Genomic DNA, 112380 nt, shown 5'->3' on the forward strand with positions numbered 1-112380 from the left:
TAACGAAAAGTTGAGGAAGTAATGATGGTTTGGATATTGATGAATATTTTATATAAATATCGTTGGGTATGTAATATAAAATTTTAGGACCAGATATCCACAGTGTAATAATTAATCATTTTACTCTATTTACCAATAATTTTCCATAATGCTTCATTTGTATTGATATTGGTTATATATTGAGATATTGAATAGAAATTAGGTAGAACATAAGTCACTGGATTCACCAGAATTTGCAAATAAAAATCTTTTTAAAAAAAAATCACTAAGCAGATAATTCTTAGTAGAAATAAATGAAATAAATGAAATAAATTCATTAGTACAATAGCCCTTTCGTTCATCTCCCTGAGGACACTGCCAGCAAGGAGCTGGGCGGAAGCCAGTGTCTGATATCAGCCTGGAACAATGTAGCTCATTGAACAGCTGTGTATTTTGCTTTCTGTAAGAATGATTGCTACGTACTCTGTGCAACATGTTTTCTGATTTATAGCCCTGTTAGCTTTCATTTGCAGTCCAATGCAATAAGAACATGAGTCAGTTTGCAAATATGGATTGAAAGATTATTAGTGAAACAAGTAGTAAATCCAGATCAAGGAAATTAAAGCATTCAAAGTGAAATTAGGGCAAACCAATAGATCTAGAACTACATTGTTTACTCATTTTTATAGGTATATCATGTTTTCACAATTGTGTTTAACAGAAAGAGGAACAGGAGGCTTAGGTCCCACACCAAGATGTTCAGGAACAATTATTACCCTTCAACCACCAGACTCTTGAACCAGTGTGGATAACTTCACTCACCTCAAAACTGAACTGATTCCACAATCTGTGGACTCACTTTTGAGGACTCTACAACTCATGTTCTCAATGTTATTATTTTACTTTTCTACTTGTGCTTCTTATTAAGATGTGTTTTTGTATTTGCACAATTGGTCTTCTTTTGCACATTGATTCTCAGTTTTTGTTTCTATGTACTTTTTTCATTGATTGTGTTCTGGGAATGCCTGCAAAAAACAAATCTCAGGTCATATAGTGTATAGTGTCATACAGTGTCATATACAAACCTTGATAATAAATTTAATTAGAATTTTCATTTTTATTTTGAAATTAACTTTTTTTCTGGATAAAAAGATGCATGAATTTAGAAGACATTATGTAAGAAAAGCAAGTGAGAAATTCTATTATGTTGCCTACCAAATGCAGATGTCAACATGAAAGTGCAGGATTCCAGTCACCAACAGTCTGTGTTGTGATGAACCTCCCTTTTCACTGACTCTGACTGTGAATAATGCACAGAGTGAAGATGCTGTGTCTATGCGGGTACATATCTACGATGCCAGACGTACAGCGTATTTCAGTACAGTCATATTTTCAGTGTCTTGGAGTTTTAAGACATATTAAATGAATTTTATTAGAAGTAGATATACCTCATTTATATATGAACAGCAACACTTAGCTATAGTGGATTTTTACTAGGATTTTATTTCAAAACACTGCTGAAGGTCCGTTTTATAGAACGTAAGTTTAATGGACTATATTTCACAGCAACTGCAGAATAACCAAAGAATACCGGTAGTTTCCTGAGTATTTTATACAAAAATAGACTTTCCAATATATACTACCATTCATTGAACAAATCAGGTTAACTAACTGATTGAATTCTTTGCTGTAGAATGTTATATTCAACTTTAAATGGCAAAAACGGACTCAAAAGAATTGAAGATTTATAGTTTCAATTTATTCCACATGTTTTCAGCCCACATGGAATGCAATGCTTCTCAGAAATGCCAAATGAGTTAGTTTTACTCAATGGAAGTTAGACTTATGAGCATACTAAATTCTCTATTGTCTGTGTCAGAGAGTTATACAGCACAGAAGCAGGTCCCTTGGCCCAACTCATCCGTCCCAGCCTTCCTGAGCTATTTTCATTTGACTATAATTGGTCCCTATTCCTCTAAGCCCTTCCTGTCCATGAACCTATCTAAACATCTCTTAAACATTGTAATTGCACCCACCTCTACCACTTCCTTTGGCAACCTGTTCCGGGGACTGGTGGGCTTGAGGTATAGTAACAGACTGGATAGGCTGGGAAGGAGGCTGAGGGGTGACCTTGTTATAGACAATCACCATCTTTTCCCCAAGTCAGGTGAGTCAAAAAACTAGAGGGCATTGGTTTTAGATTAGAAGGAAAAGGCTTAAAGGGGACCTGAGGACACATTTTTTTCACACAGCTGGCAACAATGAGTTTTTAGTGCACTGAAAAAAAATGAATTTAGTGAAGTATGAGGTATACTTTATTTGAAGTGACACCCATTGGCATTAGAGCAAGATTTGACCAAGTTTAGAAAAGAGGACTTCATATAAAACTACAAGATTAAAACTCCCTTTCACCTGAGTTACACTGCACATAGAAGAAGATGGTGGTGCTTTATGGAGATCAGTGATCTCAGCCAAGGACATCGCCACAAAGCAGTGTACATGGACGAATCATCTACAGTTGGTCTATCAATAATCTTCTTTTCAGCATGTTTGACTATTGACTGTTCAATTCTATGTGCAACCCTGCAGAAAAATGAAGCAGCACATGCCTGAAAATAGTAAGACCTTGAGTCATTCAAGCAGCATCTCATAATTGGCATAACATTCATGCACACAAGCACCAGTCAATAATCATATTCAACTTAAGAATCTGACCACCTACCCTTGACATTCAATAGTAATGCTCTGTCATTAACATCCTAATGGATCTCCATTGGCTAGAAACTTAAATGGACTAACTACATAAATATCGCAGCTATAAAAGCTAGGTCAAAGACTGAGCATTCTCTCACTTCCCAATGTCATTCTATCTTCAATGAATTGTGTCAGAAATGTGATGGAACTCTGTTTTCCTGTCAGCTCCAACAACACTTGAACAGTTCAATACATCCAATGCACTGTAAAGAGCAGTACTCTGGTCAATACATTCCAGGCACATCTCTCCCCACCATCTGTAATATCAACAGGCTGCACTGCCTCAAGAACCCAACATCAATTATCAAACATTACCATCATTGAGACCATTCCATCTTCTTGCAGCTACCATCAGACAGGAGGTTCAGAAGCTTGAAGTCCCACACTACCATGATCAAGAACATCTGTTTCCATTCAACGTATGTTCTTGAACCAAACAGAACACTAATCACTAGAGTTGGGCACTAGTTATGATTATGATTACTTTGTACTAAAATGGAATTCTATTGTCCTAATTGTGTTCTTTCTTGTAAAAATTGTGTTTTATTTATGCTTAATTTGTGCTTTTTTGTGAGTGTGTTTATACGATGCTACGTGCCAATGATGCTGCTACAACTAAATGTTTTATTGAATCTGTGCATACACATGTACTTTTGCTTATAATAATAAACTCAATTCTGACTTTGACATCTGAAAACAAACCAGTGTATTTAACTGACATCCTATCTGACATTTTGAACCTTTATTCCTTCCACCATTGGTGGGCCACGGCAGTAGTACCTACTATCTTTAAATTGTTTTGCAGTTCCTTGCCAAGGATATTTCAATTACAATTCCCAAGCCCGGCTCCTCCACTACCTAGAAGAACTAGGACAACAAATGAAAAGGAACTAACCACTTTCAGATTCTCCTCAATTTGCAAACCGGACTGGCTTAGAAGTATATTGCTGTTCCAGCATCATCATCACTGCATCTAAATCCTTAAGTTCCATAAGTACGCATACAGGAGGTGTTTTGTGATTCAAGAAGGCGCCACTGTCTGTCAGGAGTTTGTACGTTCTCCCTGTACGTGGGTTTTCTCCAGGCATTCCAGCTTCCTCCCACAGCCCAAAGATGTATCGGTTGGTAGGTTAATTGGTCATTGTAAATTGCCCCATGATTAGACTAGGAATACATCAGGCGATCGCTGGGTGGTGTGCCTCGAAGGGCCAAAAGGGCCTAGTCCTCACTGTATCTCAATAAATAAAAAAAAATTAAACATTAAATTAAGTTCAAATTTATTGTTATTCAACTGTAAACATGTATACAGCTCAATGAAGCATTGTTCCACTGGGTATCTCCTGTATCTGATGAAGTGGCCATTGAGTGTATGTTTGTGGCCTACTGCTGCTGTCCCATCCACTTCAGTGTCCAATGTCATGCTCTTCTGCACACTATTTTTATAACACATAGTTATTTGAGTTACTGTCACCTATCTATCAGCTTGAACCAGCATGGCTGTTCTCCTCTGATCTCTCTCATTAACAAGATAGTTTTGCTCCCAGCACTGTTGCATACTGGATACTTTCTGTTTTTTGCACCAGTCTCTGTAAACTCTGCATGGAAACCCTCAAACAAACCCATTTGGCATGAATAATCATTCCACGGGCAAAGTCAATTAGATCACATTTTATCCCCATTCTGATGTTTGGTCTGAATAACTGAATCTCTTGACCATGTCTGCATGCTTCTAAATATTGAGTTGCTGCCACTTGATTTACTGATTAGATATTTGCATTATCGAGTAAGAGGTGTACAGTACCTAATAAGGTGGTGGCTGAGTGACTAGTCACACACAGCACAAAAAGTCTAGTTACAAACAAGAGAAAACAAAAGACGAAAGTCAGTAAGACGAAAGAACTGACTGTGTACTTCAGGAGGGGTAAGACGAAGGAACACATAGCAATCTTCATAGAGCAATCAGAAATGTAGAGATTGAACAGTTTCAAGTTCCTGGGTGTCAAGATCTCCGAGGTCCTAACCTGGTCCCAACATATCAATGCAGTTATAAAGAAGGCAAGGCAGCGATTATATTTCATTAAGAGTTTGAAGAGACTTGGTACATTGACAAATACACTCAAAAACTTCTATAGATGTACCGTGGAGAGCATTCTGACAGGCTGCATCACTGTCTGGTATGGGGGTTACTGCACAGGACTGAAAGAAGCTGCAGAGGATTGTAAATTTAGCTGGTTCCATTTTGGGTACTAGTCTATGAAGTACTCAGGACATCATCTTTAGGGAGTGGTGTCTCAGAAAGGCAGCGTCCATTATTAAGGACCTCCAGCACCCGGGGCATGCCCTTTTCCCACTGTTACCATCAGGTAAGAGGTACAGAAGCCTGAAGGCACACACTCTGTGATTCAGGAACAGCTTCTTCCCCTCTGCCATCCGATTCCTAAATGGACATTGAACCCTTGAACACTAACTCACTTTTTTAATACATATAGTTTCTGTTTTTATGCATGATTTTTAATCTATTCCATATACATATACTGTAATTGATTTACTTATTTATGTATTTATTTTTTTTCTTCTTTCTTCTATATTATGTATTTCATTGAACTGCTGCTGCTAGGTTAACAAACTTCAGGACACATGCTGGTGATAATAAATGTGATTCTGATTCTGATTCTGAAAGTCTGCAGATGCTGGAAATCTGAGCAACACACTCAAGATGCTGGAGGAACTCAGCAGGCCAGGTAGCATTGATGAAAAAAGCACAGTCGACGTTTTGGGCCAAAATCCTTTGGGCAGGGCTGGAGAAAAAAAGGTGAGGCATAGATTTGAAAGGTGGGGGAGGAGAGAGAGAAACACTGGGGGAGGGAGGAGCACCAGAGAGAAGCAATGGATGGGCAAGGAGATAACATGAGAGAGAGAGTAAAGAGGATGGAAAATGGAGAAGCGGGGTGGGGGGGTGGAGGCACTACAGTAAATTTGAGAAATAGATGTTGATACCATCAAGTTGGAGGCTACCCAGAGGGAATATAAGGTGTTGTTCCTCCAACCTAAGATTTGCCTTATCACAACAGTGGAGGAGGCCATGGATGGACATATCGGAATAGGAATGGGAAATAGAATTAAAATGGGTGGCCACTAGGAGACCCCACTTGTTCTGGTGGATGAAGCCTAGATGCTCAGCGAATCTACATTGGGTCACACTGATATACAGTGTGTCGGTTCTCACCAATATACACCACCAAACACATCTTTCCCTCCCCCCTCCGACTTTCTGCTTTCCGCAGGGATCGCTCCCTATGCAACTCCTTTATCCATTCATCCTTTCCCACTGATCTCCCTCCTAGCACTTATCCTTACAAGCAGAACAAGTGTTAGACCTGTCCCTACACCACTTCTGTCACCACTATTCAGGGCCCCAGACAGACCTTCCAGGTGAGGTGATACTTCGCCTGATTCTGTTGGGGTCATATACTGTGTTCGGTGCTCCCAGTGTGGCCTTGGTGAGACCCGACGTAGATTGGGAGACTGCTTCACCGAGCATCTATGCTCTGACTTCCAGCACAAGTTGCCTCCTAGTTGCCACCCATCGACTCCTCAGCTTTTTTTCTCCTGTCCTGCTGAAGGGTTTCGGCCTGAAACGTCGATCATACTTTTTTCCATAGATGTTGCCTGGTCTGCTGAGTTCCTCCGGCATTTTGTGTGTGTTGCTCACTCTAGTTACAGTCCAGCAAGTACAGTCACAAACTAAAATTAGCTCAAGTCCCTGAGTGGCATGGCTTGACAGGCAGACATAAAATGTGATGTTCATGTTTAAGTAAGACAGTAAAATGTTACTAGCACTATTTTAATAAAACAAGCAGTTGTGTAAATATGTAAAACAGCAGTAATAAAGTACAAAAAGTGAACAGTGCAGGATGAGAGTGTATCTGTGAGTTCGGTAGTGGGGTGGTGAGGGTGTGGGGGGAATGGCAGATATAATCTTAAGATCAATTTGGGGGTAGTGAGAAGGGGTTTGTAGAATACATGCTGAACTTGTCAGAAACATTAAATTTTTAATTTTAAATTGTGTTCTTTTATAACTGAAATCATGGAGATATTTAGCTTTGGAAGCAATAGAAGGTACAAAGTGAATGAATTTTGCACTATGATGGGAAACAAATTAAGATGTTTCATTTTACTCTGAAAAGATCAGTGTTCCAGCCTACTTGATTCTGCTTGTTTTTTAAACCCACATCAACCTCAGCATCATGTTGCCATGTAAAACTAGATGCTAAATTGGAATTGCCAATCCTCTTAAAGCATATAATGCTGTTCAACAAGGGATAATCAAGCAGAGATAATTACAGCACTTAACATGAACAAGATAAACAATTATAAAGCGAAAATAATAAATTCTAGGAATATTTTGAATTTACATCTCTCAGGCTATATAAATGTGCACAAACCAATTATATGTAAAATAATAGCTATCGTATTCATTCCTGAAAAATTGTTTCAATACTATTATTTGAATAATAGTCATTACTTGTTTAACAATAGGTATCACAACATCATTAGTTGGTAAACTAATTTCAAAAGCACTTGCAATAAGAGTTCCTTGAAGCATCTGTCCTTTGTTTTACTTACATGTAAGGCATATTTCTTCAATGGCTAAGTATCATCATTAATATTCATTAGTTTTAAATAATATATACTTTCATGCCATAAAAATGATCCAAGCTTCTTAGAAACCCGAATTAAAGTATTAAATTAATAAAATTGAACCTTGCTTGATTCTGAACTGCTGCAATAACAATCTACTTGCTTAACACCTATGACTGTGTGGCTCAACTTCATATACAGGTTTGCTGATGACACCACTATTGTGGGCTATATCAAAGATGGTGATGAATTAGCATACAGGAGGGAGACTGTAAATCTGGCTGAGTTGTGTAATAAAAACAACCTCTCCCTCAATGTCAATAAGACCAAGGAACTGATAGTAGACTTCAGGAGAGGGAACCAGTGGACAATAAGCCAGTAATCATCAGAGGATCAGAGGTGGAGAGGGTCAGTAACTTTAAATTCCTGGGTGTCACTATCTCAGAAGACCTGTCCTGGATTCATCTTATAAATATAATTGCGAAGAAAGCACGACAGTGCCTCTACTTCCTCAGCAGACTGCGGAGATTTGGCATCTCATCAAAAATCTTGGCAAAATTCTATCTATGTGTGGTGGAAAGTGCGCTGACCGGCTGCATTACGGCCTGGTATGGGAACACGAATGCCTTTGAGCAGAAAATCCTACAATAGGTAGTGGATCAAACAAGAGAAAATCTGCAGATGCTTGAAATCCAAGGAACGCACACAAAATGCTGGAGGAACTCAGCAGGCCAGGCAGCATCTATGGGAAAAAAGTACAGTCGACGTTACGGGCCGAAACCTCGACTGTACTTTTTTCCATTGATTCTCCTGGCCTGCTGAGTTTCTCCAGTATGTTGTGTGTGTTGAAAAGGTACAGGATTCGGCCCAGTACATCAAAGGTGAAACCCTCCCAACCATTGAGCACATCTACATGAAACGTTGCCTTAGAAAAGCAGCATCCATCAAAGATCCTCACCACCCAAGGCCATGCTCTTTTCTCACTGCTGCCATCAGGTAGAAGGTACAGGTGCCTCAGGACTCACACCTCCAGGTTATGAACAGCTATGGCCCCTGAACAAAAGGGGATAACTATACTCACTTAAGGACAATTTTATCTTGTTTATTTCATGCTCATTATTTATTGCTATTTATTTATTATTTGCATTTGCACAGTTTGTTTACAGTTTAAGGTTCCTGATGTTTACCATTTAGTTACTTTTCTATAGATTTGTTAAGTATGTCCACAGGAAAAAAAATCTCAGGGTTGTATGTGCTCTGGTAATAAATTTTGCTTTCAACTTTGAATAACGAATGCACTTTGCTGACAGAATTAGCTACCCTGCATTTAATACACCACCAAGTTTATGAGTTATTCCCTGAGCCCCAGTGTTTAGTGCTACATTCTAGCCATCTGTTTCATGGTAGGTAATCATGCTTACAGTATTGTTTTGCTGCGGATGACAGAAACTTCAGATGGTGCCTTTAGAGGGCACTCTAACCAGGTCACCTTCAATAGGCTCTTGCATAGTGAGGCCCTATGGTCATTGCAAATGTTGTATTCCTGTTAAATTAAACATGTCATCACCTCTTAAGTTCCCATCCATAAGCTACAGCATTTAACTCGCTGTTATTTGTTGGTGACCTCATACAAATATTCTGCTGAATAGGCAGCTGTGTTTAGAATACAGATTACACCAGAAAGCAACATGATATAAACAGTTGAGCAGCAATGCATGCCTGCAACCACAACAGGACATTTTAAGCATCGTGTCTCAGCAAGAGATCTTTCATTAACAGCTATTGGAGAGGAGGTCGGCAATGCGGCAGAACTCAGTGATGTGGCTCTAGGGGGAAAATAGAGCATATTTGCATTCAGAAATTCTGAAAACAAAAGTAGTTTGCTCAACATATTACTAATTCCTGGCTGCTTTTTCCTTCATTTGAACAATACAAATTGGAACAAGCTTCAGGCTTCTCATTCTCCTTCGCCAGTTTGACCACAGTGCATGTCATTTTGGAAAAGGAGCGGCATGGTGGCATAGCGGTCAGCGTAGCGCTATTACAGCGCGAGCGATGACCGATCAGGGTTCAATTCCCACCGTTGCCTGTAAGGAATCTGTACGTCTTCCCTGTGACTGAGTGGATATCGTCTGGGTAGTCCGGTTTCCTTTCAAGTACCAAAGATGCATGGTTAGGGTTGGTGAGTTGTGGGCATGCTACGTTGGCGCTGTGATGCTTGCGGGCTGCTCAGCACAATCCCTGCTGTTTTGATTTGATGCATAAGATGCATTTGACTGTCAGTGAAATACCACCATCAAGAGCACTTACCGTGCCTCCCCAGGCCCACACTTCAGAAAGTTCGATCACCTGGTCGTACTTCTACTCCCAGCGTATAGGCAGAGGCTGAAGATCGCAGCACCAGTGGTGAAAACCAAGAAGGTATGGTCAAGGGAAGCAGAGGAGCACTTACAGGGCTGCTTTGAGTTAGTGGACAGGACAACATCTTTGAATATCAGGGACTCATCTTTGAATCTGAATAAATACAACACAATTGCAACCAATTTCATCAAGATCTGTGTGGGTGAATGTGTGCCTTCAAAAACATACAGGACATACCCAAAGCAAAAGCTGTGAATGAACCAGGCGATTCGCAGTCTGCTGAGGGCTTGATCTGTGGCGTTCAAGACCAATGATCTTGCACTATACAAGATGTCCAGCTACGGCCTTTGAAAAGCTATTTCAAAACTGAAAAAACAATTCCAATTGAAGTTAGAGACAGAATCAGACACACATCAGCTCTGGCAGGGTTTGCAGGCCATAACTTCCCACAAGGCAAAACCTAACATCATGATTGTTTGTGATGCTTCACTCCCAGATGAGCTTGATGCCTTTCATGCACTCTTTGAAAGGGAGAATAAAACTGCACTTGTGCAAATCCCTGCAGTATTTGATGACGCTGTGATCTCTGTCTCAGAGGCCGATGTCAGAACATCTTTCAAGAGGGTGAAGTCTTACAAGTCATCAGGCCCTGATGGTGTACCTGGTAGGAAATTGAAAATCTGTGCCAACCAACTGGTGGATATATCAAAAGACATCTTTAATCTCAAGTTTCTGAAGATCTATCCTGAGGCCAACATATTGATGCAATTACAAAGAAGGCATGACACCAGCTATATTTCATTAGGAGTTTGAGAAGACTTGGTATGTCACCAAAGATTCTCACAAATTTCTACAGATGTACCGTGGAGAGCATTCTAACTGGTTGCATCACCGTCTGTTATGGAAGGGCCGCTGCATAGGACTGGAAAAATATACAGGGAGTTGTAAACTCAGCCAGCTCCAACATGAGCACTAGCTTCCCCAGCATAGAGGACTCTCTCAAAAGCAGATGCCTCAAGAAGGCGCCATTCATCATTAAGGACCTCCATCACCCAAGACGCTCCCTCTTCTCAACACTAGCATCAAGGTGGAGGTACAGGAGTTTGAAGATGCACATTCAATGTTTCAAGAACAGCTTCTTCCTCTCCATCCGATTTCTGAATGAACAATGAACCTATGAACACGTCTTTTTTTTCTATTTCTTTGCACTACTTAACTATTAACTGAATGGGCGGAAAGACGTAATTCTGCTCCTATGTCTTATGGTCAATCAAAGCCAATCTAAGATAGCCTTTCCCCGAGTGGGCTCAAGCAGAAGCTGCTCTAAAAAGCAATTTCATAGGCGTTCAACACATTCCCTCTCTTGCAATCTGATGTCAGCCTGATTTTCCCAATCCCCTGGCATATTGAAGTCCCCCATTACAATTGTGACATTACCCTTATTACATGACCTTTCCAGCTCCCTTTGCAATCTCAACCTCATATCTTGGTTACTACTTGAGGAGGCTATACATGATTCCCATAATGGTTTTTTTTACCCTTATAGTTAAGAAACTACACCAACTAAGAATCGACATTCTCTGACCCTATGTCACCTCTTTCTAAATATATAATTCCATCTCTTACCAACAGAGCCACATCTCCACTTATGCTTTCCTGCCTGTCCTTTCAATACAAAGGATATCCTTTAATATTAAGCTCCCAGCTATGATCTTCAGCCATGACTCAGTGATGCCCACAACATCATACCAACCAATCTCTAAATGCGCCACGCGTTCATCAACATTATTCTGAACGCTATGCGCATTTAAATACAACACCTTCAGTCCTGCATTCTTTGCCCTTTTGAATTTTGTCTCTGTGGTAAAATTTAACTCTGCTCTGACTGCAGTCTTTGGCTATCCTTCCTTACATTCATATTACAGCCACCATCTACTTGTAAACCTGCTGGCTCGTCCTCAGTTCTATCATACTGGTTTCCATCCCCGCCACCATAAACTACTCTCAACAGCTTTAGCAAAGGTGCCCGCACGGATATTGGCCCCCGTCCTGCAGGAAGAGCTCCTAAATATTCAGAAATCTGAATCCCTGCCCCCATTCCAATTCTTCAGCCACGTATTTATCTGTCACCTCATTCTATTCCTATCCTCACTGTCACATGGCACAGACAGCAATCCTGAGATTACTACCTTTGAAGTCCTGCTTCGCAACTTCCTTTCTAACCCCCTGTATTCTGTTCTCAGGACTTCCTCCCTTTTTCTACTGAAGTCGTTGGTACCAATATGTAACACCACTTCAGGCTGCTCACCCTCCCTCTTCAGGATATTGTGGACAAGTTCAGACACATCGTGGACCCTAGCACCTGGGAGGCAAACTACCATCCGTGTTTTTTTTCGCATCTACAGAATCATCTATCTGTCCCTCCAACTGTAGAGTCCACTATTTCTGCTGCCATCTTCTTCATTTCCCTACCTCTCTGAGTCATAGGGCCAGAATCAGTGCCAGAGGAGTACTTATGGAATACTTACTGTTGACGGGGATAGCCACAGGGGTGCTTGCCACTATATGACGTTTTCCATTCACTCTGTTGACAAAGAGTACATAATGAAGTCACCATGTCATTATGAATTCACTAAGTTTTTACTTTAAATTCTCACAACCATGTTTTTATTTAATATTTATAGTTTTAAAAATTGAACAGGAAATTCACTGTGGCTAATCCTTTTTCAATTTGGAGTGACTTAAGTGCTATCAAATAATATAAACTACGCAATAGATAACCTGCAAGTACATCAACACTTTTTAAAAGTGGAACTGTAGTTATTCATTTTGTGCCCATTTGTTAACTGCTTTCAAAAAAAACTTTAAAATTTAACCTCTGATTACTTTCAAAGCTGTATTTCAGAAAATGCAGAATGAGTGCAATAGAGGGCCATTGCATCTTGCTATGAGTTAACTAATTAGATGCATTTCCATACTGTTTATATTCTTTCAATTTTAAGTACAAGTCCTCCATTGTACTCCTTTCTGCCATGCTTTCAAATGTTGAATATCAGTCTCTTATCAAAGTTTGCTTTGCTTTTCTATAATGACCATAAAACTTAGGAGCAGAATTAGCTCATTCAGCCCATTTATTCTGTTCCACCGTTACATCATGGCTGATTTATTATCCGTCAACTCTATTCTCCTGCCTTGCTCCCGTAACCTTTGATGCCCTTACTAATCAACAATCTATCAGCCTCAGCTTTAAATATACCCAATGACTTCGGCTCCATAGCTGCCTGAGGCAATGAGTTCCAGATTCACCACCTATAGCTAAAGAAATTTCTCATTTCTGTTCTAAAGGGACACCTCGTATTCTGAAGCTAAACTCTGCCATGATAGGAAACTTCTCACATCCACTCTGTCTCGGGCTTTTAATATTCAATACATTTCAATGAGATCCCCATCATTCTTCTAACTACAGTGAGAGCAGGCCCAGAGCCATCAAACACTTACCCTTTCATTACTGGGAAATTTCTTGTGAACCTCCTCTGGCCCTTCTCCAATAAAAATAATCTCAACTATTTTATGAGGTATTATTCATTTATTTGCAAAAATAGATCTTTGTTAAAAATTTCACAACTGGCAAATTCTACAAGTAATCTTTGACTATAGTCTACCATTAATTATTTTGTCCATTAATTTTAGGAAACAGAGTCCAATGTAAAGTATGCTCTAACTTTTGAAGCATTTTTACTCCCTTTAGTCACTTCCTAGTGAATCTACATCTTGCCTTCTCAATTGTTATTAGCCCATGGTATTAGAAATTAATGCATACTTTGATGCTAGTTGTGCGAAGAAGTATTTGCCCACAATGAAACAAGTTTTAACTGGAAACGTGATTTATTTCAGCTTTAGTTTGAGAGCCACCTTTCCTGATTGTCAAGGAGTCTGAGACATTCTTAAAGTTCTGTATTTTCCTTGCCTCACTGCTAATGCCGAAAGCCTGTACAGAAATGTTCCAGCAGTACCCTTCTCAGCAGATCCTGCACTAATCATGTGCTGGAACAAAATGACCTTCCCTACCTCCACAGGAGTCTGGTCTGATTGCTTGTCTCATAACCCTAACTCTCACCCCTTCACAAGTAACAGTCCTGATCAATGAAGCCTTCAAGACCTTGACTCCAGACCCAATCTCATTGACACTTTTCTTCATTACCACCTCCATTGTCCCACAATTTGTAGCCTATCTGAATACAGCAATAATGCAGTAAATACATGAATTGAATCTATTGAGCATGAGATCTGGACCATTATGACTGATATTTTACTGCCAAGCAGATAATAGTATTCAGGACATCTTCAAGGAGTAATGTTTCAAAATGGCAGTATCCATCATTAAGGATTTCTTATGAAGGAGGTACAGGAGCCTGAATGCATACATTCAACCAATCTGGAACAGTTTCTTCCTCTTTGCCTTCTGATTTCTGAATGGATGTTTTAATCTATGAATACTACCTGACTACTTATTTATTTTTGCACTACTTATTTAATTAATATATATGTACTGTATATCTACTGTAATCTATTGGTGCTGGCGCGTGGCCTAGTGAGCAAGGCATCAGACTAGTAATCTGAAGGTCACTGGTTCGAGCCTCAGCTGAGGCAGTGTGTTAGTGTCCTTGAGCAAGGCACTTAACACATTGCTCTGCGATGTCACTGGTGCCAAGCTGCATGGGTCCTACTGCCCTTCCCTTGGACAACATCGGTGGCGTGGAGAGGGGAAGGCCTGCAGCATGGGCAACTGTTGGTCTCCCATACAACCCTGCCCAGGCCTGCGCCCTGGAAACTCCAGGCACAGATCCATGGTCTATTGAGACTGACGGATGCCACACAAAAATCTACTGTAATTGTTTTTTTTCCCTCTATTTTAATCTTATTTCTTGCAAAAATTTTCTGAGAACTCTGTGGGATACCACCAAAAATTCCAAACTCTTCTTGAAAACTGCCATTCATTCCTCCCATTTTTGTCCTTTGAAGAGAGTTTCTGTTTTCTATCTTTAAATTCCATATCCTTTAATGTTCTCCAAGTCTTCTGTGTAGTCTCCATCATAGAAGCATAGAACTGTACAGCACAGAAATGGGCCCCCGGCCTATCTCATTCACATCAACCGTAATACCTTTCCAAGTTAATTCCATTTGCCTGTATTAAGCCCATATCCCACTATTCTTTTCTAAGTACCTCTCTAACTGGCTTTATGACATTATAATTGTATCTGTGAGGTTTTGTCCAGTATAAACTTGCTTTCTGAAATTCATGTCAACTGTTTTTTGAATTATGTTAGTAACTTCTTAATTTAAGGATTCAGTAACACTTTGGACCTCAGATTATAAAAATAACTGGTCTATAATTGAATTTGCTGAGCCTGGTTTTCTGTAAATCAGTATCACTCTCCAGTCCTTCAGCACTTTCAATTGTAGATTGAAATATAATTTATTATGCCTTCACAACAGCGTTACTTAGCATCTCTTCAATTTCCCTTTGAAAGCTCAGACAGACCCCGTTAAGTTGCATTGCTCTCTAAAGAATGATATACGATAGTGGCTAAGCAGCTGCATTTTGATTTTTTTTTGTTTACCAAAATTGCTGTTGCAACCAGTTCACCTTGAACACTCTTTCCTTTTAACAAATTTACAATCTTTATCTTTGTCCATATTTCCAAAGCATCTTTCAGTATCTCATTACTCATCAATGAATTTGCAATCACCTCGGGATTTGCCTTCTCCCTTTCTCTTAATTAAGTCAGATATTGAAGGGAGGGTCATCAAAATATGTAAAATTAGTGCTGAAGCAGGGAAAAATGGAAGACAATTCTATTAGGAAGCAGAGCAAACTTCTTTCGAAAGTGTTCCTTTTATTGTTTTCAGTGTCATATCTACTTGACTATAGTAAAATCCTGATCCACTATCCAGAAATAAAGATGGTTTATTATCTGGTTCCTATAGTCCCTTTAAGACTTAAAACGTTCTCTCACTGATACAGTACTCTCTCAAAATGTACTAGACTTTTGTTTGCTGAATTCCCTTTAAACTTATTGAGGTCTCAGGAGAATTTATTATTCTGTGGTGTTTTATCTAAAAGAAGAAACTGAATTCAGGGTGTTTTGGAGTTTGAATAGGAATAACAGCTGATAGTCCAACACCAAAGTCCTGAGTGTGCCAGTTTAGCTGAAAACCTGTATAAATGCCTCTCTGCATCCTAGTCAAAACCCACACTGACACATAGTTCTGTACCATCAGTAAACATAGATATTTTGATTTCAACTCAGTCATACGAATACATTTTTAAATAATTTATATATCATTTGGGTTGCTGTTAAATATAGTTACCAGTGGGAACAGAAATAAGTAAACAGCTGGAAGAGGGATGTTGTTAAACGAAAATGTAATGGTAAGGTTACAGTATTCAAATACAGACCAAACGGGAACCTTTCTATTTAATTTGTTGCATACTGACCCCAGCAGATAAGGCTTGGAAATGCATGCAGAGATTTTAAAATTAGACGAAAGATATCAGGAAGCACTTTTTAATATATTCTCAAATATACATTTTCTTAAAGACACAATAAAATATTAAATAACTGCTTAAGAATTAAACATTTAAATCCAGGTCTCAAAAAATACAAACTTTTACAAATCTTAATTGTTAAGTTTCATAGAATCATTAACAAACGAAAATTAAGTGTACAATGTTTTATTCTCTTTAATAAATCCTACTGATGTTGAAATGATACTTTTTTTTAAACAGGCAGGGCTTCAAGGTGTCCTTCAATCCTTCCCCCAAGAACCATTTCCATGGAAGGACAGCCAGTAGTAGAAATCATGACCGGGGATTACTAAACAAGTGGTTTAAAATTTCTTGATGATTTTTTAACTTTTTTATAAACATAATTGCCTAACCCTCTGTCCAGCTTGGGCCAAGTCTCACACAGGACAAAACCCCTACCTCTGAACTACTTATGAATAATCATGGAAGAAAACTATAGCTGATTCAGTGGGAGCACAGACATATCTCTCCAGAGCTTTAGTTCCATTTACAATTTTATGGAGCTCTGGTGAAATGATCAGATACTTCCTCAAAACTAAGGCAACAAGAGGCATTTCTCACAAGCCCAATTAATCATGAGGTGGCAGTGATGCAGGAAAATAACCACCAAGGGAAAAACCTGCATAGAGACATTTACCTCTATGATGCAAAAGAATGCAGAATTATTGATATTTATGTATTACTATTTATGTATTGATAATTTATATCATGGACTGTACAGAGAAGCACTGATTTTATGGAGGAAGTGTTTAAATCCGTTCAGATATATAGATGGCAGCCTTGCATCCAACTTGTATTACATTCTTCAATAATGAATAAGCTGGTGCCTAAAAAAAACAGAATTTTGAAGATGAGTCAAAATGGGCATATATACAAATTCTACAGATCTACTGTACATCATTTTATCAGTTCACCTACTTTGTCAGTCTTCATCTTCAATTGAGAGCTATATGTATATTCTGTGGTACTGCCTTACCTTCATAAACACAGGTATACTACAGGCTGTGGACACACATAAAAATGTGTTTCTGATACTGCGGGTATGGGTGCCAAATAGTCTCTAATTGCTCAAATGTTTGCAGCACCACAACTTGTCAAGCTGCCCAGTATGATTTGCCTTTCGATTGAAATTAACAAATCACTCGTTTCTTACATTTTTAACATACCCCAGAATCATCAAGAGGTCACATTGTTCTGACAGGATCCCATAAGATTCAGACTCCAAGAGCTCTATCTAGTGGATCGAAGTAACCTTATTTCTTCACGTTGCATCGTCCATAGAAATGGCAGGGTAATGTTGATGTAGCTCAGGAAATAGGAGACTCCACTACAAAAAGTATTGTCAGTAGTTGAGGCCAATTTGTCATGGTCAGCTACTGTTAAGGTTTGTAAGCTCTGATGACAATGACAGAATGTGCACCTCAATGATGTTTGCTTAACCCACTGCTAAACTCTCTCTACACCCATGACTGTGTGGCTAGGGACAGCTCAAATGCCATCTATAAATTTGCTGACAATACATCTATTGTTGGCATAATTTCAGATGGTGACGAGAAGCTGTATGGGAGCGAGATACATCAGCTAGCTGAACAGTGTCGCAGCAAAAGACCAAAGAACTGATTGTGGACTTCAGAAAGGGTAGGGTGAGGGAACACACAGCAGTCCTCATAGAGGAATCAGAGATGGAAAGAGTGAGCAATTCCAAGTTCCTGCATGTTAATAGCGCTGAGGATCTAATCTGAATGCAACATATTGATGCAGCTACAAAGTAGGCACAGAGGCAGCTATATTTCATTAGGAGTTTGAGGAGATTTGGTATGCAACCAAAAACACTGGCAAATTTCCATTCTATCTAGCTGTATCACTGTCTCATATTGGGGGTGGTGCTACTGCACAGGATTAAAATAGGCTGCAGAGATTTGTAAACCTAGCCAGCCCCGTCATGGGCACTAGCCTCCATAGTATCCAGGACATCTTCAAAGAGTGATGCCTCAAAAAGGCGGCATCCATCATTAAAGACACCCATCACCATGTCATGGCTTGTTCTCATTGCTACCATCAGGAAGAGGGTACAGAAGCCTGAAAGCACAGACACAACAATTCAGGAACCGCTTCTTTCCTTCTGCCATCTGATTCCTGAATGGACACTGAACCAATTAACACTACGTCACTATTTTTAAAAATTCCTATCTTGCAGTACTTATTTAAATATATATATATATATATATATATATATATATATATATACACACACTGCAATTCAGCTTTTTTCCCATTATTATGTACTGCATTGTACTGATGCTGCAAAGACAACAAATTTCACAACATATACCAGTGATATTAAACCTCATTCTGAAACTTGCTCAATTCAGAAGCTCAGGAGTTTTCAAACTTATCCTATTAAGCACAAATCCATTTGACGGCAAACTGAGAAAAATCTGCTGTTGTGTTGTGATCCATAAGACCATTAAACCATAAGACATGGAATGCAGAATTAGGCCATTTGGCCCATCAACTTGCTTCGCCATTCCATCATGGCTCATCTATTGTCCCTCCGAACTCCATTCTTCTGCCCTCTCTCTGTAACCTTTGGCACCCTGACTAATCAAGAACCTATCAACTTTGAGCTTCAGGATTGAGAAGTAACACCTCATACTCCATCTGGATAACCTCCAACCCCATGGCATGAAAATCAATTTCTCCTTCTGGTATTTTTTCTTTCCCTTCCCCCTTCCGTCATTCCCCATTCTGGCCTCTTACCTCTTCTCCTCAGCGGCCTATAACCTCTCCTTGATGCCCTTCCCTCCTCCTCCCATGGTCCATTCTCCTTTCCTATGAGATTCCTTCTAAAGCAGGCCTTTACCTTTCCCACCCACCTGGCTTCATCCATCATCTTCTAGCTACTTCTCCTCCCCCTTCCCCTGCCTTTTTATTCTGGTATCTTTCCCCTTCTTTTCCAGTCCTGAAGAAGCACCTTGGGCCAAAATGTTGATTATTTATTCATTTCTATAGATGCTGCCTGACCTGCAGAGTTCCTCCAGCATTGTGTATGTTGCTCTGGATTTACAGCATCTGCAGAATCTCTTCTGTTTATGACATCTATAATTTTCCAATCCTCCAGAACAATTTCAGAATCTAGTGATTCTTGAAAGATCATTACTAATACGTCCACAATCTCTTCAGCTACCTCTTTCAGAACCCTGGAGTGTAGTCCATCTGGTCTAGGTAACTTATCTACCTTCAAACCTTTCTGTTTCTCAAGCACCTTCTCTCAGTAATACCAAATACTGCACCCTGACACACTTGGATGTCTGGTACTGCTATTGACTTCTACAGTGAAAACTGACACAAAGTTCACCTGCCACTGCTGTGTCCACCATTACTACTTATCCAGGGTCATTTCCAGTGTTCTGATATCCACTCTCGCCCCTTTTACATTTTATATATCTGAAAAATCTTTTGGTATCCTCTCTTATGTCGAGTAGCTTACCTTCATATTTCATCTTTTTCTTGCTTTATGGATTTTTTTAGATGTCTCTGTTGGTTTTTGAAAGCTTCCTAATCCTCTAAATTCCCACTAATTTTTGCTGTAAGTCCTCTTTGCCTTTATGCTGTCTTTGCATTCCCTTGTCAGCCACGGTTGCCTCACCCTCCCTTTAGAATACAGTTGGCCCTCCTTATCCGTGGATTCAACCAACCGCGGATCGGGAAAATCCGGAAGTTCTCTCTTCAGCACTCGTTGTTTGACTATTTTTTCTTGTCATTATTCCCTAAACCATACAGTATAACAACTATTTATATAGCATTTACATTGTATTAGGTATTATAAGTAATCTAGAAATGACTTAAGTACAGGCAGTCCCCGGGTTATGAATGAGTTCCATTCCTGAGTCTGTCTTTAAGTCGGATTTGAAGTCGGAACAGGTACATCCGGTATTATTTAGCATCAGTTAGTCAAACGTTTTTCTTAGTATATAGTACATATTTTATCTTTCTATGCATATAAAACACTTAAGAAACATACGTATTTCAATAATTAAACCAGTGTTGCTTAGTAATAATTGTAGCTTTCATTGGAGCAGTGCCTTTCACATGCTCCATTAAAATTGTTGCGATCGCTGACCGACTGTAGCCTAACGTTTTTCCAATGACAGATGGCGTTTCACCTCTTTACGATCACTTTATTATTTCCACCTTATTTTCAATTGTGATCGTGATTATGTTCATGAACAGAAACACTGTAGATTGAGAGCTGCACCGCCAGGTCCTAATGACCACCACACTGAGCATGTTAAATAAGGGACTTGAGCATCCGCGTTTTTTGGTATCCGCGGGGGGGGATCTCGGAACCAATCCCCCATGGATAAGGAGGGTCGACTGTGTTTTTATATCTTTGGGATGTATCTATACTGCACCTTCTGAATTGCTCCCTGAATCCTCAGCCACTGCCATTCTGCCATCATCCCTGCTAGTGATCCCTTTCAATCAGCTCAAACACAAACACAGTCCTTTGCAAGATGGCACTGGTGAACCATGGTGACGGACGGTATGCGGGCAGCTTACAAAACTTCTAAGTATATTTCTTTTGAACTACTCTCACTTCAATCTACAGACTGTAATTTCCCTTTAAGTAATGTAATTTTGAACCGTCATAATGAACTAGCAATTTCATGATCAGTCTTCAGAAGGACTCGGTGGACTTAACCCACAAGCATACAGGTATAGCACCTTTAAGCAATTGAAGGTACATCGATACAGCTGAAACAGTGAGAGGACAGGAGGACTCTAAGTCAGATCAAAGCACTAGGGCATGAAACTTCCTCTACCCACCATCTTGTTAGCAAATGTACAGTTGCTGAACAAGATTGAGGACATAAAGGCAAGATTGTTACATCAGTGGAAAATGAGAAATTGCTGTGTTCTGTGTTTCACGGAGATGTAGCTCACTCTGCAAATGCTGGATACGTTGTTAAGACCTGAGGGCTTCTCCAACACTGGATGGACCAGACTGTTGAGTAGGCGAAGGCAAATCACATATATCCTGAAATCTGTGTTTCCTGATAAAATTTTTGTGTTGCTCAGGCATGGTGGTCTTGTCACACTCTTGTTCCCTCAACCATTTAATGATTACATGCTGACCGTTCTACTTACCAAGGGAGTACTCTGTGATTCTGATCGCAGTTTACTTATCACCAAGGCTGATGTTAAGCAGGCACTTGAGACATTAAGTGTCACCATCAGGAAACATGAAGCAGCCTAGCCTGATGCCACTGTCGGGGACTTCAATCAGGCTTGTTTGAAGAAATCCCTACTCAATTATCATCAACATATCAACTGCAGCACCTGGGACCCCAACACTTTCAACCATTATTAAAGTACAATTAGAAATGCCTACCATTCCGTGCTTGGACTGCATTTCTGAAAATCTGATCCCTTAGCTGTTCTTCTCCTACCTGCATGCAAGCAGAGGCTACAGAGATAAAGGCAACAAAGAGTTGGTCATGGGAGGTACAGAAGCAGCTATGGGATTGCTTCTCATCGATGGACTGTGCCAAATTCAAGGACTCATCAGAGGGCCTAAACGAGTCAAGAACTTTAGAAAAAACAGTCGTAGATGAGTGTGTCCCCACAAAATCATTCAGTCTTCCCTAACCAGAAGACTGAAGGGGCATTCAGGTCTGTTGACCAAGTTAAATACAAAGGGTCCAGGTACTATCTCAGAAAGCCATCTCACATGTGAAATGCCAATTTTGGAACTGAAGAAGGCTTGACAGGCTTGACAGGCTTCACTGAAGAAGGCTTGACAGCTGTGGCAGGACTTGAATACCATCATCTCCTGCAAAGTGAAACCAAGTGACATAGGCCACAACAAGTCTTCACTCCCAGATCTCAATGCCCTTTATGCTTGCTTTGACCATCAAAACATGGAGGAACCTTTACAAACTCCCACAGCTCCTGTTGACCCTGTGATTTCAATCTCTGAGGCTGACATCAGAGCGTTCTTGAGGAGGGTGAACCCACGGAAAGCATCTGCACAGACAGGGTACCTGGCTGGGCACTGAAGACCTGTGCTGATCAACTGGCTGGAGTGTTCAACAATATTTTTAACGTCACACTGCAACAGTCTGAGGTACATGCTTGCTTCAAGAAGGCTTCAATTATAAGGTGCCTAAGAAGAACATGATAACCTGTCCAGTATCACTTACATCTACTGTGATGAAGTGCTCTGAGAGGTTGCTGACAACCTCTGACAAAATATATCAACTCCTGCCCAAAAAGCGACTTGGATCCACTCCAAATTGCCTACTGTCACAACAGGTCATCAGCAGATACTACTGTATTGGCTCTTCACTCAATACTGGAAAATTTGGACAGCAAAATGCATACATCAGGATGTTCTTCACTGACTACAGCTCAGTATTCAATACCATCAGCCCCTCAAAACTAATCAATAAGTTTCAAGACCTAGGCCTCAAAACTTCCTTGTGCAATGGATCTTTGATTTACTCACTTGCAAACCTCTGTAAATTCAGATTGGCAACAATATCTCCTCCACAATCGCCATCAACACAGATGCACCACAAAGCTGGGTGCTTAGTCCCCTGCTCTACTTGCTTTATACTTATGACTGTGAGGCTAAGTACAGCTCCAATGCCATACTGAAGTTTCCTGATGACACCACTGTCATTGGCCAAATCAAATGAATCAGCACATAAGAGGCTAGACTGAAAATCTGGATGAGTGGTATCACAACTGTGGTAACTTCTACTTTACAAAAGACCACTTGACAATTTTATGGCCAAAAGAACATCTTTATCTGGGACGGCAAATGATATTTACAATACAGAGGCTTTCAGGTACCTCGTGCGGCATGGCTGGAGGAACTATATACAATGCCTACCAGGAGTAAAAAGAGCGGAAGTAAAAACCCCGCCAACCCCGGAAACCCGCCTCTTGTTATCAATAGATTACTTTTAATAATACTCACATTACAACAACAACCATCTCTCAGTCAATGTCAGCAAGACCAAGGAGATGATTATTGACTTCAGGAGGAGAAAACCGGAAGTCCATGAGCCAGTCCTCATCAGGGGATCAGAGGTGGAGAGGATCAGCAACTTTAAATTCCTCGTGTTATAATTTCAGAGGACCTGTCCTCAGTCCAGCAGGTAAGTGCCATTACGAAAAAAGCATGGTAACGCCTCTACTTTCTTAGAAGTTTGCAAAGATTTGGCATGTCATTTAAAACCTTGATAAACTTCACAGTGGAGAGGATATTGACAGGTTGCATCATGGCCTGGTAATGGGAACACCAATGCCCTTGGACGAAAAAGCTTACAGATGGATATGTTCTAGTCCATCATGGATAAGAACCTCCCCACCACTGAGCACATCTGCACGGAGCACTGCTGCAGGAAAGCAGCATCCATCATCAAAGACCCCCACCATCTAGTGCTCTCTTCTCACTGCTGCAATCCGGAAAAAGGTACAGTAGCCTCAGGACCTGCAACACCGGGTTGAGGAACAGTTTTTACCCCTCAACCATCAGGCTCTTGAACCAGAGGTGATAACTTCACTCAACTTCATTTTCCTCATTGTCCGTCTGTAAGTTGGATTTGTACGGAAGTCAGAACAAGTACATCCGGTATTATTTAGCGTCAGTTAGTCGAACGTTTGTCTTATATTTTACCTTTCTATGCATACAACACTTAAGAAACGTATGTATTCCAATAATTAAACAACTGCGTTGCTTAGTAATAATTGTAGCTTTCATCAGGGCAGCGCCTTTCAAATGCTCCATTATTCTCACTTTGTTATCCTTTAAAATTGTTCCGATCGTTGACTGACTGTAGCCTAACTCTTTTCCAATGACCAATGGCGTTTCACCTCTTTCCAAACGCTTTATTATTTCCACTTTATTTTCAATCGCGATCGCTTCCTGTCAATGTTATTCCCTCAACCATCAGGTCTTGAACCAGAGGTGATAACTTCACTCAACTTCACTTTCCTCATTACTGAGCTGCTGCCACAACCTATGGACTCACTTTCAAGGACTTTCAATAACCAATGTTATTCTATGATTTGAAAGGCTTCCAGAGGAACACTGCTTTCACTTGATGTCAGAAACTCTATATGGTCTGATGCTAGATCCCCATAAAGCAGCAACTCTGTTTTCCATATCCAATCACTATCAGCATCAGGCTGTTGTAGTATACTGCCTCAAGTAGACTGAGCTCCTGTCACTGTTAAAGTCAGCAATGAAGACAGGTGGATATTGGTTTCAAGATAGTTTGAGTTTTAAAAATAAGACATTTTACTACAATGATTGACTCTTTTCATTCCCCACACTTAGGTCACCCAGCATCAGAGTGGGTACCAATGCACCAAAGATAGAAATATAGCTTTTCAACTAATCACCAAAATGTGTTGGACCATTACCCCAGGTACTAAGTCCTATTTCTTTCAGTCACTGCAGGGGAGTATTTATCCTTTGATATTGCCCCCTCTCAAGTTTATTTATCTGGAGTTAAATCATATGCTGAGACCATGAGAAATAAACTACTGCACCATAATTTGTCATAATTCAATTGAATTCAAAATTCAATTTCCATCAGCTAACAGCTTACCATTTCTGCATCATGGGCTAACCCAGTGTCATGATGTTCCAGTTCTTCATCTCTGAACTTCTTCAAAACCTGAGACGAAAGTAGGGGAAATCTTTGATAATGGTATTAAGATAATATATTTTGAGACTAAATATCATTTTATTGAATAACTTAAAGCCACAAATGAGCCAAATTAAATATTTATACTATTACAACTCCTCTACCAGTGGTCTATTAAGTTTGTGCTCAAGTTTGGAATAAGAATGTTTGAATTTGACTGCAATACATACACAGTACATCTTCTTGATTCTCTGACGTAAAACTATGTATTTTTGGAAAAATGAAAGCATGACCTCTACTAATTTTTCACATTCTAAACATGTGTAATTCATAAAATAATAATTACACAGAACTACATTGAAATTTGCTGCCTGCAATAGAAGAGAAATATTATATAGCTTAAGTTAAACAATAGCACTATTACATCATCACAATTGACAATAAAATATCTTTTCAATGTATCCCATCATCCCATTGAGCACAATGAAGCCAGGGGCATTAAATCTGTACACAGAGAGTGCTACATTGCTGCTTCCCCCTAGGTCTTGGGCAACATCTACACAAAGAAACATTTTAGTGGCTCCTGAACAGTTCAAAGGACCTTATGAGAATAAAAACTTCTTTAGCACAAGTTTATGCTGAGATTGACGTAGTAAAAATTTGTTGTTCCCATTGAGTAATTCTGCAGAAACATTCGCACAACTACACTGCTTCTAAGCTCAATATTAGCTGCAGCTATGTTTAACCTGCACTTTGACTGTGTTACTTCAATAACCTTAAACACCATGAGGAAAATAATCATGAAAAGAGTAAACCAGGTAAACACTGAACAGCATGGTGCTGGTTGGATCCATGCAACATACTACATTTTTAAAAGAGATAGTGAACATACCTAGTAGGTAGGTAGAGAAGATGTTCAGAAATGAATATTATATTTGTGACTCAAATATACCAGGAAACAATTGTAGATGTAGCACAGCACGCACACAGATGTACTGTACTTAATAAATGTCTTCACTCCTGTCTTATTAAGAACAAGCCGTATTGGACTTGCAATTTTTCATTTCAATTTATGATGAGACTTATGTTCTTTTATCTTATGTATCCATTTGAGATTTGAATTAATGGGCACTCATCATACTACTTACTCAAATTAATGTTATTCAGTGTATTTGCTCTTTCAACTTGCAATAACACAAGGGATAGCAGGTGTTCCTCAATTTACTTCATGGAGACTCCAGGAAAAATTCACTGGCAAACAATGCCAAAAGGATTGAAATCTACAACGCAGTGTTTCATAGACGGGCAGATCATGAAATATTAACGGTAACTATTATTCATAAGTTATTGCTCTGTGTTAATACATTTAAATATTTCTGACCATCAAGACTCATAAAGCTCTTGCTTAAATAAAAAGAATGCTCACTTCAAGTAATTCTTTGTGTCTTTCTGGATCATCTTCCATTAATGTCCTAATCTGATTGTTATAATGATTTGATATACTCTCTTCTACTGCTACTGTACAGGCCATGGCACCCTCCTTTCCTAAAAGAGCTGTTCCAGCTCCTGTAAAAAGAGACATAACATTTATAATCAGCTCAGCAACCACACATCATTTCAACATCAACAATCACAAATGAAATATACACATTGGTTGCAGTGAATCAAGAAAAATTACTGTTTTATTGTAAGTGAGGCAAATGCTGAACCATCAGGATATTCAAAGAATTGGATAGGGAATAATCAGCTTTGTTGAGAAAAGGCTGCAGATGACAAAACATAGGCTATCTGACCAACTGAAGAAATCAAGAAGTCAAACTGTACAATTATATATTATCTAAATGAAAAAATGCAGTTATTTTTACAGAACACCAATTAGAACATTGAAAAGACCCACTGGAGTCATCCTGCATGTACTTGTGAGTTTTCATTGCAACATTTAAAGTAAATTGATTGAATGTGTAAGTGATTTTGAAAAATACAAATATTTACCCAACATGAATCCTGCAATATTCCAGATAGGTATAAGCAGGGTTGGTCGAACTCTGTGATCAACCATCAATTCATTGAATTTCTCCAGATGTTCCTTTTCTTGATCCCACATTTGCTGTAAAATGAGTGTTGATTTCAGTCAACTTACAAAGGATATAGACTCCCTAAAATCTAAACCTAGTGTGGTTTATACATATTTTGTTTGGCATGCTCAGTTCCTCCAGCATTTTGCATGTTACCAAAGCTCAATGGATACTTTTGTTTGGCTTGAAATATTAGTGCATGCTACACTGTTTAAGAGAGCATTGTTGTACAAGTATCAATTGGAGCAATTGCTTATCAATTATCCAGAGCAGCTCACTTTAAGTGACCTCCTGTTGGAAAAACCTGCAATCTGTGTGTAAGAGATAATGGTGTCAATTACTGCAGAAAGATTACATATAAACAGGGCTTACACCATTCTTCCTCACACAAGATTGGTTCTCTTTTGAAAGTAATAAAAATTTATGAGAGCTCATTCATATGTATAAAATATCTATACATTTCAGACATCCGTAACCTAGGCAGGGCATATAGATGATTGGATGGTGTTTAGAACAGGAAAAAAGTTAATAGCTGCGAAGAGCTCGCTTCTATTTCTTTTGTTTCCACTATCTGCTGGTTAGGTGACAACTATGACAAAAGAAGTACAAACTCGATTTCGAAAGTGCATTTAAATTTAGCGAATCTTGACAAAATGTAGCAAAAATGCTGCTGAGATTGATGTGTGATTTAGTGCAACAATTGGAGTAAGCAATCCAAATAACTACGTGCTTTGACTGATTGATTAGATCAAAAAAGGACATGAAATTCTTGATACAATCCCAGGAGTACAATTGCTTGTTTCATTTGCCTAAGTGAGGGGATAAATTGAAAGGAGATTGTTTCAGTGAAGGGTGCCCGGAATGTACTGCTGAGTGGTAGTGAAGGCAGAAGTGTTTAAGCTTTTAGATAGACACGCGAATGTGCAGAGAATGGACTGATAAGACCTCTGTGTAAGCCTAAATAATTAGGCGTTTAATTATTAGCTTAATTCCACATCACGGGCCCGTTCCTGTGCTGCACTGTTTTATACCAACCTGGATCACTGGCCCCACCGAAGTTTTGCCTAACACCGCCATCTGGCCCGCATAAATACGATTCGCTCCGTACTCCCCCGCATGATCCACTCGTATGATCCTCCCCAGCAGCTGCCTTTCAGCCCGGCTGCTCAGACAGCGTGCTCTCCGCATCCCCTCCCAGCAAACCCCCGCGCTCTGCCGCTGCAGCAGCAAGCCGGGCCTGCCATTTCTGACCAGCAACAGAGCAGAAGTAGCCACCCTCTCCATGAAGACAAACTCCCGGCTCCACACACCCCCGAGGCCCAATCTCACGGGGTCCTTTATTCACTGGTTACCCAACATGTGCCTCCACCAAAGGGCAAAGATCGGTGGTGACACCTACTACAAGTGACCATCTTGCAGGAACACGAGTAGTTACCGGTTGCATTTTATTTCGTACTATAAGAATAGATACTTATTTCTCTTTGGGGGATGAAAACTAATTCGACCACCCTCGTCTCGGCTGAAAGACCCAGCCTCCGCCTTTTCTATTGGTGACTAGCGGCACCAAAGCTGCCTGTTTATGGGATGCTGTGACTGTCAATCAATCCGCCGCTTCTTGCCCCGCCTCTCCAGTTTGCCATGGAGACCGGACGCCCATCACTGAAGATGTTTTATCGCTGCAGTACAACAGAGGTTCTCCCTGAACTGATCAAGCTGCCAATGCATTGTCTGCAAAATGTTTGTCTCTTCGAAGGATGTTATCAATTCAGTTGCCAAAAAAATGTAAGTCACTTTAATTTACACACTAATGATGTTTTCTGAGATTTGTTATTTGGTGAAAAAAGCTGAAACATTTGCTTCTTACTGTCATTGGGGAGCAGTATAAATTGTGTGCAGACTGGCAAAAAGCAGAACAGTATAAATTCTAACTATAAACAAGTTCGGTTAGCATCTTTCGTATTTCATTGCATTGGAGCAGACCACGGCTGAGTCAATGTTGGCTCTCAGAGCAAATCCCAATAATCTGGTTTCCTACTTATTTCAGTGCAACACATTAGGGTTGCCAACAGTAAACTGTAAGCCAGCACATCTTTGTGATGTGAGAGGAAGCCAGAACACTGAGGTGAAACCCACAGAGTCTCGGGGACAATAAGCAGCCTCTCTATATCAGCACCAGAAGTCAGGATCAAACTTAAGTTCTAGGAGTCAAGAGGCAGCACATTTCAATGGTGCTGCTGTGCAGTCCCTTCATAATACCTTTTCTCAAGCTTTGCCTGATATTTCCAGCATTTTTGGTTTTTATTTTAAATTCCCAGCATTTGATGTATTTTTCTTTCCTCATAAAACTGCCATTCACTTGATTGTCTAGGACTGTATCATAGAAAGGAAGAGATTTGTTTTTTTCATGGGGCTGCAAATAACAAAAATGTTATAGCTGACTGGAGAACAGATAATTTCTTTATCCAAACAAATCTGGTAGCTACACTGCTGTAAGTAACTGAAATTAATTTTATAGTGGTCAATTATCTACTAGCTTCATTTGAGGAGTTCAAAATTGCCATGCTTTTCTTGGATGTTCTCTACTTTTCATTCTTTAACCAGACTGTTTTCCATGTATAGCTGTACAGTTGTTTTCCATGAGTCACACACTCCACTCTATCTCCAATTCATTGGCTGTCAAAAAAAATCCTGTTCATCTCTGTGATTCTCCTACCCAACTGATTTACTTCTGTGGCCCTTTTTCTAAAATCCTTTGCTTAGAGTAATATGTCCTTTCCATTTAACTTCCTGGGTCCCTAATAATTTTTGTATCTCAATTCGGTCTCCCCTCTGTCTCCTCTGTCCCAGTGAAAACACACCTAGCTTACATAAAATAAGAATTAAAAATTAGGATGCATTAGAAATCAAACATGTTTTAATAGTGGACAGGTAGGGATGGAGAGAATTTTTCAGATTCATTTTAACTCACAAAGTACCAGTTAAAGTGTTTTGAGTGCTGTTACATGTATATTTGATTATAGTAACATAGAAAACCTACCACACAATACAATGCCGTGCCGAACATGTACTTATTTTAGAAATTACCTTGGGTTACCCATAGCCCTCTTTCTTTCTAAGCTCTACGAACCTATCCAGGAGTCTCTTAAAAGACCCTGTCGTATCTGCCTCCACCACTGTCGCCGGCAGCCCATTCCATGCACTCACCTTCCTCTGTGTTTATATAAAAAAAAAGAGCTTGCCCCTTGACATCTCCTCTGTACCTACTTCCGAGCACCTTAAAACTGTGCCCTCTCGAGTTAGCTATTTCAGCCCTGGGATCATATAATATATGTACAAAGCTTCATTATGTATAGTATCATTGCATGGCTGTACAACCTGCCTACTATGAATAATCAAGTTCTGTTCAAGTGTAAGAAATTGTATGTAAGCATAAAAGATGAAAGCAATTAAAGCATTTTGGTATCAGGCCAAGATTGGTCAGTGTTTTAGACCAGATATTTGCTGTTATGTGTGCTTCTGGTGCAAATACACAGGAACTTGTATTTCAAACTATGAAGCAGCTTTGAGTCAGATTGGAAATATAATTAAATGACATGATCCATTTGCTGCTATTTATAAAAGCAATATATTTCAACTCTTGAATAAACAAGAACAGAGTCCATATTTAAAATATATTTATTGTAATACATTTACAAGATTATAAATTTAATGGAAAACAGAATTTAAAAAAAATAAAGCTTATAGCTATTTAAAGTTTTCAATAAGTAGAGTATCAAACAACCATCTTTTAACTTTATTACATACAGAAAATATTATATTGATATCCAACGAAAAGAAGATGGTTTTGACCTGTCTGGAATAGATGCATCTCATTTACACTTCTCTAATCGTAAACTTGTAAGTATTGTGAAGTAGTTTTTTTAATGCAAGTATCTACATACATCTTGCCCCATGTGGGTTGTTCTCTTGGTAATATCTTAATTTTCTTTAATCCTAGTGAACTCTTAACATTAAGTTGGTTTGATGCAAAGGTCAATTTCATTCCTAATAAAAAATGTATTGGAAACAATCTGCAGATTAAGTAGTGTCTGTGGAAAGCAAAACAGAGTTAATTCTTCTAGCTATTAGAAAAAGTTGGTTTTAAGTTGCAGATAGCATGGGGGAGGCATGGATGAACAAAGAGACTACGGTATTTCTGTGGTGTTATGCTGTTTACAAAGTAATTTCATCAATAAGGACAGTTAGAGAGAAGAAAAAAATTGTGCTGCTCCTTTACAATCTATTTTGCCTAATACGGTCCTTTGAAAATGTTTTCTAAACCCATTCAACTTGCTACCTTCTTTTCTGCTTCAATAATTTCCCAAAATATCCCTTTTATCTTGTACTTAGATCTTCCCATCCCATCTGCATTCTTTTGCCTCCTGCTCAGTGTAAAAGCCATTTGAAATATTGCATTTAGATGAAGAATGTAATATTACATAAAACTTATGACTGAAATCTGAAATTTAACACTGAAGATGTACGTTAAGATTATTTTGACTTAAAATTCATACAGAATAGTTAAGAGAAGTGTATCTAGCTTAGCCTAATTTGAAATTCAATTTACTGTTAAAGATATGTGGCATTTATTAGGTAATATCAGAGTTGCATGAGAGAGGAGTAACAACTATTGTAGCTTGTGGAATTATAGAAAAGATAATGTCACTTATGCAACAGAGGAAAAAAGAAACCTAACAAGATAGTATTGTGCATAAGATAGCAACAGTTCATGAGCTAGCAATACAATTCTCATAATTACCATTCAAGTGAGTTACAACTGTCCAAGATATTTGCAGAAAAATCTAGGTAAACACACACACAATGCTGGAGGAACTCAGGAGGTCAGGCAGCATCTATAGAGAGGAATAATCAGTTGATGTTGCAGGCCAATACCCTTCATCAGGACTGTTTATTCCTCTCTGTGTTGGCGCATGGCCAAGTGGTTAAGGCGTTGGTCTAGTGATCTGAAGGTCGCTAGTTTGAGCCTCAGCTAAGGCAGTGTGTTGTGTCCTTGAGCAAGGCACTTAACCACACGTTGCTCTGCGACGACATTGGTGCCAAACTGTATCGGCCCTTGCCCTTCCCTTGGACAACATCGGTGGCATGGAGAGGGGAGACTTGCAGCATGGGCAACTGCCTGTCTCCCATATAACCCTGCCTAGGCCCACGCCTTGGAAACCTTCCAAGGCACAAATCCATGGTCTCTCGAGACTAACGGATGCCTATTCCTCTCTATATACTGCTTGACCTGCTGAATTCCTCCAGCATTTTGTATGTGTTGCTCTGTATTTCCAGCCTTTACAGAATCTCTTGTATTTAAAATCTAGGTAGATGTGTTTCTATTACAATGTATAGATGCTAGTGTCAAGAATACACAGTGCTCCAATCTGTAATAGGAGCCAATGTAATAGGTGCCAACTGCTAGCTTTCTGTTCTGGTCTTCCTGAAAACATTGAAACTGCAGATTTCCTACAGAGAAAACATTTTTCCTCTGGAAGAAGGACTTTAGTGTCAAATGTGTGTCTCACAATCATTAATGCGTGTCTCAAAATTACCACCACATAGATTGTCAACTTGCGAAAAACAAAGCGTCCTGGATGGGAACTTGGCATGAGAGAGTAACCATTTAACCTTGCCCAATTTGCCTTTATTATGCAACTAACAAGAGTGATTGCCACAAAGTTATTTGATTAATATTGTCTTTTCATTGGGAATATCTTGCATTATGCCATCGTGTATTATTGGCCAGAGTAAGGACACATCTAAGTAGTTAAAAATTAAACAGCCAGAATATACTAGTTGCTACCAGCAGCCATATGACCATGGCTAATACAACTCTCACATTCCCAACAACCTTAAGCTAGAAGATGAACTATAGTTCAGCCGGAAATCTGGAAGGTACTGCCAGTTACAGCACCAGCCAAATCTCAGAATTAGGCAAAAACTTAGTATAGCTACAATTTAATGCTTTCTTATTGATGAAGGAGAAAACAGCAGGGTTTTGGCCAATAGAAAACTATATTCCAACATATGCTTTCAAAAGTGGTGGTGGATAATAAGTTAACTAACTAAAGAAAAATATCCCATCACAAATATGATCCTCTTCCATAGGAGACCCTGGAACATGAGTATAAGTGAAGAATAAAGTGCCTCATACCTTTTTGTTTAAAAGCACTAATGGATGAAGCTACTCAACTGTCAATAACATGAATGTCAATGATGCTGAGGAACAACTGAATACATTGAACGCCACAAGGCTAAAAGCCCAGACCTGATTTCTTCTATATGCTTAAGTCCTTTGAAACTGAATTACCGGTAATCTCTGTTCTTCCTCCCAGCTGACAAGATATTTTTGTTTAGCCATTGCTGAAGTCATTATTCAATTCAGATGAAAAAGGAGTCCTGAGTTAAAGTATAATTATTTTTAGGTCCCAATCATTTGGGGAAGTAATGGACATGGACATGACCTTCCATTTGAGGCAACTCTGAGGACAAAAAAAAAGGAACATTATCAGCCATTTTATTTTACCTTTTTCAATCTTGCTAAAGCCTTTGACTCATTCAGATAGGGCTGTGAAGCCCTAGCAATCTTCTAGCAATAAAGGTTTAAGGCAGGACCCTGGAAAACATGAACCATACCTTGGAAGCCACCTCTCAATAAAGTTGGGCAGCGATGGTGAAATTGATCATTGTCTTCAATACACCTGAACAGCTGATTGGGTAAAAGGGTCAATTGAATAAAAGTGTATAAAATTCACACCTTAGCTTTAAATCTATGATCTACCAGGAAGCAATGTTCCCAGCCCTTCTATATGTTTCTGAAACTTGAAGCTCCGACAGCAGACATCATTACAAAGATAACCCCTCTTAATAGGTGAAATTCACCAAGTGTTAAAAAGTTAAATATTGCTAATTGACGACAACAACTACAGTGTCAGCTGGCATATTGTCATCTGTTTCTCCCAGGGGTCAGAAAACTTGGCAGTGAAAGGGAGATGAGAACTGCTCCCACCAGGAGAATCTAAAACCTCCACTAGCTCTGACTGCAAGTATTTGCACTCTCCTTTTCATAATCTCTGATCATTATCCTAACACTTACTCTATCAAGTTAAGCCTCTGCTTCTCTACCAATTGTCAGTTTGTCTGACTAGTTCCCTACAATTCCCAAAAGTGGAAGTCTTTTGGTTTCCATCAAATTCTGCTGCTGTCAGGCTAAATTTAAAGTGGTCCTTGAAGTTTCCTTTTACACTTTTACTGCTTCGTTGTAGCTTTGTTACTCTTTAATGTGTCCTACCTTTTGTTTGGTGGAGTAGCAATTTATATTACCTTGCATTTGTTTAACCTTTAAAAAGCAAAAACTGATCTGTAATAGAAACTGAAAATTATGACAATAATGTTGAGAGAAAAACAGATTTAACTTTTCAGGTTGATGACTGTTACGTACCCCGTAACTGGGTCACTTACCAGCAAAGATAGAGAGGTCCGTTGAAGTCTGATGGTACTATTTTTAACAGTATTTATTGATAGAAATACACAAAAATAATATCAATGCAAACACACAGATAATATACGTTGTCAATACTAAATCTAAAAGCGCGGGTATAATAATAATCAATAAGAAATAAGCTGTATCGTTGTCTAGGGGATAATGAATTGTCCGATGGAAATATGTAGTTCGTTCAGTTCATACAGGCTGCAGCCGTTGGGGGACCCTGTGTTGCAATTGTTGGAGAGAGAGAGAGACGGGTTAAAACTTGCCCATTCTGTTTATGATGTCAATCCTTCGAGAGTCATTGAGAGTTGAGTTCCCCGTTGTTAGCTAAAAACCGTTTTTCCATGGCAAAGGTCACTGATTCCGGGCAAATGGAAGCGGACGCACGTGGCCTTCCACCGGCTTTCGCTATTACGGGATCGCTAGCGTTTCTTCTGGTGCGTCTGAGGGGCTGTTCCCGCAGACCCTCTTTTTATCCTGACTCACAGGGTCTCAGGTGTCAATCAGGTTGGGGATGATGCAATCCCTCTACCAACCTCCTCCTTGGTTCATTGCCTGGGGCTTTGATTGCATTGTCCAGGATGCAATACACAAGTCCGTCTCCAAGAGACAATAGCCGGTATCCATGGGTCTGCCTTTCAAAGGCCAGGACACATTCTAACCCTTTTGTGGATTCTGCATGTCTTTCTCTCATTTCCTGGGTCTCCTGAATTGACTCAATAGTGATCTTGTGATTCTCACAAAGGAGGGGGCTATCCCCGCACCCTTCGGCCCCTCAGAGCTGGGGTACATTCATAACAATGACATTTGATGAATTGATAGATTAAGGACCTTGAAGGACATTGTTTCTCTGCCCACAAGTGCTGCTTTGTCTCCTCTGTAATTTATTTAAGCTTCTTTTTAAACACTGCACTAACCTCATCAGTTGACCATGGTTGCCTAACAACAGAAGTGGAAGCTTTATCTTGTAGTGGTGCATAACAATAGTTTCCTATCATTTCAAATATTTGCTTGTATCCTTCCATTGTTTTTCTGTTGATTTAAATATTAACTATTTCACTTAATTTATTGTGATCAAACTGCTTCTCATCCATTCAATCTCAACTTTAAAACTTAGTTTGTAATATTCCCTTCTCCCTTTAAAGCTTGGCAACAAATTCAATTATTTTATGCTCACTTTTTCCTAAATATACCCCCTTCTCCCCACCTACCATACATACTGCTACCAGCTCTGGTTTGAAAGCGCATAAACTTTATGGCATGATAGATCATATGGTGTCCATGATGGCGTTGGCACCTTCCTCATAACTGTGTAAAATATGACCAGTTTCATTGTTTCGAACCCTATTGTGCTGAAGCTTTCTGGAGTTGATGTTGTTTCTCAGCATTAGTGCTACCAGTTTTGGGATCCTTGTGTAAATGCCAAAGTCTAAACTGGCTATGAGGAAAGATTGAATTCGCTATGGTTGTTTTCTTTAGAACCTAGAAGGCTGATGGGAAACAAATGAGATTTGTAAAATCATGAAAGAGGAAGTAAGAAAGGCCTATTTTCCTAAGCCATGGGGCCAGAAATCAGGAGAACCAAGAACCAAAATTATGGATAATAATTATGGAAAAATGCTTTCAGGAATCTTGAGCTCACTACCTGAAAGTATGGTATACTGTAGTTAGAAACCCTCTCTAGATGTAAAAAAAAAACTTGGATTTTTAATTGACCAGCTAAGACGTGTTGGTTTATGGACAATATGCTGGAAGATGGAATTAGGCTACCATAGGCATAATAAGATGAATGATCTCTATGTTGATCATTTTCTATTACTATATAATCATAAGATTGTTTGGATCAGGATGGTTTTGGCACAGTAAAAATATAACACTGGCTGAGCCAGAATATGAGTTTCTGCTCAACACATACAGTAATTCAGTCATGGGTAATGCATGGCTTTGTGTTGGCAGAAAGTTTTGGCACAGTGTTCCATAGATTCATCCCAACCACATATGAGACTACTTAACCTGATCTGCCTCTCCGAATCTATGTGAAAATTAACATCTCCCAATATATCTGCTTGAAGTCAATGGACAAAATTTCAGGATGGGTGCACAATAGAGAATGGATTTATCATGTCCATTCAGTACTGGTAGCCAAACATAGAATTCTATCTATTTTTAGAGTAGTTAACAGAAAAGATATGACAATGTGATAATATTTGTTAAATGTTTGTCAAATTAAACTCTTTTGGTCTCAAAAGTACAACTACAGAAATGTAAAGCAGTTTAATTACATGCAACAAAATGTTCTGGAAAGTAAAACTAGAGTGGCACCAGAAGCTATATACAGACAGAAATGGATATATTACCATTATATCAACAAGTGATTGCATAGTTTAGTAATGTGGTGTGACATTATTTAGCTTTGTAGGACTTGAAATGTTCTGATTAGGGAAGGTAAATCATTAACTTAACCTTTTAAAATTTGTTCTTACAAACTTTATTGTTTTCTCAGCAAGTCTAAACATGCATTTATGGTTCATTTCTTTCTCAATGCAAGTGGCAACAGAAAATATGTCAGAGTGATCAATTGCTAGTGTCTCCAATTATAAGGAAAGTGAACAACTTTTTTCTGATTTAATACACCTACCTCCTGTTTGTAACTTTCCTGTATGTAGTTATTTTTAAATAACAATAATAGGTGATTTATTTATACATTCATTATTTTAAAAATCATATTCAAAGTAAATTTATTATCAAGTATGTACTTCAATAAGTTTACTTTGAACATTTTTTCTTGATGATTTATTCCAGGCATTTACTGAAAATAAATACAATAACATTTTATGAAAACCTATTTCTGAACTAAACAATGACTGAGAAGCACCAATGTGCACAAGAAGACAAAATGTGCAAATAAAAGTACTGAGAAATTGAGTGCGTAGGTCATCATATCAGCTTGTTAAATGAAGATTGATGTGAATAGATATGATTAAGTTGACAGATGCAATATAATAAAAACATTTATAAATTATTAATATTAAAGCACTCATTTTGAAATATGTGAAGGAATTACAATGGGCATAAAATATGCCTCACAGGGCTAAGCAGTTTGTTGACCAACAGTAATACCATCACATGCCATAAAGTATTGATAGTAATGATGTAACAAAGTGTGGATTTTTCAGATTTTTTGGTATTCTATAAAGATAACATTTTATAATTTGTACTCAGTTTGAATTCACATACATGGAAACTCCAAGCATACAATCAGTTTCATAGAACAATGCAGTGAATGTAAATTGATTTGTTTAATTTATCTTTGCAAAATCTGGATGAGTAATGTCATATCATTATGCAATCTAGCTGATGGGATAACAGATGATAAATGGCATTCATGTGAGATTTCCAGAGATATTTCTAGTTGAGTGGAAGGTGAATAATAATGGTCTTAATGATGTACTATCATGCTTCAGAGCATTCCTTCCTGAAGCTGGTAAATTCAATTTTCTTTTAAGTAGAATTGAGGTTGAAGATAATACTAAGTAACACAATATGTAATGTTTTATATCTGTGGCATAAAAATAGGCAAATCAACGGCTTTATGCTATTGATAATATGGTTCCTATCACTTTACATCTATCTCTACCAGCACATCCTAATATACTTAATTATTTTCCCTTTATTACAGCCCAGTAATTTGCTTCAATTACTTCCTTTATAATGACTTTGCATTTTAATCTCCCTTTGGGCAAAAAAATGTCTGTATTGGATTTACCAATAACTTCAATAAATTCAACATTTGATTCATACCTAATCCAAACTAAAAGATCTCTGGTTTTGATCTTCCCCATAGTTTTATTTGTCAAATATATAGTGTATCAAAGCATGTGAGACAAAGCCAGCTGGATAACTTGGAGAAATGTGAATCATTAGTAAAATAGGGGGGGCGAAACTTGTTAATAATGTGTATTTAATAATTCAGTCATATTTGAGTAATATTGTAAATATTGTTTGATTAAGCAGTCTTGTTGGTTTAAATAATTCATTATGGGTTATATGTAAAAATACGTGAATTACATACAATATGATGCTACTACATGATGTGTGCACACCTCGCTAAAGTAAAAATCCATCTAAGACTTGCACCTCTCGGCTGTCTTTTCCTTTCAATTAGTTCTTCTGTTTTATAGCTACAAAACATAGCAAAAAAAGCCCAAGAAAGATGTAATCCTTTTTAAATACACCCAGTGGCAACCAGCAACCCTGGATATACATGTATTTCCAGTAAAATGTTATTGCTGCACAAACATTTGAGAAATCTCTAGCAATTCTAGGGAGGTGTTGTTAACTGATTCAGCTATTGAAAATGGAGAGCTAGTTGTGTTTCAGGGCCACATGAAGAAGACATTAGACACTATTGCCAGTATAACTCTCTTTGCCCATTTTTACAATTGGTTATAAGCATGTTAGAATCACTTCATAACTTAGTCAACAGAGGGAACTTGAATGGTGGGTCCAGGTATTCCACTTCTCCACTGAATTCACATGTAACCACTTACAGGAAGGTATTCTGGTAGAAATAAAATAGTAAGGAAGACCATGGAAAACTATTTTAGCTACTCTTATATAGCAATGAGCTCAGGAATTTAAATCCAAAATTTGCTTCATACCTAATCCAAACCAAAAGATTGGCTTGAATTGATCATTACAGTAAATTTTCTTTTTTTTTTGCTCTGTCATTAACTTTAACCATGTCTCTTTTGTGTTACATTGGACATTTCCCTCTAGCTTCCAATACTGGGTATTGAAAAGGTCCATGACCGAAGCCTTAAACATCATTTCAATAATCCTAGTATTAAGACAACTCTTCAGATGAACTTTGGAAGAACAATTGAAAAACAGGAACAAAAACTGCAATTAAACTACAACAGGGAAATGACTGTGCAAAGAATGATTAGGAAAAAAATGTCCAAACTTGATTTTTCAGTAAGTTTATTTAAACAATTAAAATAGTATGCACATCTGAGGATAGATTAATGTATTGATCAGCTATTTAACTTGCTTGAAAGCAATTAGTAACATTTTTGAATTAACACTTCCTTTAAAGTTGTGCTACAGTGAAGAGTTAGGGGCTCTAGTCTCACCACTGCACTTCTCTTCATATTAACCATTCCCCTCTCACCTCTCAGTCTGGATACAAGGTATTGAACTGAAATGGTGACAATTCCTCCCCACCCCACAGATGCTGCTTGATTGACTGAGTTCCTCCAATGGATTGTTTGGTACTCTAGATTTCAGTATCCGTCATCTCTTGTGTCATCAAAAATTACTAGGCGCTCCATTAGGTGTTGAGAGCCTTTGTAGTTTTAGTTCTGGAAATATTATCTAATTTATAAGAAAATTAATTACAAAATATTAGAAATGATTTCCACTACCTCTTTGCTGTCAAAATCACTTTAAATCCCCTTTTAAATCCAAAGTTTAACATCCCCATTTCATTGCCATCTCCACTTTCCTTCAATTTTGTTTGTCCTGACATTACCGGTAATTTTGATTCTTCCCATCCCAAGTCATACGTTATTTTCCTTTGGGGAATGTGTGTGCAGCTAGCAAAGTCCACGTATATTGCTCATCCCTAGATGGTCCTAAGGAGGCAATGGTGAGCTGATGGCTTGAATTATTGCAGTCTATGTAGCGATAGATTCACAAGAACACACAGTAAAATATAAATAGGAGTAGGTCAGCAGGCCTCTCAAGCCTGCCATGTTTTTCAATGTAATTGTAGTTTATCAGTGTAGGCTCAACTTTGTGCCAGTTTCCCAGAATGCTCAATTACTGTATCTTTCAAAAACTTATCTATGTTATAATTTTCTAAGATCTTGCCTCCAAGCACCTTCAGGATAGGAGACTCCAGTGATTCATTACCCTCTGAGAGAAGAAATTTCTACACACCTCAGTTTTAAATGACTGTCCTCTTATTTTGCAGCTATAGGGACAATAGGGATTCTGCCTCAGTGACAATGATGAACCAAGTAATCTGTGTTCCATTCAGGATGGTGGGAAAACATAAATAAATGTGTCTGCTGCATTTGCCCTTCTAGGTGGTAAAACCTGTGTGTTTGGGATCTAATGTTAATGAAATCTGTGCTGGATGCTGCTGCACAACTTGTAAATGGTATGCATTTTGTATGATGATAGTGAAAATTTAATGGGGTGCTGATTTTGTCAACAGTAGTCTTGGGCTTTCCAATGTACGTAGCGATTTTTTTGATACTTGTGGACTGAATTGATGATGAGAGGAGGAAGCTGAGTAGAATGATCTACTTCTGGCTCAAAATGGTTGTAAACATTTTAGCCTTGCAATGGGAATAATCTAGGAGTCTCCAATGCCTGTTATCAATTTAAATTATCTGCCACCACCATTCACAGCCATATGTAACAGGACTGCATATAACATGCTGCATTCACTATTTATTTTATACTTAGTATTGTATGCTCGCTAATTTTATATCTTACTTTCAGATATGCCCAAATGCAGCAACTGATCCTGCCTTTAACACACCAGGTCAAACTCCTGGTTTAGTTACGTGAGGGATTTGCCAGCCTATGGATGTTACGTTCTACACCTCCCCACCTTTTCATCCACACTGACTCAAAATCCTGATACTTCAAGTTCATTGCATGCACCTGGCAGTTCACTGTACTTAGCAGTTAGGTCTAAATATCTCCTAACTTTAAATTATAAGCTTTCTCTCCCACAGAACAACCTGTTCAACTATGAACTTCATTCAGAGGTACATTATAGGTGCTTACATTTGATTAAATATATTGTAATTACCTGTCAGCCAAACAGCCCATTGGCAATTCTCTACTTCTTTCCCCTATTCCTTGCCTACTTCCCGCCTTCTCAAACTCAACTGTAGATTAAAAAAGTTCTCCAATTTTTATATCATATGTCTATATCATTAGAATCCACAATCCTGTTAATTATTTGGCAGTGGAGATGACAAATGATCTCATAAACAGCAAATTAAACAGTTGGACATTTCTTATTGTTTTGTTTAAGGTATTGGCAAGGATACTAGAAAAATCATGTTTTTCAACTGGTACCGAGGAAGTTACACATTCTTTTAAGCTATCAAGATAAATAAAGAGAAATTTATCCATAGGGCATGAAAATTGATGATGTTAAAGGAGTTCAGCTCAGCTCACCTTTTTGGCCTAATAATTTTTAAATCTGTTTTAGAATTTTGGACCCCAAAATGCACTCAATCTGGAAAAGCTGAAGATTGAAAAAAGGTAAAATCTTGTTACCTTGTTTCAATTTAGTTAGAACTTGTATCTATCATCAAATTAGTCAGTATGGAGCACACGCAAAATGCTGGAGGGATTCAGCACAACAGGCAGCATCTATGCTAAGGGTCCTGCTGAAGAGTCTCGGATCAAAACATCAACTGTACTCCTTATCATAGATGCTGCCTGGTCTGCTGAGTTGTTCCAGAATTTTGTGTGTTGCTTGGATTTCCAGCACCTGCAAATACGAAACGTTTCAACTTTTCTTATTTTAGTTTATTTAAAATGAAACAGATTATTATGGTAAAAGAGAACAGTAAGTTTGAAAAGAAAAGATGGAGAAGTTAAATATACAGTTTTTAACAATATGTTGATTCAGAGAAGTTTCTCAAATGTGCTTGATGTAATATTTAACTCTGTAAGCAATTATATATATTACCAACCTATTTGCTTCTTTGCAGAAGGCAAATAAGTAATAAGATTTTAAAATAATTTAATATTAAGATGTGTTTTTGACATTTTCCCACATTGAAGTTTATTTTGCTCATATTTTGTTGTGAGTTAAAAGAATTATCTTCATTTTGGCCACAAGTTAGCCACATATTAATATTTTGGTAAATACAGGGATGGGATTCACCATTTACCCAAAGTTCTCCATCAAAAGCCAGCACCTCATATCTCAAGGAACGAAGTACTACGACTAATTTCCTCGGCATCTAAACTAATTGTTGCTACTGTAAGTAGTTTCTTTTTGTGGCAATTTTCTCCCATGTGTGATTTTCAGAATATATAATTTAACCAAATCCTGTGTGTATAAATAAAGTGATGGAACTGGTAAGGTTACTGCAGAACCTTACTAACTAATATACACAGGTGAACAAATAGAGAATGGCACTTCTATTTTGAACTGCTACAAGTAAAAAAAGGAGCATTATCAGAGGTAGTCAATGCTACTTTACTAGGTACAGGAGATGCCTAATAGGAGGTATGTTCCTTGTCTTCTGCTTTAGCCCATACACTTAACAGTTTGACGCGTTATGCATTCAGAGATGCTCCTCAGTACACCACTGTTGTAACGTGTTGTTTCTTGCACATTGTCACTTACCTGTCAACCTGAAGCAGTCAAGTGACTCTCCTCTGACCTCCCATTAGCAAGACATTTTCACCCACAGAAATGCCGCTCACTTGACGATTTGTTTATCGAACTACTCTCTCTCAACTCCAGGAGATCAGGAGTTTCTGAGATATTCAAACACTGCCCCCACACCCCCATCTGTCACCATCAATCATTCCACGGTCCAGGTCACTTCGATCTCATTTGTTTGGTCTGAATAATTTGTTCAATTCTTTGGTCTGAATAATAATTGAACCTCTTGACCATATATATGTCTGCATGCTTTTATGCATTGATTTGCTGCCACTTGATTGGCTGATTAGATATTTGCATTAATGAGCAGATGTACTAGAGTACCTAATAAAATGGCTACTGACTATACGTTTACGGAGGTCCAAGGACAATATCCAAAGATCAGGCAAATATATTGGTCCCTTTCATTGATTATGGCAATGCAACTAATACAAAGACTGCAGTTGACACTTTGGGTCAAGACCCTTCCAGGTGAAAAAAATTATTGACTGTCTGTTTCCCTCCATAGCAGACTGAGTTCATCCAATGCTTTGTGTAATAACTTAATAGAGAGCTTGAATAATTATTCCCAGAAATCACATCATTGGATATGTCCTATCTATCATAATCAATATGTTGTAACATGTTATACCATTGCAACACACACAAAATGCAGAAGGAACTCAGCAGGTCAGGCAGCATCTATGGAAAATAGTACAGTCGACATTTCAGGCCGAGACCCTTCTTCAGGAGATCCATCCTGAAGAAAGGTCTCGGCCCGAAATGGCATCTGTTTGTTCTTGTCTTCATAGATGCTATCTGACCTGCTGAGTTCCTCCAGCATTTTGTGTGCGTTGCTCAGATTTCCAGCACCTACAGATTCTCTTGATATTGTATTATTGATTGGTTTGACCACTGAACAGATCCATCATTTCCAATCTCTATCCAAGTTTGTCAGCCTGACGAACTTTGAGTTGGAGGTTAAGTGCAACCATCAACTGTTTTACATAAATCAATTCCAATTATTTCAAAGTAAACAAGGACTTAATGATTTTGTTCGGAGTGATAGAGTTATCTCTATCATTAAGTTAGCAATTTGTGAAGATAATATCTCATCCCTAGATAAACCAGTATGTTGAAATGATAAGCAGCACACACAAAATGCTGGAGGAATGCAGCAAGTCAGGCAGCATCTATGGAAAAAAAGTACAGTCAAGGTTTCAGGCTGAGACCTTTTGGCAGAACTGTATGAATATTTTCTAAGGAATGTAGACCCTCCTGAGTGTACAAAGCCAATACGTTTGTTTCAATTACAACTAGTGTAAAACTAAATGTACTTTATATCTGATCAAGAAAAATAATGACACAAAAATTAAAACATTCATTTGTTTTTAACCATATAACCATAACCATATATAACCATTAACTTTTCTATTTTAAAATTTGTTGTTTAGCTTAATAGGATTTGACTTTTATTCTTACTTCTCTTGCTTGGGAAAACAGTAAGGAAGTATGAGTTGGGTAATAGCAACAACTAGTAAGCATAAACACAAGATATTCTGCAGATGCTGGAAATCCAGAGCAGCACACAGAACGCTGGAGGAAGTCAGCAGCTCAGGCAGCATCTGTGAAAATGAATAAACAGTTGACATTTTGGGCCAAGACTGAAAAGAGAGGGGAAGACACCAGAATAAAAAGCTGGAGGGAAGGGAAGGAGGATTAGCTAAAAGTGAAAAGGTAAAGCCAGGTGGGTGGGAAAGATAATAGACAGGAAAAGAAGGAATCTAATAGACCATTGGGAGAAAGGGAAGAAGGAGGGGCTCCAGGAGGAGGTAATAGGCAGATGAGGAGAAGAGAGGCCAGAGTGCTGACTAAAAGAAGAGGGAAAAGGGAAGGGAGAGGGGAAAAGGAAAAAAAGAGAAAGCAGAACTGCTAGAAGGAGAAATCAATGTTCATTCTTTCAAGTTGGAGTCTACCTAGATGGAATATGAAGTGTTGCTTCTCCACCCTGAGAGGGGTCTGATTGTAGCAGAAGAGGAAGCCATGGATCAACATGGAAAGAGACTGGTGATAAAACTTAAAATGGTCGGCCACAGGAAAATTCTGTTTTTGGCGGATGGAGCAGAGGTGCTCGATAAAGCAGCTTACTGAAGCTTTTCTGAAGGAGGATATCTTAGATATCTGGGAAGGAAAGTTTCATGTGGTGAAGATGAAGGAACTGAGAAAAGGGAATACTGTAGCATTTTTACAGAAGACAGGGTGGAAAGAGGTATAGTAAAGATAGCTGTGGGCATTGGCAGTTTTAAAAAGTTAATCGACAGTTTGTCTCCAAGGATGGAAAGAGTTCGAGAAAGAAGAGAGGGGTGTCAGATATGGACAAAGTGAACTTAAGGGTAAGGTGGAAGTTAAGGACCAAGTTGATGAAATTGATGAGCTCAGCATGGGTGCAAGAAGCAGCACCAATGCAGTTGCAAATGTAGCACAGAAAGAGTTGGGGAGCATTACCAGGGAAGGCTTGGAACATTGACTGTGCCACATAGCCAACAAAAGGGTAGCATAGCTGGGGCCCATGCAGGTGCCCATCGCTACCTCTTGAGTTTGGAGAAAGTGGGAAGAGCCGAAATAGAAATTCTTGAAGGTGAGGACTAGTTCCACCAGATGGAGGAGGATGCTGGTGGAGGTGAACTGGTTGGATCTTTTGTCAAGAAAGAAGCAGAGAGCTTTAAGGCCTTGTTGATGGGAGATAGAAGTGTATAGAGACTGAACATCTATGGTGAAAATGAGGCAGTCAGGATAGGGAATTGAAAGTTGTTGAGGAGAGCAAGAGCATGTGAATTGTCGCAAGTGTAGGTGGAAAAGGACTGAACCACGTGGGATAGAATGGAGCCAAGCTAGTAAGCATGCCATTTTAAATTGTACCATAGTCAATGGTAATTCTTTATACCTTCTCAAGGTGACTGGTCAGATTGTGACATTCTCGTGGCAAGGTTCAGAAAAAAAATGAAATTTCTTGGCTCAGAAGCAACTGTCAGAAATGAAGGCAGAGATCACATAGCATGTTAAGGTACCAAGAGAAATAATTGTAATTTTACCAACCATGTGTCCATTGTTTTGAAATATTAGGAAATAAGGCCTGAACATCCATACGAAAAATACAGTTCAAAAAGAACAATGGTAAGTCAAGTGCTGTCAATGTTTCTTCCGCTGTTTTTTAAAAAAAAAATTATTCTGAGCAATTTAGGAAACTATTTATTTAGAAAATAGTAATTTTTAAAACAAAAATGGTAATATATTAATATTTAATTAGAAATATTATTCCTTCAAATGAAAAATGGAACCTAACGTTAATGTTTAAAAGCTTTAATGCTTTAGAAAAACAAATAAATATATGGGCAGTCATTGCTGTATCTAATGCCCTCAATCATTTCCTGCTATCAAATGGATTAACTGAATTAATTGAAGGTTATCTTCTGTTATAGTGGGGACCCCAAAGGAGGCTGACTTGACCATAAATTTCCACCCAATAGTTAGATTAATATAAAAACACTTAGATGATTATGAAGTCAGTTCAAACTCCTACTTCACATAAAAGCTAAAAAAACATTGTTATTCATTGCTAATCATCTTCCTCACATCTTCATCTGTAATGAATTTATCTGAAGCTTTTGGCTGATGTCTAAGTCAGCCTTATTTTCGTCTCTTGCAATTGGTGAGGTGTACTTGATACATTTGCTAATACTATACTATGAAGTCACTGGACCATTTAGCTGTTGCCCTTCCAAATGGCTCATTAAGCATTTGGACTGTAATAATATGTACCTCCAAATAATAGCCAAGTAATTATTTACCACCATAATTTTATAAATTAGAGTAACACACACAAAATGCTGAAGGATGCTGCCTGACTTGCTAAATTCCCCCAGCATTTTGAGTGCGTTACTTTAGACATCCAGCATCGGCTGAATATCTTGTTTCAATCTTGTAAATTAAATGTGATAAGCAATGTTCCACAAAAGTTTTGATTTTTGTTATTATCCTTTTATTCTCTCATTAATATAATAAACATAAACCATTAAATGTTGGATTTAACTTAAAGGTAACACACACAAAATGCTGGAGGAACTCAGCAGGCCAGGCAGCGTCTATGGAAAAGAGTACAGTTGTGTTTCCAGATGAGACCCTTCAGCAGGACTGTATAGTGGCCGACGTGGAGCCACAGTCCGATAACAACGAATCGAAAATACGACAATGCATGCTGAAGGGTCTCGGCTTGGATTTCCAGCACCTGCAGATTTTCTCTTGTTTGTGATTGTTTAACTTAAAGGTGCCAATTTTAAATTAAAAAAAGAACCAGTATGGTTCTTTGTCATAAAATGTGGTTGTGAGACTTGAAGCCTAACCATTTTAAATTCCAAAGATATTCTTATTAAATCTGTTCTGTAGATATCAGTATGCGTCCTGATGAAATGCCTTGGTCCGAAATGTTGACTGTTTATTCCTATCATAAATGCTGACTGAATTCCTGAGCTCCTCCAGCACATTGAGGGTATTGCTCAACTTTTAGTGTGATTATCCAATATCCTATGTATTTTTTGACACTTACAGAAAATAGACACTCCCAAGGGAAGTGGGACTGAACCAAAGTGGACAGAATACGAAGTTACAGTTTGTACAGGAAACTGCCTTGGTTTAGGTTCAAAGGCAGACATTTCTATTAGTTTCTATGGAGAAAAGGACAAGGTGAAAGATGTATTGTTGTGTAACTCATTGACCAATCCTATTCCTTTCCAAAGCAATCAGGTAAGCAGCACTTCAGGTAATAGAAATTTTCTAAATTACATCTTTTATTTTTAATTTTTATGAGTTCTCTTGATTCTTTTTTAAAAATTTGTTTGATTAAGATATAGAATACAAAATAGTACTCTCTGAACTTAAATAGATTTACCTGATGTTACTCCAAACTGAAGCATTCTTTGGTTGTAATATGTTTTACATCGTATTATCACATTGCCTTTAGATGATACTTCATAGTTAGATGAGTTTATGGGTAATTTTTGCTTCATTTCTTAATTGTAGAAATTTCAGGCTAAATATCAAAATGGTGTACTTATTTTAGGTTACAATTATTATTCACAAGGAGGAAAAATTAAAGAAAAGGGTTTGTTCAGTAATTTTTTTTCTTTGCTTATAGTTTTCCGTTCATCTTTTGCCATGTCTTTTTGTTTCCTCCTGCTCAATTTTGCTCTGTAAATTGGTCTAGTATTTACCTCACATAGGGTACAAGCAGGCATAAAGCTGGGAATATTAAGACAACTGTTTTCCCATCAGATTCACTTTCTAGGCAGCCCTTTAATCGTATTTTTTTTCCAAAGCACACAATATCTTGGATATCTTTTAAAAAAAAAAAACTAGAAAAGAGTTCTGATATTAAAAAGACTTTGTGACTCTTTACTCCTCATGTGAACCTTTTTCCTCTCAAATAACCCAATTTTATCAGACCCAACCAGTCTGCAGGCTCTGTGTGGGATTCAGGCAAAAGCTAGGGAAGTATGAAGCACCCAGCCTGCATCTCTAGTTCGCTGGCCAATTCTCGGGTAACTTGATCTAATGGCACGATGATGCAGTATCAGTGATGGGGTACAAACCTCATCTGGGGTGTTGTCTGTATGGAGTTTGCACACCTTCAGTGTGGCTGATTGGGTTTCACCTGGGTGCTCCAGTTTCCTCCCACATCTCAAAGACATTCAAGTTGGTAAGTTACTTGCCCACTGTGAGTTGCTTCTTGTGGGTAGGTAAGTGGTAGAATCTGGGAGGAGATGATGAGAATGTGGAGAGAATGAAAAGGAAGGGAGTAAAGTAGGATTAGTGTAGGTGGGTATTTTATGGCTAGTGATGGGCTGAAGGGCCTGTTTCTGTGCTGTATTTAGCTAATATTCTCTGACTAAATGGATGGGATCTCTTATAGCTGCTCAGCAAAATGAATGGGAACAGCATGCTGTGTGCACTACCAGTAATATGCATGATCCAAAAACTCCCCCACAACTCCTTTTATAGTACTCTTCTATTAACTAGACATTGTGTTCTTTTCAAACTGCTTATCATCTCAGTGACCTTTTTTAAAAGCAAACAATATATACACTGTGACATTTCCCAGTTCTTGCATTGTTTTCTACCTTGGTAACTTTATCCTCAAGTATTTTCCATTAAGTGTAGAATGCTTACAAATTTAGTAAGAGATATTCCAAATAAAGTTTCATCGATGGAATATCTTTATATATCTTGTATATTCTATTTTTTTCTCTACTAAAGTCTTAAAATAGTTTCCGCTTAAAGATCTTCACTTTATTTTATTTCTATAATATGAAGATGTGCCACTGGTCAGTTCATAATGATTGCACAGATTTGCCTGAATGAAATTCATTGCACATGTCTACTAAAATATATTATCATGTTCCAATATTTGGTTTGCTTTCACATTATTTGTATTTGAATATTTTAATAGACTGATGTTTTCTTGATGGAAATTCAGGATGTCGGAAAACTTAAATACGTCAAAGTTAGATATGACAAAAATGAACCTGGTAAGTAATCAAAATTACCCACAAAACTGGAACCTTCATGATAAATCCTTAATTTCTTTTATAGTTTGGCTAATAAATGGATGTGATTTGTTTCTGATAAACGTAACCTGTGAGATTTGGTTGCAAATAACAATATGCAATAATGTGCATAATGGTCGAAGTCACTTCACTGGAGTAATATCAGACAAACATAAATGTCAAACAAGAGGACGTAATAGGACAGTGTCCAAAAGTTTGGTTTTATTTTAAGGATTGTCTTAGAGGATGAAAGTAGCTAGAGAATAAGCTTTAATTGAATATAAAGAGTGGATTGTTTTAAAAAATTGTTTGCAATTTGCTAAGAGGGCATTCACTAACCTTAATTGAAAGCTTGGTGCTGCCTTTTTCACACTAGGTTTTAAACTATCAGTGACAGACTTAATCTTCTCAATGGGCAATAGTTTAGTAGCTCCTCGTGAATATGAGAGACACATTCTTCTCTCCTGACTGATAGATTGCTGGTATTATTTTTGAACCCTTATCAGGTATTTCTGGATTTCAGTAATAAAAGATTAAATAGAAGAGCGGGTTAGGAGCTTGTGTCTCTCGCCCAAAATGTAGTTTGAGTGGACAGTGGAATTTCCATTATGACTTACAGAAGTTGGACTACATAAAAGCATTACATAAAATTTGAAAAGCAGGTGAAGTCTGAGTGCTTGAAACAGGTATGTCTGTGTAATGTTTTGAGACGTACTGTGTAGGAACAGATAGACTGATAGGTAGTATCTAAACCAAAGGAGTACATTCCTGGATGCTATCCATAAATGAGACATGTTTCATTCATTTGATTGTGCATTGGTTATGGTGTAGCAGAGGTATATTTTCCATTAGATTTAAAAAAAAAAAATTATTTTGTTTTGCAGGTAATGGATGGTATTTAAAAGATATTGTTATAAGGAACTGTTCAAATGCAGTTACAGCATATGTATTTCACTGTAACATGTGGTTTTCATCGCAAACATCTGGCAAACATTCTTTCCAGAAGTTCGTGCCTTATTTCGCAACAGATAAAAAAGATGGCAAAAATATTCAAATAGACTGTGAGTCACTAACGGAGAAAGGTAAAGTGTTATAAACTGTAATTTCTGATATTATAAGCATCAAGTTGTTCTGGATACAATTCACCTCATTTTAATCCTTTGTGGTAGGCTGTACTTAGCACTTATTCATAGGGGACGGGTTATTTGTTAGCAATCTCCCACAATGTCATTAGTTGAGCAGGATGATTCAGAGGCCAGAACACCATCCTTTATTATCTCATCACTGCTGGGAAAGAGGGGCATATAATTACAATTCGGAGACAGATACATGCTAGCATTGATTATCACTGAAAAGATACAAGGAACAGAAATCTCAGTGGTCTCAGTAGATGGAGAAATAATCAGATCTTTCAATTTGTTGATGCAATTGCTATTATACTTATGAGTGCTGAAATTTCATGAGGGACTGTGCAGGTTGTGCTGAAGGCAGATGGGAAAGATGGTGAGTATAACTTCCACTCTGCCAAAATGGAGCATCTGGTGAAAGCAAAGGGTTCACTGTAGATGTAAAGGTGTAAAGGCTTAAGGTACCATATATTATCTGTACTTGGGTTGTTCCATTCACTGCTCCACCACTCTACAGAGCATAGTCTTATTTTTTTTTTACCATGAATGGAAAAAACAAAGAGATATATAGTGTACTGCCTTTCATAAAATTAATAAAGTGTACCACTACTGTTATTCAACTACCGAGGGGTGGTAGTGGGGACTAGATTCCATTACCTAAAAATGTTCCTCATGGCATGCGCTTCAAATAGCCTCTGACAACCAAGACCAACTCCTAGCCTCTAAGCCCGGCGGAACTGTTTCTACTGACAGGAGAAGGGGCGAAGGCGGGTCCTGGCACCTTAAAACCAGTGCTTTGGGTAGATGGAGCTCAATAGCCTGGGAAGGCAGTCCATCTAAGAGAGGGAAAACTCTGATTTCAAACCTCCGCTGCCTTGTGGCCATACCCACTCATGGGAAAGGCTTCGGGAGTAAACCCTGAGGACAAAACCGGAGCTGGAGTCCCTAAGGCAGTCCGACATTGTTTTCAACCTCATTCTGGCAACTCCTTCGACGACATTGATGCCAAGCTGTATCGGCCCTTGCCCAGGTCTCCCATGGTCTCCCATATAAGCTTGCCCAGGCCTGCGCCCAGGAAACCATTCCAGGTGCAGATCCATGGTCTCGCAAGACTAATGGATGCCACCACTACTGTTACAATGAGCATGAAGAGGAGTTATTAAAACTATTTAACAGATAGTTTGAAGGACATATTAAGGTTTTAGTTGAGTGGATAGCAATGCATGTGTGTTTTCGGCTTTATTTATGTTTCATTCCACATTACTGTTGTTTCTTTTTGATATTGAACAGTATTGTGTGTTATAGGTAAACAAATGGTTCCTTTCTTTTATATATAAGACAGATTGCTTTATATAAAAAGAGATAACACACTCCAATGAGTATTTTAATACTTTCAGATCTTCATTTTTACTACATCTCCACTAATCTGTCCTGAGAATTACTTGTGAAAACACCACGATGGAATCATTAACTCAAAAAGAAAGGTAGACATAAAGAATGGCACACAGTATATGATTGAGGATGGGTGACAGGAAGGATCATTGAATGACAGGAAAGACCTATGACAATTTTCCACTAAAGGGAGAGAAATAACTGGTCTCTGTTGCAGCATGAGGGAATTTGTGGACTCAGACCTCAATGCCTGCTGATCGCAAAACATCTGTGATTTCAGAGCATAATCTTATTTTCAAGCTTTCAGGATAGGGCATAAAACTGAACAGTATAATGTAAGCTTTTTTCTTTGCTACAAATGAATCATAGAGTCAGAGTTGTACAGCACAGATACAGGCCTTTTAGCTTAATCCATCCATGTTGACCTTATTGTCCATTTGCATTAACCCCTTTGCCTGTATTACATCTGTAATCTATGGTTTGTCTATTTGTGCAGTCTAAATTATTTTAAAATCTAGTATAGCTGATTTCACCATACCCACTGGCTATGTTCAGATTACTAACCATTTACTATTTTAAAAAATACTTTTTCCTCTCCTCTAAAATTCCTTCCTCTCACCTTAGTCTTTTGTTCTCTTGAATTAGATACCCCTACTATGAGAAAAGGAATCTGATTGTCCATCCTCTCTGTACTACTTCTGATCTTATGTACCTTTATCAGATAATCCCTTAGCATCCTTCGATCCAGGGAAAACAAGCCCAGCTCATCCAGTCCTAATGTTCTCCAATCCAGGCAACACTTTGCTGAATCTCCTCTATGCTCTCTCCAGCACAATTACATCCTTCCTATAGAGTGGTGACCAAAACTACACGCAAGTGTTGTTTTAAAACTATATAAAGTGTAGTCTAAAGGCATGAATATTCTAGAACTCATTTATTCTATGCCCACTATAAAGGCAAGTTTTACCATATGCCGCCACCGTCCGATCTACCTGCACTTTCATGGAACTTTGCACTTGGTCTTCCTGTTCATCCACACTCCTTAGTGCCCTTCCATATATAGCAAATATACATCCTATTTGATCTTCAAATTATATCACCTTGCACTTGTCAGGGTTTAGTTTCATCTGCCAATACCCTATCCAACTTTCATTCTGTTCTATATCCTGCTATAGCCATAGGCAACCTTCCTTGCTGTCTTAAACACCATCAGTTTTCATGTCATCTGCAAACTTAATCAGATCTCCTCCTTTCACATATCTATCACAAGCAACAAAGGTCCCAGCATCAGTCGCTGAAATCAGCCAGCAGTCACTGACTTCCAATCCAAAAAGTATCCTTCACCACTATCCTCACCCAACCAATTTTTGAGAGAAGTCAGTAAAATTTACTTCAATTCATTGATGTCACACTGTTTGGAGGTCCTCATTCTTTACCATGTTGGGGCTGATGGAGCACACCAACCTACTGGAAAATGGAGGAGATGGAAGAAGAGAGAGGGGTTCTCAGCAGGAGGCCCTATCTAAAAAGTTGTTTAAGAAGCTATTACTCTCCATGCAATTATAAAGAGCACTTTCCTTTGAAAATCTGTTTCATGAAGTAAGTGGCCACAGAAAAATGCCACACATTTCTGAATATACACATGCCCACTAGTTGGTGTGGACAAGTTGGGCCAAATGTCTCTTTTTTTCATACTGCACGATGCTATGGTTTTGTGAACTGTGGCCCCAGTGTGGAATCAAACCATCCTTGTGAGGAGCAGGTGAACTTGACTTTCCTTGTCTTAAGTTCATTCTACACTGTAAATACATACAGGATAATGGATGTCAAAATATTTCACAATGTCACTGAGACACATTGCTAAAGGATAATTTGGTTTATTTTCCTCCCTTTTGGCATAAGCAGCAGTCAGGGTGCACTGGAGACATTGCCAGAACTCCAGCCTTCTGTTTGTATTGTAATGGAAGCAGATTAGTTTAGTTACCTTCCTGGTCTCCTTGGGCTTCCCACACTACCATTGTTCTAACCCCAGATCTTCAACTTGTGGATCTTTCACAACAATCCACCAGTCCGGATTTCCATCCCAATCAAAATTTTAGCAGAGGACCAATGACAAAAAGGTTTGATTTTCTAAGCAATAATCTCAAATGTCATTATTTCCCTTCACACGTATTTGAATGTTAAATAAACAGTACCCTTCTACAGTAGCAATTTAAATGCATTGTTTTAAAGAAACATTTTAAATAACATTAAATTAGTATTAATTTATTAACATTAATTTATTAAAAACCTCTTGTAAATAAATTTCTGGATTAAATATTCTTTTAAAATGTTGTTTGCATGATTGCTGTTAGCTTAAATTAGCCAAGTAGAGAATGGGTGTTCACTTCAAGTAACAATTATTCGTACAACAGATTCTCAAATGCTTTTTGATAGGTTGCATTACTCAATAGTGCTGATATTTGATAGTGTGTATAAGTGTGCAGAGGCTCGGTACAATGCCGCATTTCAAAGAAGATCTCCACAGTATTTGTTACTGGAAATTCTTCCAGTGATGAGTCAGTCTCAATACATAGTAAAATGAGATCAGTGTCCCTTTAAGTGACAGTGAGCTACATGAAGAGATGTTACAGTTTAAATGAGCTTCTGGGAGAAATTTATAAAGCCAAGCAAAATCTCATTTTAACAGTTTGCAATGTTCCAAATTAGAGCTGATTAGGTTTTTTTTCTTTGGAGAACCTTGAAAGCAGTAAAATATTTCTATAAAAATATGTTGGTAATGTTGATATCCTACCAAGTAATTTTGGGTTTGATGTGACAACTCCTGACTACAGTATTTATCATCAAAACATGCATTGCTATAATGAAGATCAAATTTCTTGGTTTAGGAGGTACTTGTAAGTTGAATTAAATGAACCTAATAAGAGGAAAGGCTTCACACAGAGTGTTATGTTGTTAACAAGTGCACTCAAAACAGTTGACCCTTATATTGATCAGAATCAAGATACTTAAACTGGAGAAAGATTTCTCCTCATGATAGTTATGAAAAAGAAACAAAAGATGAATGCTAGTGCTGAAAATCGATCAGAATTCTAATCAGGAAACTGAGGCAATTCCATTCTTTCAGATCCTCCACTTCCACCACATCTATTCTCATGATGAATCTTTCCATTCCTGGACATCAGACATGTCCTCTTTTTTTTCAGTCAACATGGTCTTCTTTCCACCACTCTTCATGCTACCCTCACCCGTATCTTCACTATTTTCTGCTCATCTGTGCTTACTTCATTTCCCTCGCCCCAACAGGGATAGGCTTCCCCTCATCCTCACCTACCACCCCATGAGCCTCTGCATCTAACACATCATTCCCCAAAACTTCTACCATTTACAATAGGACCCCACCACCAGGCACATCTTCCTTTCTTCCCCTTCCATTCTCTCAGGGATCACACTCTTCATGACTCCCTTGTCCATTCCTCCCTCCCCACCATCCTCCTTCCTGGCACTTATCTCTATGCTAAGTGCTACACCTGTCCATCTCTATTATTCAGGGCCCTAAACAGTCCTTTCAGGTGAGGTAGTGTCTTACCTGTGATTCTGCCAGTGTCATTTATTATATCCAGTGCTCCCATAAGATGCAGGAACAGAATTAGTCCATTTGGCCCATTGAGTCTGCTCCACTATTCAATCATGGCTGATCTTTTCTCCCCCTTCTCAGCCCCACTCCCCAGGCTTCTCCCCATAACCTCAGATGCCATGTCCAATCAAGAACCTGTCAGTGCTACCTTAAATACATCCAATGACCTGGCCTCCACAACTGCCTGTGTAACAAATTCCACAAATTCACCACCCTCTGACTAAAGAAATTTCTCCGCATCTCTGTTTTAAATGGATGTCCCTCTGTCCTGAGGCTGTGCTCTCTTGTCCTAGACTCCCCCACCATGGGAAGCATCCTTTCCATATCTACTTCATCTAGGTATTTCAACATGCAAAAGGTTTAAATTTGATCCTCCCCTCATCCTTCTAAATTCCAGTGAATGCAGACCCAGAGCTATCAAACATTCTTTGTATGATAACCCTTTCATTCCTGGAATCATCCATGTGAACCTCTGAAGCAGTGGAGGCTAACTCAGTAAATATATTTAAGACAAGGTTAGATAGATTCTTGCATAGTAGGGAATTAAAGGTTATGGGGAAAAGGCAGGTAGGTAGAGATGAGTCCATGGCCAGGTCAGCCATGATCTTATTGAATGACGGAGCAGGTTCGATGGACCAGATGGCCTACTCCTGCTCCTTATTTCTTATGTTCTTAAGAATGCCTGCACATCTTTGCTTAGATGAAGAGCCCAAAACTGTTCACAATACTCAAGGTGAGGCCTCACCAGTGTCTTATAAAGTCTCAGCATCACATCCCTGCTCATGTATTCTCACCTCTTGAAATGAATGCTAACGTTAAATTTGCCTTCCTCACCACCAACTCTAACTGCAAGTTTTAGTAATATCATTTGATGCTGATTCTGCACTAGGTCCAGCTTGGCACAGGATCTGAAAGCTGATAACTATTGGATAATCTCTTTTTTTAAAAAAAACTTTATCTATGTCACTGCACTCATTTGGGAATCCCACTGTTTAATGTAATTTTAAGAAATTCTGCACTTCACAATCTGGCCATTCATGCACTAAACTCCCAAGATACAGCCTTTTAAAATGGTAAATACCAACAGCTCTTTTCAGAACCCTGGGATGGTAATGGAAACTGATTTAATGTAATATTGGAAAAACTGGGCTGAATACATTTCTGAAAAACTAAGAGGCAAGGGCACAGTTGTGAAATAACTGGATTGTTGATGCTCAGGGCTGAAATGGACATGAAGTATGGAATAGCCTGTTTCAGAGCTCTAACCATTCAGTAAATCGATTATTTTATGATTTACCAACTTTTCGGTTGATGCAGCCTATTCAATAACAATTTCAACTTGGGCGGTGTTCACTCTCATGAAAAGGTACAGTTAATGTTTCAGATGTTTGATTCTTTATAGCAAATTGCTGAACTTTATAATATTTCCAATACTTCCAATTCTATTATTCAAATATGAAATAGCACCCATAAATTATTCAGATCTTGTCTGCATACTTTCATAATTTACATCCATAAAAACAGTTTCTGGGGCTACTTCAACATGTTTACCCCCTATAACTGTATATTTGCCTCTTGATTTAGGTTAATAGTCATCTTAGTGAAGTTCTGTGTTGACAATAAAATAACATGATTGAAATATTCAAAATTAAAGGTTGCATTAACTAGTTTCTGATTAACTTGCATATACAGTATGAGACAATGTATTCTTTAGTGAAACTCTCCAACTTTAATAACTAAGTCACTGGACTGAACCAAGTTTAATATCACGAATTTTAAATTTAATTATTTATAGTCCAATGTATCACTGAAAGAATATTGTCTGCTGAGTATTGTGCTTTTCCCAAGACCCACTTCACTAGGAGTTACAACGTGAAATGATGACATCTATTGGTAGATGATATTATAGAAACTGCACCTGAAACTTTAGGGGTTTGGCTTTGAGATTTTCAGAAATATTCTGGTCCTTGTGGGCGTATGTCAGTCATTTGCTTTGTCTCTAGATAATCCTTTATAATTTTTTTCTACTACACATTTTATAATTGCATCAAATAACATTGTTTACCTGTGATTGCTTATCTAGATCAGTGGTTCTCAACGTGGGCTAAATAGTCCACCACGGTGGGGGGGTGGTGGGTGTGTGTGTGTGTGTCTGTGTATGTATGTATATCTGGACATCTTGATAATTGCTCATCTGGACACTGCAATTTTTCATAATTCTTCTTTACAAAACTGCTCAAACTCTGTCAGATTACAAGGGGGTTGTGACTGAACATCCCTCTTCAAGTCCAGCCACAAATTCTCAATTGGATTGAGGTCTGGACTCTGACTTGGCCACTCCAGGACATTAACTTTGTTGTTTTTAAGCTATTCCTCTATTGTTCTGGCTTTATGCTTCGGGTCAGTGTCTTGCTGGAAAACAAATCTTCTCCCAAGTTGCAGTTTTCTTGCAGACAGTATCAGCTTTTCCTCCAGGATTTCCCTGCATTTTGTTGTATTTTATTTTACCCTCTATCTTCACAAGCTTTCCAGGGCCTGCTGCAGTGAAGCATCCCCACAGCATGATGCAGCCACTACCATGCTTCACAGTGGGGATGGTGGATGTGTCATGTTTTGCTTACAACAAACATAGCATTTAGCCTAATGGTCATAAAGCTCAATTTTGGTTTCATCAGACCATCATCTTCTTCCAGATGACTTCAGAATTTCCCACATGTCTTCTGGGAAACTCCAGTTGAGATTTCATTTGAGTTTTTTTTTCAAAAGAGGCTTTCTCTTTGCCTCTCTCCCATAAAGCTGTGACTGGTGAAGCATCCAGGCAACAGTTGTTATATGTGCAGTTTCTTCCATCTCAGCCACTGAGTCTCTTGGTGGCCTCCCTCACTAGTCCCCTTGCACGTTCACTCAGCTTTGAGGATGGTTTGCTCTAGGCAGATTTACAGCCATGACATATTCTTTCCATTTCTTGGTAATTGACTTAACTGTACTCCAAGGGATATTCAGTGACTTGGAAATTTTCTTGTATCCATCTCCTGACTTGTGCTTTTCAATAACCTTTTCGCAGAGTTGCTTAGAGTGTTCTCTTGTCTTCATGGTGCAGTTTTTGCCAGGATACTGACTCGCCAGCAGTTGAACTTTCCAGATACAGGTGTATTTTTACTACAATCAATTGAAAAACCTCAACTACATACGTCTCCAAAAACAGATCTACATTTAACTAATTTATCTGACTTATAAAACCAGCTGGCCACATCAGTGATGATTTGGTGTGCCATATTAAAAGGGAGAGCGTGAATACTTACGCAATCAATAATTTTGTTTTATATTTGGAATTTAGATCACTTTGTAGGGATCTATTTGACTTTGACATGAACAAGGCTTTTTCTGTTGATCAGTGTCAAAAAAGCCAAGTTAAATCCACTGTCAACACACACAAAATGCTGGTGGAACACAGCAGGCCAGGCAGCATCTATAAGGAGAAGCACTGTCGATGTTTCGGGCCGAGACCCTTCATCTTCATCTTTCGTTAAATCCACTGTGATTCAATATTGTAAAACCATTAAACATGAAAAATTCTGGGGGCGGGGTGTGAATAAGTTTCAATAGGCACAGTATATACAGTTTAGCCAGTGTGTGTAGGGAATAATATCAACATATCAATTGTTACCTCTGCTCCTGCTTGATCATGTAGGTGTCACCATTCACACCCTGCAGGATGTCCAGCTGAGCCAGCTCTACACACACCTCTTACCTAGTTGAATGTGATTTTAATCAAGCTTTTCACCTGCTATCAAAAGCTCATAACCATCTTGACATTGTGACAAGAGGTGATCTTCAATTATCTTTAACCAAGTCACAACCAGATATTTTAAAACTTGCTAGTTTGCATCAGTCACAAGGCTCTCAATAAATCCCTAAGTAACAATATTAATCCCTTTTTCATTGCTGGTTGGTAGAATATTATAATAAATAAAGTATCCTATTCAGAGCTTTGAAATAGTTTTATTTTTCATTGACCTGTAATAATATATTTAACATGTAATACTTATAATCTAGTAACAGAAAACTATTGACTGTATATTAGAATAATTAGAATAGTTGACCAAAAATAACTTTAGCAACTTATGGCGACTGTGGAGGGGTGAGGGTCACAGGTAAATGAAGGTTTAAAGTAGGCCACAAGCAGAGAAATTTTGAGAACTGTTGATGTATGTAGCTGATGCTCCTGTTTGTATAATAATGTAAATATTGTTTGTCAAAATGATTTGACCACAATTAGTCACAGAGTGTCTTTAAAATGATTGCTCTGTCAAGGCAATAATCCAATGGAAGCAACTGAAATGCTGTTTCTAAAATGACAGTCCTTTACCTTAGGTTTTATATTGCACATTAAAATGAACGTGTTATTTCTTCAATTAAAGCTTTATATCATTTATTTAAAAAATAGGGCAAAGTGGAAAAGGCAAACAAAGAACTGGTAGAGTTGGCTGTAAAGTTGCACTTGAACCACAAGGTGTTTCTTCAAGATTAATGAAGCAATGTCATCATATGGCAACTAATAAAGACCCTGCATACCTCCACAGCACTACATCTTCAGATAATTCAGATCAAGTATTTTCTCATCAACAGCCATCATTTAGTTTGCAGAAAACATTAAGATATGAATCTCCAATTCAGTTGATGGAAAAATCATCTCCTGGAGTTCAGCTGAAATTTTGCTCACAAGAAAATCAGATTTCTTTAACAGGAATCACAAAAAGACAGCCAGCATCCAGTACCCCATTTAAAAACAAAAAAAAAAACAGGTATGGATAATAGGAGCAAGGTCAATGATGAGAACACACAGAACTTTACCTACACAGCTGAGATAAACATGTCAAAGAAAATTGACAAGTTTATCTGTTCTGAAGACATACAATCCAACTGTGCAAAATTATCACCAAATGATGATGGATGTTGTGGGGAAATGGATCAACTGCTTCCAGGTTGCTTCATGGAAGATGTAGTACAATCAGACTCGCTTGGTAGCAGATCAGAAAAAGAATGGAATGAGGCATACAACAGTTCAAAATGCATACTGGAGGTACCGCATTTTGTTCACAGTCCTTTGAAGATGGCTGGTGGTATTGAGCATAAACCAATGATGGCAGAAACGCAATATCCACCTGAAAACTCAATCCACTCCATTGATAGAAATATTGAATTCATGGAAAATGCAAGGACAAGCTTGTTGCAGGAAGGAAAACTGACTGCAGAGATAACTACGGGTTTGATACCATCAGTAATAAACAATTCTGAAAGCTTACGACACGTACCAAGTTCTGAAAGTAATTCTGGATGGGGTGTAGAAGAGCTGAATCATACTGAACCTTTAAAGAAAGTTGGAAAAGATCAAGTTAAAGAACCAATGATGTCTGAAGTATCAAAAACTGATGATTCACCAAAAGAAGGAAATTCAGCTACTGAACTGACTGACCAAAATGCTACATGTAAAACAAGGGAAACTAATATAATGGTAAGATAGCCTAGTAACTTTTTTTCACGAAATGTCATTCATATTGAGGAAACTACCCAACTTCAGCTGCATACTGTCTAGAGTTTTGGGTTTGGGTCCACAGTAGAAACTGGGCCTTGCAATGTTGTTAAGTAAAATACAAAAAACAGTAAAAGGTGGTTGCAAAAATGTTACAACAATTAATGGGTAGTAATTTAACTGTGAAGATTAAATCAGCAAAATGCATTCTATTGATGTGAAAGTGGATAATGAGTATAAATATATTTGAATTATGCAGCATCTACTTTTACAGGTTGTGTGTAAAAGCAGAAGCTGAAATATAGCCAGTTGGATCCAATATTCAAAATTACAGCAGCAAATCTAATAACATTATCCTGGGTTGTGTGATCATATTCAATACAAAATGATGTTTCTGAATACAATCCAAATAAGAAGCTAATTGTGAACTAGATTATTAAGTAGACCCAGAATTATTCCTTGTACTTATTCAAGCTAGTTAGTTAGAAATAAACAGTGTGCATTAACTTATCAAGGAAATGGTTTTATGCTCAATACATTCGCATTTTCACAGGATGAGAGTACTCATTCTGCCAAGTAAAATGAAGCAACTATAAGCAGTATTAAAACAGATGATATCAACCTGTGCGATGGTTTTGAAAACGCTATCCAAGCCATTAAGTATAGAGATCATTGCAAGTTAGAGGATCTCTGTCAGTATTATAGTGGTCTGCCTAGGTAAGTGCAAAATTGAAGTGTTAGGTTATTGGGATGATTTTCTAACTTTACCAGTGGCTGTTTGTCATAAATGGAGATGTATCTTGCAGCAAAAGAAAATGCCAGGGTGACTTAACCTTTACATTGGACATATCTGACTGTATTGTTGACTGTATTGAACAGTCTAACTCCAGCATTTAGTAACTGTAATTTTTGTGAGTAGTCATGCCCTGCATCCCCTTGTGTAAGGAGGAGGAATTTAGTTTAAGCTGTGCAGTTCATTTTGTTATCTCCCTCCAGGTTCCTGTTGTGCTGGTTTACCAGTGATTAACCAGCAGGGGAGACGGGAAGTGAATACTGTAACAGAATTTGACTACAAGCAGATGGCTTCCCCTTTGTTTTAACAAAGATTATTGCACTTCCAAGTTTAGATTGCAGCCCTGCAGGGCTTCCCTGTGCAGGAAATCCTTGACCATCAAAAGTATATCCTTGTTTAAGATAAGTAATTGCATAAAAGCATTAATTATGAGCAAGCAAATCTCAGGGTTGTATAATTTATTCATTCTTGTATAATAAATGTGCTTGAATCTTGATTAATTAATCAATTAATGTATTCCTTCCTCAGAATCCATCATGTAATACCAATATCTGACTTGTCTATGGTTCTTTCTAATTCCAGGAGCATGCCACCTAAAGGTGACATTATGCAGTGTTCTTTTTGGCCTGTGATGTCTCAAAACGCTGTAAAGTTTATGAATCACGGTTTTGAAATGTAGTCACTGTTCTAATGTCGGAAATATGACAATGACAGGATAATCAAACATCCTTGTTTTAGAGATGTTACTTTAAGGGATAAATTTTGGCCATGAAACTGGAAGAATTTAACAATCTTTGAATAATGCTTTGGAAAGTTCTTGTTCACCTGGGAGAGCAGGCAAATTCTTGGCTTCATGTATTATTTGAGGAAAAAACAAGTACTTTTATATTCTATTATGCATTATTTGAAATACCCCATAGAACAACTCCTTGCATCTGTGATGAAATTAAATGTTTGTTGATATGATTTATATAATTGTTCACCTTTTTTGGAAATAAAGAAAATCAGAGTGAATTTGTGATTGAGCATAATTATTAATCTAAAGCGGTTTTAACTATTTCCATATGTATCATAATTCTGCATTGTAAAAACGTCTTTCAAAAATCAGCTTTATTGATGATGCTGGGAGATCTCTCTTGCACATGGCTGCTATCTACAGGAATGGTGAAACATGTCAGGTACTTTTAGCTTAGTCTGTATGACTGGTTACCTAAGCAAAATTGATCCAATTTTTAGTAGAAGTATATACCGATTAAATTTTTGATCATCTCTCCAAAGATGCTTCCTGGCCAGCACTTTGCTTATTTCACATTTCTAGTATCCTAAATGTTATTTTAAAATTTATCTGACACCATGAAGCTAAGACAATTCAGCTGTACGCATACTAATTTTGATTTAACAGGAGTGTTCAGATTTTAAATTGGATTTAAATGAGATGGATAATATTGGGAGGCCTAGAGAAAATTAACAAGAAGAACCTACTTCCGTAACTGAGAAGATGATGACTAAGGGGACATAGGTTTAGGCTAATCAGGATTAGAATGATAATTTAAAAAATCTTTTTTTATACCTAAAAGTGATGTGGACCTGGAATTGAATGCCTGAAAGGTTCATGGAAGCAGAAGCCTGCACCACACCTAAATGAACACTTGGAAAACCAATAAAACTGCCAACTAATGACCAGAAAGCAGAAGTAAACCATTTCACCCATCTTTTTTCCATCTGGCACGTTGGCTTGAATGGATGCATACTCTTATGTAAATTTCTGTGCAATTTATTTACTTCTGTCTTTTAAAATCATTGGCATCAACATCAATAAGAAATGTAAGCAAATCTGCATTAGGATTAGCACAGTATGTTATGGAGATATAAAAATGTCCATTACTAATTAATCTATGTATATATAGAAAATTTATAATTATTTTCCAATATTGTACTAATTACATTGAAATGTAAATAATATATAAAAGTTAGATTACTAAAACCTAATTTACATGTGTATAGATCTTATTACAAAATTCTGATGTACAGAAACAAATAAATAGTCAAGACAAAGAAGGACGAACATTATGGGATTATGCACAATAACAAAAGGGTTAAGCAACTGCTTTTAAACGATGGTGCACTGACTGATATTCCTGATAATAACTTAGAAACAACATTAGATCTGGCTCTGAAGATGATCAATGTTGGAGAAATTGACAACAACTAATGCTTATATTGCAACAAAACATTTCCACTTTCTGGAATGACCATTTTCCCAAGGTTTAGGTTCCTTGTTGCAACTAGGAAATACCGTAGTCATTCATTTTTACTGGGATCAAATTACTCCAATACCAGGAGGTAACTTTTTCCTTGTATTGTCCATTTTCCTGAGCTACTCATGCACAAGATATAAATATTTTCTTAGGATCCATTGTTACACATATATAACTTTATGGTGTTGGTCATGATTAGCCAAATAGTCAGCAGTTGAAACCAGGAGGCTTGCATAGATTGTGAACTTATTGCTTTTTTTGGCATACAAATTGTTGTCCTAATGTACCTGTAAATATTTCTTCTCTTCAAGTAACAGAATTACATAAAGGTTTTTCTTTTAATTACATTGTTTCACTGTACATCTTCATCTTGTAACTATAAGTTGCCCGTTGAGACTTAAAATATTATCTATCCAGTGCATTTACTCAAATTAAGATTAATGTGGTAATAAATTTGATGTGCTATTCTGCCGAGCTTTTAACTGAGAATGTTAAGTGTTGAAATTACAAGAATGTAAATCTTGGATCACACAGAACATTCAGTTGACAGACAAAATTAAAAGTCATGGAACATTTAAAAACATGAAAAAATACAAACCTTTAAATTAATATGGCTGAATTTAATATACTTTCAGCTTAATTATTAAAATTGTACTCAATCTATTGAGTAAAATATATTAATCAAGTGAACACAGAATCGCTTCCTTGGTTAACATATAGTATACAAAGTAAATGTAAATGTGATACTTTAGTAGTAACTAGCCATGTGACTCTCCCCCCCGCCCCCCCCCCCAAACCAGATCCCTTGATCCTATATCCACTAAAGCATTAGTTAATATTGTGAAAGTTGCTCTCTTCAGGTACTGTCCACCTTTCCTTCATATCTGTCATTACTACCCTTTTTAAAAAGTCATTCTTTGATCGTTTGATAGTTGCATGTTACTATCTAATCTTCATTTTCCTTTTTCTTGTCAAATCCCTCCCATGTTCTCTAGTACCCAGTACTCATATCTCCAATCATGCTTCTATTTCTGTCTTAGTCCTGACAGCTCCTATAATTGCAAATGAAACAACAAAGGTAAATGAATACGTACACAACGCTGGAAGAACTCAGCAGGCCAGGCAGCATCCGTGAGAAAAAAGCAGCCAACGTTTCAGGCCGAGACGCTTCATCAGGAATTGGGGGGGGGGGGGGGGGGAAGAGAGGGTAAATATCTCCTATCATCCTTCCTCTATGATAAATGATTACATCCTCCTCCTCTATCCTTCAGCTATGGATCACCATACTAACCTGGTTCCATTCTTATTTGTCTCATCAACTAACAATCGCATGCAAAACCTCATCTACCCACATTGCTCTATTACTTATGGTATTCTTCAAGGATCTCTCTTAGGCAGTGTCCTATTTCTCATATGTATGCTGAACTTGGCAAAATCATCAAAATACATACTAGATTCCTGATAATACCAGCTCTACCATACAATCAACTCTTGAATCCTCCTCCTCTCCAAAGTGTCAGGTCATTATGTGACCTGAGTAATTGAGAGGGAGGTGGAAGAGTCAGATAAATTACTAAGTATGGAGTCATTTTGGCAGGCACTTTAATAAGCAGGGCATGGAGGGATACAGACCTAATGTGGGGTAATGGGATTAGTATAGATGGGCACAAAGGTCAGTATTGATGTGATGGAACAAAGGGCATGTTGCCATGCTATAAAATTATATAACCCTAAAACGGAATTACATTACTGACAACAATTCCATTGTAAATTAATCCTTTACTGACTTTTCAAAATCTGAATTCTTTTTTTGGTCACCAGCAGTAAATGGGTGCAAGACTTTTGACCGCTGGTTATACCTGCCAACCAAAATTTTGTTTTACTGACATCAGTGAAGTCAACTGAAATATGATAAACAAGAAAACTTGGTTACAAAATATTATGTAGTTTTGGATGATCATAAATTACAATAAATTGCTTATGAATTTTTTTGTCTAAGACAAATCTGCTAATTTATTTTTTTAGGGCTGCACATCTATTGCTTTATATATAATTAAACTAGAAACACTTTAATGGACCTTTTGTGTGATCGCTTGTTATGGAAATGTTAAAGGCAAGTTTATTTCAGTAAATCTGAACCTAAACAAATTAAAAACAAAATACAGATGAAACATTAGTTTAAAAGTAAGAATGATAGTTTACTTTAAAGAAAAAACACGACGTCAGTTTTCTGGACAAAATTTAATACTATGTAAATATATTCAAAACAATGTTTTCATTAAAACTAAACTAGGCCATACAAAGAAACATGTATATAATATTTTCATCGTTATTAAAAAATATACATTAACTAAAACATTTGCTCCAGATTTAGAAAATATTGTAGTGGTTTTAAAAAAAAAACTAAATTTTGAGTTGTTATCCAGTTCTTTTGTTTGCAATTTATTCCCATACAACACACCTAATCTAGCCGATGTTTCAGCCAGACAACTGTTGTTTATTGTTGAAATATTTCAGATGGGAGCTGCAGTTTAATTTTCATTCTCTTTGGATGGTGTAATTGGAACACAGTGAATGCAGATTTATATGATAGTATTCCCTGAGTCACATCAAATATTCAGGCATTTACCATGAAATATGGTGATCATAATTGTTCTGGTAACAGTATAATTATGCAAGCAATGTGTTATTTTAAGGCAACCAAGTACATTCATGCTGTTAAATGAATGTTGACTTGTACAACCTTGTTTATGTCTTGCTAGCTCAGGAACTATGCTAATTGCTCTGCTCCACAATATTACAATAGCAATTGTTTTTCATTTAGAAGTTGTATGTAACAGTGTTTTTAAATGAGGCAATTTAAGAGCAAGGCATCTTACAACTCATGATCTTTCCCTGCAATCTATGGTGCACTGCATTTTTGCCACATAACTTGATAAAAGTGTGAGCTTACATTGGTACGGTATGTATAATGGGACATTTTGGATTTGGGAATGGTGACAGCAACATTCTAACTTAGAACAGAAACTGCAGATATTGTGCAACTCACGTTAAGTCCCTGAATTTCAACCACTTTTGATCTTCATGGCAGTGCACAATCCAATTTATTTACAAAGATTTTTTGTAAACTATCATTTAACATCCCTATTAATGGCCATTTAGCACATTAAAGAATGATATAAAGACTTGAATCTGATTTGTTTAAGCATTAGAGAATTATTGACAATGCATTAACAATTACTGTCAGACCTAACACTCCATAGGCAAGCTTAAAAAGGTGAAAACAAGAGTGAATTGATATCTATCCAAACCAAATGGTGGCAATATGCAAATTAACCATTAAACTCTTAAGATATGCAGTGCACCAGGAATCAAGATCTTTTGGTCAAAATAATTTAATACTGGTAGTTGCTGATAACAAGGAATATCTGTCTTGAAAGATCCATTCCACTATTTACTGTCAGATCTTCCATGGTATTTATTTCTAAGACTGAAAAGTTATTTACTATGGAAACCATTAATAGCCCCAATATTTGAAGAGCATGCTCTGTATAGCTTTTATATCCATTAATGCATAAAAAGGTATTCCCTTCTGTATCAGTATCAAAATAAATTTCATAAACAAGAATTGCAAACATTGTAAAGCTAATCCTTTCCTTCACCAATCAAACATTAGAACTTAAAAAATATATATACCAGGTTAAGAACAACGAATTAATAGTAGTTTGTAATGCACATAATATTTAAGTGGTAAACAATATCAGTATTTGTTGCTTCACAGTATTAAATTGTTAATGATAATACAGACATATAAATAATGCTATCTAAAGGACGTATAGAGAAGGGAAGAATTAGTAAAGATATGTTTTAAATATTGTTACACAAGGGGTTTACAGTAAATAAATGCAAGCAATTACCCATATAAGCTTTCAGCAAACACAGATGGCAACATTGATTTTAATATGGCAATGGTAAAACATTAGTATCAGGAAAATAAAACCTCTGAGAACATTTATAAAGGACAATGATAACTTGCCTTCACCGGTAACAAAATATTCAGGAAAGGTTTTCAGGAAGATTATGCGTTACAGAATATTGTTCCTAAAATGTTAGTTACCAGGAGACACAGCAGCCATCTGCTTGCCCATGAGATCCTGAAATGCTGTGCATTAAAAAATCTTGTTTCATTGTTTCTCAGCATTAGCCATAGCAAGTCTTTTCTTTGCAATGACTGATTCTCTCATCAGTTTTCTGATCAGATACTGCTTGTCACGACCTTGCTGCAGAAATAAATAATAGTATATTGATGTTCTGCCATTTCTCAAAAAATTACATCACAAGGTAAGTTATAGTACTGAATAAACAATGGAAATGTATTTTCCCATCTAAATACTCAATATGCAATCAATCCAAAACAATACTGAAACAAATACGTCCCCTCTTAAGTCCCCTTAATATATTGAAATCTGTAAATTGTTTAAAATAAGCACAATAACTAAGGATTTACAACCTTGCTGGGGAAAGCTCTGGAGGTTCAATATCCTTTGAATTTAAAAAGTTTTTCCTTATCACAGCTAGAGAACAATGTTCTATTAGAACAATGTACTCGGGATCCATCACTGGGAGAAACCCAGGGACTCATTGTATGGCCCTAGGATGAACACTCTTGTCCCTGGCCTACAAGACTACTTTTGTAAACTTGCAAAATCCTTTAATGCATCTTGCACTGTTGATTTGTTTTTGGCCTCAAAACATGCCTACTCCTTTGACATCAACTTAATAATGCATTACATCACTGGGCCTTCATTTGTAAAGTTCACATTGGTTCTTGCCTATCCTCTGCAAGAATTTGTTCAATGCCAAGATAAATAAAAATAGAGAAAAGGGAAGTAGGCTGTAACCAGAAGACAGATTTATAGACGTTAGACCAGCTACGCCTTAGTCATGCACCACTATTGAAAATAATCTCCATGTTTCCAGAGTAACATTAACAAAATGCAGAGGAACTCAGATCAGTCAGTATCCATGGAAAGAAATAAACAGTTGACATTTCGAGCCAAGAATGGTCCTCCAGCATTTTGCATGTGTTACTTGGATTTCCAGCATCTGCACAATCTCTTGTGTTTATTATTCTGTGTGTTTCAATGTTTTTATTTAATCAAAATTGATCCCCATAATGTGGTTCAGACATTTTAGCATATATTTATATATTAAAATTTGTTAGGCTGTGATCTTTTATAGAAATGCATCTAAGTTGGCTATTTAACTTTTGCATAATAAATTACTGAAGAATTGTATTACTATTGCAACAAAGCAGCTAGCCCTGATAAAACTAAAAAAAATACACAGAAGTATTGCAAAATTAACAATAGAAAGCAAATGTAAACACAAGTGAATGAATTCAACATCCAACTTCAGTCAAACAGGTAGATGGGTGATATAAAAGGTTGGTTTGATAAAAAAGAGGACCAAGTAAAAATGGAAAAAAGTAAAAACTCTGTCAATTGAATGTTGTAAATTGTATTTTAATCCCAAAGAGACTGGCTATTAATATTCAGAATATTAAGAAAAGACACTTGGATTGAAATGTGGAATTCTTAAGTTTCTCTAATGAGTTTACCAATAAAGCACATCTTTACCTTTTGCAGCTGCTTCTTGCCCATTATTACTATCTTTTATTTGTGTTAATTTCTTATTGTTGTATATTATTTTCCCAAAAATAACAATTAATATTCTCCTTTACTTTGAGAAGGCAAATATTACACTGAGTGATCTGACAAATGTTAGATGTTACATTATTCAGATGAATGTGGCTTAAAATCTACCCTTGAAATTAAGTTACTCACCATGGCTAATTGATCTCTTAATTGAACAACAACTCGTTTGTGTGCTGCAGAAAGCGCAACAAGATAAAACAAAATGAGGCTGTAAAGAGAAAGAACAAAATCTGAACAATAATTTTACTTATATAAACCCATCATCCAAAAAGGGCAACAAAATTAGAAGAGCATTTCTGTAATTTAGTAATAATTCCAATGTATTGGATGGTGTACAATGTGAATAAAATTGATATCAAGAAGAGTAGTTCCCATACTTCATTTAAACTTGCCTCACTGAATGGTATAAATAACACAAACAACATCTAAAAGTCGCTAATTAAAACTGTTAGGGTATTCATAGAAGTAAAGTCCAGTAACTCTGCTGCCAGACACCACAAAAATTTGACTAAACATCTTTCAACTTTCCCCTTTTGCCTTAATCTTTTCTATGCTCACTTTTGAGGCAAACAGCAATGAACAAAATGCGATAGTTGTGGCATTATAACTTGCTATTCCTCAGTTTACAAATCCCAGGATCTCAAGTATTTTAATGATAGCCTTCCCAACATATCCTGCCATGTGCACAAACTACTGCTCATTCAACCACTCCTGTCTAATTCTTTCAAACATTTAGGATAATACTGTTTAGTCTTATATTGAGTATCATTCCTTTTCAAATACATCACTTGATACTTCCCTATATTAAATTTCATTGGCCATTATCTCAGCCTGTTTGACTTCTTGCAGTCTATAATTTTTTTTCCACTATTTACCACTTTCACTGCAATCTGTACCATGTAAATTTTTTCTTTACACTGGACTATAAAATTACATCAGTGATCTCAGCTCTCACATTGATGGTTAAATGAGGAACAGTCAAGTGAAGTGCCTTTAAGGATCAAAACCAAGGCCAAGGCTGAAACTGCAGCAGGAGAGGTGGAATTCAGACCAGGCTGAAATGCAGGGGGATGAGGCCTCTTCTGCCTTCCATCTTGTTAGCGAATGTACAGTCACTTGAAAATAAGATTGATTATCTCAGGGCAAGGCTGCTGTGTCAGAGGCAGATTTCAATTGTTTGTTGAATTGAGACTGTTAACAGCGAACACACCAGACACAGCTATCTGATCAGAAGGTTTTACTTTTTTCAGAATGGATTGAACCTTGAATTCTGGCAAGGAAAAAGGTGGCGGTGTATGCTTTTTAGTCAATTATCATTGGTGCACAGACGCTGGGATTATATCGACTTCTTGTTCCCCTGACTTAGAACAACTAACAATTAAATGTAGACAATTCTATTTGCCTTGGGAGTTCTCATCCATGATCCTGAACGCAGTTTACTTACCACCAGCGGATGATTATAAGCAAGCACATGTAACACTACACAATGCTGTCTGTAAACAAGCAACGGCCCATCCCAATACATTTCAAGTTACAGTCCGTGACTTTAACCAGGCCTGTTTGAAGAAAAACCTGCCCAATTATCACCAGCACGTACCCTGTTGCACCAGAGGTCCCAACACACTAGACCACTGCTACACTACGATAAGGAATGCCAATTACTCCTTCCTGAGTCTGCATTTTGGCAAGTCATATCATTTAGCTGTACTAAATGATATGGCTCCAGAGATCAAGACAACCAAGAGGTGGTCACCGGAGGCTGAGGAACAGTTATAGGATTGTCTTAAGTTAGTGGATGGGCCATGTTCAAGACCTCATCTGAGGACCTGAATGACTACACCAGGGTTGTTACAGTTTTTATTAAAACAGCTGTGGATGAGTGTGTCCTCACAAAATCATTCGGGGTTTTCCCCCAATCAGAAGCCCTCGATGAACAATGAAATCTGGAACCTGCTGAGAGCCAAATCAGAGGCATTCAAGTCTGGAGATCAAGAATGCTACAAGAAGTGCAGATTCCAGACTAGACTGGAATCAACAAGGGATGCTCGAGAGCTGTGGCAGGGTTTGAATGCCGAACTTTCTATAAAGCTAAATCTTGAGACATAGGGGACAGCAAAGCTTCGTTTCCAGATGAGCTTAATGCCTTCTATGCTTGCTTTGACCAGTAGAACAGGGAGGGACCATCGCGCACACCCATGTCTCCTGATGATCCTTTGGTCTCAGTATCTGAAGATCATTTGCAGGCTGTCTTCAATACAGTGAATCCAAGGAAAGCATTCGGTCTAGATGCAGTACCTGGTCAATTACTGAAGACCTGTGCTGACAAACTGGCTGGTGTCTTCATGGATATCTTCAACCTCTCACTCTGGCAGTGTGTGGTACCCACCTGCTTCAAGCAGGCTTCAATCATACCGGTGCCCAAGATGAGCATGGTAACCTGTCTAAATGACTAACACCCAGTGGCACTTATATCCAGTGACGAAGTGTTTTGAGAAGCCTGTGTTGAAGCATATCAGTTCCTGACTGAATGGCGACTTGGATCTGCTCCAATTCACCTACTGAAGCAACAGATCTACAGCAGATGCTATCTCATTGGCTCTTCAAACAACTCTGGAACATTTGGAGAGCTAAGATGCATACATCAGGATGCTCTTTATCAATCACATCTCAGCATATAACACTATCATCCTCTCAAAACTAATCAGTAACCTCCAAGACCTGGGTCTCAGTACCCCTTGTGCAATTGGATCCTGGATTTCCTCACTTGTTGACTCCAGTCAGTTTGGATTGATCCTCCAGGTTCAAGAATAGTTACTACCCCTGAACCATTAAGCTCTTGAACAAAAGGGGATAACTACACTCATTTAAAGGCTCTGTAATATTGCTATTTCCTGCTTGTTACTTAGTGCTATTTATTTATATCTGCATTTGCACAGTCTATTTACAGTTTACAGTTACTATTCTATAGATTTGCTAAGTATGACTGCAGAAAAAGAATCTCATGGTTGTATGTGGTGACATGTATGTACTCTGATAATAAGTTTACTTTGAACTTTGTCTTGCACTATACAAATTTCATGATATAGGCCAGTAATAATAAATCTGATTCTGAGAAACCCAATACTTGATTTAACAAAATTTTATCAGTCAAGAAAAACTTAGAAGCATATTTATCAAAGCTCACACCTCTCAGATATGACCTGCCTGTTTCTATCAAATGCAGACTTCATGACTGATTGTACATAGTCTTAAACAACTGATCAAAACAGACCTAATCTCACTGCAGATTAATATTGAACAAGGCTGTATCATTGCCCAACATCTTTCTTAGTCTTCTTCACCACATCTCCTCCAATAAACTTCCTGCTGGAGTGAAGCTTCCAGCCGACCTACTTCAACCTAAGTGATTGAGCTACAGTATAAATCAGAATCAAATCAAATCAAGTTTAATTATCATTCATCCATACATTGATACAGCCAAATGAGACAGCATTTCTCTGGGGCCAAGGTGCAAAACATACTGATGAAGCTTGCAAATGTGGACATTTGTACATTACTGCAAGTCATCATTGACTCATTTATTGAAAACTTATCAGAAAATGAGCCTTACTTTGGTGAAAGAATGGTCCTCTACTGACCAGATTCTCCTGTTAAACAATGATAAAGGTCCATCGTGAGACTCAAGAGTTGACCACTTCCCATATCTTGGAAGACTTCCCACATCCAAGTGAGGCATCAATGATACAATTCATCATTGTCTTTACTGACTCTGGCAGTGTCTTTACAGATCATTACCTCAGATCCAGCAACATATCTCATTGTTTACTGGATAGACGCAATGTCTGGAATCCTCTGCATTTCAGAGACCTGACTTACCTGGAGCCAGAGAACTAGAGAGGTCCACTGATCTTATAAATTCAGAGGTAGGAGAAGAGAACCAAAGCCACTGTCCTCTCAAGACCAACCTCCCCCATGTTGAAATTTTAAATACACCAGGTAAGCTATGGTGCACAGGCTATGTAGCTTGCATGCTTATCATTAAACTCCTGAAACAGACACTGTGCTCTCAGTAAATCATGGCCAGGGAGTACCAAATTCAAGAATATTGTTTGAAAAGGTGTAACATTCCCACTGGCTCCTGGGAATCCCTGTTGGAAGACCAATCAATAGAGAAGCAGCATTCTGCATGGAATCAAGAATGTCAAGAACATTTGTTGGGAGTATACAAAAGTCTGGTGTAATCAGCAGAAACCATCCACCTGCACCTCAAGCCCCACCTATGACCGTGACTATAGGTCTTACATTGACACTTCAACATCCACAGAACTGTTGTGGAAGCAAGTCAGCATTGATGTTGAGAGATTGCCCAAGAAGAAGAATCAGGAACATCAATTAAAATATTACTTTGTGTCCAGAAGGAAAAGAAAACAAATGAAACACTTACCATACAATTATAAAGAATGGCACAGCAAATATTTCAGATCCCAATCCATACAGAAGTTTCTGAAGGCCCACTGGAAAACTGTTAATTGTGGTTGGTATAATTTCCCATGTAGTGTTGAATTTAATGAATGGCCCACAAGATTTTGAAGAACTAATTCTGTTTTTCAGAGGAAAGAAAGATCTGTATTTAATTTACCTCTCATAAAAATGATTAATCATCTTAAAGATATTTCCATTAAAATCAATATAAAAACTGAACATTAGAGTTGACACAAACTTTCCCTTTTTTGTCTACTTTGCTGAACTATGTACCCTTGTTTTAGGTTTGCAGCAGTTTTACTTTTCTCCCCCAACAAAATGAAGTGCTGTTCAGCATATTTCATTTTGGTTGCAAGCCTTTTCAAAAAAATCACGTTCTGTAAATTGCACAACTGTCAATATTTGAATTGCATGAACAAGCTCAAGGAACCCCTAGCAAAATACTGCAGTGGTTGCTTAATTAAAACCTGAATCTTCCTTACTAGTGATACCTTACTGGTGATAACTGAACAAAATGTATCTGCTTCTAACACCCCCTGCCAATTTGTTCCATATACCCCACTATCCCCGTGTGGAAAAACTTGCCCATCAGACCCCCTTTAAATCTTTCCCTTGCATTCTAGTTTCAGGGTCCTCTAACCTGGGAAAGAGACCATGACTATCTACCTTATCTACACCCCTCATAATAAAGGTTGATAATTCTAGACAAAAATTCCTCATATTTGAAAAACAGTCAAGTAGCTTTTTGTCAAAATTGAATAAAGAGAACATTTAACTACTGATGCAAGGATCATGTCACTTCCGGCAGTTACTTAATCCATGATTTTAAGCAAAAGTGGTGTTACATGGTACAGAGGAACTATGTATGTAGCAACATTGAACTAACATTAAATACTTACACTGCAATACTGAAGAGTATTGGAACACAAGCTAATGGAAGGCCAATTAACAGAACCGCTAAAAAGAAGAAGTTCGAACTTGATGCCCGAAAAGGTCTGGTGGAAGGTTGACAGTTTGCCATCAGAGAAACCTGAAATATTCAGATTGGATTAAGTTTTATGTGTAATATTTACTTATAACAAAAGGAGTCTCTTTGACACATCTCCGTGCGAAGCAGAGCCACTTCCCCTCCTCTTATTTCACTGTCACATAGTACAATAGGACCTTCTCCACGCCCCATCCCCCCCTTCCATGTCCATGCTGTCTATTGAGTACCCATCTACATTAATCCCATTTATGAACACATGGTCAATAGCCTTCCATAGCTTAGCAATTCAAGTGCTCATCTAGAGAATTATTAAACTTTGTCAGAGACTCAGGCAGTACATTTCAGTCTTCAGCCACCCAATGGGTGAAAGAAAAACTCTTGCTTTAGGCAGCTCTCTAATGGGAATATATCTGAGCTTGTTATCAATTTTTATACCTCAATCTGGATCCCACATCATCTCATCCAAGGAAAAGAAGCTCAATCATCCTGTCTGACTCAACTCAAAACTGAAATGCTCCAACCAATTTAAGATCCTAGTGTATTTCTTTGTTCTCTTGCTAGAGAAATCACTTCCTTCCTAGAATGTGGCAACCAGAAGTGTACCCAATACTCCAATATTTTTACATGCTTGTATGATAATCTTAAATTCCCTTGGTCCATTTCTCTTTCCCCTTTCTCAATCTCTCTGACTCCATCTTTGCAGACTAGTAGACTACTGACATCTTTTATAATCCTTCCAAATCCCAGTGCTATCTTGACTATACCTCTTCTCGCCCTGACTCCTGTAAAAATGCTGTTCCCCTTTCTCAGTTTTTGCAGAGAGACCATGGTTTTTGACTTGCCACTACCTTTCTACCCTACCCGATTGCTAATGCTCTTTCACAATAAATACCCTCAGATATTATTTTCCAATGAGGAATACTTGCTCTTTAAGCTTGAAATTGTGCACCAGCAAAGGTTCATCAAAGGCAAACTCAATTCTATCTGTACGCAATAATGATGCATATACAAATGTAACTCCAGGACAGGAAAGTCCACAGCTGTTTTAATAAAAACTGTAACAACCCTGGTGTAGTCATTCAGGTCCTCAGATGAGGTCTTGAACATGGCCCATCCACTAACTTAAGACAATCCTATAACTGTTCCTCAACCTCCGGTGACCACCTCTTGGTTGTCTTGATCTCTGGAGCCTTGCTCTTTAGACTCTGTCCTTATGTAGGTAGTAGGAGTACAGCTAAATGATCCAAATGATCCTTATTCCTTATTAACTCGACAAAATGCGGTCTCAGGAAGGAATGATTGGCATTCCTTATCGTAGTGTAGCCGTGGTCTAGTGCGTTGGGACCTCTGGTGCAACAGGGTATGTGCTGGTGATAATTAGGCAGTCTTTTGTTCAAGCCCTTGAGTGTGGCACCAAATTGCACCACTGTTAATACAAACCAAACCAAGACTGATGAATTAAACTATAATCCATCTTTAGTTGTTTCCCTCCACAACATGTAAAGTGCCATTGAACTATGAACATTGGAGTGGCACGGTAGCACAGTAGTTAGCACAATGCTGTACAGTACCAGTGCCCTGGGTTCAATCCTAGCTGCTGTCTCAAAGGAACTTGTATGCTTTCCCCATGATCATGTGGGTTTCCTCCAGGTACTCCAGTTTCCTCCCACAGGCCAAAGAGTGTACCAATTGGTGGGTTAATTGATCATTGTAAACTGTCCCGTGATCAGGCTAGGATTAAATCAGGGGATTACTGTGTGGCACAGCTCAAAGGACCAGAAGGGCCTATTCCTTGCTGTGGCCCAATAGATAAATAAATTCTGTATGTCAGTGAGTTATTGTAGGGCAATTTTTTATTGTTTTTGTTAAAACTGCACCAAATTACTATTTGAGAATCACTTATGTTATTAATGTGAACCTCCAGTAGCAAGCCTAAATCAAATTTCAGGAAGTCCATCATAGAAAACTAATTGACCTTCATTTGAGTAGCCTAACTGTTTTAAGTATTTTAATCAAATACATTAATAAAGTATGAATAATTCAGTAGAAATTAAAGTTTATTCCCTCTATAATTGCAAACATTAATCTGATTAGTTTTCATTTGGTTGAATAATTTACCTTTTTTATGTAAAATATAGCAAAATATTTGATGGTTGCTATTCCAGGGAGCAATGGTGAATAAAATGTCCCAATCCAACAGATTGTTTGACCATATACAATTTCTAACACATTTTGCGGAACACTAAACTGTTGCTGCCCCCACCATGTGAAAGGTGGGAAAGAGCAAAAAGTCACAAGTAATCTGTAAAAAAAAATGGAGAGATTCCTTATTAAAACATATTGTTCAATAACCTGAAAATAAGACTACCGGTAATTGGTTATATATGTATTAGAAAGACTGCCAATACATTACTTAATCAATTTAGAAATTATGCATTAGTAGAAAACTATGTATACTAATTAACAATTTAAAGCAATAACATGATTTTATAATGCTAACATTTTAAAAATAAAAATTGTAATTCATGGAAGAAAATGGGCTTAAAACTAATTCACTAATTTAGCTTACTTTGAAAATTTCAAGTTGCAATATACTGAATCAGTAATAAACTGACAGTGAAATATCTGTTAAATTTCAATGATTTGAGCAACAGATCATTACATGATTTGGTCCATCAAGTTTATTCATTTCTTTAAAGTCCATGAATTAGAATAGAAATCCATAAATAAAAATCATCCTTGAAATATTGCTACACGTGGTGAAGATAGGGGGCTACGACATCCAATGCTGTTGGTATATTCATATTCATGTTTCATCCTTGTGCAAGATTATATGCATGTCCTCATTGTTCATTTCTCTATTAACGTGCAGCAGCGTACAGGGATCTGGGATACACATGCATGAATCATGGAAAGAGACAGCAGATTGAGGATATGGCTACAATAGCATACAGGATCCTGGCCACAAACACAGGAGATTCTGCAGATAATATGCATATAAAATCCTGGAAGAACTCAGATCAAGCAGTATCTATGAAAAGGAATAAAGAGTTAATGTTTTGGGCTGAGACCCTTCATCAGGATCCTGGGCTTTATAAAGATGTTGAGTACAAAACCTTTATAAAACACTCATTCAGTCAAAAGTAGTGTCCAGAAGGGTGAAGTAATGAATGATTCCAGAGATGAGGTATATTGATTATGTGGATAGATTAAAGGAGTTCTCTTATTTTCTTGAAAAGAGGAGACTAAGAGGCAATCTGCTGAATGTACCCAAGACCATGAAGGGTCTAGAGAGAAAAGATACAATCGCTGTCCTTGGCAGGAGGGTTAGAAGCCAGTGTATAAAGAATGCAAATTCCAGGAAGTTTTCAGGTTTTACAACACTGAATCACAGTGGATTTGATTTTGCTTTTTTTTTTGACACTGATCAACAGAAAAAGACTCTTTCATGTCAAAGTGAAAACAGATCTCTACAAAGTAATCTAAATCAATTACAAATATAAAATACAAAATAATTGATGGCATAAGTATTCACCTCCTTTAATATGGCACACCAAATCATCACTGGTGTAGCCAATTAATTTTAGAAGTCACATAATTAGTTAAAAGGAAAACACCTGTGTGCAGTCAAGGTGTTTCAATTGATTGTAGTAAAAATACACCTGTATTTGGAAGGTCCAAATGCTGGTGAGTTAGTATTCTGGCAAAAACTACCATGAAGAAAACAGAGCACTCCAAGCAACTCTATGAAAAGGTTATTGAAAAGCATATGTCAGGAAATGAATACAAGAAAATCAACTGAGTCACTGAATATCCCTTGGAGTACAGTTAAGTCAAGCATCAAGAAATGGAAAAAATATGTCACAGTTGTAAATCTGCCTAGAGCAAGCTGTCCTCAAAAAATGAGTGACCGTGCAAGAATGGGACTAGTGAGGTAAGCCACCAAGAGACCTATGACAACTCTGGAGGAGTTACAAGTTTCAGTGGCTGAGATGACTGCATGTACAACAACTGTAGCCTGGGTGCTTCACCAGTTGCAGCTTTAAGAGAAAGTCACTGTTGGGGGAAAAAAAATACCCACATGAAATCTTGTCTAGAGTTTGCCAAACCCTGATGTCAACTGGAAGAAGGCTCTATGGTCCATTAAAAGCAAAATTAAGCTTTTTGGCTATCAGAAGAAATGCTATTTTTGGCATAAGCCAAACACTGCACATCATCAAAAACACACCATCCCTATTGTAAAGCATAAGAGTGGTTGCATCATGCTATGGGGATGCTTCACTGCAGCAGACCCTGGAAAGCTTGTGAAAGTAGAGGGTAAAATGAATGCAGCAATATACAGGGAAATTCTGGAGGGAAAACCTGATGCTGTCTGCAAGACAACTGCAACTTGAGAGATTTGTTTTCCAGCAAGGCAATGTCCTCAAGCATAAAGCCAAAGCTACAGAGGAATGGCTTAAAAACAACCAAGTTAATGTCCTAGAGTGACCAAGTCAGAGTCCAGACCTCAATCCAAATGAGAATTTGTGACTGGATTTGAAAAAGGCTGGTCACTCCTGACCCCCATACAATCTGACAGAGCTTGAGTAGTTTTGTAAAGAAGAATGGGGGGAAAAATTGCAGCGACCAGATGTGCAAATTTGATAGAGACCTATCCACACTCTCAAAGGTGCATCTACTAAATATTGACTTGAAAGGACTAAGTAATTATGTGAACAATTATTTTATGTTTAATGTTTGTAATAAATTTGGACCAATTTGTAGAAATTTGTTTTCGCTTTGACACTAAAGTCCTTTCTCTTGATCAAAGTCAAAAAAGCCAAATTAAATCCACTGTGATTCAAACAGTAAAACATGAAACCTTCTTGGTGGGGGGGATGAATACCTTTTAAAGGCACTGTATGTACTGTAGGTAATTTAGTAGGTGAATTCTCTGTGCCTGCAGAAGTCCAGGCACAGGAACAGAGGCTGTTTCATAATGAAAACCTTCAAAGTCTCTGTAGGGAAGAACATTCCTCTGGTAAGCTCCACTTCTTTTTGAAGCCTCTGCTCCAGGGTTTGTTCCCTGCTGCAGGCGCAGAAAAATTACCAATTACCTGTGTTCAGAACTAAAACAGACAAATTAGAATTCAGTATCCACTATGACTCTGTATGTGACTTCCTAACCACCACACAAAATGAAGTGCTTACATGCAAATCTCTTCCGAAGACTGCAGTAGGTTTTTGATCTCATTTTAATTATAGATGCAGGGCATTTCCATATCCTGTTTGCCCCTGCATGGCATGAAATGTAAAATAAGCATCATTGCATCAATTCTGATGCGATGCAGAGGGATTGACTCCACGTATAACCTGTGTTTCAGGACTTCATATGCCTAGAAATGGTCATTATAACATTTTATGAAGCCTAATGTATGCTATTGGCTGCTATTCTCATTTTGAGAATTGTGCTTCAAAGTAGCTGCACACCACTTAAACTACATATAATTGAATTTTTTGGTCATTATCTCAAGAAAAATAGATGAGACATTTTGAACCAACCAAAGGTTAAAAAATTTATTTACATCAGTCAACATTAAAAATAAAGGGTTTTAAATTAAACAAACTCATGAACTATGAAGATATTAGGGTTAACTTTGTATTACTTTACAATTCTGAATATTTTTTACAGGGGAGAAGAGGAAGAGAAATATTGCTTACTTTCTGGGAAATTCCACAAATAATGTGACAGCACTAATGATAATCAGATCAAATATCATCAACTTGTACATTTCTTGCCCTATTCGGGTTTCCCAGCACTGAAAACACAAACAACTATTAACTTTGTTTAGTTACAGTAAAGTTCATTAATTATATAGACTTGCAATATTTAATACACTTGACCTTACCAATAATGAAATAGAATGATAAATAGTACATTTCCATACCTTTTAGTAGTTATGTTCATTTTCTTAGCCAGACTTATGGGTTCCTCTCCCTGACTTTACCTGTTTTACTGAGTTAAACCCTGATTTAATACAAGTTTACCTATGTGGTATATTTGGTTACTAATTTATACGATTTATTTTCTTATATTAGTCATCTTCAAGCACATTAGATATTATGAACCTTAATTTACTCATTCTGAAAAAGTGCTGAGATTATCTACAGCATTGACAAGATCAGGTCCATCCCATGTTGGCATACCCAAGGTACAATTTAACATGAAATTCCTCGTTAATTTACTTTTTTTTCTGCTGATGTTAGCACAATTTGAGAGTTCTCATTTTAATTTAATAAACCACAGCAAATTCTAAATGTTAACATGGTCATTCACAGAATCCTATCACTGTCTGACCCTCCAGTCTTCCTCAAATGCAAGATAACAGCTATCACTTTGAATTCAAAGTTTATTTGCACAGACATGCCTTAATGAATCTACATCGGGTAACTACTCCACAGACTTTCATGACATATTTCAGTATCACTGCTGCAGTATTTTTAAACAAAAATAAATATTTGACAATATATTTGTTGCAAAAGAAGCCCAAGGAAAATGTGTATTTTGCAGCATAGCACAACTCCTGTGTGCACAATTTAAATAAAAGCAATGGTCTTAAATCAATTATATATGTTGTTCTGTTCATTAGATGAAAAATTAAAACAGTACAGCATTTCTTGCTTTGCATTTAATTAACTGCAAAATTCTCCAAAATAATTGTGTAACTATTAACCATTGGGTGTCATTCTCAAAATGCACAATGGTTCATTTTGTAATTATTTATAAGTACATAATAATTATATTTCATTGAGCAGGATCTATTTTGTATTAGTACTTTTACTTTGTTAGTACTAATCTAGGAAGATGCTTGTGATGATGGCACAATTTGTCTTTTTGATTCCTCTTATTGCCACAAGGTAATCAAAACTTCTCAATACCTCAAACGATATACAAATTTATTATTTTTTTTAAAACATTGTAGAAGTTACAACTCAATTTACTCACTGGGTACGATTTATGGTTGTATCCACAAGGCTTGCATTCTCCGCCATCGCATGTTGTAATTTGTGACCATAAGCTCAGCAAGAGAACAATAATATTAGCCAATCGCACAAACACAGACCTATAGAAATTAACAATTAACAAGCTTCAGTTTGTTATTTTTGGACAAGGAGGAAGAGGAGAATATGAAACATGGAATAAAGTTCTGAAATATACATGACCAAATGAAAAAAATTATGATCTATCTTTGTTGTTGATACATGCTTTGCAGTCATTGTATATGCACGCTTTGAAAGGGAGAACACGATTACAGCTGTGAAGATCCCTACTGCACCTGATGACCCTGTAATCTCTGTCTCAGAGGCTGATTTTAGGCTGTCTTTAAAGAGACTGAACCCTCGCAAGGCGGAAGGTCCAGATGGAGTACCTAGTAAGGCTCTGAAAACCTGTGCCAACCAACTAGCAGGAGGATTCAAGGACACTTTCAACCTCTCACTGCTATGGGCCGAAGTTCCCACTTGCTTCAAAAAGGCAACAATAATACCAGTGCCTAAGAAGAATAACGTGTTGCCTTAATGACTATCACCCAGTGGCACTCACATTTACAGTGATGGAATGCTTTGAGAGGTTGGTCATGACTAGACTGAACTCCTGCCTCAGCAAGGACCTGGATCTGTTGCAATTTGCCTATCGCCACAATAGGTCAATAGCAGATGCAATCTCATTGGCTCTCCACACCTGGATAATACAAACCCTTATGTCGGGATGTCGTTCATCGACTATAGCTCAGCATTTAATACCATCATTCCCACAATTCTGATTAAGAAGTTTCAGAACCTGGACCTATGACCTCCTTCTGCATATGGATCCTCGACTTCCTAACCGGAAGACCACAATCTGTGCGGACTGGTGATACCATATCCTCCTCGCTGATGATCAACACTGGCCTTCAAGGTACCCAGGACATTTTCAGGAAGCTGTCTCTCAGAAAGGCAGCGTCCATTATTAAGGACCTTCAGCACCCAGGACTTGCCCTTTTCTCACTGTTACCATCAGGTAGGAAGTACAGAAGCCTGAAGGCACACACTCAGCGATTCAGGAACAGCTTCTTCCCCTCTGCCATCCGATTCCTAAATGGACTTGAACCCTTGGACACTAGCTCACTTTTTTTTAATATACAGTACTTCTGTTTTTTACTTTTTAATATCTATTTAATATACATACATTGTAATTTATTATTAATTATTTATTTCTCTCTTCTATATTATGTATTGCATTTGAACTGCTGCTGCTAAGTTAACAAATTTTATATCACATGCTGCTGATAATAAACCTGATTCTGATTATCATCACAATGTTCTTAATTTTTTTTCTTTCCTTACCATTTTTGATTTTTTCCAAGTTAAATATTTGGCTTGCATATTTAAGCACCAAGATTCACCCTTTCTATTTTTCTTTCTTTTTAAGTATAATTTCTGTATCCTTAAAATGGTCATAACTTTATGGTTCTATGTGCAATTTTCATTACATTACTCCTGTCACGTTCATTTATTTAGATCCTTTTCATTATGGAAATAATCTGATATATTAAATGTGTGTTTTTTTAAATATAGCTTCCTATATGGATTTAAACTCAAAGTACAGTATGGTGCACAAATGTGTATTAATTTTAAATGGTGTGTCTGAAAGATCCTGGAAGTAAAATACAGGCTTTTTTTAAACTTAGAATTACATTGAAGTTAACACAATTTTAAGTCATTTGGAGTAAACAATTTTTATTTGTTATTCTTTTGAACTACCTAACAAAGTGTGCATCAAGTTGCAAGTTCTTTACTTGTACTACTGTACAAATATTGTTTGAATTAAGTGACTATGATGATATCAATTCTGTTTGTTTCCCTTTAATAAAGAAGAAAAGAGTTTGCCTCACTTATGGGAAGCTTGGTTTTCTTTCTCATTGTTAAAGACACGTTATCGAGTTGTACCTCATGGGGTCGATACCACGACAAGATGACCCACAAGTAATCAAGCTACTCAAGACAGCTAAAATAATTTTCAGTTAATTTGAGAAGATATTCAAAGCTGATAAGAATTTAAAACAGAGTTGGCCCTCTTACACTTATCTTCCTTTGAAATGTTATTCTTTAGTCTTAGCTTTTCACAATCTCAAATCTAACTTTAGAACGACAATAAAAATACAATTCAAGACTATTTGGAACACTGCAACAGAAATTGACCTCATGACCACTTAGATCATAAGTAGCTCAACAACTTGTAGCTCGCACAGCTCCTTGACCCTACTTAACAAGGGTTAACAAGGACCCTACTTGCCTTTTATTGACAAGTGCTTCCTGACTTCAGTTCTAAATGGCTTTACTCCAATTTTAAGACTGCATGTTTCCTTTCTGAATTCCCTATCAAAGAAAACCATTCATCTGTACCTACCTGATAAAATTATTTTAAAGACCACGATCAGATCATTTTTTAAAATACTGAAATCAATTACATTTACAAGCTATGTTTATGCTATGAAAAACAATCTAAACCCTAGAATAACCACAACCCATCATCCCACTCAAAAGCCTATCCTTCCTGAGGTTCAGTGCTGAAAAGTGAATCCATTACTCAAAAGGGCCTGGCCAAGGCTCAGGAAATAGAAATTTTAATTCTACATTTCCTCTTGAAATAAGGGATAACATTTCATACATCTTTTGTTTAGTAGCCAAGGACCATCTTTTATTGAATTCACATACTATATCTAGGGAAAGCCTGAATGTCCTTTACAAAATTAGGCTTATAATTTTCTATTTTGGACACTCAAGTTATAGGTACTGAAATAATGAAAAGCTGAGACCTACAGAAGTAATTAGGAATATAAAGTTAGTCAGCTCACGCCATCAACATACAAAAGTTGCAGGTGGAATGCTTGTATTGGTTCAAACAAATGTGATTTGTTGATTATTTCATAGCTAAACTAGTTTGAGTAGATTAACAATGCAATTATTCACAAATGGATTTTAAATACTCATAAGTGAATGCAGCTACAACTTCCATGCAATAATATAAGTCTAAATGTTCTTTCATGAACATAAAATAATCTGCAGAAGATTCCAAAATTAAATGTAATTAACCTATTGCTTTATAATAATTGGAACAACAAGGTATTAAACAATAAGAAATGTAAGCAAACTCAAGACCAAAATACAGAGCATGGATGGTCGCCTCAAATTTAACATACCGGTACTTAATCGATAAACACAAGAACTATTTAAAAATTCTATCTAGTTTAACTTGGATAGGGATATCCATACACACCTGAGAAGCATGAATTTAATCTCAAAGGCTGGTGAATAGTCTTCGAATGTGATTAAGTATTCAAACAAGAGTGGAGTGATAAAGTTAGCTGCAGTGATCACAATAGAGGGCAAGTATTGAACTATGAGATCGAATGTGAAGCTTCCATCATTTGTTTGCTAATAAAAGTAAAAACATAATTAAGCACAAATTATTGTAACATTCTCAAAATGGAATTTAAGTTGAGAAACCGAAAATGTGGAATGGTAAACATCATTTACCTGCCCGGTTAAAACAATAAGCAGCAATAATTTGAATTTTATACTTATAAATGGAACTAAATATCCTGAAACACTTTATAGAAATATTACCACAATATAGCAGTAATAAAAAATAGAAAACTGCAGAAAACGTTGCAAATTCTTAGCAGTTATATCAGTATCTATGAAGAGAAAAAGAAATTCAATGTGTCAGGTCATTCCTAGGCCTAGTGTTTCTCTCTTTCCAGAAAGTACTTGACCTGGTGAGTATCCAGGGTATTCTATTAGCATTTACTGAAATTGGTAATCTGTTATAAAATTACTATCAAGATTAGATTAAAATAAGTCTTAAAAATTAAAAGATTCAAACAAGTAATTCTGAAACCTACAGACTAGCAGATACATGCATGGCAGCCAAGAGAGAAAAAAAAATTAAATTCAAGAATGATCAAGGGGCAAGAACTAAAGGAGCATAGCCATCTCAATCCTGGAGGCCATCATGAAGAAGGGTAGGGCCATAGAGGGATTTGAGGACACGGATCGGAATATTCATATTGAATTCTTCCATGCACAAAAGCCATAGAAGTTCAGCAAGCAGAAGCAAAGTGACCGAACAGAACTTAGTATGCGTTGAGAGATGATATTGTTTCCTAAATCAAAATACAAAGCCACTCTGACTGGCACAAATAATCTACCATCTGTTAAGTTAAAAGTTCTTTGTAGTGGTGTCAAATATATGACTAAAAGTGAAATAATCAAAGAATCATTTTGTCACTGAACAGATTAGCAAAGCTACTAATCAATAATCTGCACAAACAAGCCAGACCTCCCAATGGCTACCCATTTTAATTCCACTTCCCATTCCGATATGTCCATCCATGGCCTCCTCCAATGTTGTGATGAGGCCACACTTAGGCTGGAGGAACAACACCTTGTATTCCATTTGAGTAGCCTCCAACCTGATGGCATGAACACTGCTTTCTCAAACTTCTGTAATGCCCCCCCAACCCATCCCCCTTCTCTATTACTTATCCCCTTTTCCTTCTCTCACCTCATCTCACCAATCAACTTCCCAGCTCTCCAGGTTTCACCTATCACCTGGTGGTTCTCTCTTCTCTTCCCTCCCCCCCCCCCCCCCCAACTTTTAATTCTACTCCTCAGTATTTATTCTCTAGTCCTGCCGAAGGGTTTCGGCCCAAAACGTTGACTGTACTTTTTTCCATAGATGCTGTCTGGCCTGCTGAGTTCCTCCAGCATTTTGTCTGTGTTGCTTGAATCAATAATCCCCTCAAAATTTGCCCATTAGTTCACTCAATGCAGTTAGAATCAATATTCCATAGTATCAGAACACTGTTTTATGTTACACTCCCAGGGAGGAAGCTGCGTAGCATTCACACCAGGACCACCAGACTCAAAAAGATTTATTTTGCTCAAGTAGTAAGGCTGATCATCTCCACCCACTAACCCACCCCTCCACACTCCCCACCACCACTACCTTATTAGTTTCTCTAGACAGCTTCCATACAGACTCTCCTGTGCCTAGTGTCACTTTATGGACATAGAATCAATCTATGTATATAAGGTACCTTATAAATTTTTATTAATTGTGCTTTTTATTATTGGGTTCATTATCTTATTGTATTTTTTGTGTTGTATCAGATCTGGGGAACAATTATTTTGTTCTCCTTTAAACTTTGGTGCTGGAAATGACATTAAACAATCTTGAATCTTGACTAAAATAGCCTCCAAGTTATTACTGAAAAAGGTAAATAATCCTACAATTTTATTTTATAGTCTAAGTAATAGAAATACAATCATATCACATGTAATTTTGTGCTTTGTGTCAAATATCAAACTGAATACTCACTGTGTAATGGAATTGTTGGGAGTAAATGGTGGTTCTATATATGCAATAAAAACAAGCAGCCAGTATCAGTAAAACAAGCAAGTTCAAGAAAGCTCTTCGGAGGTAGATCTGGAACTTTTCCTTCTGAGTCCTTTCTGCAATCTTCTGCTTTATTCTTTCTTCATCCAAGTCAGTCTATTGCCATAAAAATAAAATTTACTTCTCAGTTTCTTCCCAGAAACACTCTTCCCATTACAAAGATTACAAATGTGCCAACTTAAAGGTCTCCTTTCAGAACTGCCAGCACTTAAAAGACAAAAATTCTAAAGCTTAAGATTTCAGCTACTGCTTAAAAAAAAATCAATCCAATGATTTTTGTTCATTTTCAATTGCCATAGAAAAGTGAAAGGGGTATCAGCAATGAAAGAATTTAATATAATTTCCAGCAGCTGCAGAATCTCGTTTATTTAATATGAGTCAGTTTTGTTTGGCCAGTCCTCCAGAATTTAATAGTGGAGCTGCTGTGGTGAACTACATATACCTCTCTGGACACGCCCCCTGATGACTGCTCCTGTGGCTCCTCCCACAGACCCCTGTATAAAGGTGATGGAGGTCTGAACCCGGCCTCTCAGTCTCCAGGATGTAGTATGGTGGTCAACCACTGCTTGTTCCTTCTTCCCCCCTCCCCCCAGTGATGATCCATTCTCCCGGCTTCTACGCTCCTCCTCCTCCTGGACACCCCCATCGGGCCTTCTACCTGCTCTCGACCTTTTCATCTCTAACTGTCGCCGAGACATCAACCGTCTCAACTTCACCACCCCTCTCTCCTATTCTAACTTCACTCCCTCTGAACGCACTGCCCTCCACTCTCTCTGCACTAACCCCAACCTCACCAATCAAACCTGCAGACAAAGGTGGTGCTGTAGTAGTCTGGCGGACGGACCTCTACCTCACTGAGGCCAAACGGCAGCTCTCCGACACCTCCTCGTACTTACCCCTGCCACAGGACCCCACCAAAAAACATCAATCCACTGTCTCCCGCACCATCTCCACCCTCATCAACTCCAGAAACCTCCCTCCCTCAGCCAAAAAACTCATAATTCCCACACCCCGCACAGCTCGGTTTTACCTCCTCCCCAAGATCCACAAGCCTGACTGTCCCGGCAGACCCATAGTTTCAGCCTGCTCCTGCCCCACCGAACTTGTGTCTGCCTACTTGGACTCCATTTTATCCCCCATAGTTCAGACTCTCCCCACCTACATCCAGGATACATCCCATGCCCTTCACCTCTTCAATAACTTCCAATTCCCCGGCCCCGACCGCTTCATTTTTACCATGGATGTTCAATCCTTATACACCTCCATCCCACATCAAGAAGGCCTCAAAGCCCTCCACTACTTTTTGGATAACAGACCCCACCAGTTCCCCAGCACCACCACACTTCTCCGGTTGGCGGAGCTTGTTCTAACTCTCAATAACTTCTCCTTTGGTTCTTCCCACTTTCTCCAGATCAAGGGTGTAGCCATGGGCACTAGCATGGGCCCCAGCTATGCCTGCCTCTTTGTGGGTTATGTGGAACAGTCTAAGCTCCAAATCTATACTGGCACCACTCCCCAACTTTTCCTCCGCTACATCGACGACTACACTGGTGCTGCTTCCTGCACCCATGCTGAGCTCATCAATTTCATCAACTTTGCTTCTAACTTTCACCCAGCCCTTAAATTCAGTTGGTCCATCTCGGACATTTCTCTCCCCTTTCTTGATCTCTCGGTCTCCATCTCCGGAGACAGACTATCTACTGACATCTTCTACAAACCCACTGACTCCCATAACTATCTTTACTATACCTCTTCCCACCCTGCCCAATGCATAAATGCCATTCCCTATTCCCATCTGCTCCCAGGATGAGGCTTTCCGTTCCAGGACCCCTTGTCCTCACCTACCACCCCACCAGCCTCCGGATCCAACACATTATCCTCCGCAACTTCCACCACCTTCAACAGGACCCCACCACCCAGCACATCTTTCCCTTCCCTCCGTGACTACCTGGTCCACACGTCCCTCCCCACAGAACTCCCACCCGGCACTTATCCCTGTAAGTGCAAATGCTACACCTGTCCCCACACCTCCCCCCTTACCACCATTCCAGGCCCCAGACAGTCCTTCCAGGTGAGGCAACACTTCACCTGCGAGTCTGCTGGAGTTGTCTATTGCATCCGGTGCTGCCGGTGCGGCCTCCTCTACATCGGCGAGACCCGACGCAGATTGGGGGACCGCTTCGTCGAGCACCTACGCTCCGTCTGTCACAATAGACAGGACATCCCGGTTGCCACCCACTTCAACTCTGCCTCTCATTCCCATTCGGATATGTCTATACATGGCCTCCTCTACTGCCATGATGAGGCCAAACTCAGGTTGGAGGAGCAACACCTCATCTACCGTCTGGGTAGCCTCCAGCCTGGTGGTATGAACATTGAATTCTCCAATTTCCGGTAATTCCCTCCCCCTCCCCCTATCCCAGGTCCCTCTCTGCCTCTCTCTCCTTTCAACTTTCTGCTCCTTTATCTCTACAGTTCTTTCATGCTTATCCCCTCCCCCCTTTATCTTTCCTCTGATTGGTTTTCCACCTGGCGCCTCTAGCCCTTCCCCCTCCCCTATCTCTATTACTGGGCTTTGGCCCTCTCTTCCCCCCCCATTCCTGATGAAGGGTCTCGGCCCGAAACGTTGGCTACTCTTTTCTTACGGATGCTGCCTGACCTGCTGAGTTCTTCCAGCGTTGTGTACGTACACTTTAAAATAAGCCTTGGCTGAAAGGCATTCCGGTTAGTCATCACAACATATTCTCCTAAATACCATGAACTGTGTCACGAAACAGCCAGAATTGCACAAACAAGCATAAAAATAACTCTAGTGTGTGCAAACAAGTTTGCAATTGGGTCTGCAGTATCAGTTTGGATTTGTATTGAGAGAGTAGACACCCTAGTAATAGAATAAGGATCTTGACACAACTGGGAATTATGAACCATGCAAGAAAATCATACTCAATTGGTCTGAAAGGGTGGAAAATGGATAGTTCCCACTGATGCAGAGATTTTAAATCTTTCTCTCAATGAAGACTATCCCTTGTCCCAAGTTCACCTTTTAGATTATGGATGAATCTGGGATCTTTAAATTGTGAGCAATAGAACTCTCCTCAATAACGTTGACTGCTTTTCTGTAACAAGATTTAAATCAGGAAATAAGCATGTTCTTTTATCATGACTTTCACTGAGGTCAAATTAAATTTAATACTTATTGATTACCAATGACAACTTGATAACCGTAAAAACTGGGAATCTTCTATCCTCCGTTACCTGAAGATTGAATGCAGTTTTCCAGGTCAAACAATTTAAACAGGGTCCCAACTGAGATTTTGCAACTTTGTATTACACAATACCATACCCTGTACTCTTTTTGACAATAGCAACATTAGAAATTGGAGTTTTCAATTCCAGAAGAGATCTAAAAAATCTTACCTTCAATTCATACTGAAGACTGCTATGTTTCATCGCTGCAGCGTGTTCATCTGTGATACAAAAGTCCCAACCTGCAAATATCTTATTACAAAAACTCTGAAATCGGTCTTCTGATCTGATAAAGCTTTGTTTGAAACCTTCCACTGCCCTGAAGGATTAACATAAGAAAAAAAAATTGTGATAGCAGTAACAAGAATAGGATGCAAAAATAAGAAATAAAATCAGAAGCAATTAATTCGCCCTCTCCTGTCTGCTCCACTATTCTATAGTATCTCTAATGTGACCTTTTACCTTTCAACACTAATCCTACACTTCCTGGTTCTCTTAATATCCATAAAAACAACAATCACTCTGATTATACTCAATAATTAAGCCATCAGACCCTCTTGGATAATGATTTCTGAAGGAACTTCTTTCTACGTCAGCCCTGAATAGCCAACCCTTTAATTTCAGACTGTAATCTTTGATTCTACTCCACCCAACGGAAAGATTATCAGGGCATCCAGCAGCCAAGCCCCATAAGAATGTTGTACATCTCAATAAGATCTTATCCAATTAATTTACACTCTATAGACCATTGGTCTAGTTTGCTTAATCTCTCCTCACAAGACAATCTTCACCCAGGAATCAATCTGATGAACTTTAATTGCACAAATTCTATTGCATAAATGATGTTTTTTAGATGGGGAGTTAACACTTATCTTCAACATTCTAGATATGGTCTCACCAAGGCCCAAAATAACTTCAATATGACATCTTTACACTTCTTCTTAAAATAAAGGCCAACATATTGATCAATCTAATATTCTCTTATTTGTCCCCAAATCATTCAATTTTCTCACAATTGTCAATTAATCTTATTATCATCCCATTTGTTCTTCTTCCCCTTTTTCTAAAATAAGCCGAGCGTTGGTTCAAGGAATATAATTACTCACAGCACAGCCTTAGAGACTTTAGAGTTCACCAAAAATTACCTGAAATGAAGTAAATTCATTCAACTGAATTGAAGCAAGTTGAAACAGGAAAAGAAGCAATTACCTTTTCACGATCCAAAAAAGACTCAGTAGAATGTATGCAAATGTTGTTAGGAGATACGCAAGTGGTACATTGTAGTGAAAATAATTAGAATGCAACTCATCTGTTTCATAAAATCCATAGAACAGATAGGTCTTCTCCAAGAATCCCTAAAGGAAAAAACAAATAAAACTTGTTAGTATATGACAAATTGTTAATTCAGCAGAATATTACAATAAAAATGTGCAACAGATTAGATTAGATTCAACTTTATTGTCATTGTGCCGAGTACAGATACAAAGTTAATGAAATGCAATTAGCATCAAACCAGAAGTGCAAAAGAATAGTGTTATTTACAAAATAACTGCAAATAAAAAGTAAGTGCTACAGCATACAGATATAAAAGTACTAAGACAGTACAATATGGGTGCAATACTGCTTAGCGCTGTGATGTGAGGTTCAGCAGGGTCACAGCCTCAGGGAAGAAGCTCTTCCTGAGCCTGCTGGTGTGGGAGCAGAGGCTCCTGTAGCGCCTACCAGATGGGAGTAGAGTAAAAAGTCCATGGTTAGGGTGAGATGCATCCTTGATAATGCTTTTTGCCCTGCCCAGGCAGTGCTTATGGTAGATGTTCTCAACGGTGGGCATTTGGGTGCCGATAATCCGCTGGGCAGTTTTTACCACCTGTTGGAGTGCTTTGCGGTCCGATACGGGACAATTGCCATACTACAGAGATGCAGTTGGTGAGTATGCTCTAATGGTACAGCGGAAAAGTCCGTCAGTATCCTGGTCGGTACCTCAAACAAGAGAAAATCTGCAGATGCTGGAAATCCGAGCAACACACATAAAAGGCCAGGCCAGCTGAGTTCCTCCAGCATTTTGTATGTTTTGAACAGATTGTACCTTGTCTTTTTCCAAGTGTGTCAAACCGATTACAGAGTATCATCTTTCTTTGGAGGAGGGAGAAGGTGTGGTGAAGTTAAGTGGACTTTTTAAAAAATGGGTATTTTATAGAGGGCCTTTATTAACAAATAAGTTAAATTGTTTTAAAATAAGTTTAAAAGAAAATTCTAATTTTGCTTAATAACTATATTTTAAAATTTCACTCTTAAGACCTCATCTACATTATAACCTTCATTTCATTCTTGCACAAATTTAAGTAAATTAAAATTATACTTTGACTTTATTTACCATCTCAGAATTCTTCCATGTGATTAATTGCTCAGTCTGTTTGGTATTCTGTTCCTAAGTATCAAGGTCCTTGTATAATGATGAGACAATAACTGACATAGGAATAGGTCAAACTCTTGGCAACGAGTTCCTTTAAAGTCAGATCATAATTTTTTGCATCAGTTTCCAAAACAAAAAAAATTATGCTAAGATAAATGAATAACCATGGATTGTTCTTTGAGAATTATACTTAATTTGAGATAAATTATAACATTGTGGACTGAAAGGCTGTATTGTGCTGTAGGTTTTCTATGTTTCTATAAAAAATGACATGGTCCTGAATGCATGTAAATTTTTTTTTTTGTGTGCCATACTCTGCCAGAACCTTGGCAACCACATTTTTTTTCAAGTGGTTGTCTTGGAGGAAAGACTCTGTGAGTAATCCTCCACGTCCTTCTCACAGCGCAGTGTTCTTTTTTACGAGGCCGATTTGAGAGCTCGACACTCAACCTGGCACGGATGGAAAGCGTGTCCGGGAGTGGCCCGACTGGATTCGAACTCGGGACCCTTCGCTCCAGAGTCCAGTGCTGATGTCACTGCGCCACCAGCCAGCATGTAAATTAGAGAAGCATTAAAATTTTTAAAGTTGGTTTCATGACATCCAAGCAAAGATAAGTTGTTATTAAAATTTTTACCAGTTTGGTGTTCATTGCGATCACTGACTTATATTTTGTCAATGGTCTAATAGGTTCAATGCACTTACATTTATCCACAGGCTTTTCCTAGCTGAGCATTTGCATGGTGATTTGCAGTGATTACAAATTAAATAGTGGGAACCCACCAATAAGGACAGGGAACAAAGTAATTAATAATGTGCTTTGTCATAATCAGATGAGCAATCCTTACTGAAATATCCCTGCCCAGAAACTCCAATATATTCAGCATATATCCTGTGCCAAGGAATTTAGTAGTGATCCTGATCATCAGAGGCCTTCTCTCAGATGAGCAGTAAAATTAAAGGCTCATGGAAAATGTTAGGAATATTGACAACTTGATGGAGGGTTCAACAGTGCTGGCCAAAGAATCAAAGTTAAATAAGATCCTAATATTGAGTCCCATTTCAGCCCTGCATATAATATGGCTGTCCCATGAAGCTACTCTAGGGAAACATAACCAATCTCCTCTGAAATATTACAACAGGAATGTTGCTTGGGAAATAAAGTAAGTACTTTCATGCATGACAGTTGTGAAAAATGAATCTGTCAAGCAAGGATGATTCTGCCAGGAGATCACTGTCAAATTTCCAGAGTGGTATGAGATGACCTTAAAATGGTTGTTGTCATGTTTCATTTCAGGAAAAGTTACTTTTTCGGTGTTAAAGCACTGAAAAACCGTGTTTCACAAATGAATTTATAAACCAGAGTTTAAAGCAAGTAATGTATGTTAGAATAGTAAAGATATAAAGCACAAAGAAGGAAAGGTAGGATTCATAAAGCTAGAAGAGAAGTCATACTTCACTATATTTTTCTGAATCTCTAATAAGTTAAATCTAAAAAAAAATCTTGCTTTAATTAGTAAATTTTCTTTGCAAAGGGATTTATAGCAACAAATAAGACTTGGTGATCCAATGTTAAAAACTCTTTTGCATTTGAAAGGCCAAGTCAATGCACTCTTCTGATAGGGTAAATGGGTATCTTCTGCAGTAGTAGTACAATTGCCCTCCTTTCTAATTGCTTCAATGCCGATTCTCTCAGCAAGATGCAGTTACAGGAAAGTCTGATGCAGATAGAGGGAAACTCCCATTCTCTGCAAATAACTGTCTAAATATCAGAAGCAGCTACCAATGTAGCCATGTGCACTCATAGTTAGTTCAGGCTATTACCAAAGGATACATCTGGTAAGATGGTGGCACCTTCAATGGGGTCAACCAAAGGTGTAATTGACTTTTTTTAGATGTTTCTTTACAATCACAAGTCTCTGCTGGACATTAAGAACTTAAAGTACTGCAGGTCTATCCCATCAGCAAGTTGCTCATTGGCGGAAAAACTGAAGGAGGTGCGTTTAGTGCGTCAGAGTGATGTTGGTGCACAAAGATGGTGCATAGTCTTAACAGTGAGTTATCATCTTAGTCACTTTTCCTGTGAATGCAAGACTCTGTTGGACATTATCAATATGGAATGCTGCAAGTCTGATTCACTGATTTATTGGTGGACGGTAGAGAAGCTGCACGGACTCGGTCGTAGCGAGGACCAGGCCTCAAATCATGATGTCACACGTTTACAGCCGCCAAGAGAGGTGTCGGAGTCGGTGCGCTCCGCCGGAGGCAGTATGGTGTGGTGGCAAGCTGAAGCTGGTGCTGCCCCCAGTGTTCGCTCAGCAGCAGACAAGCTGTATTCTGTTCGAATGCAGACTGCTGCAACATTCATGGACTAAAGGTCTTGGATTATATTTTTTTGTGTGACTGTACTTTACTGGTATCATATGTGCTTGCTATATCTGCTATATGTGCCTTGTGCTGTGTGTGAATGCTAGTACTGTGTTTTGCATTTTGGTCCCAGAGCAACACTGTTTTGTTTGGCTGTATTCATGGGGATTAATGTATGGTTAAATGCCAATTAAACTTGAACTTGAAGTTTCAAGCAAAATAATTTGTTGTAAATTTTGTTCATGAAGTAAGCAATGAAATTATGCAAGCTTTCATAGGAATTACATGAATGATATTGTTAAATTTCATTAATTGCCAAATATACTTACTGCTCCTGAAAGAAGATCAATCATGTGACTATAGAAGAGGATAAGCCCTGGGTTAGAGCCTTCATACTTGGTACATTCCTCAACTATAAAATAAAAAAAATACAATCTAGGATTTTCAAGTGAAGAACAAAAATCATAATAACCTACTTTCAATTTTGATTGCAAACCACAATTGCAAATATTTATTTTGCAACCTTACAAATGATAAGTGTGAGCATTCTGCACGTATATCTGAAAAGAAGCAGAATGATCAGTTGACCTCTTCAATCTTCGTTTAACATCGGCAAATTGAGCCACAACAACCCTGCGAATGTACACCTAGGAAGTATTGATTTTTGCTGCAGGAAGAACTTTACACAAACAGGCACTAATTGAGGGAATCCTCAATGTCTCACAGATTTGTCAGGTTTGAGTAGAAGGTCAAGAGGTTCAAGAAAACTCTTTTTGCAGAAGACATGATGTTTCAGGTATTGATACAGAGAAAGACGGATGGACAGAGACAAAGAAACAGAGAGACAGATGGAGTCAAAGCCATAATGCCGCATTACAAACAGGAAGCTTTGATGAGCTAGGATAACAATGCTATAAGAAAACACTACAAGCACAGGTTCTATTTGCAACGTGCTGGAAAACAACAGTATGGAAAATTAAGCTCTTGTAAAAAAAAGGTACATTATTTGTTTAATTTATGTTTTACTTGTGAATATAAAGACAAAAAAAAAAAGAAAATCTGCAGATGCTGGAAATCCAAGCAAAACATACAAAATGCTGGAGGAACTCAGCAGGCCAGGCAGGAACTATGGAAAAGAGTACAGTCAGTGTTTTGGGCCACGACCCTTCAGCAGGACCGGAGAAAAAAAGATGAGGAGTCAGAGTTAGGAGGTGGGGGGAGGGAAGGGAGAAACACAAGGTGATAGGTGAAACCAGGAGGGGAGGGATGAAGTAAAGAGCTGGGAAAGTTGACTTGTGAAAGAGATACAGGGCTGGTGAAGGAGAAATCTAATAGGAGAGGACAGAAGGCCATGGAAGAAAGAAAAGGGGATGGCAAGGTGATAAAGTGAGAGAGGGAAAAGGGGATGGGGAACTTACCGTAAGTTTGAGATATCGATGTTCTTGCCATCAAGTTGGAGGTCACACAGACGGAATATAAGGAGTTGCTCCCCCCAACCTGAGTGCAGCCTCATCGCGACAGTAGAGAAGACCATGGATTGATGCATCAGAATGGGAATGGGAAGTGGAATTAAAATGGGAAGATCCTGTTTCTTCTGGTGGACAGAGCGTAAGTGCTCAGTGAAGCAGTCTCCCAATCTACAAACGTTGGGTCTCACTGATACACAGGAGGCCATACCGGGAGCACCAGATACACTAGATGACTCCAACAGACTCACAGAGGAAGTATTGCCTCACCTGGAAGGACTGTTTGGGACCCTGAATGATAGTGAGGAAGGAGGTGTAGGGGCAGGTGTAGCGCTTGTTCCACTTGCAAGGGTAAGTGATTGGAGGGAGAACAGTGGGCAGTGTGGAGGGACAAATGGACAAGGGAGTTGCGTAGGAAGCGATCCCTGTGGAAAGCAGGAAGTGTGGGGTGGAGGGGAGGGAAAGATGTGCTTGGTGGTGGGAGCCCAATGGAGGTGATGGAAGTTACGGAGTATTATGTGCTGGATGCGGAGGCTGGCAGCATGGTAGGTGAGGACAAGAGGAACTCTGTCCCTGGTGGGGTGGCAGGAGGATGGGGTGAGGTCTATGAATTTGTGATTACAAGAACCCTCAAATTAAGGAAAAGGAAATCCATCTCCTTTCTGCAAAAGCAACCAAGAAGATAGGACCATATCTGCTACTTCATCAGAATGATCGCCCTTGGCAAATAAATTACTCATTAAATATTGTAGTCCTACCTGTGACTCTAATCATGAATCACTATTTATGTTTCTAAATAAATTCCACTTTGCTTCCTACTACCTGATAAGCTTCATACACATTAGTGTGAAGGTACTAATGCAAATGTTAGGAGATTGGATTTGTCAATATCTTTATTGATATTGATAATGCACACAAGATCATTAAACATTATATGACAATGCATTGATGCCCTGCCTGTTTACTTGGTTCTACTGAACTCAAATGCAACTACTTTTCTCTCACATTCCATAATGAACCTGAGTGCCATTCAAGTTACTTTGCTCCTTCTCATCGACAAAAGCATTTGGAGTTAGAATGGCTACTCTTACCCCTATTCAGCCAGAGCTATCAGGAAGCTCACTAAGGCTTTAGATGAACCTGTGACAAAAAACTTAAGAGTACCTTCACTTTAAGCATATAGACATGAATTCTTTCACTGCTAATTAGCTTCAACTGGTGTAATCCACTTGCTCCTTATGGAATTGCTACCAATGTATAATAAGCAATACAGTAAGCATAACAGTAGACGTAGTCCACAATAGAAGAGTACTTGATATATATTGGGTAAATACCCAAGAGCATCCCTTTGCCTGATCGTACTCGAGTTTACTTTCCTATGGGACGCCAGCATTATATTAACTATATCTGAAGATAGGAATATATGCTATATACTTGCTTGGCTGACAGCCATCTCTTTCAATATATCTATTCTAAGATTTATATGCATCACCATGTAACAATTAATCACATTATTTGAGTCATATAAATACAATGATCAAATACTAAGATCCCAAAAATAAAATCTGCATTCCTTAAATTTAATGTACATTAATTACCTCTGCCAGAAGAGGAAACTTGGGTCCTTGTGATGTTAAGAACTTCTTGCACTGAAATGATCATTGGAAGTATAATAAAAGAAAACATTAACAGGAAAATCACAAAATTCAATAAAACCAGAAAGCGGAGAAAGGAGAAATAAGATTGTATTCCCGTGCCAAATTTGCCTGAAAGACAAAAAGAAAAATAATAAAAACTGTAAACCATTTGAAATAAGAATAAATAACATCAAGCCTCTTCTGTTACTCAGTTGTAACTAAAATTCACTTACCCAACTTGGTTCACGTTGCTTAGACTAAGAAAAGTCTGTCAATCCTAGATTTTAAATTTTTATTTGATGTAGAATTTTGGCAGGAGCTTTCAAACTCTCATTACAATACAACCCCATCTTACAAATAAATCCTATGACCTTAAACCTGTCTACTTGCTTTTGTGATTTTTGCACACAGGGTTAACTTCTGTGCTCATGAAATTATTAGAAGCTCAGTGTTTTCGACAATTACAAATACATAGCTTTTTGTATTTCGTTGCACCCAAGTAAATGATCTCACTCAAGAAGATAGGCAAATTCACGTCTGTCAATTTCACAAGCTGCTATTTCAGTAACAGCTATCCTCCTTCCCCTCTTCCATATTTTTATTCAGGTATCTTCCTCTTTCCTTTCTAGTCCTGAAGAAACATTTTGGTCCCAAACAACACTGATGCTGCCTGACCTACTGAGTTCCTCCAACATTTTGTGTGTGTTACTTTGGATTTCCAACACTTCCAGGATCTGTTGGAGGAAGTCTTTCTTTGTTTGAACAACTGTCAACTAAATATAGCTTACCAAAAACCCACTTTTTTCGATATTTACAAATTAGAGACTTTCTGCGATCTCAATTATATACATTTCCTAAAAGTCCTGGTAAGAATTTATTAGATGAAATTCTTAATTTGAAACTTTTTTATAATGGTTCAATATCTAATATTTATGTTGATGGGAATGAGAAATGATTCTTTAGACAAAATCAAGAATCTTTGGGAACAAGATTTACAGACTTCAATTTCTGAAGAAACTTGGAAAGAAATTTTTAAACTGGTTAATACTTCATCGTTATGTGCCCGTCATTCGCTCCTACAATTTAAAGTGGTCCATAGGGCTTATATGACCAAGGATAAGCTATCTCATTTGTATATGGATATATCTCCCTACTGTGATAGGTGTAAAAATGAGAATTGTTTTGGACATGCCCAAGTCTTGTAAAATATTGGAAGGATGTATTCCAAACTATTCTGTACTTTTTAAGGTAAATTTTAAGCCGAATCCTTTGACTGCCTTATTTGTTATTGTTGGAGGGAAAGATATCATTTTGAAAACATCTGACTTGCATATTCTGGCTTTTATCTCTCTTATGGCTAGGAGGGCGCTCTTGCTTAAATGGAAGGATGCTGCTCCGCCTAATCACGCTCAGTGGTTACGGGATGTTATGGCATGCTTAAACTCAGAAAAGATTTGTTGATCAATTTCTGAATCTAACCAAGATTTTCAAAATTTGTGGGGACCGTTTTTGAATTATTTTCAAAACATTTGATTTCCCATTAAAGTACAGATGCTGGTTAATAGCATATTTCACTATCCGATAAGGTGTTTTTTTTCTATTTTTCTTTACCAATCAGCTTCGGCTTTGGTAGTGGGTTTAGAATCAAACACACACACACACAAAATTATTCATATCTCAACATACAAATTAATCTAATCTACCTGAATATAGGGTAAGGAGTTTGTTAATGTGATTCAAATATAATGTATTTGGTATTATTATATCTTCCTTTTGTTTTATAATATGTAATTTCTTGAACTCTGTATTCTTCTATGTAGAAATTAATAAAAATATCAAAAAAGAAAAGGATTTCCAGCACTTGCAGAATTTCTCAAATTTATGATCTCAGTAATAGTTTTCAAACACGGTTTTGTTGAAAACAATAAAAGATCATTCTTATTGGAACAACACACACAAAATGCTGGAGGAACTCAGCAGGTCAGGCAGCATCTATGGAAAAGAGGATAGTCAACATTTTGGGCCAAGACCTTTCCGCAGGACGGGAGAAAAAAAGATAAAGGTTAGATTTAAAAGGCTGGGGAGGGGAGAGGGAAACACAAGATGACAGTTGAAACCGGGAGGAGGAGGGATCAAATAAATAGCTGGGAAGTTGATTGGTAAAAGAAAGAAATGGGGGGAAGGAGCACCAAAGGGACATAATGGACAGGCAAAGGAGATAAGGCCAGAGAGGACAAAGGAGATGGGGACTCGTGAAGGAGAGAAAACGGGAGGGAGCATTACCAGATGTTCAAGAAATCAATGCTCATGCCATCAGGTTGGAGGCTACCCAGGTGTAGTTTCTCCAACCTGAGTGTGGCCTCATCACGATACTAGAGGAGACCATGGATTGACATATCGGAATGTGGATGGGCAGTGGAATTAAAATGGATGGCCACTGGGAGATCCCGCTTCTTGCGGCTGATGGAGCATGGGTGCTTGGCGAACCGGTCGCCCAATCTACGTCGGGTCTCACCAATATACAGGAGGCCACACCAGGAGCACCGGACACAGTATACGACCCCAAAAGACTCACAGATGAAGTTATGCCTCACATCAAAGGACTGTTTGGGGCCCTGAATAGTAGTGAGGGAGGAGGTGTAGGGGCAGGTGTAGCACTTGTTCTGCTTGCAAGGATAAGAGCCAGGAGGGAGATCAGTGGGGAGGGACGAATGGAGAAGGAAGCCCTTTTCTTTGAAAAAGGAAGATACCTCGTTCATTCTAGAATGACAAGCCTCATACTGAAAGCAGATGAGGTGGAGATGGAAGAACTGAAAGAGCATGGGATTTTTACAAGTAACAGGATGGGAAGAGGTATATTCCACGTAGCTGTGAGAGTCCGTGGGTTTATAATAAACATCAGTAAACAAGCTTCCTCCATAGATAGAGACAGTGAGATCGAGAAAGGGGAGGGAGGGGTCAGAAATGGACCAGGTAAATTTGAGGGCAGGGTGGAAGATGGAAGCAAAGTTGATGAAGTCAACGAGCTTGGCATGGGTGTAGGAAGCAGCACCAATGCAGTCGTTGACATAGCATAGGAAAAGTCGGGTGCGGACAGCAGTGTAGGCTTAGAACATGGACTGTTTCATGTAGCTGACAAAAAGGCAGGCATAGCTGGGACCCATGTGAGTGCCCAAGGCTACATCTTTTGTTTGAAGGAAGTGAGAGGAGCCAAAGGAGAAATTATTAAGAGTAAGGACAAGTTCCACTAGACAGAGGAGAGTAGTGGTGGAAGGAAACTGGCTGGGTCTGGTGTCCAGAAAGAAACGGAGAGCTTTGAGGCCTTCCTGGTGGGGGATGGAGGTGTACATGGACTAGACATCCATAGTAAAAATAAGATGCTGGGGGCCAGGGCACTTGAAATCATTGAGAAGACCCAAAGTGCGTGAAGTGTCACGGATGTAGATCGGAAGGGACTGAACTAAGGGGGGATAAGACAAAGTCAAGGTATGCAGATATGAGTTCAGTGGGGCAGGAATGAACTCAAACAATGGGTCTACCTGGACAAGAAGGTTCATGGATCCTGGGTAGGAGGTAGAAACGGGAGGTACGGGGTGCATGAACTATGAGATTGGTGGCAGTGGATGGGAGATTCCCATAGCTAATAAGGTCTGTGATGGTGTGGGAGACAGCAGTCTGGTGCTCCTTAGTGGGATCCTGTTCGAGGGGTAAGTAAGAAAAAGTGTTTGAGAGTTGTTGCTGGGCCTTAGCAAGGTAGAAGTCAGTCCGCCATACTACAGCACCCCCTTTATTTGCAAGTTAGATGGTGAAGTTAAGATTAATGCAGAGAGAGTGGAGTGCAGAGCGTTCCGAAGGAGTGAGGTTGGAATTGGAGAGAGGTTCAGAAGGATTTATGTTTGCATGACTTTCTACCCTTACCTATTAGGTTCCCCCTTCTCCAGCCCTGTAATTCTTTCACCAATCAACTTCCCAGCTACTTACTTCATCCCTCCCCCTTATGGTTTCATCTACCACCTTGTATGTGTCTCTCTCCCCTCGCCCACCTTTTAAATCTACTCCTCATCTTTTTTTTCTCCAGTCCTGCTGAAGGGTCTTGGCCTGAAACATTGACTCTGCATTTTTCCATAGATGCTGCCTGGCCTGCTGAGTTCCTCCAGCATTTCATACGTGTTGCTTGGATTTCCAGCATCTGCAGGATTTTCTCGTTTGTAATTCTTTTTGGAACACAGCTCTTTATAGTGGTCCTGAGGCTTGCCAACAAAGATACAGTTCAAACAATGTGATCTAATTCCTTGGGTAATAGTCCAAAGAAGCACTTCATAAGGAAAGACATCTTCTCAGCTGTGCCTGATACAGAAATCACATTAGAGTCGCAAGTGTATTCCTGACTTGAAGCCAAGCTCTGACATGGCACAATTCAGCACAGATAATTCAATCCAAACAAATAACTAATTTGCATGTGCACTGCTAAAACTCATCCAACGCTACATAAAGAAATTTTTAGATATATAATACAAGAAAATAATGTCTTACCAAAGGATACCGAAACAAATCCACATTTTAATTACTTAAGATTATTGCTTACTTGTATGGTAATTCCAATTTCCTCACCTTCTATATCATGAATATCTTTTCTCCATAGATAAAGACTAGACATATGCTCCTTGATTCCCTGAGAAAGCCGCCTCCATTTCATATTTTTAAATATAATGTTCTGATTTGAGGATGAATATATTTGATCATCTTGTCTATAAAACAGCCAATATAAACAAAAAAATAAAGTTAAAAGCATAACTATGTTAATACACACAAATTTCTAATTGTGACTATCTAAGGATTTGCTTAGGTTCAGCACTGTGTCTACTTTGAGATTTATACTGAGAATGCCCTCAGAGCTGCACTTTTCACTGTGGTAATTTCACTGGAAACATTGCAGAAAACCTATTGCCCTTATTAACCATTATAGTTCAAAATGATCAATGATATCCTGTTGATCAGGAATTGTTTTGCAGATAACTTTCATGTTTGGGTAATGGTAGTTCACTTTTACTGAATTTACAAATCACTACCCAAAAATTTTCAGATGGAGAATAAAACCTGCTGCAATAGGTTTACGAATGTAAAAAAAAGAATAAACTATACATGATCAGTTTTAGATTACATTTTTAGATTTAGTTTTAGATTTCAATGATCTATGCATGTCCACTAATCCATTTGGACTTCATTAATATTCATAAATAATGACCTTCCACCCATGGTAGAGTCTTTTGCCTAACCTGATTTTCTTCTTCTCTTGAATACTAATGGGAAAATCTCGCAATGGTCTGTCAGCTTGTTCAACTGCATCTCCCAATGATTCTCTTCTCTTTAGTGAAGTGCTGAAGTAACTGCCAAGGGTGCTTCTCCGTCTGGTTGAGGCTGAAACACTGTGGGATCTTCTTACCACAGTCTGATAGCTAGGCAGTTCATGCAAGAGTGGATTGATAGAGAGATTAAAACCTACAAATCAAGGTTTAAAAGAATTCAGTGAGATGAAACAAAAATGAAGAGGAAAAACTATTTGATCTAATTCTTCATTAAGTTTAATAGAACTGCTAACCAAATATAAACAGCTTTCCAAAATAGAGCAGCTTTCATACATTTAAAAATCTACATATAATAATCAGCAACAAAAAATCATGTTCCTCTCACAGGTTCCAATTTAAACAAGCACAGTAAAAACTTAAAAATACTTTTCAAAAATTAACCTTTCCTGTTTTTAATCCGGTGGCATGTTCTACTTGCACCAAAAGGCATCAAATATATGACAAATTTGGTACCCTTAATGAACGTCAATAAAACTGTCATTCACTCAGGAATAGTGGGGTGGGAATGAGGAATATGGGGGTCAACTGGACTTTTTTCCTTCAGTTCCTAATTTTCTCAAGATTCTTAATTCTCTCATATATCTAGTAGGCTTATGTACCTTCTTCATTAAAAACAGACAAAAATAGTTTAATTCCACTGTGATTTTCTTATTATTGATTATAAATTCTTCTGCAGCCGTAAGAGGTCCAGACTTACCCTCATTAGGCTTTTCCTTTCTATGTGCCTATAACAGATCTTCCAGTTTATTTTAAGTTTTTATTTGGTCTATTCTCATTTTCTATCCTGCTTTTTATAAAAATACTAGGACTTGTGATCATTTGCACTTCAATATTGACTGTATAGACATCTTACAGGTTCAGGACATAGCTTACTGCTGATCCATAACAATCCCCATTCTGGTTCCCCCCTCACCTTCTCTTCTCCATGACTGCCTTTCACCTCTCTCTGGTGCCCCTTCTCCTTCCCTTTATCCCATAGTCGCACTTCTCTGCTCTTAGATTCATTCTTCTTCAGGCCTTGCATTTTCTACTGATCTCCCAACTTCTCACTACATCTCCTCCTTCCCATCCTCCTTCCCCCCTCCCGCCTGATTTGACTGATCACTTCCCAACTGACTATCCACTATCCAATCAATGCTTCTCATCATCCTGTACACCTCTATCAGGTCACCTCTCATCCTCCGTCGCTCCAAGGAGAAAAGGCTGAGTTCACTCAACCTGTTTTCATAAGACTTGTTAAAACTTTGTCACTGCAGAAATGTTTTGTGACTTGCCAGGTACTTTCAGCATTTCTTGTTCTCATTATACATCCACAGAACTATTTCATGGATTGATGATGTACCTTGAAAGGGTCGTTGATGTGACTAAGCAGGGATTGTGGAATTGTGAAAAATGAATTCAAAGGAAAAAGTCCAACATCAATAAGATTGGATTGGTTTTCCATTAAAGTTTGGTTTCCTTAGGATTTATGTATACACTAGACAACGGGGTGACCCTTTGAGAGAAAGGTAGTGCAGTCTGATGTGACCAGAATGAACATTAAATTTTCAAGAATGCTATTGGTATTGCTTTGCTTTGGAAACTGAAGATGGAAAACTCAGTTTATTAAAGAAGAAAGATGTGTAGCAAGGCAAATATAGCTCCTCCTGGTTTAACGATGGACACTTCTGATGGCAACATTTTTAGTTTTCCTCTGACAGATCGGAGACTCGGCTGACAGCTCACCCCAACTTCCCCTCCCTCCGTAGAACTGCTATCAGCTGTCCCTACTTACCATCTAACCCGTGTTTCAACTCAACCATATGAACTACAGTTCCCACAATGCACGTTGGGAGATGGGCCAAACGCAGATGCAGTCCCTTTCTGCTGGTGGGGATGGGCGGTGTTGACGAGTTATCACATGATATATTTGGAGAAGTTGAGCATTTCCCAGTTGAAACTTTTGGAAAAAATGTTCAGTTTTTACATGTTTCGTCCCTAGCTCCAACCGCAATCTGCTTTTCAATCATGAACCCATTTCTATCCTGCAGCTCCAACATCAATTTTTTAAAAGTGGTGCCCCTCAGATATTTTTCGTTTATGATCGTCGTCTTGAAGCTGAACACAAATATAATTTTAGACTACTTGCATCAGATAAGAGTTAAAAGAAACAAGAAATTAACTTTCATTGAATATAATGTGTTTAATTGCACAACAGTGATGGCGCTTCGTAATAGTTCAACTAAGCTAAAAATATTTTGTTGTTCATTTTCATTTGTACTCAATGTGCGAGTCTTTTCGCTTACGTATCTAACAATAATTAGCCAGCATCAATGGATTCCAGCTGCCCTGATATTGTTTCTACGTGATTCAATGTCCCGCTAAAACCTTTCACTGTACTCAGATACGAAGCAGTAACACCAAAGCCTCCAAGATGCTGATTATTCTTGATGATGTGGTTGGCGCTCCCCTAAATGGACGTGACCGCTGTCCTTTGACTGCAGCAAAGGGTTTTATGGGTGTCTCGAAGCACGTCATTGCAATAAGATTTATTTATCTCTTATTGATGGGCGGCAGTTAGATCTGTCCCAATCCTGCACATGCTGATGGTGAAGTTGATTAGCAGAATCTGACCGCTTGAAATAGAGCTGCCCTGCCCTTTTGCTCTGGTTGGTGTCGCTGTTGAGGCTGGCCGCGCGCATGCATCGTGGTGTCGCTTCCCAATTTCCATGATGTCGGATTGGCTCTCGGGTGAAAACGGGGCAGATGATTTTGGCGAGTGAACAATTTTATACAAATATATAACCTTGAACTTTGCCTGCATTCTGTAAGTTTGCGCATTTTAAATCGATTTAGCCAAAAATACTGCTGCTGTAATGCACCGTTTGCGCTAATTGGAGGTCACAAATAGACAGACAGAGAGAGCACGAGTTTTAGTAGTATGTAGATCAACTTCTTGGTTCTCCTTTACTGAGTTCTAAAATGCTCCCAATCCTCAGTCTTGATTTGATTTTTCTTATCAGCCATGAATGAATCATTTTCCCATTTGACCCTTCAAAGAATATTACTTTTGAAAATTAATGAAGTTTTTAAACTGCTAACCATAATATGCTCCCTGTCATACCTTCCAATATATTCCTAATCAACCACACCCAACTCTCCTCTCTTATCATTTACCTTGTTGAAAGTTCTGAGGATAATATATGGTATCTTTAATTTGGTCATTTAGATATTTTTCTGTATTTTGGCCTACATTAAGAAAATCAATAGAGATGTCGCATCAGGTCAAACGTAGGGAAGAAAACCTACTGGAACTGACCACCTACTGCCGATGAATCAATACTCTGTATAGAACACATCTTAGAAGAAACACTGACTGTAGGAAAGACACAGAATACACATGGAACAGGGAGACATCAATGGGGACAGAACTGTAGAGTGCAGAAAGAGACCCTACAGCCCACCATGATGCCAATCTAAACTACACCTAACATCCTGCATGTGGCCAGGTCTCCCTATTGGGAGTTGACTCTCTATGTGTATCCTTTAAATAGCTCTTAAATGTCACTATCTGCTTCTAGCATGTCATTTACAGGGGTCTTTTGGGACTGTGACTGACATGCTTGGATGTTTCAAAAGGCACAGCTTCTGGATGTTCCACATTCATATTAATTCCTTCACTTTACAATGTCCTCCATCACAGTGTAAAAGAGATTACATAACAGATCTAGCATCTCAAATCAGTCATCCATAAGGTGAGTTCAGGTTTCACATTTTTATTGGTTTCAGAATTACATGGTTGAGTCACTGCTCAACAGGATCCCAAATCCCCTGCAGTGTGTACTGCCTCCAGTTGACTTTTTTCCATTTCTGCAGATTCCAGCTTAAAAGCCTTAGTATATGTGAAATGAGTGGGGATCACCAGCTAGCCATTAACTTTAGCTTCAATTTAATCATATTATTTATTTATTGATTGACATTCAGCATCTTCAAACCACACAGCCCAGTAATCCCCCAATTTAATCCTCACCTAATCACGGGACAATTTACTATGGTCAAATAACTTACCAATCAGAATGTGGGAGGAAACTGGAATACTGGGGGAAACCCACATGGTCATGGGGAGAACATACAAATTCCTTACAGGTAGTGGCGGAAATGAATAATTAAGGTGGTGATTAACATATCAACTGTTACATTTTGCATTATTGTGCAAACACGTACACTGGAACTACACTCATCTGGGCAAGTGGAGAATATCGCATCACACCCCTGACTCATACCTTGCAATAGTGTAAATCCTGGGAGAGTCAGGGGGTGAATCACTCAAGATCAGAATGAAGGCCTTTGATCTGATCTGTAGTCACAAATAATCAAAATTTAAAATCAGTAGAAGATACTGTAAATGCGTCAGGAAACATTCATGGGAAAAGTTAAGATTTCAGGTCAGAGACACTTCATCAGAGGTCACCATGGAGTTTCTAGAATAAATATGGAGTTCATTTGCCACAGTATTTATGAGATTGGTCCTGTTTCATTTTGGCCACTAAGTAGTACAAGAGAAATTCACAAGTAGAAGTGATTAAATTATCTACTCAATTCCTTCTATCTAGTCGACATTGCAGTTGAAAATCTGTGACACTTGAGTGGTCCTGCCTGAAACGGTTTATTCTCTCACTTCCTCAAACCCCAATGTTGCTGTATGCCCCACGGACAAATATCTGACTTCGCCAAAGGTCATATTTAATAGAACAAAATTATTACGGTTAAAGTTAAAACTTTGGTGCATCCCCATGCGTGATGTATTTCAATTCAGAAACGCACTGAGCTCTGTTGGCCAGCCTCATCCGAAACTATAGAGCAGACAGTAAAACAAGTTTGTTTTCGTCTAATGAAGACAGACTTTTCAGCGCTCGGAATGCCCATTCCCTTCCACGGACCGAGCCTCATCTTCAGGCCCAATCTCTCGCGAACGAAATCGAGAAACTTCGGCGAACCCGCCACGCCTGCTTCCGGTGCTGAAACCTACGGGGGACTAACACCGATCGCCCCAAACTCCTACTCTTACCGGAGTTACCGGGATTCAGCGAGCTCTCCTCGTACATGACGCCTGCTATCGCTCGGCCAGCTCCCGGTTCTCCAGGTGTTACCGCCGCTTCCCGTCCGTGTCCGACACCCCCTCGATGACGCTGCTGGACGGACGGGATGGGCGCCGCAGCCGATCCCGGGGCTCCCTCTCCTCCCGGAACCCAGAGCGATTTGCTTTCACTCTCTTGGGTTCTGAAGTGGCTGGAGAGACTGATGTGGAAATCAGACCCCAGAGTGGGTGGCTTTGTATACACTGCACGTTTCTTCTCAGCACCGGCTGCTCATGAGCGAGGAATTCTCAAGTGTCAACATGCATGTATTTCTTCAAGGAGGTTTTAGCCACAGGCTTAAATCTTTTCCACTTTTTCCCTGAGGTAGGGCTTAGAGTATATTTTCTATTTTAAGCAGTTTGATATTGGACATGCAAACAACATATCTAACCAACATGCAACTGGGGTGTCCACTAGAAATATGGGCCCGGCATGATACTCAGATTGATCTGCTGACCCTTCCATTGAATTTGAGGATTTTACAGGCATGTCACTGGTTGTACCTTTCCAGTGCCTTGAGGTACCTTCTCTAAGTAGCCCAGGTCTCAGAAGCTTGTGAGATAGCAGGGTCCTATGCTATTGGCCATAAGTTTTTACCAGGTCAATGATAGATATCCTTTCCCTCAAATGATCAAAAACTCTGCTGTCTTGTCGAAGGAAAAGGTGAATTGAGAGGTAGCTCCCAAGATATGGTCCACAATGTGAATCATTTTTAATCAATGAAACATGCTTCTACTGTAATATATTAGGGGAGGATTTTGGAATAGGGACACAATGCAAGGTTCTCATATGCCTAATTGAACAAGCCGTGAGGGCTTGTGAGGGAATTTGAGGAATATTTTCCACGCATTTAACTGAAGAAGCCAAAGGCATTGATGAGTTTGAAAAGGGCCAATTAAATTAGTTGCTGCTTCTTGCATATTTTGTTTTAGAATTGTGTGATATAGGTTATGTAAACTGTCTTTCTGGAAAGATGAATTCACTTTACAATTAGCATATCTATTTGTTTAGTCATTTGTGCTCTTCTGCATCTTGGGTAACATGTTGCACTGAAACTATAGTGCAGTACTTAAGAGTTTGCATTGCCTTTCAATTATTTTGTAATATCTAAAGTCGTGCTTTGATTGAATCATGCCTAGAACAAAAAGGAAGAGGGCTATGGTACCCAGTCATCTCAAATCCTGTGCAGTGATGCAGAGGAGTTCCTCAAGAGAGTGTCCTGGACTCAGACATTTTCAACAGTGACTTTCATCAGTGACTTTTCGACTTAGTATTCTAATCCTTCCAATGGTTCATTACAGACCTTCTCTTCACAATTAGATCAGGAGTACTGATGTTTTCTGAATAATAGATGGTATTTAATTCTGGTTCCTTGGAATTTTCACATATTGAATCTAACAGATGAAATTTACTGTGGGGATTTCTGAGAGGTGGCTCCCTAGATCTGGTCCAATCTTTAATGTCAGCGTGCAGCAAGATCTGACAACGTTCAGGCAAGGTAAAATTTTGACTCACACAAGCTCCATCGCAACAACACTCTCTTCTTATCAACATCACCCATCTCCTGTATTACACAACTAGAAGGGAAACACTACTGATAAGGAATCCCTCAGAACCATCAGTACTATGACTATCAGTGTAGGACAGAAGCTGGGTAATTCTGTAAGCAGTGTCTCAACCTCTGATTCTCCATACTTTTCCCCTCATCTGTAAGTCATGCTAAAAAAGGTTGTAAAGCTCAGTCACATCCATGACTGAACAGTTAGCTATTACAACCATCTATCTCCTACAGTAAACGTCCATTTTGTCCTCTTCTTATACATCATGATTGTATTATAGATTTTTCACAAGATGCACACAAGTTCTGCACAAAACTTCAATAACAGCACTTCCCAACTCAAATATTCCAGTACTGAGAAAGACCACCACCTTTAAACTACACACCATTTAGATGTATACATCTCTTAGCATGTCGCTGAGTTGTCGTGTATTTAATATTTCAGTAATATTGTAAATATATTTGATTAAGCATTCTTTGTTATTTATATAATTCATTATGGGTTATATGTAAAGGTACATGAATGGCATAAGTCATTACAGCACAATGTCATATGTGCAAGCCTCACAAAAGTAAAATGGAGTAGACATGTTATCCGGGGTTCCCGTCTTTTTCTTTCGATTAGTTTCTGGAGTTTCAAAACATAATGTGAATCACAGTCCTAAAACACCTTATCGAACAATACTGTGAGTGTTCCTTCATAGTTGAAGGAGATTCACTTTGGAAGAATGAGCTTTCTTTGTGATTGTCAGAGAAAATTACCGTTGTCAACTAGACTTTAATAAAGACTCAGAACCCGGTGTTCAGTTTAATTATTATGTGATCACGGAGAGCCGCTTGTTAGAAGATCTACGGCTCTGCCTAAGCAAGCATCAGCATGGTCTTTTATACATTAGAGTACGTGCATTTCAGCAGTTTGCAAAGGTTGCAAGTTCCGTTCAGCCCTGTTAGGTATCAGCAAGTTTCGGGATGCACCTGTACCTTACACAAAATTAAACCTAGGGTCCATTAACCATGGAAACAAGCCGTTAGTCGTAAGGTCTTCCAGGCAAAATGTCAACAGTTCTTCATTAACCACAAGATCCAGTGTTAGTACTGGTGAGACTGACCCATTCTACTTTCTGTCTTGCTGTCTTCATGACTCTCTCAACCCTTAGTCCTCAGGCTTAATTTTATTCCACAGTGGTGCGCATAATCTT

The 112380-nt window shown here is 38.3% G+C and overlaps 3 protein-coding genes across 3 annotated transcripts; 1 reads left to right on the plus strand and 2 right to left on the minus strand.

Annotated features, from left to right (window-relative positions):
* Nucleotides 1-16288: 16288 nt before the first annotated feature.
* On the minus strand, nucleotides 16289-28477 carry coq7 (coenzyme Q7 homolog, ubiquinone (yeast)). Its single transcript, XM_073060543.1, has 5 exons — nucleotides 28101-28477; nucleotides 26983-27097; nucleotides 26417-26556; nucleotides 24952-25020; nucleotides 16289-17151 (listed from the first exon to the last, which is right to left on the minus strand). Exons 1-5 carry the CDS (start codon nucleotides 28347-28349, stop codon nucleotides 17074-17076), a joined length of 651 nt encoding a protein of 216 aa, XP_072916644.1. The 5' UTR covers nucleotides 28350-28477; the 3' UTR covers nucleotides 16289-17073.
* A 101-nt stretch (nucleotides 28478-28578) lies between these two features.
* LOC140735450 (uncharacterized) lies at nucleotides 28579-60576 on the plus strand. The gene is made up of 10 exons (XM_073060542.1): nucleotides 28579-28847; nucleotides 30872-30962; nucleotides 39376-39573; nucleotides 41834-41886; nucleotides 42505-42616; nucleotides 46130-46180; nucleotides 47612-47806; nucleotides 49509-49587; nucleotides 50490-50687; nucleotides 60209-60576. Exons 1-10 carry the CDS (start codon nucleotides 28801-28803, stop codon nucleotides 60574-60576), a joined length of 1392 nt encoding a protein of 463 aa, XP_072916643.1. The 5' UTR covers nucleotides 28579-28800.
* Nucleotides 60577-66567: 5991 nt separating this feature from the next.
* Nucleotides 66568-109755, minus strand: LOC140735454 (transmembrane channel-like protein 7). The gene is made up of 16 exons (XM_073060545.1): nucleotides 109554-109755; nucleotides 104417-104639; nucleotides 103752-103888; nucleotides 99102-99269; nucleotides 96367-96449; nucleotides 92469-92614; nucleotides 91431-91578; nucleotides 87936-88109; nucleotides 85830-85987; nucleotides 82518-82635; nucleotides 81233-81330; nucleotides 77651-77834; nucleotides 75444-75574; nucleotides 74507-74662; nucleotides 70192-70270; nucleotides 66568-68625 (listed from the first exon to the last, which is right to left on the minus strand). The coding sequence occupies exons 1-16, from the start codon at nucleotides 109588-109590 to the stop codon at nucleotides 68530-68532; spliced, it is 2136 nt and encodes a 711-aa protein (XP_072916646.1). The 5' UTR covers nucleotides 109591-109755; the 3' UTR covers nucleotides 66568-68529.
* Nucleotides 109756-112380: the final 2625 nt, after the last annotated feature.

Source organism: Hemitrygon akajei, chromosome 11 (genome assembly GCF_048418815.1).
Source record: "Hemitrygon akajei chromosome 11, sHemAka1.3, whole genome shotgun sequence".
Taxonomy (NCBI): Eukaryota; Metazoa; Chordata; class Chondrichthyes; order Myliobatiformes; family Dasyatidae; genus Hemitrygon; species Hemitrygon akajei.

What these genes read in the sequence shown, in the direction of transcription:
- coq7 (XM_073060543.1), bottom strand. Translation starts at nt 28,349, where the DNA reads ATGGAGAGGGTGGCTACTTCTGCTCTGTTGCTGGTCAGAAATGGCAGG. An exon ending in CGGTGGGGCCAGTGATCCAG is followed by an intron (nt 27,098 to 28,100) that starts GTTGGTATAAAA and finishes CTCATTTTACAG; the next exon opens with CAAATGTGGGATCAAGAAAA. An exon ending in TAGCCCATGATGCAGAAATG is followed by an intron (nt 17,152 to 24,951) that starts GTAAGCTGTTAG and finishes TGTTTTTTTTAG; the next exon opens with GCACCAGCTTATTCATTATT.
- LOC140735454 (XM_073060545.1), bottom strand. Translation starts at nt 109,590, where the DNA reads ATGTACGAGGAGAGCTCGCTGAATCCCGGTAACTCCG. An exon ending in CAAGAGAAGAAGAAAATCAG is followed by an intron (nt 103,889 to 104,416) that starts GTTAGGCAAAAG and finishes GCTGTTTTATAG; the next exon opens with ACAAGATGATCAAATATATT. An exon ending in CCATTCTTTATAATTGTATG is followed by an intron (nt 70,271 to 74,506) that starts GTAAGTGTTTCA and finishes TTCTCTTTACAG; the next exon opens with CCTCATTTTGTTTTATCTTG.
- LOC140735450 (XM_073060542.1), top strand. Translation starts at nt 28,801, where the DNA reads ATGTTTGTCTCTTCGAAGGATGTTATCAATTCAGTTGCCAAAAAAAT. An exon ending in AATTCAGTTGCCAAAAAAAT is followed by an intron (nt 28,848 to 30,871) that starts GTAAGTCACTTT and finishes TATTACATACAG; the next exon opens with AAAATATTATATTGATATCC. An exon ending in ACAGTTCAAAAAGAACAATG is followed by an intron (nt 46,181 to 47,611) that starts GTAAGTCAAGTG and finishes TGACACTTACAG; the next exon opens with AAAATAGACACTCCCAAGGG.